Genomic DNA, 144,179 nt, shown 5'->3' with positions numbered 1-144,179 from the left:
TCAGCTGCAAAACACGGACCGGATCGGGCTCTCTTGCTCCAAAGCGCCGACCTTTGCAGCTCCTGCTCTTGCCCTGAAAAGCTGAGAAGCTGTAGTGCTCCGACGTGTAGATCAGTGAGTCTCGGCGGCTTTCGGTTTTTATTTCTACTTTAACCGCGGTGCTCTGAGACGCTGAGCTCACCGCTATGCTCACTGCGGCTTGGAGGCGGCTTGAGAACGCTCGTGAGCAGCTTGCTTCTGCTGCAGCTGCGGTGCTCCGAGATGCTGTATGCACCGCGGCTTGGAGGCTTGGGGCGCCTGTTGGCTTGTTGGTGCTCGTGGGAGCTTGCGCTCAGCTACAACCACGGCTCGCTGGTCACGGCTCACGGCTCTCGGTTCACGGTTCCCACTTTCCTGGTGAAGGCAAAGGCTTTTGGAAAGGACGCCGCCACCTCTCACCTCCGCCGCTCACCGCTCACCGCCTCTCGCCTGCCTGCTCCTGCTCCGCGGAAATGGAGGAAACGCTCTCTCTCACTCTCGCGCTGCTCAGCTGACCACAGTCTGATCGATTTACTTCCTCCTATTCCTCGTATGTGCGTAGGGTTATGGTCTTCATATAAAAGAATATTCTCTTTTTGCAGAGTTTTATATAGTGCAAACTTGACAGAATCGGGTATCAGAGCGCTTTACATAGCACCAGTTACGTTACATGAGGACAGACATACATTTTTTTTAGGCACATGGAGATTAAGTGATTTGCCCAGAATCACAGGATGTTCGGCATTGTTACTGAGACTCGAACCCAGTTCCCCAGGTCTGAGGTCGAACGCCCTAGCCGTTAGGCCAACTCCTCACCTCGTTGTTAGCACGTAAGAGGAAATTGATGACACTGGCCGCTATGTACTCATTCAAGGCAAACTGTGTGGTAAGCTAGTTACAATAGACAATGTGTATCGGCCGAATATGGATGACCCTGATTTCTATGCTGGGTTATGGAACAAAATATATCAGTTACCACCTACTTCACTTATATGTGGGGGGATTTTAATGCGATTTTAAATCCTGCACTGGACCGCCGCACTGCTTCAGACCCCGTCCACAAAAGAGCCACACAGGCAATTCACACTGGTATGAAAGATCTAGGCCTTCTAGATGTTTGGAGACTGAGACACCCTGGGGTGCAGGAGGGTACATGCCTTTCATATGCTCACAATTCGTGGTCCCGTATTGACTACTGGCTGACTACTGTGGATGTTAGCACGTGGATCACTGGGGCTGTGCACCTTCCTCGTACCTTATCAGACCATTCCCCAGTACAACTTACTATGACAATAACCACTTACACACCACCCCAATTTCAGTGGTGACTGCAACCCTCCGAGCTGCTAGATCAAGTGTTCATGGAGGAGTGCGTGAAGCAAAGACAATTACTTTGCTGAAAAAGTAGGATCAGTGCAGAGTCTCGGCACTCTATGGGAGGCCTTCAAGGTCACAATACAGGGTGTGCGCATAGGCCTGCGGGCTGGGGTGATCAAATCGCTCTGTGGCTCAATGACACAGCTAGAAAGGGAATTGGGTCAACTAGAATATACGTTCAAAAGTTACTGAATACAATGAGTTAGCAGAGCGAGAGGTGAAACATATATGCAGACGTTGGCAAGCCCAATATTATGAGGAAGGGGGCCGTCCTGGTCGTGCATTATTGAGCAGGATTACAGAGTCATGGACCAAACACTGCCTGATCCAGTCAATTGCAGAAGGTGAGAATATGCATTCTGATACGCTGGGGATAATTGGCATATTTACACAACACTATTGCGATATGTATGAGGCTAGGCATACTGCGAATGAGGAAGACATTGCTCAATACTTAGATGACATTGCCCTGGTGTGGTTGTCGAAGGGGCAACAGGACTTCCTGATGCATCCGTTGACAGCGGGTGAGATTAGGAATGCTATCGCGGCACTGCCGAATTTTAGAGCTAGGGGCAAAGATGGGCTTCCGGCAGAGTTCTATAAAGAATATGTGGATATCTTGGTGCCTCATCTGCAGGCCATGTTTGATGAGGCGCATGAACAGCAGCGTCTCCCGGATACACTGCGCGACTCTCCCATCACACTATCGAATCCAGGGAAAGCCCCAGACAAATGAGACTCCAATAGACCTTTATCACTGATGAACACGGATGTCAAGATCCTCATGAAATTGCTAGCGACTAGACTACACCTACCAATATCGGTTATGGTTTTACCTGACCAGTCAGGGTTTATCCCGGCCTGCTCCACTGCTCACAACCTCTGGACTTTATTAGCAGTGTTGTACCTCCTGAAACCTGAAATGTCTGCGGCTGCAGTCCTGCTGGATGCCGCAAAAGCATTTGATTCCATCACTTGGACTTATATGTTTGCAGTACTGCACCGCATGGGGGTTCCCTACTTTTATACCAATTGGATTAAAATATTGTGCAGTAGCCCAGTGGCCCAAATACTGGTTAATGGCCAGACCTCGGGCACGATACCGAATAGGCCCGGCACGAGACAGGGGTGCCAACTGTCACCTTTACTTTTTGCGTTAGTTATGGAGCCCCTGGCCTGTATTCTGCGGCAAAGTAATGTTGATGCAGCACTGCATTTTTTACAACGGCCATAACAGTGTCCATGTATGCAGATGGCATGGTCCTATACGTGCGAGAACCGTCAGCGCATCTAGACATGTTGATTCGTGAATATGTAAGGTTTGAATGGTATTCTGGCCTTGTCATAAATTGGAACAAATCGATAGTATTACCCTTGACGGACAGTACTACGCCATGTGAGTTGGAATGTCCTTTAGCATGGACAACTGAGCCAGTCAAGTACTTGGGTATCTGGCTCATAGGGACTCTCAAGTTGTTGTTAGCGCCAATTACGGTAGAAGACCAAGTTGTTAGATGGATGAAACTGCCACTTACTTTTGCGGACAGAGTGGCGATCATTAAAAAGGTGGTGCTACAACGGTTTTTATATTTTCTTGTGAAAATAACAATACGCCTCACGCAACATTTTTTTTCTATGTTACGGTCACTGTTAGTTACATTGGCATGGAGGGGCAAAAAGCCAAGGGTAAAGTGTGAGACACTCACAAGACAGTATGAAATGGGAGGTTTTGCTGTACCTGATATGCAGCTATACTATCTTGTGCCCAGGCGCACTATGCCTATTATTGGCAAAAGGCTACACCGTATACACCGCACGTTGCAGTAGAGGAGGGTACCACCCATCCCATACCTCTTAAGGTAATGGTAGTGAATAACGCTATGGTTCTTGAAAAGGACGAAATTGACACGGTGAAGTGTACATATCAGGCATGGCAAGAATTGGGACGTTGGGCAAAGAAACTAACACTATATTCACCGGCGTTGCCTTTAGTCCATCATATGGATATATTGGTGACTGGCGAGACTGGATCACTTAAAATGATGCATGCTGCTGGGGCACACACAATGAGTGACGTTTACCCAAATGGCCAGTTTCTGCAACTCATTGACTTTGTGGGGAATGGGGAAAATGTTGTTATGTTTATTTATAGTAGATTGCGGGCAGCACTAAAAATGTTGTATCCTAGTTTCCCAGGGGAACCACCAATACTCTGCAATCTCTACACACTGCACAAAGCACTACAAAGCTGCTTTCACGCTTGTATACAGCCTCACAACTTGATGAGGCAGTCATTGCAGAAAACGCACTAGCAAAATGGAATGCTCTCCTGCCACAACTACTAATGGAATAAGAGTGGGAAACGAGTTGCCGTCTCACGGGTCGATTTGCTGCAAACGGTAATCTTAAATATATTCACTATAAATATGTCCATCAAGTATACTATACCCCAATACAATTGTATAAATTTGGTTCGCAAGATTCTCCTTGCTGTAAAAGATGTGGTGCTGAGAATGCATATTTTCAGCATCTAGCCTGGGCCTGTGCCAAAGTAGCAGACTTTTGGGGTGAAGTCACGACAACGTTGTCAACCATGGTGGGTGATGTAGTCGAATGAAGTATGAAAGTTTGTTTGTTGGGGCATGTACTGCATATTAAGAATGTGAACCGCAAACCTGTGGCGCTGGATCTACAGTTTGCGAAGCGCAGGGACTCGCTGCACTGGGATGGCATGCCCAGCTCCTAAGTTGGCACATCGGCGGCAAGATGTAACCTACTGTCGAGATCAACTCACGTGTAATGTGGAGGAACTGCCCAGCGCGTCCCGTCTGTGGGACATTTGGGGCCCCTTTACCGCCTACCTGCTGGCTAACACTGCTGATTAATGCCATCTTTGCTATTGTACCAATGTGACTGCCCTGATCATCAATGTATTTGTTTTCTTTTATTTGTGACCACCTTGACTGTGTGTACACATGTGATGATTGGCTTTTCTGTATTCTGTGTGATATGTAATGATTTCATGATATCTCTGATTGTTCTGTTCTATGAAAATTTCAATGAATAAATTTTAACAACCAGTGATGTCACCTCCAGTGTGGATGGATGATGGTAAATCCAGTGATAATGGATAATGGAAAACAAAGTAATGCCTCACTTCCTGTACAAATGGATGATGGGAAAAAAGTTGTGGTGCTTGGTGGACTGTGGTGCATTACTTGGTATTTTGGCTGAGTTTGCTCAACTGTGGTCGAACAAAGCAAACACAAGGAGATGATGGATGGAGCGCTGAAACTTTTCTGACACTCACCTCCAGTCACAGACCTGGATTGAATCCATCATCATTATTTAGCTCACTTTGCCACCCCAGTTTGTACCCAGCCATATGCAAATCTGTCTTGACCGTGTTCCTCATGGGAGCAGCCCAGTGCGAACTGCCAAGCTAGGTAAAACCTGGACCAGAAACAACAATCCTGGTACCGCTTTCGGGGTAACAGCTCTCATCAGATAGGCTAGCTTGAATTCAGTGACAAAGTTAGCAAGAGACCCATGTCTGGGCATAGCCTGCCAATTTCAGACAAACAAGGAAACACAAGGATATGATGGATGGAGTGCTGAAGTTCATCAGACACCCACACCGAGATCTGGGTTGAATCCATCATCGTTCTTTAGCACACTTCGCCACCCCAGTTTGGATCCAGCCACATGCAAATCAGTCTTGATGCTCTGCTTCACGGGAACAGTCCATCCAGAACTGCCAAGCCAGGTTTTCGTGGGACCGGAAACAAGCATCCTGGGGCCAGCTTTGGGGTAACACCCGCATCAGCCTGGCTAGCTTGAATCCAGTTGTGATGCGAACAAGGGGCATAGGTCTGGGCATACCCAGCCAACTTAGGGCGAAGAAATGTTTGAAAGATCGCTGAAACATTTCAGACTCTCATCACCAGTCACAGATCTGAGTTGAATCCATCATCGTTCTTTAGCTCACTTCACCACCCAAGTTCAGACCCAACCATATGCAAATCAATCTTGACCCTGTCCTCAGGGGAACAGTCCAGCCCGAAATGCTCAGCCAGGTCTTCCCTGGAACGGAAACAAGAATCCTAGGTCCAGTTTTGGGGTAACAACCCTTATCAGCCAGGCTAGCTTGAATCCAGTGGGAAACTGAACAAGGGACCCACGTCTCAGCATACCCTGCCAATTAAAAATGCACATACAGGTGTACTTTGGACAATAAATTGTGCCCGGCATGTATTGTTGAATTAATTGAGCCAAGTGCACTGTGACACCTCAAAGGGTCAAAGAAAAGAGCCTGAGAGAGGGAAAAAGGGGCAGCTGCTTCCCTCTCAATGTACAGATGCAGCAAGTTATATGGGCTATAAAGCCAGTAGTGAGCATGCAAACTCTGAGCTGCCCTATAGTACAGTTCCAGGTCTGGTGTATTCAACCCCCCCATATTTATAGGCAAAGTAAGGTTTGAGGTTTGTTTATTGTACAGTTAATAAAAACTCACACTATAAAAGCTTACAAATGTATAAGAGAAAACCATAGTACAATTAAAATATAAGAAGAGCGGGTAGGCTCGCTTATTAAGATCATAAAAGTCACAATATGTTTTGATAAAGGCCATAAAGTTGAAGGGAACAAAGTACTCCGAGGGACATAGCACAGCTTTGGCTTGGCTGGTACTTTAGGTGAGATGTGTGACTGTTTCATCAGTCTCCTTGCCACTATATTGAAGAATTTTGCTAGTCTACAGTTTAACTGAGTCTCTTCAGGATTAAAACACAGCATCACAGCCTGCCTGCAACTTGTTACACCCTTCTGGTTCCATAGGACCCGAAGTAGGGATCGCCTTATGTCCATGAGGTTTGTAAAGATACAGATGATGTCTATAAGGTCCTCTTTTCCTGATGTACAGAGTCGGCAGCAGCTTGCTGAGCTTTCCCTTTTCCAAGGTGCCAAATGGAGTAGGATAGATATGTTGCCAAGGCGCATTTTTAAAAACTTGTTTTTTGTTGTCTGTGTGAGGCTCATTTTTAGATATTCTTGTGGCTTCAGAGCGTTGTAATCTATCAACACTGCCCATTCATGGGCCCTCTTAGCCAGGGTGTCTTTATCCTCTATGGATGAAATCATCTTTGTTACTTTCGTTACCACTTTTTTGAAGGTTTTGAGGTCTGTCGATGACTCCCAGAGGTTTGTTAATCCCAAGGTCTCCAGTGATTCTTTTAAGTAATTTCTTGCGGGTGAGTGATCTCTAGTACATAGTTCGGTGCAAAGTTGGGCATTTAGGGATCCAAGGTCAGCATCTCTGATTTCCCGCCAACTTTTTATATATGCGCCTCTTCTCCCCACTGTTTGTTTCTGTAGCCCGAATTCGAGGCAGATTTGAGCAGGCGATGTGTAGGTGGGTAGATGGAATATTGCCCTGTATGCACGACTGATAGTGTTGTCTAGAGTCGTGGTGTCTTTTCTGTGCATGGATTCGCTGCCGTATGTGCAAAGTAAGAATGTTATAAACAAAAAGGGAGTGTGGGGGTCATGGGGAAAGTTTTATGACCTGTCTGCTCACTCCCCAATATCAAGATACAAAACACACAAGAGCAGATCAAGTCTGAAAAAATGTGTGCCTACAACAGTAGCCGTGTGGTACTGGTGGTGCATGCGTGAAACAAGGGTTAACTTTCTGATTCGTTAAATCAACCCATACAGGAATAGAACCATCAATATGGATTCTTTCGAGCCTGCGGGTGGTTTAGAGCGCGATGTCTGCAACAAGGTCCTACGAGTGCAGACGAATGCGCATGCGCGAGAGAGTAATGCGTTGCATCTCTCCGCGCATGCGCTCCCGAATAGAGGAATCTTTCGGAATCATTGCGCGACCCTGCCTAGCCGCTCGATAACGGAGGGTTAGTGCTTTGTGCAGCGAGGCTATTTTAGGAGGAAGGGCGTTTTACTAAACTCGCCTCCACTTCCGCTCGCCAACAGTATCGAGGTACCGACGGAGAGGTGAGTCGCCCGGATGCCCAGCACCTTGCTTTTTTACTTTACTAGGATCTAGGTTTTTTGTTAAGGGGATTGTGATTATTGAGTTTAGAGAGAGCCTTGTACTTGTCACAGACTCTGCGCTGGGGTGGGGAGGCTATCTTCTTGTTTCCCCCACAATCTAATACTGGATACATGGGAATACTTTCCAGGCAGCCAGTTATAGGCGCAGGTTTAGATACATTACCAGTACCCTTGCGCCTTGTTTGCTAATACGCCATGGTCATTAACAGGTCTCATTCCATAAAAACAGTTGGGATACTATTTATATTCCTTGAATGTCATTAAATATGCGAGATTTACGCGCCCTGGGTACTGTCAGTGGTAGGCATGGTAGTAGAGTCACTATCACACGTCTGTTGGGTCTCAGTGTAAAGTCATTCGGCCAAGACACGGTAAAGTTAAGTGCTTACTGAGTCTTCTATTTTTACACTACAGAGCGGGGCCTCTTCCTCCCGAGCGGTTGCCGGGTGAGGTGAGGTCGTCACCCACACAAAGCTGGGTGAGTATCACGCTGAGGAAATGCCTCGGTGTGATTAAGCATATATGCTTTAGTTTCATGTAAAAATCATATTTTTCATGTATATGTGCCTACACGGTTTCTGTGTGTGTGCGCCGTGTTGTGTGTGTTTAACTTGGTGTTGTCTGATACAGTGTCTTTTGTTTGTTAACAGGAAGAAGATTCATTTCTCTCCCTGCAGTGGACACTCAAGTATTCACACTCTCGATATAGAAGTAACTTTGTCAGTACAGGTTTATTATTCATCATCTATACACTTTGTATGTAGTTGTAGTAGCTGATTTTTTGTCATCGGTCCTGAAGAAAGCTGGGCTAGATGCCCTTAAGCTGAAACATGTCGACCATATCACACTGCGCTAGAGGGTAGTCATGCTACCCAGCGTGCTTTTTAATCTTTAACACCCGCACTTCTGTCGCAATGCCTCCAGGAGTCCGGATTGCTAAATTTTAATTTTATCTTCACTATTATTTGAGCACTGCACTCTTTTCATTTTTCATCACTTTAGGATGCATGTCTATGATGATACTTTTTACATCCATTCCTGCACCGGCACTATATGGTCGGTTTTGGGATGGCATGATCAACATTTCCCACATGACGTAAACTCCACCACATGGGTGGTCTGATGGGAATTTTGTCAGCCTCCCTCGACTTCCATTCAATGGTTTTGGCAACCCTTGTTTCACGCATGCACCACCAGTACCACACGGCTACTGTTGTAGGCACACATTTTTTCAGACTTGATCTGCTCTTGTGTGTTTTGTATCTTGATATTGGGGAGTGAGCAGACAGGTCATAAAACTTTCCCCTTGACCCCCACACACCCTTTTTGTTTATAGTATTTAGTGCAACTTTTCAGTTGCGGGTCTATTTAATCAGGATGTAAACGCTGTATAGTTTACTCCTTCCAGCTCACCCAACCTAATTGTGTGTGTGATCGTCTGCCTGCCTCCACTGTGCACCCCAGGTTAATAACATCCCATCCATCGATGTGTAAATAAGAATAACCCTTCATGTTGCTAGTCATTGGACTTAATACATATTGAACAACCATGAGACATTTGCCTCTCGATTCATGGCTCTAGATCTATTTCCAGACACTAATGGTCCCTTTTCCCAGTGATCTGAAGAGAAACTCTCCTATATAGGTCTCTTTACATATATCTATTACATGACTTCATGTTAATGAAAGATGACCTCGATAAAATTTATCTGGCTGTATTTTATTCTACAGCGGTATAATGTGCGCTCATAATTCACACTCCCAACAAATATAAAACCTTTTACATTTGCCGAATCCTTAGTGGAGCATTCCGCCGGTTTTATGTTCAAGGAGTAGTGTCTCCTTCAAGGACATACGACTGTGTCCCCCAGTTTCATTTATGCCAAATAAAAAAACTTTCTGATTCGTTAAATCAACCCATACAGGAATAGAACCATCAATATGGATTCTTTCGAGCCTGCGGGTGGTTTAGAGCGCGATGTCTGCAACAAGGTCCTACGAGTGCAGACGAATGCGCATGCGCATGCGCGAGAGAGTAATGCGTTGCATCTCTCCGCGCATGCGCTCCCGAATAGAGGAATCTTTCGGAATCATTGCGCGACCCTGCCTAGCCGCTCGATAACGGAGGGTTAGTGCTTTGTGCAGCGAGGCTATTTTAGGAGGAAGGGCGTTTTCCTAAACTCGCCTCCACTTCCGCTCGCCAACAGTATCGAGGTACCGACGGAGAGGTGAGACGCCCGGATGCCCAGCACCTTGCTTTTTTACTTTACTAGGATCTAGGTTTTTTGTTAAGGGGATTGTGATTATTGAGTTTAGAGAGAGCCTTGTACTTGTCACAGACTCTGCGCTTGGGTGGGGAGGCTATCTTCTTGTTTCCCCCACAATCTAATACTGGATACATGGGAATACTTTCCAGGCAGCCAGTTATAGGCGCAGGTTTAGATACATTACCAGTACCCTTGCACCTTGTTTGCTAATACGCCATGGTCATTAACAGGTCTCATTCCATAAAAACAGTTGGGATACTATTTATATTCCTTGAATGTCATTAAATATGCGAGATTTACGCCCCCTGGGTACTGTCAGTGGTAGGCATGGTAGGAGAGTCACTATCACACGTCTGTTGGGTCTCAGTGTAAAGTCATTCGGCCAAGAAACGATAAAGTTAAGTGCTTACTGAGTCTTCTATTTTTACACTACAGAGCGGGGCCTCTTCCTCCCGAGCGGTTGCCGGGTGAGGTGAGGTCGTCACCCACACAAAGCTGGGTGAGTATCACGCTGAGGAAATGCCTCAGTGTGATTAAGCATATATGCTTTAGTTTCATGTAAAAATCATATTTTTCATGTATATGTGCCTACACGGTTTCTGTGTGTGTGCGCCGTGTTGTGTGTGTTTAACTTGGTGTTGTCTGATACAGTGTCTTTTGTTTGTTAACAGGAAGAAGATTAATTTATCTCCCTGCAGTGGACACTCAAGTATTCACACTCTCGATATAGAAGTAACTTTGTCAGTACAGGTTTATTATTCATCATCTATACACTTTGTATGTAGTTGTAGTAGCTGATTTTTTGTCATCGGTCCTGAAGAAAGCTGGGCTAGATGCCCTTAAGCTGAAACATGTCGACCATATCACACTGCGCTAGAGGGTAGTCATGCTACCCAGCGTGCTTTTTAATCTTTAACACCCGCACTTCTGTCGCAATGCCTCCAGGAGTCCGGATTGCTAAATTTTAATTTTATCTTCACTATTATTTGAGCACTGCACTCTTTTCATTTTTCATCACTTTAGGATGCATGTCTATGATGATACTTTTTACATCCATTCCTGCACCGGCACTATATGGTCGGTTTTGGGATGGCATGATCAACATTTCCCACATGACGTAAACTCCACCACATGGGTGGTCTGATGGGAATTGTGTCAGCCTCCCTCGACTTCCATTCAATGGTTTTGGCAACCCTTGTTTCACGCATGCACCACCAGTACCACACGGCTACTGTTGTAGGCACACATTTTTTCAGACTTGATCTGCTCTTGTGTGTTTTGTATCTTGATATTGGGGAGTGAGCAGACAGGTCATAAAACTTTCCCCTTGACCCCCACACACCCTTTTTGTTTATAGTATTTAGTGCAACCTTTCAGTTGCGGGTCTATTTAATCAGGATGTAAACGCTGTATAGTTTACTCCTTCCAGCTCACCCAACCTAATTGTGTGTGTGATCGTCTGCCTGCCTCCACTGTGCACCCCAGGTTAATAACATCCCATCCATCGATGTGTAAATAAGAATAACCCTTCATGTTGCTAGTCATTGGACTTAATACATATTGAACAACCATGAGACATTTGCCTCTCGATTAATGGCTCTAGATCTATTTCCAGACACCAATAGTCCCTTTTCCCAGTGATCTGAAGAGAAACTCTCCTATATAGGTCTCTTTACATATATCTATTACATGACTTCATGTTAATGAAAGATGACCTCGATAAAATTTATCTGGCTGTATTTTATTCTACAGCGGTATAATGTGCGCTCATAATTCACACTCCCAACAAATATAAAACCTTTTACATTTGCCGAATCCTTAGTGGAGCATTCCGCCGGTTTTATGTTCAAGGAGTAGTGTCTCCTTCAAGGACATACGACTGTGTCCCCCAGTTTCATTTATGCCAAATAAAATAACTTTCTGATTCGTTAAATCAACCCATACAGGAATAGAACCATCAATATGGATTCTTTCGAGCCTGCGGGTGGTTTAGAGCGCGATGTCTGCAACAAGGTCCTACGAGTGCAGACGAATGCGCATGCGTGAGAGAGTAATGCGTTGCATCTCTCCGCGCATGCGCTCCCGAATAGAGGAATCTTTCGGAATCATTGCGCGACCCTGCCTAGCCACTCGATAACGGAGGGTTAGTGCTTTGTGCAGCGAGGCTATTTTAGGAGGAAGGGCGTTTTCCTAAACTCGCCTCCACTTCCGCTCGCCAACAGTATCGAGGTACCGACGGAGAGGTGAGACGCCCGGATGCCCAGCACCTTGCTTTTTTACTTTACTAGGATCTAGGTTTTTTGTTAAGGGGATTGTGATTATTGAGTTTAGAGAGAGCCTTGTACTTGTCACAGACTCTGCGCTGGGGTGGGGAGGCTATCTTCTTGTTTCCCCCACAATCTAATTCTGGATACATGAGAATACTTTCCAGGCAGCCAGTTATAGGCGCAGGTTTAGATACATTACCAGTACCCTTGCGCCTTGTTTGCTAATACGCCATGGTCATTAACAGGTCTCATTCCATAAAAACAGTTGGGATACTATTTATATTCCTTGAATGTCATTAAATATGCGAGATTTACGCGCCCTGGGTGAGGAAATATAAATTTTATGGTCAAGTAATGTTCCCTAACGTGTACCCCACAGTCTCCATGTACCAGCTTAAAGTGCATGTAACTTCCCTCCTGTGCCAGCTATGAAGACGCAAATACATTTGCGTCCAACGTTAACATGTCCTCTTTCAGACCCACCCTGAATGTGTTGAATATTCCGTTCCTAAGTATGCTATGCCAACGTCTTTTTGTGATGTACTTTACACGTTTTTCAGCTCTGGCAAAGTAGGCCCTGAATTCTGCCATCGAGCCTTTCCCTGCCTTCTGACTCTGAACGCCTCAGCCTGGGCTGTCTCTGTACCCGTGACCTCTGCCTTACTCCCTGTGCGGCTAACGGCGCTTAGCTCAGCCTGCTGCCTGCCAAGACTGAATTCAACCTTCGAATTATCTGTTCCGCTCCTCGAAAATGCATTCCTACCTACTAGTTTAAGTAAACATCCCCCCAGCTGCAGAGCAAAGGGCCCGGCCTCACTGTCTCCGTGCAAGTAATTCATAGCCTCTGTTACCATGGTAGGCCCATGCCCCCTCGCATCTCATGTAGACACTTAGACGCTTATACACGCACTCACAGTCAGTATAGAATAGCTTCTGCCCCAGAGACCTTTTCCTTCTAGATAATATGGTTCCTAAACATCAGATACCAGATATGATAGAGGTACGAGTTGATCTGACATGCCAGACTTCTGTCTCTTTCCGCCAGTGTAAATGTCAAGTCCCCTGCACCCTCCGGTTTCACGTCAATCACACGTCATGCAGCTGCGCGCGCATCCAGGCCTCAGATTTCTGCTGACATTGCCAAATTCTGCTTTGTGCCCACCTACTCGTGACACTCACATGTGACGTTTCTAGCACACACCTCTATGTTCACGCCTTCTAATTACGTATCACTACCACGTGTGTGTTTTATCTTGTTTCTCTCAGCTGTTACGCCTACTGTATTGGTTTCTATAATGTGACTTAAGTATATAAGCTATGTATTGTCAATAAAATATTGCTCTATCCCTTCCTACACCCCAGTGGTGGTAGGAACATGATATCCGGTCTGGTACCATTCCTTTTTAAGGAATAAAACCCCTAAGAACTCTAACACCACGGACTCTGCCTCTTTCTTTCTGATTGAGTTATTATTGATTAAGTACTTACCTGCATAGAAATTAGGACGGTAAATCAAATATTTACCACATTATTTTGGCGCCCGAATAGGGACCCCTCCCCCACCCCACGCGCCGGTTGGTGCGTTGCAAGCTCTGTCCCCTGCCATCAGTTAGACGGAACTACGCGTACTGGCAGGATTTCCTGTATCTCCCTCTGGCCCACGGAGGTGACGAAGACTGCGATCAGCACCCAGACGAGGCGGTAAGGAGTGCGGAGGATCCCGACCAGAGCCTAGCCGAAAGAAGCAAGGTCTGAGGTGTCAAGAGGCCCACCAGTTTCCGAAGTATCCACGTGTCGAGTCGAGTCGAGTCCGGTCCAGTCCAGTCGAGTTTTCCGAGGCCTTCTGTTTCCGTGCTTCCCGGTGAGTACCATTGCTGGGACATATCTAGACGGGTGCATTATTATGTATCCGGTAAAGACGGGTTTGGGTACACAAATTCGGTCTGCACTGTTTTAGACAGTGTATCTGTACTGTTTAGCAGTATATCCGTTATTCCAGTTCTTGCACTGTTCTTAGCAGTGTATCTGTGCTGTTTAGCAGTACATCCAGTATAGGGGGGTAGTCATATATGTCTCAAATGTCTTTCATGTGATTAATGTCGTGGTATGAGTGACTGTTTTTAATGTACATTATTGTGTTTTTGTGTAACTAGTCGTGTTCAGAGTTAAGTAGCAAGGATTGAGTATACAGTATTAAGTAAACAGGATGCCGTTTTTCAATAAGTTAAAGCAGATAGGAACTAGGAAAGGGATACTAGAGGAAGAAATTCCTATCCCCCCTAGGGACACGCCTGGAAATTTCATGTACCATAAACATGGCATAGACGCCATATTGTATCTAGATTTATGGGCCGATTATACTAAGCACCTAGAAGAAAGACACAGATGGCCCGTTACAGGAACATGGGATGCTGAGTGCATCCTGAAAGTAGAAGAAGCTCTATGGAGAAAGAAAGCCAGACAATCACAGAAAGATGCCATAGAACTGTGGCGTAAAGAATCACATAAACGTGCCGAAAAAGAACTCCGTAGAGAAGACAGACTTAGAGAGGCGCCGGATAAAGTCCGAGAAAATGAATTAGTTATTGAAGGGATTCGAGTAAAAGCAGAACAAGTAGACCGCGCACGAAATAATCTTGTAAATGGCATGTACTTAGTGGCCGAGGGTTCGCCTGAAGCCACTTCAGAAATACCAAAAGATCTGCCGCCACCATTGGTTCCGACTAAAGTAACTCACAGGACCACTAAAGACATATTTCTGAATTCCTATCTAGATGATGTAGCACCCGCCTACACCAATTCACGCGCCCCGCCTACTGACGGTGACGGGGACGGAGATGGCAACCCGCCTCTAGACCATATCCCGCCATTACCGCAACAAAGTTCCCCCATCCGACAGCCTGTCCCTCCACCCCCACCACTTCCCACACTTAAGGTTAAGATACCAAATCCGTTTCTGCCTGATCCTACTAAGAGACAAGTTCAAGTACATATACAGACTCCACAGAGGGATAATGCCCAAGCCTCCGCCTCAGGAGGTGCGACCGGGGGTTACCAGACCCCGCCACCAACACATAGATTGCACCTTAGGGACATGCAGAACCACCATACGCTCCAATCACCCCGTCTCGACATACTCAAAGAACCGCTTCCAGTTTGCAGATATGATCCAGTACCCGGCAAAGACGATAGAATGTTGATAGCATCACTACGTTTGCGACAAGCACCAGATTACCTAGTGTTATTCTCAGGGATGACTGACCATCTAGATAGAATATATCATTTTGTCCAGACTGGGGAAAATCCTGAAAGTATTAAGGAGGCCCTGGCACATCAGAAAGTTGACACTCAAGCATATATATTACGTTTTTTCATAAATTGCTTAATAAGAGAACGAGACAGGCCAGAGACAGACCAGGATGAAATGGAAGCATTAAACAAGTGGGGTCAAAATATATCCGAAGGAAAACATGATAAAGTGAATTGTATAGCTAGTATGTACAAGAAAATAAGAAAATCAGTAATAGAAATACACGAAAAAGAAAAAGAAAATGCCTCCTCCGAGGAGGAGGAAGGATCTGAAGAACCAGAAAAGACTACAGATACGATAGCATATGTAGCTAAGGGAACTTACCTTAGGAAAGGCATTCGTCCAGAAAGCAAGAGAGTTTTTCTCTCTGGCATATCAAAACCGAATTCTCCTGAACATCAGTTCCAAGACACTGATAAAATGCTTCGAGAACGAATGGGGTACCATGTACTCAATTCTATGGATGAACAAGAACTAGCCCGGTCAGCAGTACTATGGGCTGACAACCCTAATATATATAATGATGACACAGTAGCGCAGACATTTCTGAACCTATCCCCAGACGAGCAGAAATTAGCAGGTACATATATGATTCAGCACCTCCTCACGTTATACAGAAATCAACATTCTGATCCAGGTCCCTTACACGATACATTAGAAGCCCTACTCATGGATAGATGGAGAGGCCTAAGTACCAAGTTAATACAAATAATTCTAGAACAACGGCACAGATATAACACTTTCTTAGGCCCACAATATGTTCCCGCCCCGCCCCCAGAAAGAAAAATGTATCATATGGAGCGTCTTGAAAGACAGAACCCTTTACGAGAAGTACATCCAGTTATGGGTACCGATAATACCTTGAAACGTGTGTATGTACACACACCTCTGACCAAGTTAGAATTATTGGAAATGAAGAAACTAGTACCCTGTCACGATAAAGACCCTGCAGGTTTTCACAGAGAACTTAAAGACATGTTACTAATGGGAGATTACACATATGCAGATATCATGAAAATGTTAAAAGTATTGTTGCCCACAGGCATCTACGAGAAACTTAAGGAAAGAGAATGGGAGGTGGGAGACAAAAAGATTATATGGACAGAAATAGAAGACGAGGAGAAACTTCGTACCCCAGGGCTAGGCCTTGGGGAGAAAGCTAAAGCATTACCAGGTTTGATAGTACAGGTCCTGCCAAGATTACTGACCACTAAAAAGGAAGACTGGGACGCAATCTCAGCCTGTAAACAGAAACACGATGAAGATACCAGTGACTTCTATTCAAGATTCGAGAAATGTTTCATTATTAATAGTGGCCTAAAACCAGGTAGCGAGTCGTACCCACATCTTTTTGTATCAAAGTTAGTCGAGAATTCCCTGACAGCAGTCAAAAACCGTGTATATAAAGTTGAAAGTACATGGCAAGCAAATACGCCATCGTAGATGTTACAAATGTTACAATAGCATCAGAACAGAATCAGAGAAGAACAGGATCATGAACAGAGACGCATGAAAGACACGAAAATGAAAATGTTAGTGGCCCAGTCAGTTCCAGCCGACGGCCAGAGAAAGGGTACGACCCAGACAGGTAACGCCGCAGCTCCCGTTAAGGGGACATGCAACTATTGCAAGCAGCCAGGTCACTACGTACATGAATGCCCAGTCCTGAAACATAATATATCAACAGGTAAAACTAAAGAAAGACCGCGTCCGCCTAGACAAGACCAGGTCCAGCAACAGACTTCACAGAATATACAGCCCATGCAGAATACACAGCCTATGCATGTTTCACCACATACAGCACAGACAGTAGCGGTACCACAGTCACAGCCACAGCCCATTGCCGCGACTCAGCAAGTTTCACAACAGATGTACCAGTATGCCCAATCTGATTACCCCGATTATCCATGATACACATGAAACAGCCTAGAGAGGGAGGGTGGCTTGCCTCTTATTGAGATTCCTGTAGATCAAGAGGGTCCTTATGTACACAGTCAAGTATTGGGAAAAGACAGAAAGTTTTTAATTGACACAGGGGCAAGTCGCACAACAATCAGCCATGATGAAGTCCCAGGGGCACCCCTCTCAGGCTCACAGAATGTTTCCCTTGGTTTTTCAGGACAACCTATTGTAAATGAGGTATCGAAACCAGTCCCCCTGGCTGTGGGTCCATTATCACGTGTTACAGACCTGTTACTTACGAAATCATGTCCAGAAAACTTGTTAGGAATAAAGACACTGAAGGCTCTAGGAGCAGTGATATGTTGTTCTCCGGAAGGAGTTAGACTTTTCTTGCGAGATTTCAAGGGTCACTATGTATTACGAGAGTTTGACGTCAGATTGAAAAATGTACCGGATCACTTGTGGGCACAAGGCCCAACCGATGTAGGCTGCATGCACATTACACCATACCGTGTTACACTCAAACCAGGTGTTGTTCTACCACGAATCAGACAATACAAGTTACCACCCGATGCTGTAGTGGCTTTACTGGAAATCATTGAAGAGCTCATTGCCCAAGGAGTGGTCGTAGAGACCGACTCCAATATCTGTAATTCCGCTATCATTCCGATTCTTAAACGTACTGATCCCAATGCACCGCCAGTATATCGGCTGGTGATTGATTTACGAGAACTGAATAAATGCATCGTTCCACAGTACCCTGTGGTTCCCGATATCTCTTCCCTATTGACTGCTATTGATTCAGAAGCAACGTTCTTTACTGTAATTGACCTCAAGAACGCCTTCTTTAGTGTGCCTATTGACCCAGAGAGCCAATATCTCTTCGGATTCAGTTTAAATGGACGAAGTTTCAAATTTTCACGCACACCTCAAGGATTCACAGAAAGCCCCAGCATCTATAGTCAAGCACTGAAAAGGCAACTTGATTGTATTCAAATGCCAGTTAACACCGCCTTACTGCAATACGTCGATGATCTGCTGATCACCGCACGAAGTGAACCCGAATGTGAACAAGCATCACTGACAGTTTTACATTTTCTGGCCGACAAGGGACACAAGGTGTCTCCTTCGAAGCTACAATTCTGTGTTCAGCAAGTTGTGTACTTGGGTCACTTGCTGTCCAAAGTGGGGAGACAGCTCACTCCTGACCGTATCCAGTTAATTGTAAATATGCCGCAACCCCAGACACAAAAGGAAGTGCGGGCCTTTATAGGCCTCACCTCGTACTGCAGACAATGGATTCCTCAGTATGCATTTCTAGCTAAACCACTCATTCAGTTGACAACACAGGAGGCAGCGACTTCGACTGCCCTTCCTTGGACTCAGGAACATACACAGGCTTTTGAAGAATTAAAGAAAGCTTTATGCCAAGCACCAGTTTTAGCAACACCATGTTACAGCAAACCTTTTACACTTTTTGTTACAGAACGTGATGGTACAGCGTTGTCTGTCCTCACTCAAGACCAAGCAGGTTCACATAAGCCTTGCGCTTATTTTTCAAGTACATTGGATTCAGTAGCCCAGGCACTCCCTGCGTGCTTAAAGTCAGTAGCAGCAACAGCCATAGCAATCAGACAGAGCGACTCAATTGTTTTAGGACATCCATTAACAGTTCAAGTTCCACATTCTGTAGAGGTTCTTCTAAACAGAACCCAGACTCAGCACTTGACTATAGCACGACTGACAGGTTATGAATTGACGCTATTCCATCCACACATAGAAATCAGACGCTGCAGCATTCTGAATCCCGCAACATTGTTACCTTCGATTATGACAGATCCAGCCCCGCATGATTGTATAGAGATCATTAATGCAGTAACAAAGCCCCGACGAGACTTAACAGATGTTCCATTGACAAATCCAGACCTGACACTTTATGTGGATGGTTCATGTATGAGAACAAGTACAGGAGAATTAGTGGCCGCGTATGCAGTGACCACTGAAACTGAAGTAAAAGAAACATATCGTATTGACACACTGTCTGCTCAAGCAGCGGAGCTCATCGCTCTGACCAGAGCCTGTATACTAGCCAAGAACCGAAATGTTAACATATACACTGATTCCCGTTATGCTTTCGGAGTCGTACACGACTTCGGAATGTTATGGCAAGAACGAGGTTTCTTGACCTCTCACGGTGCCAAGATCCAACACGGTCCCCTCATTCAAGCACTGTTAGAAGCAATACATCTGCCTTCAGGCATATCCGTCATGAAGTGTAAAGCACATACTAAAGCTACGGATTCTGTTTCCCAGGGTAACGACCTGGCAGACCAGACAGCAAAACATACAGCATTGACTCACATCCAGACAACTGACGTGACAAAGATCATAGTACCGACACATTGTATGACAGTTAGGGATCCCACACTAGATGTAATCGATATTCAGACACATGCTACTCCAGATGAAATAAAGAAATGGACTGAACTAGGAGGGATCCAGACAGATCAAGGTTGGATGACGAAGGGAAAATCTACATGGTTTCTCCCCGACTCTATGGTTCGAGTCATAATAAATACAGCACATAGTCCAGCACATCTAGGAGAGAAAGCGATGTTAGACAGTTTACAGAATCTCTGGTACAACAAACACTTACGAGCAGCAGCAAAACAGAAAGTGCGTACTTGCATGATCTGTTGTCAGTTCAATCCAGGTAAAAGCGTCCCTGTAGAGCAAGGTGGATTTCATCCTCCCGATCACCCTTTTGAAGTCCTCCAGATGGATTATATCCAGATGGACCGTTGTCGAGGATTCAAATATGTCCTCGTAATTGTTTGTGCACTTTCCCGTTGGACCGAAGCATATCCAGTCCCAGATTACACTGCTCCGACCACTGCCAGGCAGCTGGTTCGAGAATTCTTCCCACGATACGGCTTGCCTCGTGTCGTGTACTCAGATAACGGACAGCCATTCTCATCCGAGCTAATGAAACAGGTTTCCCTGCTGCTAGGATATCAGTGGAGATTCCATTGTGTCCGACATCCCGAAGCCGCTGGCCTTGTAGAAAGGCATAACCAGACACTGAAAACACGCCTTGCTAAAGTTTGTAAAGAGAAAGGGGTCGACTGGATAGTCGCCCTGCCAGTTGCATTGTTCTATATGAGAATGGTCGCCCATTCGAGATCAGGACTATCCCCGTATGAAGTGGTCTTTGGCAGACCACCGAATATGTGGGGGACGCCCATCCCTAAAAAAATAACAGATGTCGATTGTAACATGCTGACAGATTACCTTGCCTCTTTGATGTCTGCACTCCAATCATGTCGTTCACAGGTTGCCGCAGCCTTTCCTGACAACACTGATGTAAAGCCACATGATGTCCGTCCCGGAGATACAGTGCTAATTAGGAACTTCGACAGGAAAAGTGCGCTGGAGCCCCGCTGGAAAGAGCCGAAGACCGTCCTTCTTACAACGCGGACCGCTATCAAGGTGGAAGGCCGAAAGGGGTGGATCCACACGAGTCATATTAAAAAATGTAATGAACTGTTGCCAGAAACAGACTCGTCCACCCCCTCCAAAGACTGTATCGAACCTAGTGACTTTAAAGTTCCCAAACAAGAGAAAACTCCCCAAGAGGAGTATCGAATGAAACTTCGATCTAGCAAGTCAGACAGTTTAATTGTTTAAGTCCTCCCCTAGGTGAATCGGTTAAATAGTTTCTGACATGTATCCCCTAGATCGAGATAGAGAGAGAGAGAGACAACTCAAGAAACGTACATATTGTAAATCACTACGCAGTCACTGTATAGTGACATTATTGATTATGTTTTTTCTAAGTCTTCTGATTATTGTTGCCAGTATATTGCTTCCCATATATTACCCTATCTTCAAGCGTGAACAATCTGCTTACAATGTCACTGCCGAACATTCTTTTAGTGAATTACCTCCCCACGAACTATCTTACAGACTTGCGCTGCGCAACAACACATTCATTAGTATGTTACACCACTCCCATCAGACTAACAATGCTACAAACTGCTGGATATGTGGCCGACTCCCTCCCTATCAGAAATACAAGGGAGTTCTGCCTCTCTTTCCGTACCCGTTCACTCACAATGGCTCCTGTGGTGCATGGTTTAGAATAATTAATTCCTTAGATCCTGATGTTGCTGTTTTCAAAGGAAACTGGGTTTGGGGAAACTTGAACTTAGTTCTGCTTAATGCCTGTTACCCTGACAAGAAGGGACTTCCCATTAGAATAGGAACTGATCTAGAAAATGAAGTATATGGATTAGGTAATTATACAGTTAGCCTTATGATTCTTACTGTCGAATCCGAAGCTGCACCAGTCCTCCCTGCTATGTCAGTATTACCAGTCACTGGTGATTTATGTGTCAGAAAGAAGGGTTCAGTACACTTAGGTCATAGTAAATGTACTACTGTGGTCGAATTCAGTGATCAAGGCAAGTCTTCCTTTAGAGCTATCCGTCATTCCTACTTTGTTTGTGGCCATACCACATACATACGCTTACCTCCAGATTGGGATGGTACCTGTTACATTGCATTCCTTCTGCCACCTGTTTTTCTAGCGCCTCCTGATTACCACAGAAATACAAATCTAGTAAAGAATAGACTCCGAAGAGATCTCCCGATTGTCGACTATACTGAAACGGCATGGGAGCAATACACAGATTTCAATAAAGGATTCTTTTTCTTCACAGGCCCCGTCCAAAATAGTAAACTAATACGCAGACTAACTAGAACACTCGAAGCAGTAGTGAATGAAACTGCCTCCGCTCTAGGCAACTTAACAGAGGAGCAGTCCGCCATGCGGGTTGTTGTTCTTCAGAATCGTCTTGTTGTTGACGTCATCTTGGCAGATAGAGGCGGAGCTTGTAAGGTCATCGGGTCAAGTTGCTGTGTTTTCATTCCAGAAAACGCGCCAACGGTATACCAAGCTATTACACGTCTTCATAAAATTGCAAGTTTGATACATCAGAATCCAGGCACCTGGACTTGGTCCGGTTGGTTCTGGACAACGTTGACCGCTTGGGGATGGAAGATCCTATCCTTCCTAGGCATTGCCCTTGTCATAGTATTCAGTTGCTGCCTGTGCCTACAGTGTGGGCCAGCGATTTGTGGTCTGTGCGCCACATCGTGCATTGCACATTCCAGTTTTCACTCAAAACGCGGAAAGAAGAAAGAAGAGCAAATGATGTTACAAGAACAGACTGATCGATTCATGAGGATCGATATATCATGAAGGGTCCGTAGGGAACAAGGAGGGAATGAGGAAATATAAATTTTATGGTCAAGTAATGTTCCCTAACGTGTACCCCACCGTCTCCATGTACCAGCTTAAAGTGCATGTAACTTCCCTCCTGTGCCAGCTATGAAGACGCAAATACATTTGCGTCCAACGTTAACATGTCCTCTTTCAGACCCACCCTGAATGGGTTGAATATTCCGTTCCTAAGTATGCTATGCCAACGTCTTTTTGTGATGTACTTTACACGTTTTTCAGCTCTGGCAAAGTAGGCCCTGAATTCTGCCATCGAGCCTTTCCCTGCCTTCTGACTCTGAACGCCTCAGCCTGGGCTGTCTCTGTACCTGTGACCTCTGCCTTACTCCCTGTGCGGCTAACGGCGCTTAGCTCAGCCTGCTGCCTGCCAAGACTGAATTCAACCTTCGAATTATCTGTTCCGCTCCTCGAAAATGCATTCCTACCTACTAGTTTAAGTAAACATCCCCCCAGCTGCAGAGCAAAGGGCCCGGCCTCACTGTCTCCGTGCAAGTAATTCATAGCCTCTGTTACCATGGTAGGCCCATGCCCCCCTCGCATCTCATGTAGACACTTAGACGCTTATACACGCACTCACAGTCAGTATAGAATAGCTTCTGCCCCAGAGACCTTTTCCTTCTAAATAATATGGTTCCTAAACATCAGATACCAGATATGATAGAGGTACGAGTTGATCTGACATGCCAGACTTCTGTCTCTTTCCGCCAGTGTAAATGTCAAGTCCCCTGCACCCTCCGGTTTCACGTCAATCACACGTCATGCAGCTGCGCGCGCATCCAGGCCTCAGATTTCTGCTGACATTGCCAAATTCTGCTTTGTACCCACCTACTCGTGACACTCACATGTGACGTTTCTAGCACACACCTCTATGTTCACTCCTAGTTCACGCCTTCTAATTACGTATCACTACCACGTGTGTGTTTTATCTTGTTTCTCTCAGCTGTTACGCCTACTGTATTGGTTTCTATAATGTGACTTAAGTATATAAGCTATGTATTGTCAATAAAATATTGGTCTATTCCTTCCTACACCCCAGTGGTGGTAGGAACATGATATCCGGTCTGGTACCATTCCTTTTTAAGGAATAAAACCCCTAAGAACTCTAACACCACGGACTCTGCCTCTTTCTTTCCGATTGAGTTATTATTGATTAAGTACTTACCTGCATAGAAATTAGGACGGTAAATCAAATATTTACCACATGGGTACTGTCAGTGGTAGGCATGGTAGGAGAGTCACTATCACACGTCTGTTGGGTCTCAGTGTAAAGTCATTCGGCCAAGACACGGTAAAGTTAAGTGCTTACTGAGTCGTCTATTTTTACACTACAGAGCGGGGCCTCTTCCTCCCGAGCGGTTGCCGGGTGAGGTGAGGTCGTCACCCACACAAAGCTGGGTGAGTATCACGCTGAGGAAATGCCTCGGTGTGATTAAGCATATATGCTTTAGTTTCATGTAAAAATCATATTTTTCATGTATATGTGCCTACACGGTTTCTGTGTGTGTGCGCCGTGTTGTGTGTGTTTAACTTGGTGTTGTCTGATACAGTGTCTTTTGTTTGTTAACAGGAAGAAGATTCATTTCTCTCCCTGCAGTGGACACTCAAGTATTCACACTCTCGATATAGAAGTAACTTTGTCAGTACAGGTTTATTATTCATCATCTATACACTTTGTATGTAGTTGTAGTAGCTGATTTTTTGTCATCGGTCCTGAAGAAAGCTGGGCTAGATGCCCTTAAGCTGAAACATGTTGACCATATCACACTGCGCTAGAGGGTAGTCATGCTACCCAGCGTGCTTTTTAATCTTTAACACCCGCACTTCTGTCGCAATGCCTCCAGGAGTCGGGATTGCTAAATTTTAATTTTATCTTCACTATTATTTGAGCACTGCACTCTTTTCATTTTTCATCACTTTAGGATGCATGTCTATGATGATACTTTTTACATCCATTCCTGCACCGGCACTATATGGTCGGTTTTGGGATGGCATGATCAACATTTCCCACATGACGTAAACTCCACCACATGGGTGGTCTGATGGGAATTGTGTCAGCCTCCCTCGACTTCCATTCAATGGTTTTGGCAACCCTTGTTTCACGCATGCACCACCAGTACCACACGGCTACTGTTGTAGGCACACATTTTTTCAGACTTGATCTGCTCTTGTGTGTTTTGTATCTTGATATTGGGGAGTGAGCAGACAGGTCATAAAACTTTCCCCTTGACCCCCACACACCCTTTTTGTTTATAGTATTTAGTGCAACTTTTCAGTTGCGGGTCTATTTAATCAGGATGTAAACGCTGTATAGTTTACTCCTTCCAGCTCACCCAACCTAATTGTGTGTCTGATCGTCTGCCTGCCTCCACTGTGCACCCCAGGTTAATAACATCCCATCCATCGATGTGTAAATAAGAATAACCCTTCATGTTGCTAGTCATTGGACTTAATACATATTGAACAACCATGAGACATTTGCCTCTCGATTAATGGCTCTAGATCTATTTCCAGACACTAATGGTCCCTTTTCCCAGTGATCTGAAGAGAAACTCTCCTATATAGGTCTCTTTACATATATCTATTACATGACTTCATGTTAATGAAAGATGACCTCGATAAAATTTATCTGGCTGTATTTTATTCTACAGCGGTATAATGTGCGCTCATAATTCACACTCCCAACAAATATAAAACCTTTTACATTTGCCGAATCCTTAGTGGAGCATTCCGCCGGTTTTAGGTTCAAGGAGTAGTGTCTCCTTCAAGGACATACGACTGTGTCCCCCAGTTTCATTTATGCCAAATAAAATAACTTTCTGATTCGTTAAATCAACCCACATAGGAATAGAACCATCAATATAGATTCTTTCGAGCCTGCGGGTGGTTTAGAGCGTGATGTCTGCAACAAGGTCCTACGAGTGCAGACGAATGCGCATGCGTGAGAGAGTAATGCGTTGCATCTCTCCGCGCATGCGCTCCCGAATAGAGGAATCTTTCGGAATCATTGCGCGACCCTGCCTAGCCGCTCGATAACGGAGGGTTAGTGCTTTGTGCAGCGAGGCTATTTTAGGAGGAAGGGCGTTTTACTAAACTCGCCTCCACTTCCGCTCGCCAACAGTATCGAGGTACCGACGGAGAGGTGAGACCCCCGGATGCCCAGCACCTTGCTTTTTTACTTTACTAGGATCTAGGTTTTTTGTTAAGGGGATTGTGATTATTGAGTTTAGAGAGAGCCTTGTACTTGTCACAGACTCTGCGCTGGGGTGGGGAGGCTATCTTCTTGTTTCCCCCACAATCTAATACTGGATACATGGGAATACTTTCCAGGCAGCCAGTTATAGGCGCAGGTTTAGATACATTACCAGTACCCTTGCGCCTTGTTTGCTAATACGCCATGGTCATTAACAGGTCTCATTCCATAAAAACAGTTGGGATACTATTTATATTCCTTGAATGTCATTAAATATGCGAGATTTACGCGCCCTGGGTACTGTCAGTGGTAGGTATGGTAGGAGAGTCACTATCACACGTCTGTTGGGTCTCAGTGTAAAGTCATTCGGCCAAGACACGGTAAAGTTAAGTGCTTACTGAGTCTTCTATTTTTACACTACAGAGCGGGGCCTCTTCCTCCCGAGCGGTTGCCGGGTGAGGTGAGGTCGTCACCCACACAAAGCTGGGTGAGTATCACGCTGAGGAAATGCCTCGGTGTGATTAAGCATATATGCTTTAGTTTCATGTAAAAATCATATTTTTCATGTATATGTGCCTACACGGTTTCTGTGTGTGTGCGCCGTGTTGTGTGTGTTTAACTTGGTGTTGTCTGATACAGTGTCTTTTGTTTGTTAACAGGAAGAAGATTCATTTCTCTCCCTGCAGTGGACACTCAAGTATTCACACTCTCGATATAGAAGTAACTTTGTCAGTACAGGTTTATTATTCATCATCTATACACTTTGTATGTAGTTGTAGTAGCTGATTTTTTGTCATCGGTCCTGAAGAAAGCTGGGCTAGATGCCCTTAAGCTGAAACATGTCGACCATATCACACTGCGCTAGAGGGTAGTCATGCTACCCAGCGTGCTTTTTAATCTTTAACACCCGCACTTCTGTCGCAATGCCTCCAGGAGTCCGGATTGCTAAATTTTAATTTTATCTTCACTATTATTTGAGCACTGCACTCTTTTCATTTTTCATCACTTTAGGATGCATGTCTATGATGATACTTTTTACATCCATTCCTGCACCGGCACTATTTGGTCGGTTTTGGGATGGCATGATCAACATTTCCCACATGACGTAAACTCCACCACATGGGTGGTCTGATGGGAATTGTGTCAGCCTCCCTCGACTTCCATTCAATGGTTTTGGCAACCCTTGTTTCACGCATGCACCACCAGTACCACACGGCTACTGTTGTAGGCACACATTTTTTCAGACTTGATCTGCTCTTGTGTGTTTAGCAAAGTAAGGATGTCCCACTTAACCCTCGGTTTTTTACCAACTCAGGCCAACCTAATCATTAGTGAGCATAGGGTAGCAATTAATGACCTCACGAGTAACATTGCAATATTGTGAAACAGAAACAGGAACCTAGGAAGTATAACCACTGTCTTTAAGGCTATACGCCTCAGTAACCCCTTGGCCGTGGCGCTAATTTTGCCAACGGCGCTGGGGAGTGGGGGGTGAGAGCGGCACCACCATGCTCGTGACGGAACCACCCCATCATGATTCACGGGCGGGCTGTGCTCATGACGGTGTGGTTCCGTCATTGCCCCGCCCGCTCATTAATTTGCCTGCACAGGCGGAGAATTAATGCTGCGTGGGCAGAGCGGCAGCCTCATGACGGAACCACGCCATCATGAGCACACTCCACCCGAGGCTCATGACGGCGTGGTTCCTTCATAAGTAGTAAAGGGCTTAAAAATACCAGCACCCTGGTCCAGCAATCAACATCAGTGTCTAGTGTGTGAATCTCTGTGCCATAGTTATCGTTCATTACTATAACCAGGTCCGTATGTATTTGGAAGCCAAGGTACCGCACTGAGTCAGATTTCCATTGCAAGGGAAATTCAAATATCGAGAGACTTGTGGATGGAGTGAGAGGAAATATTATTGTGTTCACCCAGATAATGTACAATCCAGAAAGGCCATCAAAACGAGTCACCTCTCTGAGAACAGGAGAAAGATTCATCTCTGATTTGTGAATATACAACAAAGAGTCTCCCGCATAATCTTATATGATGAGGTGGTAACCAGGAAAATGCAGCCCCCAATGGCAATGATATTCTCCCAAAGCACAGGCCAGCAGCTCTGAATTATTCACATATAGCAAAGGTGATAATGGGCAGCCCTATCACGTACCTATAGTAATCATAAGGGGTCTGTCACCAAATTACCAATGCAAACCTATGCCAAAGGGGTCATATTTAGCACATTCACTAATTGCAGAAATACTTCCCTAACTTCAATGCAGCGCAGGACAGTCCTCATAAAGGCCCATTCCACGAAGTTGAACACCTTTTTGGCATCTAAAAAAAACAGCAGCTGCCTTTATCTCATGGTCAACGCGTTGTATTACAAAGAATAGGGTTCTAACCTTTATGCTATGGCCTTGCATGAAGCCTGTTTGGGACTGACTATAAAGGGGACCAATGAAGCAAGTCTATTTGCCAAGATTGTAGCAAAAATCGTGGTGTCAATATTTTAAAAGTGACAGGGGATTATAGGAGGAACATTAGTTGAATTGCTTACATGGTTACAAAGAGTGAAAATCAATGCTTCCCGCATTGAAGACGGCATACCATTAGCATCACCCATCTCCTCATATACTGTAAATAAGTGGAGTTGGAGCAATTCCTGATATGTCTTGTAAAAAAAGACAGTGAGGCCATCCATTCCTGGGGCATCCGCAGCTCGCATGTTCTTTAATACCTCAAGGATCTCAGCAGGCTCCACGGGGGTCATAAGGTGCTCTCTTTGTTCTGGGGTGAGTCATAACATGAGTATGTGCTCCAAGTAATCAAGTATAGCCTCAAAGTTGGCAGTAATTCATGAATTGTACAAAGCGGCATAGTATCTGCAAAATCTATCCGCTATATTTTCACTGTCATAGAGAGACTGTCCAGATTTTTCTAAAATGTCTGTGATTGTTCCAACGTCTCTACTTGACCCCATCACCCCTGCCAGAGCAGCTCCAGGTCTTTCACCTTCCCCATACATCCTAGCAGTTGAGTGTTACTCAAGTGTTTAGTTTCACTGTTCACCATGTCATAATTCTCCTTAAGCTTTGTCTTGATGTCATGCAGGGTTTGGGGATCACTGTAACCTTGATGTTCCCTCTCTAACTGTGCAATGTCTGCTTCCAGTTTCATGAGACTACCTCTCAAAGGAACCCTAGCTCTGCCAAACGTGCGCTGCAATGGTGACCCCGATAGAGACTTTAAATGTCTCTCAAACTGTCGCAAACTTGTTGACTGTGCCTATGTTATTATAAAGTTCTGCATTAAAATGGGGTCTAAAAAGGAATAGGGTGGGAAGCACCAGGCGAATAGCTCAAATGTTCAAGGAGGAAGTGCTAAATCTAAAATTATTGGTGAGTGGTCATAGTAGGTCCTCGGAAGATGCTCACATTTAATTACTCTGCAAGCTAATGTTTTGGACACTTACTAAAACTCAATGCGGATGTAAATGTTGTGTACAGCCAAATAATGTATATACCCAGTGGTTTCTGAGAACTTATATCTCCATACGTCAATTAGGCACAGTTTCTCCATTAAAACCAGGATTGCCTCAGCCTTACTATTGCAATCACTGAGAAAAGTACATGCAACAACCTATTCCTCCCCAGCGTACACTGTGTCACTATCCAATGACAGCAGCACCCACTGCAATGTTGAAAATGCATGTTATGCATTACAGAGCACTACGTGGCAGACACCGCACGGTGCCTTCCACTTAGTGTACTCAAATGTAGAGGGGTAGCAATGCACATACACCCCCCATTTGGGGCCTGCAACAGGCCGCCAAACAAGATCTCCACCAGCCTTTTCATGACAGTGTCTCCGCCATGGAAAGGCTGGCTCACAGCCTGCATCATAATATGGCGGACGTGCCTGCTAGGCACCACCACCATTTTATGCATGCAGACCGCTCAGCCAGGCATTCGGTCTGATTACCTGTGGTGGTTTCTGCGGTGGACGTCTGCCATGGTCGCAGTCTAGATCCCCGCCACCGTAATGTGGCGGGGGGAAATTCACATGGCTGGTGGTGGCGGTCCTTCCGCCATCGTAATAAGCCCCAGCCTCTGGTCCGGTGTTTGTACCTGAATATAGTCACAAGTTGTTGCTGCCGCCAGACACTCTAGATGATTTTAGCAAATTATTGTGACTTCTGTTGTGCTGTCTAGCAGAGTCAGAGCCCACTCTGTTCTGAAGCAGAGTCCTCAATATGTGTGGCATGTCTTTTATCTCAGCCACCTTTTTCTTTTTAAATTGAGGTTTTTACTGTGGATATTTTTCTTTCTTTTTTATAATGAAGTCAGAAGAGCATTGTGACTCCTTCATCTGTTTCCTGTTTTCCTCCAATCTGTGCTCTGATCGAACTCCTCTCTCCGAGCATTTTTTTGGATGACTCCTGAAAGGAACGAGGACGATGTGTATCAGTGGCTTATACATTTAAAGCTGTTTAATTGTTTCATGGTTATGCAAAGTGTAGCTCATCTCAGAAGACTCCTGTGGAGGAGATCCGCCTTGTACTTTAATCTTGTCTTTATTTTTCTTATTATCCTAGCATTTTTTTAAAGACTGTGTGCCTGCTTTGGGGTTATCCTTTTCAGAATTACACTTAATTTGTGGTTTGTTAGGCCTGGCTCCCAAATTATCTCAACCTCTAGATGTATAGGCTTGAGCAATAATAATTTTTTGCAGGTCTCACTCCTGATTCACCAATAGTATCTGGGTGAGACATTGCTATCCCGCCGAATGCTGCTGCTTCCTCTTTAATAAAACTAGAAATAATTCAGGAGACTGTACCATAATTGCTAATAAGTTTCATTCCCTGATCCAGGGCTTGGGCAACAGCTATTGATGTTGTATAAATAGCAGCAATTACAATTACTGTGCCCCACGTGGCGCAGTTTTCTACAGGGGGAACAATCTCCAAAGGAAGGCACGTTGTGAGAATTCTATGTTTATCTTGAGGTCCTGTATGGGGAAACACTGCTTCAAGCTGATTTGTTTTGTGCAATCCAGAACAGAATCTTCTCCGGTCTAAGGGGAACCTTACCTATAACTGCATTAACAGTCACTGGACTAATTGTGGGCATCTACAATTGTGGTTGTGCAGATGGAACAGCCCTTGCTGGGGCTGATGTTATGTCTCGCATAACAAATTGTATTAGTTGTCTGTATAGTGTAATTAAAGCTGTATAAAGTCTACACATTTCTGCTGCTGTGAAAACTCCTATTTGCGGATATGGTCTATAGCTGGCTAGGACTGGCCATGTTACCTCCTCATTACTGAGGTGACCCAGTCTGATATTTTCTATTGTATGTGGTAGGGTACCTTGGATGAATGTGAAGGAATCAAAGGCAACTCAAAATAGTTTTTAAAAAGACATACTTCCACTATATTTTGTATGATATCAAGGGCTCACAATAACACAAATGCAGGGTGAATATCATACAAATATTTCAATTATAATTACCAAGGTTTTAAAAACAAATATTATTCCTTATCAGTGTTGTATAAATACCCTTGTACTCATATAAATATTGGTAATCTAACTACTCAAACATCCCATCATTCATGTCCTCATGCATTCACCTCACCTAACACTACAGGAACAAAACATAGAATGTGTGTAATGTAGTCTTTTATTAGGTTTTGATAATGATTGCAGGCAACTTGACAGTGCTTTTTGTCATATGAATGGATAGATTAAATGAATCTGTAAGGAAAGAGGATTAAATAAAGGTGTATTTAGAATCTGCTAGTTGCTTCGATCTACCCACGTTTCAACACAATGTGAGGGAAATGTGATTTTTATTTACAAAATTTTAGGTTTGCAAGTAATTCTGGGTAACAGACCTTGGTGAGAGCCAGACAAGTCACCCCATCCTGGATTCCCCTGTGTGTCTAATTTTCAAATAGGTATAGGTGCCAGCAGAGCTAGGGGTCAACATGTACAGCTAGGCAGAAAAAACAGCAATGGACCGCACACCGCTAGCCCCTCCTCCGGGTCGCCCTTAAGCACTCTGGTATGTGCAGTGCCTGAAGTTCGAAGAATTACTGAAAGTTTGTAAGTGGTTCACCTATGTAGGTGCAAGTAGATACTTGTTGTTCCCCCGATCTCTAGACCCGGGAAATGGCCCGGTTTACGGGATATCTTCCCTCATCAGTAGAGAAAGTCAATAGGGGTGGAAGAGAAGGCCGCCTCGTAACCGTCACAGGCCTTGTTGCCCAGCACGCAGGTGCGTCGTCCAGAAGCTTGTCAGCTTGGGAGGCTCAAGGGAGCCCTTATGTAGAAAAAACAGCAATGGACCGCACACCGCTAGCCCCTCCTCCGGGTCGCCCCTAAGCACTCTGGTATGTGCAGTGCCTGAAGTTCGAAGAATTACTGAAAGTTCGTAAGTGGTTCACCTATGTAGGTGCAAGTAGATACTTGTTGTTCCCCCGATATCTAGACCCGGGACATGGCCCGGGTTTCGGGATATCTTCCCTCATCAGTAGAGAAAGTCAATAGGGGTGGAAGAGAAGGCCGCCTGGTAACCGTCACGGGCCTTGTTGCCCAGTACGCAGGTGCGTCGTCTAGAAGCTCATCAGCTTGGGAGGCTCAAGGGAGCCCTTATGTAGAAAAAACAGCAATGGACCGCACACCGCTAGCCCCTCCTCCGGGTCGCCCCTAAGCACTCTGGTAGGTGCAGTGCCTGAAGTTCGAAGAATTACTGAAAGTTTGTCAGTGGTTCACCTATGTAGGTGCAAGTAGATACTTGTTGTTCCCCCGATCTCTAGACCCGGGACATGGCCCGGGTTTCGGGATATCTTCCCTCATCAGTAGAGAAAGTCAATAGGGGTGGAAGAGAAGGCCGCCTGGTAACCGTCACGGGCCTTGTTGCCCAGTACGCAGGTGCGTCGTCTAGAAGCTCATCAGCTTGGGAGGCTCAAGGGAGCCCTTATGTAGAAAAAACAGCAATGGACCGCACACCGCTAGCCCCTCCTTGGGTCGCCCCTAAGCACTCTGGTATGTGCAGTGCCTGAAGTTCGAAGAATTACTGAAAGTTCGTAAGTGGTTCACCTATGTAGGTGCAAGTAGATACTTGTTGTTCCCCTGATCTCTAGACCCGGGACATGGCCCGGGTTTCGGGATATCTCCCCTCATCAGTAGAGAAAGTCAATTGGGGTGGAAGAGAAGGCCGCCTCGTAACCGTCACGGGCCTCGTTGCCTAGCACGCAGGGGCGTCGTCCAGAAGCTCGTCAGCTTGGGAGGCTCAAGTGAGCCCTTATGTAGAAAAAACAGCAATGGACCGCACACCGCTAGCCCCTCCTCCGGGTCGCCCCTAAGCACTCTGGTATGTGCAGTGCCTGAAGTTCGAAGAATTACTGAAAGTTCGTAAGTGGTTCACCTATGTAGGTGCAAGTAGATACTTGTTGTTCCCCCGATATCTAGACCCGGGACATGGCCCGGGTTTCGGGATATCTTCCCTCATCAGTAGAGAAAGTCAATAGGGGTGGAAGAGAAGGCCGCCTGGTAACCGTCACGGGCCTTGTTGCCCAGTACGCAGGTGCGTCGTCTAGAAGCTCATCAGCTTGGGAGGCTCAAGGGAGCCCTTATGTAGAAAAAACAGCAATGGACCGCACACCGCTAGCCCCTCCTTGGGTCGCCCCTAAGCACTCTGGTATGTGCAGTGCCTGAAGTTCGAAGAATTACTGAAAGTTCGTAAGTGGTTCACCTATGTAGGTGCAAGTAGATACTTGTTGTTCCCCTGATCTCTAGACCCGGGACATGGCCCGGGTTTCGGGATATCTCCCCTCATCAGTAGAGAAAGTCAATTGGGGTGGAAGAGAAGGCCGCCTCGTAACCGTCACGGGCCTCGTTGCCTAGCACGCAGGGGCGTCGTCCAGAAGCTCGTCAGCTTGGGAGGCTCAAGTGAGCCCTTATGTAGAAAAAACAGCAATGGACCGCACACCGCTAGCCCCTCCTCCGGGTCGCCCCTAAGCACTCTGGTATGTGCAGTGCCTGAAGTTCGAAGAATTACTGAAAGTTCGTAAGTGGTTCACCTATGTAGGTGCAAGTAGATACTTGTTGTTCCCCCGATATCTAGACCTGGGACATGGCCCGGGTTTCGGGATATCTTCCCTCATCAGTAGAGAAAGTCAATAGGGGTGGAAGAGAAGGCCGCCTCGTAACCGTCACGGGCCTCGTTGCCCAGCACGCAGGTGCGTCGTCCAGAAGCTTGTCAGCTTGGGAGGCTCAAGGGAGCCCTTATGTAGAAAAAACAGCAATGGACCGCACACCGCTAGCCCCTCCTCCGGGTCGCCCCTAAGCACTCTGGTATGTGCAGTGCCTGAAGTTCAAAGAATTACTGAAAGTTCGTAAGTTGTTCACCTATGTAGGTGCAAGTAGATACTTGTTGTTCCCCCGATCTCTAGACCCGGGACATGGCCCGGGTTTCGGGATATCTTCCCTCATCAGTAGAGAAAGTCAATAGGGGGGAAGAGAAGGCCGCCTCATAACCGTCACAAACCTCGTTGCCCAGCACGCAGGTGCGTCGTCCAGAAGCTCGTCAGCTTGGGAGGCTCAAGGGAGCCCTTATGTAGAAAAAACAGCGTTGGACCGCACACCGCTAGCCCCTCCTCCGGGTCGCCCCTAAGCACTCTGGTATGTGCAGTGCCTGACGTTCGAAGAATAACTGAAAGTTCGTAAGTGGTTCACCTATGTAGGTGCAAGTAGATACTTGTTGTTCCCCCGATCTCTAGACCTGGGACATGGCCCGGGTTTCGGGATATCTTCCCTCATCAGTAGAGAAAGTCAATAGGGGTGGAAGAGAAGGCCGCCTCGTAACCGTCACAGGCCTCGTTGCCCAGCACGCAGGTGCGTCGTCCAGAAGTTTGTCAGCTTGGGAGGCTCAAGGGAGCCCTTATGTAGAAAAAACAGCAATGGACTGCACACCGCTAGCTCCTCCTCCGGGTCGCCCCTAAGCACTCCCTCCCTGTTTTCCATCTACAGCTAGGCACTTTGCAAAAAAAAGGGTCAGTTTTCACTGTACAAGTGAATTGTGTCCACGTTGGGTTTTGAGCCGATGCCTTTTGCGGGGGTACTAGTCCTACCCACACAAGTGAGGTACCATTTTTATTAGGAGACTTAGGGTAACACAGAATTGTAAAGCAACTGTTATTACCTATTGACTTTTGATGCATTACTGCCTTTCAAATGAAAGACAATGTGCAAAAAATAAGTTACTTATTATCATGCTACTATGGGTACCTACAATTTCAGAAAAGTGCAAATAGCTACTGTTTATAAACTCTATATTTTGTTCCAAATTCAGAAATACATATGTGTCTTTCATCCCGATTTTCACTGCATATATTTAACCAAATGAATTGCTATATACCCGGCACATAATAAATCATTGCAAGACGCTGCTCAGTTATTGGCTTTGTTTCGTCGTTTTCTCGGTGAACCTACAAGTTATATAAACCCCTACAACCAGGAAGGTCTAGTGGATGTAAAGGTATACTTCTTTCAAACATCTGTCATAATTAGAAGAAGTTACAGGTGAAAACGTTGGCACAAATGGCTGTTTTTTTTCAACTCATTTTCAATATTTCCTATTTTCAACTTTTAGTTTCTATGAAGAAACTTTTAATGATCTACACAAATGACCCCTTTATGAATTCTGAATTTTTGACACATTTTCTAAAATGTATATCTTTCCAGGATCCATTATTTCTTTCAGTCCCGTTTCTACCAATAACTGGAAGAAGGTTAAAAACAGAAAAATTGCAAAAATAGGCCATGGCCCAGTAACATGCAAAAACTGTGCAAAAATGTTTGGTTTTCAGACAAACGTCTCTCAGACCCTGAAATCTGTAAACAATGTTATTTCAGTCCCACAAACCCTTTGTTGATACCATTTTCAGGGGGAAAACAGACGCTTTCATCTGCAGCACTTTTTTTCCCATTAAAACAAATTGCTGTATTTTGGCAAATTCTGGGTCCATTCCAGGGGAATACACAAACCCTGGGTACCTTTAGAATTCGCATGATGTTGGAAGAAAAGGACAATAAATTGGTGTGGATACCTTATGTGTCAAAAAGTTACAGGGCCTAAGCGCAAACTACCCCAAATAGCCAAAAAAGGCTTGGCACGGGGGGAAAGGCAGAGCAGCAAAAGGGTTAAAACTCTTTGCACCTGCTGTGAATTGTTGTCATATGGGTGTAGTATTTTCAAAAGATAAAATTATCAGAGATTGACCCGTGATGACACTGAAGCTCGGAGCAGGGAACCCAGTATGTACGAGAATCCCTTGATTGATAAACAACCCAACATGCCTCCTCATGCAGGTGAATAATCATATATCAGCATTAGAACAAAACTGTTCTTAAAATATAGAATTCATTCAATTTTAATATGTTGCTGAAAATTCATTAATAGGCACCGTACACTGGTTAGCTCCAGTTATTGCCTTCATGGCCTGCCATCATGACCAACTCCTGCGACATCACTCACTTCACTCTGACCTGTCTTCCCAGTGCCAGTATCCAACGCTCTTCCACAGGGGCGGTGTGGTCTCTACCACTGATATCCATCTTGTATCAATAGCACATTCATTGCCTCAAACCTAGTGCAACAGCTCTTTCCCTGCATGCTCTGTCCACATAACTAAACTGGACAATGCACTTACCATGTGGTGCATTGATTTGGAACCTTTATGACCTGTGATCCACCAAAAAGGCTTGAATCACAACCTCCAGTGCAACAACGAAAGTAGCAGCTCAGTCAGGACACTATTCATTCTACTGTAGGTATTATTGCAATAAGTGGTTATTTATTTGCTGTGTCCTCTTTCCATTTCTCTTCTTCCAGTTACATCATTACATGAGGGATCTTCATTTTAAAACTACCTCTGGTGATGAAATCTACTTCGATGATCTCGGGGACCCGCCCACGCGCTTTCACATTTTTAACTGGCATTACCATTATTGGGGTAATTCTACAAGAATCAAAGTGGGAAGCTTCCATCGAAGTCCTTCCGGGGAGGAACAGCTCACCATTGATGACCGAGCCATTCTTTGGCACCCCGACTTTAAGCAGGTAATGGCTCCTGTCTGAATTGGGAACAAACTTTGAAAAAAGGTGAGATCCATATGGATATGCAAGAATAAGAATGATCAACAGAGAAGTCATTGTTGCCTCATTTTGAGTTTGTATCAGCAGGTGAACCACAATCTATCATGGTTCAGTTGCCCCACTTACCTCTCAGGTAGAAATTTACAAGCTCTTAGCGCCACTGGAATGTCACTTTTTTCACGCTCCAGATGTGCTCCGTGCCTTATTTAGAAGGCTGCGTTGAGCCATTGTGCATGGCTTAACAGTGACTTGCTAATCTAGCCCCCCAACACAGCTTTTCTCCAGTAAAGGGACATGCAATGGGTGCTGCTGGGCGCGTTCCCAGCAACACCCAGGGCTTTTTGACTCTGCCCCAGATGTACAAGGATCAGTAAATCTGAGGCAGCACTAAACATGTGCCTTTCAAAAGGAGGACGTAATGTGATGTAAAGAGTAGTAATACTTGTATTTCTCCTAATTTTTGCTATATAATATTTTGATGCACTGCAGCACAGAAATCCTTATTGCAATAAGGATAGGAATGTGCAGTATCTATGAGTGATTATGAATGAATGATTACATATTTGTAGAGCGCTGGCTACCCGGAGGCATCCCAGCGCTTTTAGACCCATAACGGAACAACACCACTCAACAAACCAGGAAGGTCTTCAGCCGTTTTCTAAACGCTAGATGATTGGGTTCGAGTCGTAAATTATCGGTAGGTTGATTCCAGATTTTTGCTGCGTGAACTGCAAACCGGCAGCCACCTGTACGAGAGGGCTTGACCCTCGGTACAGAGAGCAGATTACGATGGTTAGATCTTAAGGCTCTGGAAGATTGATAATGGCAAAACAGAGGGCGCAGGATGGCCGGACCGTTGTTAGTTATCGACTTATGGGCCATACACATGGCTTTAAACCGGATCCTTTCCTGCACCGGTAGCCAATGAAGAGATCGCACGGCAGCCCTCGCCGAGCCATGTCTCGGAACCTCCAATAGCATACGGGCTGCACAGTTCTGGACGGACTGAAGTATCTTAATAGTGCCTAAGGGAGCACCCAGATATACTGCAGTCGCGTAGTCCAGTCAAGAGAGAATCGGGGACTGGACAAGGATCCTTCTCGCCTCGAACGGAAGAAGGGTCAGCACCTTCCTTAAGAGCCTCAAAAGGCCATAACAAGTCGGGGCGACCTTACGAGCCTGAACTTGAAAGCCCAGAGTGGGATCAAGCGAAACCCCTAGACTCTTGATTTGGTTATTCGGGGTAGGAGAGGGGCCCAGACAACTCGGCCAACAAAAATCAAGATTAATGGGGGCCTTATATCCCAGCAACATAATCTCGGTTTTTGATCCGTTGAGCTTTAGGAAAGAGGCATCCATCCATTCGAGAACCTTAGTAAGACAAGGGGACAGGTTGTTAGTCCCAGAATCCACAGCATCCGCCCTAGCGGATGAGAGTGCCTGCGTTGACGCATGTCATCCCATTGTGCACACGTGCAGGGGAGAAGGACAGGAATGCACCACATCTTGTAGATATTGCGCATTCTCACCCTTTTCTTTTGACGCACGGCAGCGCAGCAGGAAGGCTTGCTGTGCTGCAGCGTGTCAATCTATGGTAAATGCGGCTCATAGAAAGAGGTCAAACAGCAGGAAGGCTTGCAGTGCTGCAGCGTGTCAATCTATGGTAAATGAGGATCATAGAAAGAGGTCAAACAGCAGGAAGGCTTGCTGTGCTGCAGCGCGTCAATCTATGGTAAATGAGGCTCATAGAAAGAGGTCAAACAGCAGGAAGGCTTGCTGTGCTGCAGCGTGTCAATCTATGGTAAATGAGGCTCATAGAAAGAGGTCAAACAGCAGGAAGGCTTGCTGTGCTGCAGCGTGTCAATCTATGGTAAATGCGGCTCATAGAAAGAGGTCAAACAGCAGGAAGGCTTGCTGTGCTGCAGTGTGCCAAACTATGGTAAATGAGGCTCATAGAAAGAGGTCAAACAGCAGGAAGGCTTGCTGTGCTGCAGCGCGTCAATCTATGGTAAATGAGGCTCATAGAAAGAGGTCAAACAGCAGAAAGACTTGCTGTGCTGCAGTGGGTCAATCTATGGTAAATGAGGCTCATAGAAAGAGGTCAAACAGCAGGAAGGCTTGCAGTGCTGCAGCGTGTCAATCTATGGTAAATGAGGCTCATAGAAAGAGGTCAAACAGCAGGAAGGCTTGCTGTGCTGCAGCGTGTCAATCTATGGTGAATGAGGCTCATAGAAAGAGGTCAAACAGCAGGAAGGCTTGCTGTGCTGCAGGGTGTCAATCTATGGTAAATGAGGCTCATAGAAAGAGGTCAAACAGCAGGAAGGCTTGCTGTGCTGCAGCGCGTCAATCTATGGTAAATGAGGCTCATAGAAAGAGGTCAAACAGCAGGAAGGCTTGCTGTGCTGCAGCGTGTCAATCTATGGTAAATGAGGCTCATAGAAAGAGGTCAAACAGCAGGAAGGCTTGCTGTGCTGCAGCGCGTCAATCTATGGTAAATGAGGCTCATAGAAAGAGGTCAAACAGCAGGAAGGCTTGCAGTGCTGCAGCGTGTCAATCTATGGTAAATGAGGCTCATAGAAAGAGGTCAAACAGCAGGAAGGCTTGCAGTGCTGCAGCGTGTCAATCTATGGTAAATGAGGCTCATAGAAAGAGGTTAAACAGCAGGAAGGCTTGCTGTGCTGCAGCGTGTCAATCTATGGTAAATGAGGCTCATATAAAGAGGTCAAACAGCAGGAAGGCTTGCTGTGCTGCAGCGCGTCAATCTATGGTAAATGAGGCTCATAGAAAGAGGTCAAACAGCAGGAAGGCTTGCAGTGCTGCAGCGTGTCAATCTATGGTAAATGAGGCTCATAGAAAGAGGTCAAACAGCAGGAAGGCTTGCAGTGCTGCAGCGTGTCAATCTATGGTAAATGAGGATCATAGAAAGAGGTCAAACAGCAGGAAGGCTTGCTGTGCTGCAGCGTGTCAATCTATGGTAAATGAGGCTCATAGAAAGAGGTCAAACAGCAGGAAGGCTTGCTGTGCTGCAGCGCATCAATCTATGGTAAATGAGGCTCATAGAAAGAGGTTAAACAGCAGGAAGGCTTGCTGTGCTGCAGCGTGTCAATCTATGGTAAATGAGGCTCATAGAAAGATGTCAAACAGCAGGAAGGCTTGCTGTGCTGCAGCGCGTCAATCTATGGTAAATGAGGCTCATAGAAAGAGGTCAAACAGCAGGAAGGCTTGCAGTGCTGCAGCGTGTCAATCTATGGTAAATGAGGCTCATAGAAAGAGGTCAAACAGCAGGAAGGCTTGCTGTGCTGCAGTGGGTCAATCTGTGGTAAATGAGGCTCATAGAAAGAGGTAAAACAGCAGGAAGGCTTGCTGTGCTGCAGCGCGTCAATCTATGGTAAATGAGGCTCATAGAAAGAGGTCAAACAGCAGGAAGGCTTGCAGTGCTGCAGCGTGTCAATCTATGGTAAATGAGGCTCATAGAAAGAGGTCAAACAGCAGGAAGGCTTGCTGTGCTGCAGTGGGTCAATCTGTGGTAAATGAGGCTCATAGAAAGAGGTCAAACAGCAGGAAGGCTTGCTGTGCTGCAGTGTGTCAATCTATGGCAAATGAGGCTCATAGAAAGAGGTCAAACAGCAGGAAGGCTTGCTGTGCTGCAGTGTGTCAATCTATGGCAAATGAGGCTCATAGAAAGAGGTCAAACAGCAGGAAGGCTTGCTGTGCTGCAGCATGTCAATCTGTGGTAAATGAGGCTCATAGAAAGAGGTCAAACAGCAGGAAGGCTTGCTGTGCTGCAGCGCGTCAATCTATGGTAAATGAGGCTCATAGAAAGAGGTCAAACAGCAGGAAGGCTTGCTGTGCTGCAGCATGTCAATCTATGGTAAATGAGGATCATAGAAAGAGGTCAAACAGCAGGAAGGCTTGCTGTGCTGCAGCGTGTCAATCTATGGTAAATGAGGCTCATAGAAAGAGGTCAAACAGCAGGAAGGCTTGCTGTGCTGGAGCGTGTCAATCTATGGTAAATGAGGCTCATAGAAAGAGGTCAAACAGCAGGAAGGCTTGCTGTGCTGCAGCGTGTCAATCTATGGTAAATGAGGCTCATAGAAAGAGGTCAAACAGCAGGAAGGCTTGCTGTGCTGCAGCGTGTCAATCTATGGTAAATGAGGCTCATAGAAAGAGGCCAAACAGCAGGAAGGCTTGCTGTGCTGCAGTGTGTCAATCTATGGTAAATGAGGCTCATAGAAAGAGGTCAAACAGCAGGAAGGCTTGCTGTGCTGCAGCGTGTCAATCTATGGTAAATGAGGCTCATTGAAAGAGGTCAAACAGCAGGAAGGCTTGCTGAGCTGCAGCGTGTCAATCTATGGTAAATGAGGCTCATAGAAAGAGGTCAAACAGCAGGAAGGCTTGCTGTGCTGCAGCGTGTCAATCTATGGTAAATGAGGCTCATAGAAAGAGGTCAAACAGCAGGAAGGCTTGCTGTGCTGCAGCGCATCAATCTATGGTAAATGAGGCTCATTGAAAGAGGTCAAACAGCAGGAAGGCTTGCTGAGCTGCAGCGTGTCAATCTATGGTAAATGAGGCTCATAGAAAGAGGTCAAACAGCAGGAAGGCTTGCTGTGCTGCAGCGTGTCAATCTATGGTAAATGAGGCTCATAGAGAGAGGTCAAACAGCAGGAAGGCTTGCTGTGCTGCAGCGTGTCAATCTATGGTAAATGAGGATCATAGAAAGAGGTCAAACAGCAGGAAGGCTTGCTGTGCTGCAGCGTGTCAATCTATGGTAAATGAGGCTCATAGAAAGAGGTCAAACAGCAGGAAGGCTTGCTGTGCTGCAGCATGTCAATCTGTGGTAAATGAGGCTCATAGAAAGAGGTCAAACAGCAGGAAGGCTTGCTGTGCTGCAGTTGGTCAATCTATGGTAAATGAGGATCATAGAAAGAGGTCAAACAGCAGGAAGGCTTGCTGTGCTGCAGCGCGTCAATCTATGGTAAATGAGGCTTATAGAAAGAGGTCAAACAGCAGGAAGGCTTGCTGTGCTGCAGCGTGTCAATCTATGGTAAATGAGGCTCACAGAAAGAGGTCAAACAGCAGGAAGGCTTGCTGTGCTGCAGCGTGTCAATCTATGGTAAATGAGGCTCATAGAAAGAGGTCAAACAGCAGGAAGGCTTGCTGTGCTGCAGCATGTCAATCTATGGTAAATGAGGCTCATAGAAAGAGGTCAAACAGCAGGAAGGCTTGCTGTGCTGCAGTTGGTCAATCTATGGTAAATGAGGATCATAGAAAGAGGTCAAACAGCAGGAAGGCTTGCTGTGCTGCAGCGTGTCAATCTATGGTAAATGAGGCTCATAGAAAGAGGTCAAACAGCAGGAAGGCTTGCTGTGCTGCAGCCTGTCAATCTATGGTAAATGCGGCTCATTGAAAGAGGTCAAACAGCAGGAAGGCTTGCTGTGCTGCTGCGCGTCAATCTATGGTAAATGAGGCTCATAGAAAGAGGTCAAACAATGTGAGTTTTCTACCGGTAGAGCCTAAGTGTTCTCAAGTGGCAGAGACCTTTAACCTGATAGCTTGTCTTCCACTTGACCGCCAGCTTACAGTAGCAAATGCCTGGGCTGTATTGGGCAGAATGAAGGTCACAATGTTTCCCAGCCCTGGGCTACCGTGTCAGGCTTGGCGACCCATGGCAGGGAAATTGTCAAATGATGCCCACACTCAAGGACTAAATTCCTCAAATTCCAGCACCATTTACTTTATTGTTTTTCATGAAAAAACTCTAGCTCATGAACTATATTATAAAACACAAAAGTTTATATCTTGCAAGTTCTTATGCCTTCAAAGCAAACACCACTGCAGTGGATGCTCTGAAGGCTTAGAGATCCCCACCAGGAATGCGGGGGTCTCTAAAAGCAAGTGGCAGCACTTTATCAGAGGAGCAGAGACTGTAGCCTGCTCTAACCTCATGGGTAAGCACAGTGTCCACCACAGTCTAAATGCCAGTTGTCATGTGTGCAGGATTGACCACATGCTGATGATGTATAATCAAGTTTACTAACCACGTACAATGGTTGTTGTTAACAAAATAATACACTAAGTGCCACAAGTAAAACCAATTCATGTTGTGACTCTCAAATCACAATTTGCAAGTTGCTAAATGAAAAGTACTGTGTATCAGACACATCTAGCAATGGGATTGCAGTGACCTACCTCATTCATTTTCATGAGGTAGGTTGCAATGTGTGACCTATTGGGTATGGCCTGTGATCACAGGGATGGTGGACTACTAGGGTCAGCAGACCACCATGTGTGTGGTTGCTTTTTAATTAAAGCAATATTCTTTATATTCAAAGACAGCCCATTTTCCTTTAAGAAAAACAGGATGTACTTAAAAAAGAAAAACAAAAAGTGTACTTTTCATTTTAGAGTAGGGGACCACTGCCTGTTCTTAAGAAAAATAATTGCTGCCATTCACTAGGGGGAAGGGGTCCCCTTACTGTTTGCAACTGGCTAACCACCTACTTGAAGTAGGCAGTAAATGAAAATATTTTGCTGTCACAAAACAAGTGCACATACCCCTGTGACCCGCTGTTAAGAAAGGACACCCTTGGCACGCTCCTTCCTAATAGCAACTAGCAAACCCTATATACCAAGTCAGAAATAGGTTACTGAGGGTTGGTACATGGCAAAAGCCATTTTAACGGTGGCAAATGGGCTGAATCTCCATTTGCAACAGCTAAAAATGGTTGTATATGTGCCAACTTCTAGTCCTTGTAAATTACTGATTAAATGAGCCATTTGTAACTGCATTCAAATAAACTTAATTACTTAATTTTAAGCTTCAACTATGATTCATAATGCTTAGCTAATATTTGAGAAACAATTCCTGGGCTATATCTTTAGCTGTCAAGCTTTCGTTTCATACCAAAGATCCAACGGTTTGATGGGTGCAGGAAGAGTGCGGACCAGGGTGGGTCTGCTCAGTTCTTTAGCAGAGATTCACCCAAGGAACCAGATCCGCAAATGTTTTGGAAACAACAAATTCTGTCAGTCGGAGATTTGGGGGGTTAGAAATTGAGAGTGCATAAGAATCATACTCTTCTTCTTTCCTAAGAAGGTTACGTTTAGGTGATGTAAAGTGGTGATTCCTCTCCGAGGGCAGGAGGATACAGTCCAGCAAAGATCCTATGCCCTATGTGACTGGGAGTAGCAGCTTTATTTTCTGTGCATTCTCTAGAATAGTAGGTGTTGATGGGACTGCTACCTTCTAATCAGGGTAGAAGTCTTACAGATTAAATACTTAGGTGCAGAAGTCTGGTTGACTTCTCACAAGATCTGAGTGGACTGAGACAATGTGGCCCCATGCCTCAAAGACCAATCAGCAAATCCTTATTAAAACACACAGTTGAGCTCAGAATCTGGGTTGGATGCCAGGCAGCAGTTTTGTCCAAATAAAACAGGGTGGCTAGCTGTGAGGTGATACCAAATACAAACAATCACTACTGCACTTTGGAAGAGAGATGCATGTTATGATATGTTATGGTAAGGTTTTGTTATGCAATGGTATGCTACGTTATATTATGTTAATTTGTATAGTGCACTAATCACCCATGAGGGTAATGAGGCTCTTGAGCAGACATGTAGGCATGTAGTCCCTGTGGTTTTATTCAAAGAATGAATAAATACAAAACAAGGGGTACAGGGGGTATGTGTTCCTATAGGAAGAACCAATGTCAAATATAAAGTGTAAGTGGAAATGATTCAATTAAGGAGAGGGTCTTCCTACATGGAAGTCCGAGCCCTCAAACACCCGATGGGTATCATGATTCATCATAAGGCTTTGCTCCTCATGGGGCCAGGGCTGCAATTAGGCACGGGCCTTATTAGAGGGCTACTAGGAAGAAATCTTCTGTTTAAGCCGTATAGGTGAGTGGAGGTCTGTAAATCTAGAGTTGAGTGAATGTGGAGAGAACTGTCGTTACAACTACCTAAGGAACTCAAGGAAGGACTTGAAAGAGCCAAGTCTTATCCTCTTGCGGAACTCAAGAAGTAAGGAAGAGGTTCTGATGTGATGAGGGAGGTTGTTCCATGTTTTTGTGGGATGTAAGAGAATGAGAGACCTTCTGCTTTGCTTTTGCGGATATGCAGGGTGTGTGCAAGTAAGAGTGAAGTAAAGCCGAGTTGTTTGGCAGGCTGGTGGAAGTGTATGTGACTTTTGAAGTAAATTGTTCCAGTATTGTTTAAAATATATGTGTGCATGAGAAGCTGGAATTAGATGTGCTTGTGCATGAGGAGCCAGTGAAGCTCTTTGAGGTGAAATGCGATGTGGGTGCAGTGTGAGAGGTTACATTTCAGTATCATAGTAGTGTTCTGGATGATCTGAAATCTGTGAATAAGGTATTTGGAGATTCCGATGTATTGTGCGTTGTGGTAGTCTAGACAGCTAGTAAAGCCAGCTAGCAAAGTATAGTTGCTTAACTGTCCTTCTGGTGTTCTGGGGCATCACCTCGAAGTCTTTCATAGTATATGTAGGATGTGGAAGCAGGAGGCACTCTCTGCATTGACTTGTGCCATCATTGTTTCCTCTAGGAAGACCCCCAGGTTTTCTGCATGGTTGGTAGATGTTGGTCCTAGCTCTAATGGGCGATGGTTGTAGCCCTATGAAAAGGTCCTGGTTGCAAAGATCAGAACCTCTGTCTTGTTAGAGTTGAGCTTAAGATAGATGGTTTGCATCCATGCTTCTACCATGGTCATGCATTTGGTGAAGTTGGTTTTAGTGGCAGTTGTATTGCCCATCAGGGAGAGGATGAGTTTGGTGTCATCGGCACAGGGGATGACGGCGATGTCTTGTGATTGGATGATGTTGGTGAGAGGTGTCATGCAGATGTTGAACTGGATAGGGCTGAGGGACTCTGCAGATCAGGTGCTTGGTTTCTGATGTGAAAGAGGTAGTATGACCCTTTGTGTTGTTCTTGTGAGGAAGGAGCAGATTCAGGTAAGCGTGGATACGTGGATGACAATGTTATGGAGTCTTCTGATGAGCGTGTTGTGGGGGACAGTGCCAAGAGCCATTGAGAGGTCAAGAATGAGGACAGCTGTGTTTCCTCAGTCCAGGATGGTCTGGATGTCATCAGTGGCTGCCATGAGTGGTGTTTTGGTGCTGTGGTTCTTACTGAGTCCTGATTGGGGATTTTCTAGCAGGTGGTGATGCAAAAGGTGGGTTCAGAATTGCTTGTTGATGGCTTTCTTTTGCAGCAGGCACAGCCACGTACAGGCACTATGCTAGACAGTGCATCAATTTTCTCTGCCTTTGAAAGCTGTTCCGGTTACATGGCCAGTTTGACTTGACTGGGTCAGGTACAGACACTAGGACCAATTCATCTGGACAAGGAAGAAAAGGCAGAAAATCAGAGAACAATACATTTTATCTTGGGGTAGTAGAAAATCAGGCTTGTGATGTAGAACACCGATCTAAATTCAGGCATGTGTTCATTTCGGTTCAGTTTACATTTTTAACTAGAAGGCTCTCTTCTCTCAACACTCACGCTTGTCCACATCCTTGGGTGACACATTTAACAAATACTACTCTGGAACTCCAATCAAACAATTTAATGTACTGATAAAGTCATTTCAGAGACAAAGGTCGGTCTAGACAAGGTTGTTTCTACTAATAAACACACTCTAGTAGGGAATGCCCTGGACCTGATGGTGTCCTTATGAAATTATACATATTATGTTACAATAATTAATATTGCACACAAATCACCTCCAGAGGGTTATCTCGGCACAAGGACCTCCTGACACCATACCGCTGTCACCACAAAAACTATCCCTAAAACAGTTCAGTTTTAAGTGATTTACTAAATTTGAGATGATCCGTACAGAAACATAAATGAACAGGGAGAGCATTCCAGTAGAGAGAATCTAGAGAAGAGAAAGCTCTTCCCTCTAATCAAGACTTTTTAATCCAAGGGATTACAAGCACCCTTTTTTCACGAGAGCACAGAGCCTTTTTAGGACTTTATAGAGTGTGCCTCAAGGTTAAGCATTTTGGGCCCTTCTGTATTAGGACTTTGTGAGTCATACAACATATCTTAAAGACAATCTTCTTACGAACTGACAATCAATGTAAAGATTGTAAAAGAGAAGCGGGTGAGGCCTTTGCAGGAGCTTTGCAGCTATGAGAGCTGCTGTTTTTTGCACCACCTGTAGTTTTGTCAACTAGGACTCATTGATAGAAGTGAGTAAAGCATTGCCATAATCCAAGTGATTCACCACTAAGGCTTGGACAAAAGAAGTAGCAGGGTGGCACTTCTTCACAAACGTAACATTTAAAAACAAGGTTCCCCAGTTTTTCAGACCTGAGCTTCCATAGACAGGGATTGGCCCAGGAACACTCTAAGATGTTTAACAATCATCTTTGTGGTTGGGGCAATACCAACTTCTTGTGACCACCAGTTTGAGGCCCATAGGTTGGAATCAGTTAGAAATGGGAGTCTCTAGTTGGCAGAGATATGTACATTTGTCCAGACCCATGGAGCGGTACCCCGTTGCAAAATTATCAGGGCAGCTGTCCTGCACAATTTGAGCCTAAGTTCAGGGGTTCTATCCTGTAACTTGGATCCCAGCCTAGGGTCTGTACCCTTAGACTGGGCAAAGGTCAGGGGTGAGGTTGCTCTCTCCCCGAACCCATACTGGGGCCTTGCACCCTCCCACCTAGACCGGTTCCCGGGGAAGACAACCCAGTCGGGGTACTGTTAGCAGTCTCTCCTTCCTTCAAGTCAGGGGGGACACCCTGAAACTGGCCCTCCAACCCAGGGTTTGTACCCTTAGGCTGGACCTTTGCCTGGCAACCCAGGACTTCTGGGGGAAAACACCAACACCCCCTAAGGGAAACACACTCCTCTGTGTAAAAGTCTGCCTGGTGTAGTCCTCCTACCTCTTGTCCACCTGACAGGGCATGAAGACTCCCCAGGCCGGAAGTGGCCTCACCAGGGTTAGTCCTGGGGGCTCTGATATCAGAGAAGGCAACCCCTGAACCACTGTTCTTTCCACTAGGGACTGCATCCCCCCTCACCCCTCTCTCTGGACTCACGCACACCCCCAAATGCAGAGGGGCTGCCAGTCAACAGAACTGGTAGAATGCTAGTTACAGCAGTATCCCAAAGATCAACTTACACCTTTGGATCAGACTCAGGTTATGGCCTCCCTGTACAGACTAGGCCCCCTCCTGGTGTTCCCTTATGAAACCAACCACACCTTGAGACTGAGTTTCAGGCACCTCAGGACACAGCCCACTCCAACTCCTTCTCCTCTGAGTCAAGACTAGGGTCCCATCACACCCTCCCACTACTCTGGGACCTATCTGTGCCCTCACAACCCTCCCCTACCTCACTTGGTTGGGGAAAACCTGAGCTACCTCCTTCAGGACCACCTCCAGATGCCTCTTGACACCCTATAGAATCCACCAAAAGGTCTGCCTCCAGTGCGAGCTCCCAGGGATCAGAGAACTCACGCTCCACCAGGTATTGGCATAGCTCGGGAAAACAGGGACTTAAAATATGCTCTCCACCCATTGAATCACACAGCCCCAACACAGGTGTTAACCAAGATACCCTTGGCCTCACCATCCAGTGCCTCTCAAAAGTACCACACACAACTCTCCTGAGATTGGTATGACAGTGTCTGACTGTCTCTGTCACTCAACCTACACTATTCTGGGTGGTCTCCACACTCACAGACCAGGATTTCGAGCAAGGAGGAACCCTTTTCCCTGCATCTCTCATCTAGTGTCAGTAAAGTGTCCCTCCCACTACTAGGAATATGATCCCATGTGCCAGTTCTCCAATTCACTTCGGGGACACTGCGTACCACTGGAGCTACCTCATCAACCTGAACCCCCTTGTGTAAGTCAAACCCCTACATCAAGTCAGGTGCCACATCTCTGGGTGTGTGTACTGCTCCCTCAGCACTACATGCCACCTTTTTGCTGCCACCATCTGTGCTGGACTTCACCTCCAGCCCAGCAAAGCTTACTTCCAGAGCTACACACATTTCTTTTTCAGCAAAGGCTCGCTCTACGGATGACAAAGAGCTGCCTGAAGCTCAACTCTGGGAACAATGAAATCCTCATTCTCGGAACCTCCACCTGGGACAACTCCTGGTGGCCTTCTGCCCTCGGGAGCCCACCCACCCCTACAGACCAGACACAGAACCTCAATTTCATCCTTGACTCCTCCCTCACATGACCAGCCAGATCAACTGCATCGCCTCCACCAGCTTCAACTGCCTTCGGATCCTCCAAAAGACCTTCAAATGGATTCTCCCCGAATGCAGTAAAACTGTCACCCGCGCTCTCATAACAAGCAGACTGGACTATGTCAACACCCTCTACCCTGGAATAAACAGAACTTTCCAACGCAGACTCCAAACCATCCAGAACACCACAGTCATACTCGACCTCAGAAACCCACAACACAAACACATGACCCAACACCTACGAGACCTCCACTGGCTCCCCATCGAGAAGAGAGTAACCTTCAAACTGCTCACCCAAGCCTACAAATCCCTCCTAAAATCGGACCCAAATACTTCAATGAGAGCGTCTCCTTCCAGGTACCCAAGAGAAACCTACGCTCCGCCGACCTCGCCCTCGCAGAGATGCCCCACATCCGCAGAACCAGAGCAGGTAGAAGAGCCTTCTCCTACGTCACAGCCAAAACCTAGAACGAGCTCCCAGTCAACATCAGAAGCTCCCCCACCTGGCATGCCTTCAGGTGGAGTCTCAAGACCTGGCTCTTTGACTGAACCTGAGCTGCCCCCTCCCCACCAGCTCCTTTAGACCCTCACGGGTAAGTAGCGTGCTTTAGAAATCCCTGATCGATTGATTGATTGATTGATCTGTCTCCTCGCACTCCCGGTCCAACTGCCTCAGCCTCTGGTCACAAGCACGAATCAGATTCCTCACTTCATGAGACAATTTTTCCCAAAATGCTTCCTCCTCAGGGCCACTGCCCCCTTAGTATCCTGGCTGGGTATCCTCCCCCTCAGATTCCTCCTCAGAGTCATCTGCTAGTGTTGCTTTCCATCGTAGTACCTCATAGCTATGCGGGACTGCCTCAGGATCCTGCCTTGTGGATCACCTCTTCACAGGTTGCCCCCTCTCCTTACAAAATACTTTTAGTTCCCTCATCTTGTAGATGGGCAGGTGCCAAAAGTTGACTTCCATTTTGACAAGGTTCAACAGGTGCAACAATTAACCAGAGTTCCAACAACCAAATTCCACCATATTCACCGCATATTCACCGCTAATCACCAATGTTAGAAATGGGCATCTCTATTAGGGACCCTTGCTTCTAGTCAGGGTAAGGGAGATACACTTTTAAAATACCCCCTGCTCGCCCCCTTGGTAGCTTGGCACCAATAGACAGTGTTATCTCAGAGTCAGTGTGTAAAGCATTTGTGAACACTTACCGTAATACAGTGAAAACACTACAAAAGGACACCACAACAGTTTAGAAAAATGTGTAATCTTTTTCTAAACCAAACAAGAGCAAAATGTAAAAAATCCACACTACAGTATAAAAAATATGACTTTCAAATGGTAAAAATATTGCAGTTCAAAGCAAATTGCAGATGCAAAAGTTTTCACACAAAGTACCTTGAATGTGTTGCGCACACAAACAAAAAGGGTCACAGGTAAGGTGATTTGTTGGTTCCTTACACTCAGGGAAGGGGATGCGTCAGTTTCTTGCTCTGGGGGAGGTTATGCACCAGTTCCTTATTGCTGCCCAGAGGAGGTGATGGGTCAGTTTCTTACTGGAGAGGAGGTGATGCATCAGTTTCTTACTGCGTTCCCCAATGATGTGACAGACTTGGCGCCTTGATGGGATGCAATGATCTGTGATGAGGCGTGTGTTCTTGCAGCCACACAGCAGGCCTTGCATTAAAATCGGTGCTGTGATCTCGGACTTCGGAGATCGGTGCACTTGATGCACCGTGAGGTGATTTATTGAGCCGTGGGAAGGCGCTGCGACAATTTCTTTGGCGATGCATGGGAAACAGGTGCGGATGTGTCGTGCTTCTCAAAGTAGAGTTACTTTTCCCCGCTTCCAGTGGCAAACAGCCTGCAGAGGTCCAAAACAATAGCTGGCACCTCCTAGCAGGAGCGAAATCCCAGCAAGGAACTTCAGGGGAAATGGTGGTGAAGTCTTTGTGTCCCTGAGACTTCAGAAGGAATCAAGCTCAGGGTCAAGCCCTTGGAGATCTTCCTCAAGCAGGGGACACAGCAAAGTCCTTTCTCCTTTCCTTGGCAACAACTAGCCACTGCAGGCCAACCCAAAACTGCAAACAGCACAGGGGCAGTATTCCTCCTCAGCTTCTACAGCACTTTTCCTTGGCAAAGGTTCCTCTTGATTCCCAGAAGTGATCTAAAAGTCTGAGGTCTGAGACCCTCTTTTTATACAGTAAATGTATTTGTTCTCTTTTGGGCCCAGGGCTCTGAGCCCAGTCCTAACCAGTTCTGGGGGACACTTTGCAAGTGCACAACAACCTTCATTTTCAGTGTGAGCACTGACTCCAGACACACCACAAGGGGGCAGAGCCATCAACGATTGAGGTCCGTGTCTGTTTTGTCCATGGAGTAGGAAATGTAAAGAAGCAGAATAGTTATATATATATATATATTCACAGAAAAAAACCATAGGTTTTACACACGTTATAGTTAGGAAGTAGCATTTAAAAAACCTATGAAATTCACTGAAAAAACCATAGGTTTGACACATGTTATAGTTAGCTTGAAATTTTACTGACATAAAACCAATGAAATTCCACGTTATAGTTAGTTGGACTCACAATAACTTGCGCGTGTAATGCACTGCTGATGACGTCACATATTACATCACTCATGACATGGTCAGTGACATCACTGATGACACCATCCTTGTGACATAGTGACAGACCTCCTTTCACTGTAATGTAACCCTTGAGACACATATTCAAAAATAGAAACTGAAATTTAAAAAAAAATGGAGATACCTATATCAGTTACAACAAGCAATTCAGTAATTCCACTATCTATATACACATCCACTCATTCACCAACAGTTCTATATAGTCACTCATACATATACTCACTCATCATATGAAGTGATACACCTATACATCCTGTTACACACCGACAGTCATCCAAACGTTACTCACACACATATTCACACGTGCAAATAAACTATTGAACATCCATTTATTTGAATATAGAGTTATACACACACTTCCACCTTACTTCTATTGAAAATTACACATATTTATTCTCTTAAACAATGACTTATAGAAACACATACTTATTTAAACAGGAACTCTTACAACCTCTTACTCTCACATATACTCACTTATATACATCAATATTCATATATACTAGATTAAAACATATGTAGTTACTGATAAAGACACTAGTGAGACAGTCATTCACTCACTAACAAACACATATAGACACTCATCCACCCATACAGTCCTGTACATATGCTGTCTTCAAAACACATACAAACAGAGAGTCAGTCACTCATGCATCTATGTGCTAAGTAATACCCCCACCAAACCATATAGACACTCATACTGATACTAATAAAAATATCTAATAACCCATATACATACGCATGTAGCTACTTACCAACACATGTAGCCACTTATACACAAAGTGAAACACTAATATATATATTTAAATATTTAAACATAACTCACTAATATTTATTTTTCAGAAAGACACATATTCACTGGATGGTGTCATCAGTGATGTCATGAGTGATGTCACTGACCATGTCATGAGTGATGTAATATGTGACGTCATCAGCAGTGCATTGCACGCGCAAGTTATAGTGAGTCCAACTAACTATAACGTGGAATTTCATTGGTTTTATGTCAGTAAAATTTCCAGCTAACTATAACATGTGTCAAACCTATGGTTTTTTCAGTGAATTTCATAGGTTTTTTAAATGCTACTTCCTAACTATAACGTGTGTAAAACCTATGGTTTTTTCTGTGAATTTCATTGGTTTTTAAAATGCTAATTCAGAAAAATGTCGTGTATGCAACCTATACATTTGGCAATAAAGTTCTGGCAATATTTTTTTCGAAAACAAGCCGTTTTCTTCACTGTTCAAGTTGCATAGAGACTCCTCGTAAAGCGATACAGAATTCGAAAGTCTGTACCTTGCCTTTTTTTTAAACACATTAAAATTTTTCTGTAAATAAAAATAGCCTTACTAAACTTTCGTGCGCGACCCGGTGTGCGCACTCTCGGCAACAGTTGTCAATAAAATGGATATCGCATTTCCAGGCTTTCGTGCGCGACCGAGTGCGCGCACCTGCCTATATATTTCGTGAAAACTTTGCAATTTGAACTTTCCAAAAACAGCTCCAGGAGCATGTTATAAAGGGCGTTTATCGTCTTTCAATCGTGCGCGACCGTGTGCGCGCACCCTCCTATATATATTTCGGGAAAAGTTTGCGACTTATTAAATTTCTTCATACACCCACCATAGAACTTATACTACTCAGAAGATATATTAAATCCGGATATGTTTCGATTTACTCCTTTTCACGTTTTGAAATTGGACCGCTACTTCCAACCAGATACTATCACCGCGTACACGTCCTGAGACGCGCATGTGAAGTCATGTGACTTGAAAACAACACTTCCAATTGGTTCCTATTAGTTTCTATGCTGCGTCAATACCTACGCCTGCTTCAAACACATGCACAGTTTTGAAACAGCATGGGCCTGAAAGTCACTGAGTGAAATATCATACATTACAGTCAGCCACTTTCAAGACGCATTCCTTCAGAGGAACACTTACCGTTTATTAGAGGTAGATCGTCCGACTCCACCAGAAAACACCCCTAATAAAAAAGACATATATATAAAATGCGGACTAGCCGCTGTATCGTACTAGCAAACTTTAACTTAAAAATCGTTAGAGAAAACAAAAGGAATCGAACAAAATCAATAGGCCACTGATAGGATCTCTTTTTGACCTTGCTAAAATAGAAACATTAGGAACAACCCCTCATGAGAAATATGAAACTAGTGAAACTAGTGAGAGAAACCGAGCTCAACGCCATCTTGCCCCCTTTTAGGCCCCATCACGAACATAGATAGCCCTACATAGCAAAACGTGATCTTATCGCCTGCCCAACTTCAGATCTGACCTCCCCCTTTTGCTCTCATGTCCTGTCGGAATGTCCGGCTGTAGATTACAATCACATGTTCCATTTGGGAGGGGAAACGACATCAGAGCGACAAATATTAGACATATACCACACGACAGCAAAATAACAGATTAAAACGTTTTTATTCTTGAACAAAAATATATTAAAACAACTATGGAGAACCATTACGCGAACAGTCCGGAGGCGACACCATGCGCCAAGGCCTGTCCCCAGGATGAACCAAGGAATCCGTTCCTGGGACCGTGGCAAAGAGCAGCCGGTCGCCATCGGCCAGAGAAGGCATGGGCCCGACCCGAGATGTAGTTGTCTTCCCATTCTCTTCCTCTTTCGGCGCCTTGCAGGCCACGAGGGGGGGATGTCTTGCATATGCCTCCGACCCCCCCCCCTCTCTTCATCGCCTGGTCCGGCCATAACAAATGTCAGCAAAACGCCGTGGGGTACACTGGGAGGGAGAGACGGCGCGGACGATAATCTTTCGGCGCCTTGCAGGCCACGAGGGGGGATGTCTTGCATATGCCTCCGACCCCCCCCCTCTCTTCATCGCCTGGTCCGGCCATAACAAATGTCAGCAAGACGCCGTGGGGTGCACTGGGAGGGACAGGCGGCGCGGACGAGCCTCTCCCGCCTCCCCACGTGCAGGCCCCTCACCTGCACCCCCAACGCTCCACGCACCCGTCAAAGGACTCGTCCACTCTTGCGGTGCAGCGACGCTCCATGCACCTGGCAAAGGACTCGTCCACTGTGGCGGTGCAACGATGCTTCGCCCGACAGGCTTGAGTCCATCAGCTCCTGCAACCCAGTGACTGCCGGTGGTTGCAGATCTTTCCTTTCAAATTGCTGCCAACAATATTTTCTGAATGGCGTAGCCACGAGACGTTGGCGTTCTCATGCTGACGCCAGCCTCAGTTTGAATGACCAACAATCCGGGGCGCGGCGTGGAGCGCGTAACGTAAGCATAACAGGTCATGTGACTTGTTAAGGCTTTTCATTGGTTTAGAAATATTTTTATGAGCATATTTGACTATTTTATTAAAGACACTACACATAACCTGTTTTTCAAGTTATGTTTAATTTTAAATGAAACGGTTTACATTTTCACTTTTTATTTCCAGTAAATTTGAAAAATAAATGTTTATAGTTCCATATGCTGAAGCACGTCAGCTTCCCACCCTATGTCATACAATTCTGACAAATCGGCATCCTCATCATGTTCTTCATCATCCTCAGGATTTAAATCATTTAAGGGTTCCACTTCCACTGACGTTTCAATGACATGTTCAACAATAAGATCGAGACCAACGGATTGCTCATTATCACTCATGGTTAATGTCCTTATCTTTAAAGAAAGAGAACAACAATGAGATGTTGCAGAGTAAGAGACAAATCTCAGACACTATAATAGTAAAATTGTTTAACAACAGTAACATTTTGCAGCTATTATTTAGCCATGTCCAGCGATGCTGAGGAGGTGAGTCCTATGTCCAAGTTTTCAGTGAACAGGACTCATCTCTTTTTAACCTTCGATAAGCTTCACCAACTCTGTGTCCCCTGCTCATACTTAAATGTAAAGGAGCAGATTTATGTTAACTGGCGCATCCCCAGAGATGCACCAGTTAATGTGCACCGCTGCTCTGCCACCCATGGTGTGCCGCATTTACAATGTGGAGCACCATTTACTCGCAGTGACAAAATGGCGGTCAACACTTCCTGATTTCCTTCGAATCGAACGTTAACAGACGTCACGCAGCAAAAAAAAAATCCGCTCGCGCGCAGCCCCTCCTTCCCCAAAGTAGCAATGTTGGGCTACTTTTGGGCTGCTTTCTAGTAGGGTTTTTGAGCGTCAGAAAGTCTACAAAAGCCGTCGGCAACGGCCTGGGGTGGAGAACCATTACGCGAATAGTCCGGAGGAGACACCACACGCCAAGGCCTGTCCCCAGGATGAACCAAGGGATCCGTTCCTGGGGCCGTGGCAAAGAGCGGCCGGCCGCCATCGGCCAGAGAAGGCATGGGCCCGACCCGAGATGTAGTTGTCTTCCCATTCTCTTCTTTTTTCGGTGCCTTGCAGGCCACAAGGGGGATGTGACATACCTAATAGTATAACTCGCATATATCCGATCTCCCCCTCTCTTCATCGCCTGGTTCGGCCATAACAAATGTCAGCAAGACGCCGTGGGGTCCACTGGGAGGGAGAGGCAGCGCGGACGAGCCTCCCCAGATGGAGGCCCCTCAGCAGCAGCCCCAACGATCCATGCACCCGGCAAAGGGTTCGTACTCTGTGGCGATATAGGTACACTCCACGAGCCCAGCAAAGCGTTCGCATACTCTGGCGGTATAGGGACGCTCCACGAGCCCAGCAAAGGACTCGCCCACTGTTGCGGTACAGCGACGCTCCACTCACCCAGCAGGGTCTCGTCCACTGTGGTGGTGCAACGATGGTTCGCCCGACAGGCTTGAGTCCATCTGCTCCTGCAACCCAGTGACTGCCGGTGGTTGCAGATCTCCTAAAAATGGCGGTCGACTTTGCAGGAATGGGCCTGGCGTGAAAAGTTGGCCTGGTCACCTGTTAACCAGAAAATGGGCCCCTGTCTTTCCTTTCAAAATGCTGCCAACAATATTATATCAAACTCTGCATCGGTACTTACTTATAAATGCAGAAACAACTCAATTAACACAAGGGCTCTTTTCAGAGCCACCTTATATCAAAGCACTCAAACTTCTGATTTATCTCCATTTTCACACTTTTGTAAATAGGTGTGCGCGCCCGAGTGCGCGCACCCCGCAACTTTTTCGAGAAAAAAAAATATATATTTTCGCTTTTAAAGGACCTTACTGCACACCCTGAGAAAACCTACGCAGCAAAACAATCTCTACCTTCTCCCCTTTCCATGTTCCAACGCTTTGAAATGACAATATATTTACTCGCAGTGACAAAATGGTGGTCAACACTTCCTGATTTCCTTCAAATCGAACGTTAACAGACGTCACGCAGCAAAAAAAAATTCCGCTCACGCGCAGCCACTTGGGTGCGCGCACGCATGCGCGCCTATAGATATATAATTGACTTTAACTTTAATTTTCTCAACAACTACTGAACGGATTTACACCATTCCAAAAAAAGCGTAATCTGCGAGCCGGACTGTACAGTTTTGCCAAATTTCTTATAAATCCATTCACCCGTTCGACCTGTAGCCGAGTCTAAAGGTCCTATGGAAAATAACATGGAGAAAACACGTTTTGGGACCCCCTTTTATCTCAGCCCCCACTTGACCAATCACCCCCAAACTTATAGGGAAGGAGCGCAGCGGACTGAGCCATCTTCTTTGAGAAATTCGCTAAGATTCTTCAACCAGGGCCAAAGTTATTCCAAATAGAATGTTGAGGATTTCCTATGGAAACTAGGTCCTAACTATAACTACCTACTGGCGACCGCCAGTAGGTAATATATATATATATATATATATCTATATATATATTACCTACTGGTATATATAGTTAGGATTTTTTCTCTATGGGACTTTTAAAAATTCTATGTCTAATAACTTTGGCGTTTGTGGACGGAAATTTTCAGGAAAATGGAACATTTTGTTTCTGAGCAGCCCCTGAAAATTTGGGGGGGGGGGGGTTTCGTCAAGGGGGGGCTGAGAAAAAAGGGGGGTCCCAAAACGCGTTTTTCCCATTCATTTTTCCATAGGGCGTTTGGCCTCACTTTTAGCTCGAACGGCTGAATGGATTTACACGAAACTTGGCAAAATTGTAGGGACTGTTAGCCCGATGTGCCTTTGCTGGGTCTCAATATATGTGCTCCAGTGGATTTTGAGAAATTAACGTTTAAAAAAATGTATATATCTGTGACAGCGTCCCAGATAGCGCTCCAGATTGCGTACTTTTCGCGTAACGGAGCTTTGCGAAGTGAAGCTGATTGGCTCTCCTGTGTCTGTCAACATTCTAAACAGTCCGGAGCGGCTGCCATCTTGTCTCTCGGTAGGATCGAGAGACAAGAGGAGGAGAAAAACGAAGGGGGAATTTAATGAAAGGGGGCAAGGTAGACCCCTCTTGACCCCCTAGGAATGATGTTGGGGTTATTAAAGGGTCCCGTGGGGAAAATAAAAAAAAATTGATTTTTCACGGTAGAAGCGCTTCCCGGTTCGCGAACCGGGCCGCAAACTGGTAGCGAAACGGGAATTCGCCATTTTGTGTTTCGTTTTAATTAAATTACAGGGTATAAGGGGGTACGGGAGACGTATCCTGACCCCTTATGTTTTCTGAGGGTGGCTGAGGAGGCTCATATATGTTGATACATGTCTTCCAGTGGCTGTGCGTGAGCGTTTTTTTTGTTTTTGCTGCGTGACGTCTGTTTACGTTCGATTCGAAGGAGATCAGGAACTGTTGACCGCCATTTTGTCACTGCGAGTAAATATTTTGTTAAAAATAATTGTTATAAATTAATCCTTATTGATAAATATTGTCTGCGCCATCTTGCCTTTTTTGCAATGCCACACTTTTGTTGAGCACGGCAGCCATTTTAGATGCCTTGACCAGACCCACTCTCTGCACTCCGCCGATCCTCAGCATGGCTCCCCACCTTCGCAAGCATCTCCCCCATGCACTGGTCACCCCCGCTCTCTCTTTCATGCCTGCGCTATAAACCTCCCCCCATCTGCGCTGCTGTTCCCTGAGACACCTCCCTTTCACCCTATTCACTACCGCACCCTCTGACACTCCTCTTCCTCTGTGTCTGATTGTCCAGGCCGGTTCCAGGCTATCACCTACCCCTGCGGATGTAGTTTATGGCCCCAACTGTAAAGAATCACCCTTGTTCAAAGGAGTTACAGTAGATCAAGGCCCCCACCTCATGAGATCCGTCACACCACACGCGTTCCTACTATCTGATAACGATCCTGTATTGTGATTGGGGAGGGGATTCTCACTGTAAGGGTGTGTGGGACCGAGCCTGAAGCGGAAGATTCAAGGGATGCCTGTTTGTACATCAAAGTTTTTACAATTATGTGTCACATTAAAAATATATAGCACTCCAACAAAGTAGTAGGATTATAAAACTTTAATAACTTATAAATATATACAACCAACAAAAACAGTAAATACATTTAAACATTTTTTTGAAAAAAGCAGCAACAATGGTCAGTAGCTGTGTTTTGTGCGAATAGTCCCAAGGCAGCACAACGTGCTGAGTTCTGGACGGCACCCAGGTGATGTTACCTGGGTGCCGCACTGGTTTTTGGTATCCTACAATGCAGCTCCGAAAAACGGCGTGGGGCGTCCCGGGGGGTTCGGGGGGAGGCTTTGTCAGTAGCGGTCTGTTGTGCGAATAGTCCCAAGGCAGCAGAACGCGCTGAGATGTGGATGGCACCCAGGTGATGTCCAGTAAACTGCCGCACTGGTTTTGGTATCCTACAATGCTGCTCGGAAAAACGGCGTGGGGCGCCCCGGGGTGGGGGGGGGGAGGCGGCGTGAACGGGCCTCCCCAGGTGGAGGCTCGTCTGCTGTAGTGGGGCGCCCCTTTACGGTTTCAGTTGCCATTCCGCCCGCTTTTGGTACATTGTGCCAAAATCTGCCACTCAGCTGAGTTGCGCCCACTCTTGCGGTTCAGAGATAGGCGGCTGCCACAGGACTCTCAAAATGGCGGCAGGCTCTTTCCTTTTTGGGCCTGGTCCACTAAAGTGGCCCTGGGACACCTTGGAACTCGGACGCTTGTCTGCTAGGTCTTGGACCCCATTCTCGAAAGCGTCCCCTCAGCCTTGAAGATTCTACAAAAGTCTTGGGGGCCCCCGACTCCTGCAGGCTTCCGGTGGGGAGCGGCTGCCATGATTGCTCGCGGAATGACCACGACGGAGCCACGAGATGGTGGTGCTCTCATGCTGACCCCAGCTTCAGTCTGAAACATCCAGAAATAAGGTGGGGCTTTCATCGTTTGGGAAAAAAAATGTTTTAATCCAATGAAAATTTTTATTTTTAGGTCATATGATCAAGCCTTCCATCATTAGGAAACCAAAAGTAAAATGAACCAATGAAAAGTTTTATAAACAAGTCACATGACCTGTTATGCGGCATAGGGCTATAAAAAGCGTAGAAAATCCGTTGGCACGTGAGGCGGCGTCAGTAGCGGACCGATGTGCGAATAGGCCGAAGGCAGCACAATGCGCCAAGATCCGGATGGCACTGAGGTGGTGTCCAGCAAGTTGCCGCTCTGGTGTGGCCATCCTACAATGCTGCGCCGAAAGTCAGCGTGGGGTGCTCCGTTGGCCTGTGAGGTCGCGTCAGTCAGTGGGGGCTGTTTGAGGATCTGACTGCATTGGAAAGCAATGTGATGCTGTGCGTCGCCCCCAAGATGGAGGCTCCTCGGCTGCAGTGGGGCGCCCCTTGGTGTTTCACTCGCTATCCAGCTGAGTTGCGTCCGCACTTGCGGCTACAGTAGGCCGAAGGCAGCACAACGCGCCGAGATCTGGATGGCGCCGACGTGGTGTCCAGCAAGTTGCCGCACTGGTGTGGCCATCCTACAATGCTGCGCCGAAAGTCGGCGTGGGGTGCCCCGTTGGCCTGTGAGGTGGTGTCAGTAGCGGACCGATGTGTTAATAGGCCGGAACCAGCACAAGGAGCCAAGATCCGGATGGCACCGAGGTGGTGTTATAGTTGAGAGTTCTGAGCAGCGCTTGTAACACTGTCTGAAGCTTATTTGCACCTGCTGCAGCTTCACTATTGCCCTGGCGTGGCTAAAGATCGCCCATGACATAGGCGGCCGGCTCCCGGGGTCCGGCGGAACTTTTTTCCTTTTCCTTTCTGCATCTTGTCCCACAATCCGTTTGACCTGAAGACACGACCAGGTCCCTGAATGTGTGCAGGGGGACGCTATTGATTGAATCAAAATGGCGGCTTCACACAAAGATGACTCAAGCGTTGCTGCTGATGCTATACAGACAAAAACTGGTTTTCAGTTTGTACATTCGTCAGGATTTTTCCATCCAAGGCTGGTTGAGAGTTTGTAGAACAATGGCTTCAGATTTTCAACATACGGTGTGGTGGCGCGGACTGGGAGGGGGCGCTTGGCTCCTGCCCCCTCCCCAAGTCTTGTTGCCCTACTACTCTTCAACATTCTTCCTAAATGTAACAATGTGAGACTCACTAGGAGAACGGCTGTTTATCTTTCCTTTCAAAATGCTGCCAACAATATTTTTTCCTTGTTGTGTACTGGTTGCCCAACCTTGATATCACGAGATACGTATGCAGTTTTGAAGCACATGGCGGGCGGGGACGAGTACTGATTGAAGATTTGGACATCCCTATTGATATTAAGTTCTGATGTGTTATTGATTACTGTACTATTGAAAGTTCGAATTAACGTCATCCATGGTACTTGCCCGCAAATGTATATGTAGATAATTTTATTGTAAGTGGCCCTGTCGTACTTTAATTATAAAATGTACGTCCACCAATTTCGCAACTGTTAGACACCTTAGTTCTTGCAACCTAATGGCCCGCCCATTACGTTCCTCTACAGTGTAAATGTCTCCTCATCATATACGATTACAGTTTGCTCCGTGGCCGGCCCACGTGGTTATAGGCCCGTATTTGTATACTGACATTTTCACAATAAAGGTTTTTAAAACAAAACATGGTAGTAGTACTTACATTGGTAAAGTTTTGAATAATAGCCACTGTTTTCGAATCAGTAAAAGGCAAGTGAAATAAAGCAGTCCAATTACATGACGGTTAAAAGGTATAATACGCAGGAACACAGTAAAGATAAATGGTCAAGGGCTGTTGTGTTTTCTACTCCTGCAACATAAAGTGATCGATAAGAATCTGATATTCAGGCGTATCGGCGACTAAGACAGCAGGCCGAGCCTCTTTTGCTCAACGGCTCCGTCATGGGACGAAGAAACGCCCTTTTTCTCGAAAAAGGAATATATTTTACTTGCAGGACAGTTGTAAATTTTCCGGGAAAGTACATTAGCCTGGAACATTATAACATATATGTTTAAGAAAAAATAATGTTCGAAAGCAATAAAAAGCGTAATTTTTAGGTCATATGACCAAGCCTTTCATCATTAGAATAACAAAAGTAAAATGAACCAATGAAAAGTTTTATTAACAAGTCACATGACCTGTTATGCTTACGTTACGCGCTGCGCGCCGCGCCCCGGATCGCTTCCGGGAAGCTGCGCTTCGTGCACCGGAGCACTTCCGGGTGCGCTAACACGGCGTGTCATATAACGCATTACGCGACAACGTAGGTCCAGAATATAGTCAAAATGTCTCCACCAACCAGCGGTCGGAACACAACCCTTTTCAGCAGTCTAAAAAGTTCTGTTAAATGACAACAAAAGGAACAGGCAACAAGAACCATCAGTCAAAGAGGGGAGGGCAAGTTCTTCTCTACCGGGTCACATTGGGGCGCTACCGAAAGTGATCGAATTGGTAGTCTACAGTGTGTTTCTGGATGTTTCAGAATGAAGCTGGCGTCAGCATGAGAGCACCACCATCTCGTAGCTCAGTCGTGGCCATTCCACGAGTAATCATGGCAGCCGCTCCCCACCAGAAGTCTGCGGGAATCGGGGGCCCCCAAGACTTTTGTAGAATCTTCAAGGCTGAGGGGACGCTTTCGAGAATGGGGCCCAAGCCCTAGCAGACAAGCGTCCGAGTTCCAAGGTGTCCCAGGGCCATTTTAGTGGACCACGCCCAAATCTGAAGAGCCGGTCGCCATTTTGAGAGTCCTGTGGCAGCCGCCTATCGCTGCATCGCAAGAGCGGGAGCAACTCAACTACATGGTGAGCGAGACGCTGTAGTCGCAAGAGCGGGCGGTAAACAGCTGAATGGCGGAAGAGGCACAGTGTAGCAAAAGCGGGTGGAATGGCAACTGAAACGGTAAAGCGGCGCCCTACTACAGAGTGTCTTCAGGTCAAACGGATTGTGGGACAAGGTCCAGAATGGAAGAGTCATCAAAAGGCAAAAAGTTCCGTCGGACCCCGGGAGTCAGCCGCCAATGTCGGGGGCGATCTTAAGCCACACCAGGGCAACACGACTTGGGGAGGGGGCAGGAGCCAAGCGCCCCCTCCCAGTCCGCGCCACCACACCGTATGTTGAAAATCTGAAGCCATCGTTATACAAACTCTCAACCAGCCTTGGATGGAAAAATCCTGAAGAATGAACAAACTGAAAACCAGTTTTTGACTGCATAGCATCAGCAGCAACGCTTGCTATCAGAGTGCATGAGTTTCATGCTCGGTCGATTGAGCTAGCCGGATCAGGCAACAAAAATTATAAAATAGTTATGTAAATAGTTATTTAATAAAATATTTTACCCTGTTACTTTGCTGGTGTGTTGTATATATTTATAATATTTGCATAGAGTTTATCGTTATTTTGGGCGGGGTGGGTGGCGGAGCCGAGCTGTCTTGCAGCGAACATGGTGTGGAGCTCAGTTCATCTCACTAGTTTCGTATTTCTCATGAATGGTTGTTCCTAATGTTTCTATTTTAGCGAGGTCAAAAAGAGATCCCATTAGTGGCCTACTGATTTTGCTCGATTACTTTTGTTTTTTTAAACGATTTTTCACTATCTGCAAAGACTAAACAGAGTATTGCGACTCTGTGCTTGTTTGTAAATAGAGAATGAACCAAAGAGAATCAATTCTAAAACAGTAAATGCTTGGATAACAATCAATCAAATGGAGAGAGAAGCAGGCACGACGGATTACAACTGGGGCAAAGGCCTGCGTTAACTACCCTTCACTATCTGCAAAGAGAGAGTACTACTAAGAGAAAAGAGGGGGGGGGGCAGCGTTCAAAGCACATCAGCGTGCATAAACACGAAAATGTTTTTACCTATCACGTACTTGACATTTGACAGCTTTTGATGTTTGCTATTCGAGAAGTTCAAAACAACTTTATTTCGATTCATAACGAATCATAAAAAGCACATAGACACAAAATGCATGATTAAGGGGTACAGTTACATAAAATTGATGTCAGTGTTAAAATAGAACAATTAAAATATTTACAAGTTTTAAAAAAAAAAGCAGCAATTTTTCAATAGTTCCATAGGGTGTCGTCAAGGCTGTTGAATTATCTGTTTCCATAACGTTTTTTAAGCCGAAAAGCAGCTACCAAGAAGTTTGCGACACTAAACACAGTGAGTGGTGAGTCTAACTTTTTTAAATAAAATAGAGCAGGCTTTGCTTGGATGAACCCCTTGTTTTTAAGCAACGGAACAATGTACTTTTTCCTAGGCAGGGCATATATACTGCAAAAAAACATAAAGTGAATAGTGTCCTGCAGCGAAAAGCCATCACATTTGCAGACTGCTAAATCCTCGGGCTTGGCCCACACCTTAGAGTCATTTAACAGGAAGTGAATCTGGTTAAGTCTTAGTTTGGTTAATAACCAGCGATGTAATGGAATAGACACTACCGTTAAATAGGGTTCAATGGGCGGTGTAGTTTTAGAAATATAATGCTCCCTCACAGTGGGTTTCACAAGCTCACATCTCTCCCGCTCTATTTCTCTCACTTTGATAAAAGTCGCTTTGAACCATTCCAGGTCATCTTTAACAATGCAGTCTGGTTTGTAAAAAAGATCTGGGCGGCCCAGGGAAGTTAGTGTTTTTTTAATGTATGCTAGCCACGGGATGTTATTCATATTGTCCAAAAGTAGGCAGTCTCTCATAATTGTGTGGTTCAAAGTTAAATTGGGGTTCAGCCATGTTTTTAACCACATCAGAATTGGGGACTGTTTGATGATGTCGCTGATATACCCCTGGCCTAATTCCATATGGACGGAAAAAGTGGCTGTAGATTGAGGCAGACCTAAAAGCATACGTAAAAATGTGTTTTTTTCCACCTGGACTGCTTCTACATTGTTGGAATAACCCCAGATGGAAGCCCCATACCTTGCTACTGAGATTGATTTCGCTCTGTAAAGTGCCAGCATTGCTTCCGTGGGCTTACCACCCAGACGTTTTGAAAAACCGACAATGGCAGCTGCTGATCTTTTCATGGCGTTGATTTTGACAGATATTTGAGGTGCCCACGTTCCCTTAGCGTCGTAAACTACCCCCAGGTAAGTAAAAGTTCTGACGCTAGAAATTGGTATATTGGCACAGAAAAAGGTCTTCAAATCCTTATTTTTTCTCCCACCTACAGCCATAACATGAGACTTGTCTGTGTTGATTTTTAAATTAAGGGAGGTCATGAAGGCATCGAAGGCTGTCAATAGTCTTTGTAGCCCAAGGGGAGTACGTGCCACGAGCACCGCGTCGTCCGCGTAAAGGAGGACCGGGGTGGACAGACCGCCAAAACGCGAGACATCAAGTGTTGCCAGCTCCAGTGTGGATTCAAGGTGGTTAATGTATAGTGTAAATAACATTGGGGCGAGGATGCACCCCTGTCGCACCCCTCTAGTGGACTTGAAACCAGCTGTACAGGCTCCTCCCTGCGTCATCCTGATGGAGGATTCTAGGTCCCGGTGAGCCTCAGCCAGAAAATAAACCAAGGAATGGTCCATCCCCAGGTCCAAAAGGATGTTCCACAGCCTAGACCTATTCACTAGGTCGAAGGCTGTGGACAGATCCATGAACCCTAGGTAGATTGATCCACTGGATGCCACTGTGTATTTGCCTAGGATCAGATGTAAGTTGAGGCACTGGTCCTCCGTCCCTCTTCCCCTTCGAAACCCATATTGGGCGTTAGATAAGATGTTATTATTGGCAGCCCACTCATCGATCCTTGCCAGTATCACTTTCCCCAGGATTTTGAACGACGAGTCGATAAGAGAAATGGGGCGGTAACACCTCGGGTCTCCCCTCTGGCCTTTCTTAAATATGGGTATGATGGTGGCATGTGACCAGGAGACAGGCAAGCTGTGTTTCGTGGCGGCATTGAAGACGTTGGTCAAGATGTTAGCCCAGAAGGAAGCATTGGCCTTGAACATGTCGGCTGGGAAGCCATCCGGGCCTGGCGCTTTCTTCCCTACTGTGTTGGTTATGGCCTTCTCTACTTCTACCATGTTGAAGGAGAGTGCTGGCTTAGGGGAGTTAGTTTTGAGGAGAGTAGGTGTTTCGCATGCTTGGTCACTCCCATAGATGATTTTAAAATGAGCTAACCAGTCCTCCTCACTGATGTTAGCCTCCAGGTTATCATTGGCTTCTCCAGAAAAAAGAGGGTTGTTTATAATGGCCCAGAAGCTGGCACTGTCTCTTAGAGTGGCCTTTTCCATTAGTGAGGCCCAGGCATCCTTTTTGAGAGCGTCTTTGCGTGCATGAGTGATGTTATAGTATTCTTTTCTTAGTCTGTCAACTTCCCCTCTGTCCCTAGGTGATTTTTTTAATTCTTTCAGGAGGCATGTGTGTGCTTTTGAGCAGGCTTTATCAAACCAGCCCTTGGTCGGTCGTGCCTTCTTTCTGGATTTAGCTGTAAGTTCATCAGAGATTAAGGCACACAAGGTGTCAAAGGCGGTGATTACGTCCTCCCCCTGTTTTGAATTGTCTTGGCAGATATCTAATTCATTACAGGCTTTGCTGCTTAAAGTGTTGAAGAACTCAGTTGGAACTACTTTGGACCACTTCAGCCTTCTTCCTTGGTCCGTGGGCCACACAGCCAACTCGAGCATTTTGGTTGTTCCCTCCTTGAGTAGACCCACAGAGCTAGCAAGCTCAAGGATGACTGGGTTATGGTCACTAAATGCAGCCACAACTGCGTTGTAAAAGAAGACCAAACTTAATAGACCAGGAGAAACAAAAATATAGTCAATAATGGATTCAGAGTTTCTAGCGCTGTAAGTCATGACCCTTTCACTGTAGTCATTGAACCCCGGTTCGTAAAGGTCCACGTTTGCTAAAAGATTTTCTAGTGCCAAACCTTTAGGGTTGTGTTCGAAATGTTGGTAGTGGGCTGAAGTGGGGCAATCAATATCTTCAATGTGACAGGAAAGCCTGCAAAGATGAATATTAAAATCCCCCATAATTATGATGTGCAGAAAAGTGGTTTGGCGTTCTTTATAGTTAATCAAAAAGGACTGTAGAGAACAGAGATGCTCAGTAGAGTGTACGTCTGCTACAGAATTATAAAAGTTAATGAGGATGTATTTGTGACCATTGGCTAAGCTGATCTCTAGACACAGGAAATTTGGGGAGCCAGTGGTTGTTTGTTTAACGGTTCCCGCCAACTGGACAGTAATCAGGATCATGAGGCCCCCTTTGTCCCTACCACAGGAGGATCTGGTAGCTGGGACAAAATAAGATGTGAACCCAGGAACCCAGAAATTGCTGTTACAGTCCCAGGTTTCTTGCAGGGCTATGATGTCATGTTGGTTCAGGAGGTTCAGCCATACACTATCCTCCCTTTTTGAAGGGAGGCCGGCTATATTCCAGCTTATGATTTTAGGCCTTCTACTGAGTATTCCTAAAGGGGGACTGTTCCCTGAGGATTGTCTAGGCATGGCGTTATTGATTACTGGGCGTCAACTTTGTTCAACCGCCCGAGCCAAGGGCGTGAATCTACTTTGCAAGGTTATAGGGCTGTTAGAGGGCATTGATGTATGTATGCTCGCCTTATGGTTACTCATCCTATTAATCGTGGACCAGCTATAGTCTGGTTCTAGACGAGTGTTAGCGGGATGAGAGGGCAAGCTAGGAGTCCTGTCGTATCCCCTGCCTTGGTCATAACCCGGGTTCGGGAATGGGTGAGATTTAGGTTTGGGATAGAAAAAGCCCAAAGGTACGGCACGGGCCCAGCGTCTAATCCCTCTAAAGGTGAAGCATCCCAGAGTAGTCTGCGAGCCTCTCCCGGATTATTAAAGTTGAATATTAGGCCATCTCCCTCTGTTGTTTAGGTAGTTCGCCCAATCCAGCCCACCCGCCGGACTGAAATGATGGCGTTAGAAACTTCATTATCTCCCGAACAGGTCAAATTTGTCCAAGACTTAGCCCTGGCTAACAATTGTGGCGGTTGTTCATGTTCACCTGACTTGAGTGGGGGAACATTTACCAAAATAGCTACAAAAGGAGCAGCCTCGGGGGGTAAGTTAATGTAAGGTTGGCGAACGGGTTTGGGTAAGATGGGTATATTTTGTTGACCTATAGTAACAGGGACAGCGGACCTAATTGTATCTCATGTTGATCTGGGGATGACTGTCGGAGTAGTTGCTGGGCCAAAGGGCAAGTTGGGTGCTACACTCATGGGAACTGGGGATTCTTCCCTTGGTCTTTTACTTCCAATGTTTGATTGAGTACATTTAGTGCCTGGTACCGCCGGTGTATTTCCTTTGAAAACAAAAGTAGCAGGTTCAGTAGTTTTGAGGCATACGTTCAGGTGTTCACATTTCCTTAAGATGCCATTGACGCACTGATGTAAGACGTCAATGTTATCTGAGGCTATTTTTGGAAGTGTGGGCTCTATCTTGTCAGTGATTACTCTTTCCACCATGTCTCTGATAGCCTTTTCAAGTGAGCCCACTGTGCCCTTTCCTCCCTTGAGGTTGTTTGTATTCCTTTTTTTGTACTGTCTTTTTGTTTGTTTTGTGCTTGTGGGTCTGGTTACTCGAGCTGAGCTAGGGAGTTTGGGAGTTGGCCCATTAGAGTCAGCAGTAGTGAGAGTGGAAGGTAACGCAGACTCCTTAGGCGGGGCAATAACGATTTTTGGTTCCAGGGGTATAGGAGTAATACCAGATTGTGGATGGCTTGTGCTCTCCTTACTATTAAACAATGGTTCTAACCCCAGTTTGCGTTCAGTTCTTGCAATTTCAGTAGTCAACTTCCCCACCTCCGAGGTCAAGAAGGAGAGAATGCTATTTGATTTCCTGGGGGCCTTATCCTTGGGTGTACCACCAGCAGTAGGGGAGGGTAGCTTTCTCTTACCCATTTTGAGCTTTAGTCCTTGGTCCTGGGCGTAAGGGGGGTGGCCAGTCCTGTCCCTCGTCGTCCCTAGACGGCCACAGATGGCCCGCCCTCTGCCCGGGCCCCGCCCCGCGACGTCCGCGCGCGTCCACGACGGGGAGGAAGCTGTTCCCTTTTGTGCGCCTCCTGGCGCTTTCCACAGGAAGAGGAAGCGGTGTGGGTGCCGAGCAAGCTGGGAGCTGTAGTCCAGTCACAGCGTCAGGAACCCAGCGGCGCTGCGTGGTTTTGCCTGTCAGGTCAGTGCAGCGTGCAGCATGCGGTGAAGCGCTGTGACCCCATCTGGAGCCGGTGTGCGCTAGCGATGTCCCCCGCTCCTTTGTGGGAGCTGTTCCCTTTTGTGCGCCTCCTGGCGCTTTCCACAGGAAGAGGAAGCGGTGTGGGTGCCGAGCAAGCTGGGAGCTGTAGTCCAGTCACAGCGTCAGGAACCCAGCGGCGCTGCGTGGTTTTGCCTGTCAGGTCAGTGCAGCGTGCAGCATGCGGTGAAGCGCTGTGACCCCTCCTGGAGCCGGTGTGCGCTAGCAATGTCCCCCGCTCCTCTGTGGGAGCTGTTCCCTTTTGTGCGCCTCCTGGCGCTTTCCACAGGAAGAGGAAGCAGTGTGGGTGTCGAGCAAGCTGGGAGCTGTAGTCCAGTCACAGCGTCAGGAACCCAGCGGCGCTGCGTGGTTTTGCCTGTCAGGTCAGTGCAGCGTGCAGCATGCGGTGAAGCGCTGTGACCCCTCCTGGAGCCGGTGTGCGCTAGCGATGTCCTATTAAAAAACCATTGAAATTCACAGAAAAAACCATAGGTTATAGACCATATATTGTTAGGAATTAGCATTTACAAAACCTTATTTTACTCGCACAAAACTATAGAAATTTGCATATATAGTTAGTTGCAATAACTATATATCGCGCACCCGCAATCCACTGCTGATGATGTCACATATTACATCATTCATGACATGGTCAGTGACATTGAATTGGAAAAACTTCGCAAAAAAGAAGTAGCCAAGTGGTGGGAAGTTAAATCACTATCCAGGTATCTAGATGTGAATAGAATACCGAGGGGATTGAGAATATTGGTGGCACCCACCTATGAAGACCCCGACCCTGAAATGCTGCAAATGTGGGCAGAAAACAGTGCCAAATCGTCTGAGAACATGTTAAAAATTCTGATAAAATTTGCAGCAAGCGACAGGGCAAAAATGATAACACGGATTGAAGAAATCCTAAAAGAACTAGATACCAAAGATAACAAGGATGAAATTGCAGAAAGAATGAAAGAAATTCAAACGAGAATAATCAAACATGAGGAAGAGATCAAAGAGAGGAAAGCAATTAAATTTCAGAGGGACAGAAATGACTATCTGAATGGGAGAATATATACCTTTGCAAAGAAGTTCGATCAAATCAGAAAACAACCCCTACAAAAAACTCAAAATGATCAAATGGGGGGGACAGGCCAAAGTGAAACCGAATTTAGTTCAGAATATGAAACTGATAACGAAAGCAATCAGGGTGCGGAAGGTCCAGCACCAACTCCAGCTGAAGAGCTAGCTTTTTTACGCCTACAACGCCTCAGAACATTGCGCCCAAGAAGTACACTGACTCAGGGAACAGGGCGAGGCACGAACAATCAGACACAAAAACAAAAACAAAAAGCAGGAGACGGAAAGACAGGAGATGGGGAGCAACAGGCACAAAAAACAGAAAAACAGAAACAAAAACAAAAATACAGATCCAACAGGCGCCGATGAACATTACAGAAAAAGACAACACAGTAATAAACCTATCAAACATGGAGCTAACCAAAGATGAACTGGAAATTTTGTCACTAGGCCTGACCTATTGCAATGATACAAACTTTGATTACACACAAACGAGGATTGATCTCTTCCTTTATGTAAGAAAACTAAAACTGCAAAAGTATTTCTACAATGTCAACGCAACCACAACAGGGGCAGGATTGAGCAGTGAAACAACTAATACACTGAATGTTGAACATATGGAAACACTACAGAACCTAATTGACCTAGAAATGGAGAATGAAGGTATGAATGAGGAAATCACACCCAGTGGGGCAGCAATGAGTTCGGATATTAACATTTGGCAACCAGTGAAAACCGGTTTCAAACCAAAATCAATTTTTATGCCAACAATGCCAAAATATGGACTGGATCTGTTTGCAGAATACGTAATAAAAGACCTGAAAGAACTCTCCATTCTAAGCACCAAGCAGAGGTATAGGAAAAATGAAGACCAGAACAGAAAATACAATGCATTAATGGAGAAAATCAAATCCAGGCCGGACATCGTAGTAAGATGGTCCGACAAAGGTGGCAATATTGTACTCTGGCCACTGGAGATGTACAATGCGGAGGCACTTGCACAATTGCAAGACAGGGAGTGCTACACAAGGATCAGTCCAACCCATTTGGTAGGTATCAAAGAGAGGTACCATAATGAACTGTATAAATGGAGAGGGGAAGGTTTACTGAGCAAGAATGAACTAGAATTCCTCAAAACAGACTATCCAGTAACAGCACAACTGTACCTAATCCCCAAGGTGCATAAAAATGAGAAAGTGCCTCCGGGAAGACCAATAATTTCAGCCATAGGAAGCCTCTTCGAGAATACGGGTGTATACATTGACCACTTTCTCCAACCAGAGGTCAAAAAACTACCAGCATATATAAAGGATACGGGTGATTTCCTAAAAAAGATATTCGATGTAAGATGGAAAGAGAACTATGTATTTTTAACATTGGATGTCCAAGGGCTGTATACCAGCATTAGACACAAAGATGGACTGAATGCCATAAGACACTTTTTGGGAAAAAGACCTATTAACCAGTACAAACACACTGCAATGATTTTGGAAATGACTGAGTGGTGTCTCACAAATAATACTTTTATTTTTGATAAATTGTTTTATAAACAGATCCAGGGTTCAGCCATGGGTACATGCATATGGGCTGGTGGGAGGAGCAGGTACTGATGAACCTACACAAAGAGACATTGAAGAACAATGTAATTGTTTATAAGCGATTTATAGATGACATCTTTATTTTGTGGGAGGGGAGTGTGGAAAGTGCTAATAGCTTCACAGAACAGTTGAATGAGAACTCACTAAATCTAAAATTTACTTGCAATGCTAGTAAAGAAAGTATTCAATTTTTAGATGTGGAGCTATTTGTAGAGAATGGAAAAATACAAACACGCACGTACCGTAAGCCCACTGCGGGCAATACAATCCTCCACGCAAACAGCTTCCACCCAACACCACTAAAACAGTCGATCCCATATGCAGAATGCCTTAGGATGACTCGCAATTGCAGCACAAGGGAGGGGTTAACCAATGCCAAAACAGATCTCTTTTCAAGATTGAAAAAAAGAGGGTACACAGATGAGACATGCAAGACTGCAGAAACAAAGTGCGAATCTAAAACCCGCCTAGATTTACTATTCACAAAAGAAGTGGAGTCTGCGACAACCACCTCCGACAGACAACCACCCAGGCTAATCACAGGCTTTAATCGTCACCAAGCCAATCTTCGTAAGATACTCCGAAGACATTGGCCATTGGTTAAAAATGATTCAACCATAGGCAAAACAGTGGGTGAAAGACCACTAGTGTCCTTCAGGAAGGCAAAATCCATGCGACAACAACTGGTTTGCAATGCACCAGAAATACCCAAACAAAAAGCCTGGTTTCAATCTCAAAAAGGTTTTAAGAAATGCATGAAATGCAAGGCCTGTGTACATGGCAAAAATACTGTCAGCATCACAGTACCCTTCCGCAAACAACCCTACACTCTGAGGGATCACTATACATGCAAAACAGACCATGCTGTATATCTTCTAACATGCATATGTGGCAAAATGTACGTAGGATCAACTATTCACCCAGTACATGTCAGAGTGTTGCAACATCTCAGGGCAATAACCAATAAGGACCCAGCATACCCTGTAGCGAGACATATCCACGAAGTACATGGTGGAGATGCAAAAGGCTTAACTTACTGCGTACTGGATAATGTCCCAAAAAATCTGAGGGGAGGCAATCGCAAACTTGCATTGCGTCGTTTGGAATCACGATACATAATCTTACTTAATTCCAAAATCCCTGTAGGGCTCAATGCAGATGAAGCCTTAAATGTACATATCTAAAGCAGCGTCCGATTCCTCTTTCCTAAGTACCCTTTAACATTAGTAAACAGCACACGCGATAATGTGAAAATAATCACTTATCTCATCACATAGTCACAGTAATACCCTTGACTAGTTGGCACCAAATCACTCCCGAATGGCACATATGGCACGCAGGCAACTCCATTCCAAAGAGGAATTACCATTGAGTGGGAGAAATAACGCGCACTAGCGCAAAACGGCAAATTTTCCAAAAGCGGGAAAACTGTAATGCTGGCTTGAAAGACACTCGGGACGCTGTGACCTCTAATCGAGAGAAACAGCGGTCCCATACACTCAGAACAAAGGCTCAATAGCGCAATTAGAGGTTTTTACAGTAGCGGTAAAAAACCCCGAGCAGACTGACACACAACGAACAGTTCATTACTCACTCGATTCACGAGCGCCTTCTGTCACCTGCGAACTTGTTCTGCCCCTGCCAACCAGACAAACAAACCGATGTCTGAAACGGCAGAGCCCATTTGAGACTTGACATGGTCCGGGTTACCAATCAGGGGCCTCAGGGGAACACACCTCCTCAATGATAGGCCAGTGTTGCTATGACACCGCTAAACATGCATGTAAGCACTTAAAACGGAGGCTTTCTCCCGCCAGTATTATTAAATACCAATCAATGTGATATATAAAAAAAACAGAATGTTGAAACTATACCATTCAGGAATATGAATATATATATAAGGTGTGCCTATGCAAACAAAACAAAAAACAAAGAAATGTATTTTAAAATGCCATAATAACGAATGAACATGTACAAATTGATGGGGTGTAACATGTGATTACTATGGAAACTAATGAATGCCAATTAAGAATGACCATTATGACACATGTGAGAGTTTAAACATGTATAAAAGCGTCATTTTGTTTAGTCAGATGTTAGTGAGCAAGGCGGAGGTTGCCGCCGAAACGCGTCTGAGCAGAAGTTGATATGAAATAAAACCCTTGAACTAAGATACACGGAGTCAGCGCCTTCTTGGATGGTGAAGTTTGGTGTGGTATTAATATATATATATATATATATATATATAAATAAATAAATAAATTTCGCGATACTTATATAGCGCACGGCTACCCCTAACGGGGTGTCCCGGCGCTTTTGCATTGGGAACCCGTCCTGGCTTTTCCCTGTGAGCTAGCCCCTACAGGGCATCCCCAAGGTGAAAGCCAGGCATCCCGCTGCGGGGGGCCGTTGTGGAGATTAAGCAAGCTAATGCCCAGAGTTGCAGAGTGAGAACCCATGACTAGAGCAGGCACCGAAGCGAGAATTATCGAGTCCGTGGACATTTGAGCTCAAGACCCTGCCGCGACGGGAATTGAACCCTGGTCCCGGGTCTGACCTCAGCTTCTGGGTCTGCCTGCTCTACACCGTGAGCCACACTTCTCCATATATATATATCAGCACCGACCTCCTTGACATCTCAAAGAGAGGAACACCACGGGACTCCAGGAAAAGCTGTTAAAAATCCTTTTATTTCGGCATTGTTGCATGACGCGTTTCGTTTTATCAGAAAACTTTTTCAAATGCTGCCGGGATTCAACACCAATAGTTCTGCCTGCCCTCCTTTAAATGTTTGTTACCTTGCTACGATTGGACAAGGAACCACAGGTGACTGTAGCATTGGGAAAAGCGAAAACCCTTTGTGGATTCTCGCGGAGCAGACCCACATTCGTCAGTACTATCCCAAGTGGGCGGTGTCTGCCCCTGTCACCACAATGCACACCAAGTTCTTATTGCAGGGCGATGTAACAGCTTGGCGTGTCCCTCACTCCGCCGCTTTTTCTCCCAACTTTCGCCTGAGTGTGTTGTCGCAGGTAACAGCACATCTTCCACGTAGTCGTAGTGCATAAGATATGACCAGGCACAGTTGCGGGGAAGCGGCGTGTCCAAACGTTACCACAGAGTTCTGTAGTTCATCTCGTTGAAACAAAAACACGCTGGACTCCTTGTGGGGTGGGCGTTCCAAAGGGGCGTTCGTGGCAGCACCCCTAATATCAGCACCGACCTCCTTGACATCTCAAAGAGAGGAACACCACGGGACTCCAGGAAAAGCTGTTTTAAAATCCTTTTATTTCGGCATTGTTGCATGACGCGTTTCGTTTTATCAGAAAACTTTTTCAAATGCTGCCGGGATTCAACACCAATAGTTCTGCCCGCCCTCCTTTAAATGTTTGTTACCTTGCTACGATTGGACAAGGAACCACAGGTGACTGTAGCATTGGGGAAAGCGAAAACCCTTTGTGGATTCTCGCGGAGCAGACCCACATTCGTCAGTACTATCCCAAGTGGGCGGTGTCTGCCCCTGTCACCACAATGCACACCAAGTTCTTATTGCAGGGCGATGTAACAGCTTGGCGTGTCCCTCACTCCGCCGCTTTTTCTCCCAAATTTCGCCTGAGTGTGTTGTCGCAGGTAACAGCACATCTCCCACATAGTCGTAGTGCATAAGATATGACCAGGCACAGTTGCGGGGAAGCGGCGTGTCCAAACGTTACCACAGAGTTCTGTAGTTCATCTCGTTGCCACAAAAACACGCTGGACTCCTTGTGGGGTGGGCGTTCCAAAGGGGCATTCGTGGCAGCACCCCTAATATCAGCACCGACCTCCTTGACATCTCAAAGAGAGGAACACCACGGGACTCCAGGAAAAGATGTTAAAAATCCTTTTATTTCGGCATTGTTGCATGACGCGTTTCGTTTTATCAGAAAACTTTTTCAAATGCTGCCGGGATTCAACACCAATAGTTCTGCCCGCCCTCCTTTAAATGTTTGTTACCTTGCTACGATTGGACAAGGAACCACAGGTGACTGTAGCATTAGGGAAAGCGAAAACCCTTTGTGGATTCTCGCGGAGCAGACCCACATTCGTCAGTACTATCCCAAGTGGGCGGTGTCTGCCCCTGTCACCACAATGCACACCAAGTTCTTATTGCAGGGCGATGTAACAGCTTGGCGTGTCCCTCACTCCGACACTTTTTCTCCCAACTTTCGCCTGAGTGTGTTGTCTCAGGTAACAGCACATCTCCCACGTAGTCGTAGTGCATAAGATATGACCAGGCACAGTTGCGGGGAAGCGGCGTGTCCAAACGTTACCACAGAGTTCTGTAGTTCATCTCGTTGCCACAAAAACACGCTGAACTCCTTGTGGGGTGGGCGTTCCAAAGGGGCGTTCGTGGCAGCACCCCTAATATCAGCACCGACCTCCTTGACATCTCAAAGAGAGGAACACCACAGGACTCCAGAAAAAGCTGTTAAAAATCCTTTTATTTCGGCATTGTTGCATGACGCATTTCGTTTTATCAGAAAACTTTTTCAAATGCTGCCGGGATTCAACACCAATAGTTCTGCCCGCCCTCCTTTAAATGTTTGTTACCTTGCTACGATTGGACAAGGAACCACAGGTGACTGTAGCATTGGGGAAAGCGAAAACCCTTTGTGGATTCTCGCGGAGCAGACCCACATTCGTCAGTACTATCCCAAGTGGGCGGTGTATGTATTTAATTTTTGGGGTGGTAAAGGTATGTGTAGTAAAGGCAAGGCATATCTGTTTGAAATAAAAGACTTTCGTTGTTATGGCCTTTGTTGTTCTGACATACAGCCTTTGTGTAAATGCCTCAATGTTTTTCTCATAGTAGCTAACAGTTGAAATAAAAGAAAATGAAAATCGGAAGGAAAAAAAGTTTTTTTTTTACAACATTTTCATTTGTAACTTCTCCTCATGATGGCTGATTTACAAAAGCAATATGCCATTAAATCTGCTAGAGACTTCTGGTTGTGGGGAAATTTAGGGTTTGTGGCTTTTCCAAGAACTCAAGGAACCCAGAACCAATAACTTAGCCGCATCTTGCAATGTTTTTTCATTGTTTAATAAGTATAGAGTAATTCACAATGTAAAATTATAAAGAGTGAAAAACAGATATCAATGAAACCCATATAATAACAGGTGTATTAGAAGGCAATTCTCAAAACGTCTTCTTTCTTACACACTAGCTCACATTTGGAAGGCACAAATGCAGAGAAAATACAATTTGTAATAGCACTTGTTCTACTATTCTATGTTTCCCTAAGTCTTCTAACACAAATGTTACCACACTTGAATGGGTAGACCTAGTTTCTGCGATAAGAAAGACTTCAAAACGCAACATGGACACATCACATATTTCCACTGAAAACTGACCCTTTTTTTTGCAACGTGGCTAGCTGTGGGTTTTGGAACCTAACATTAGCAGGCACCCAAGTAAACCTAGAAAATCTGTGCATTTTTCAAAAGTAGATATCTGGAAAGATTTACAGTGGGGGGACTTCTTGTGTGTCTCTCACCAGGGTTTCTTACCCAGAAATCCCTGCAAACCTCAAACTTTGACTAAAAAAACATTTTCCTGACATTTATGTGATTGAAAGTTATGGAATGTGTAGGCAGAAACTAATGTCCTACCACCTACCACACCCCCTTGTCTCCCAATTAAAATGGTGCCCCACATGTGTGGATAGGGCTGGTGGCTGTAACAGGAAAGGTGCCAAAACATAACATAGACACATCCCATATTGCCACTGAAACAAACCCATATTTGAAAGTGGCAACCTGCACATTTTTTAAAACTAAACCCTTTGTGGAAATCCGGAGTGGGGTGACTTGCATACCTCTCACCAGGTTTTATTACTCACTCTTACCTTGCAAATATCAAACTTTGACTCAAACTTCTGTGATGAAATGTTCTGAAATCGTCAAGAAGCAACTCATTTCCTACCATCAACCATTCCCCTACGTCTCCCAATAAAAATGGTACCTCATGTGGGTAGAGTTAGTTCCTGGGACAGGAAAAAGGCCCCAAAATGCAACAAACACACATCACATATTTCCTCTAATGTAGCTGGCTGTGGATTTTAGGCCCTAGCTCAGCCGACACCAAAGAAAACCTAGCAAACCCGTAAATTTTGCAATATAAGAGACCTAGGAGAATCCACGGAGGGGTGATTTGTGTGGCTCCCTCCATGTTTTCCTACCCATAAGCCCTTGCAGACATCAAACTTTGACTGAAAACATATTGTCCTCATCGTTTCTGTAATGGAAAGTTCTGGAATCTGCAGGAAGCAACTACTTTCCTACCATCTACCATTTACCTAAAAATCCAGATAATAATGGTACCTCACTTGTTTTGCTAGGGCTAGTTTTCTGAGACACAAAAGGCCCCAAAACAAAACATGGACATATCACATTTTTCCACTGAAATCGGACTCGTTTTTTTGCAATCTGCCTAACCACGGATGTTGGGCACTAGCTCAACCAGCACAAAGTGAAACAGCAGTACTGTACATTTTTGCAAACTGTACCAATAATAGAATTCATTGTGGGGTGAACAGTTTGACTCCCAGCAGGTTTTCTTATGCACAATCCCTCATAAATATTTTTATTGAATTAATTCTAAAAAACAAGACATAAACGATTACAATACTGCAGCATACAGTGTGCATTGCGTCACATTATTATTCATAGCAATGCTGTTACAGTTTGTGGTACCTGCACGTTGTGGATGTGGTATGGGGATGGTTTACAATGCGGCGGGATGAACGCAAAAGTAAGGGAGAGCTCTGCTGCCTATAACAGAACCATATAATTGAAGAGAGGCTGCAAGAGTCTGTATATCCTGCGTGCTTGGGCTCCGTGATGTACACAAATAAGAAAACGCATGAGGGTTGAACAACAGAACCTAGGTGGATCTTTGGAAATTTAAGCGCTCATCTGCCCTAGTCCTGAGCAGGCCCAAGAAACAAAGGGGCTGAAATGCGTCGACAGTTATTTTGAAGACACCCATGAAAATCTAAATAGTGTAAAAATAATTTAGGCACATTACAAAAAATAGAGCTTGGAGTATTAAACCTTTGGTCTCGTATAGAGGGTGATCTTCTGTAAAGAAATGCTTTTTTTCATTAACTAGGGTGAAGAGAAAAAAGGAAACAAAAAGGTATGTTTGTTTGTTTAAATATATATATATTGTATATATATAAATGTTGATGTGATGTATATGTTTGTATATATATGTTGAAAAAGAGAAAACAAATCTTTACTCTTATTCTGAAAAATTGCAAAATAAAATATAACTCACGATGACCAAGCAAGTTAACGCTGTCTCATCATCCTGCTTCAACACCCTGCACATGCTCTGAAAGATCTTCCAATGGATCCCCACCGAAACCAGGAAGACGGTCACCCTGGCCCTCGTCACCAGCCGTCTGGACTACGGGAAAACCCTCTACGCTGGAACCACAGTCAAACTCCAGAAAAGACTCCAGCGCATTCAGAATGCCTCAGCAAGACTCATCCTGGACATCCCTCGCCACAGCCACTTCTCTGCCCACCTGAAAGACCTGCACTGGCTCCCCGTCAACAAGAGGATCACCATCAGACTCCTCACCCACGCACATAAGGCTCTCCACGACACGGGCCCGAAGTACCTCAACAGCCGCCTCATATTCTACACACCCACCCTCCAGCTCCGATCGGCCAGGCCCCTCGCCTCCACCCCACGAATCTGCAAATCCACCGTCCGAGGAAGATCCTTCTTCTACCTCGCAGCCAAGACATGGAACTCCCTCCCCACTCACCTACGGCTGACCCTGGACAATCTCTCCTTCAGGAAAAAAACTCAAGACCTGGCTGTTCGAGCAGTAGCGACCCCCCCCCCCCTCTGCGCCTTGAGACCCTTACGGGTGAGTAGCGCGCTATACAAATTCTGTTGATTGATTGATTGATAGGAAGAGAGACAATCTCTTCAACCTATTGTATTTTGTTGCTATTTATCCCAAGGTATTATTTTCTTTATTGAAATTTAGCCACAGATATTGGCCACTATCTCAACCAGCACAAAGGGAAACAGCCGTACTGTACATTTTTGCAAACTGTACCCCTAGTAGAATTCATTGTGGGGGGACCTGTTTGACTAACAGCAGGTTTTCTTACACACAAGCCCTCATAAATATTTTTATTGAATTTATTCTAAAAAACAAGACATAAAAGATTACAATACTGCAGCATACAGTGTGCATTGAGTCACATTAATATTCATAGCAATGCTGTTACAGTTTGTGGTACCTTATTCTGTTGAACTGAGAAGGAACAGAGATAAAGAGGGGGAAGTGGGGTGGAGAAGAAGAAGTGAAGGGAAGGATGGAGAAGGAAGGGTGGAAGTGGGATGAGGAGCCACTCAGTCAATCATAACTAAGTGTATAATCTATATATATAAAAATGAATGTATGTCTGTCTGTCTGTCTGTCCTTTATGCATTACTACACCATTCATTCGATCGCCATGAAACTTTGGGAAGTTGTTAAGTACACTCTTGCGAAGGTTTGTGGCATAAAAATGTTTTAAAGATTGGCACCCCAGGGCCCTCATAATCTTTCGAATACTGAATTTGCAACCACGACTTTGCAACTATACAAGACTTTCAGTGAAATAGATGATGAACAATGTCATAGAAGCTAAAATTTTGAATGGGAAATTGAAGGGGGAAGATGTACTGTTGCCACGTATTCCAATGATCCCAACAGATTAGCCATTTGAATTCAAGCGTTTGCAGTTTCGGTGCGACTCGCTTTTGCAGTGACCATCAACAAAGCACAAGGACAATCGCTGCAAGTGTGTGGACTAGATTTGAAGAATCCGTGCTTCTCACCTGGACAACTGTATGTGGACAGCTCACGCGTTGGAAAACCTTCTGATTTATTTTTGTACGCACCAGACGGAAATACAAGAAATATCGTGTATCCACAAGCACTCGAATAAATAAACAGAATTAAAACGACAATGTAACAACTCAGAAGAACCAGGACGCACACTGGTTCTGGGTAAATAGTGTTTTATTTTCTTTACAGTTCTTTTGTATCTACTGGTTAGTCTATCAGCTGCAAAGCTAGAGGGGTCCGTGGTGGCGGGAGGTTTCCGGTACTTCTATACAGCTAGCTGACTTGTCCTCGAACTTCCTTCAATCCGTACTGCTCTGCAGCTAGCTGGCCGGGTGTCGAACTTCCTTTAGTCCGGAGATCGTATGGTAGCCCCAAAATAAAAAGGAAACAAAGGATAGGTTTAATATGCTGCTATCCGATACTCTAAATCCCCAAAACGGGGCCGGCAATGAGGGAACACCTAGGGCACTCCTGGTATGTGCACTCTATTTACAGCAAAGAACGGTGCTGGGGTGAGGCGTGTTGTGTCTCTCACAAAGGTACAGGGCGTGAGGGATAATTACAGGGGGTTGACAGGTGCTTTGAGCCATGACCCTGAGTAACGGCTTAAGGGCGGCCCCGCCCCCCTACCAAACCCTCTATACGTTCATGTACCTGGGTTAGCCATGCTCTCCCGTGAGCGTGACTCGGGGATAGATTGGGTCGTTGGCCTCCTGGCTTTACTCCTGCAGGCTCTGTGTTTCCTCCACCGAACGGCACCATTCGGCTGCCAAAAGGTCCTTCCCTCCTTCTTGTTCCGGTCTCGTCTCTCCAGCTCTCTTCTTCTGTGTCAGTGACGTCACTCTCCTGGAAGTGGGCTTCTGGGCTTATATCCAATGTCCGTCCGGCGGGACTCCCTTGGGGCGGAGTCTCGTCACAGAACAGAGACCAGTTAAAGGAACCGTGTCCTTTTCCTTCTTCATCATCTGGCTCGGTATTCCGTGCCCAGGTCTCCTGTTGGGAGAGAGAGAGGGACGGAGGTAAGGCAGTCCACCAGTCCTTTGATGCTCCTAGTAACCCCTGGGCCGTGTCCGCCCGGCCCGCCGGTCACAGACACTTTGAAATGTTTTCCAAATTAAAATGAATAAGTTTCAATAAAAATGACACAATGTAAATGGAATGTTATCATAACAAGTTTACTTAAATTTCCTTTCTTCTGAGATCTCAGCAACGTGCGAGGGGTGAGCTAGTGACTTATAAAAGTCCCTAGTAGTCTCTAGTTGTTGCCTAAGGGTCACTTTTGCAGACATCATTTGCGCCCAAGACCAACAGCTCAGAGTGGCCAGAGGCTCCAGAGGGAATATTTCCAACAAAGCGCCCTCTTCTGGGTTGGTAACAGTTGCATCACCTCCATTCTCTATGTGCGTGCCCAGGTATAGCTCTAGAGGGTACCAGATACCTTAAGGTCTAGATTTTGCAAGCATCAAGTTCCAATAGGTGGATTGCCGTCACCATCAGTAGAAGCCACGTCACCTCCAGCGGCAGTGGCCGCCTTTCCCTGTGCTTCGTAACTTGTCACTTTAAGAGGAACAGGAGCATAGGCGTAAGTTTGCACAAGTCCAATGGGACATCCTTTACATAGCTTACTAATGCAGCCCTCGGCAGGTGGTCCAAAGTAAATCCTGTGATTGCCACAATAGCATCAAAAACCATCTGCCAGAATCTCTGCATGCCAGGTCAAACCCATGCAGGATGAAGGAAACGAGCACTGAGCACGGAACAATACACACAGCGCTCCTCATCAAGCAGGCCCATCTTATGCAGTCTTACAGGATTTCAGTATGGTTGATGCAGGAAATTAAAATGCACTCAGACACAGGTGATAGTTAGGGTAGAGGACATGAGATTGAGTGCAGCAAATGTTCCCATGTTCTTCCGTGAGGGGGCTCCCAAGATCTGCTTCCCATTCCGAGCTGGGATGGGGCTGACATACAGGTGTAGTAACCTGCATCATTGTATAAAGCCTTTTGACTAATTTCCGCAGGAGGGGGTTGTAGGGTTGACTCAAGGACTTGAAATGTGGGGGAGGCTTGAGGAAAGCATTGTGTATCAACCACATTGCTGCCCTGAGCTAGTTGTATGTCAATATGTCTAGCAAGGTCTCATTTGTCCCCAGGATGGCCTGCTGTGGCCTGACAAACATGCCTTCTGGGTATATATCTCTCATGGAAGTTAGCTGCAGAGAATGAAACCGAAAGCAGGTTCCAGCATTCCTCATGTTTGGTAATGAGTGGTGACCAATGAGTGGAAGCAAGAGAATAAAAAGGGTTCTTAGTTGGGCTTGCTGACGGAGGTCGTTCCAGGCTGATGTTATCACATGTGCCCCACATCTCTCACTCCCTGGATTCTTTAAACTGATGTTATCACATCTTCTCTGCAGCTCTTATTCCCTGGATCCCTCACACTGATGCAAGTGCATGCTCCCACCTCTTTCACTCCCTCAATCCCTCCCACTGAACCTATGACATAAGCCCCTTATTTCTTTCTTCTCTGATCTCTCACATGTCAAACTATACAAATACGTTCTCAGTCCGTAGGATGTATGATAATAACAGATGTCCCCTTTGTTTCTTCCCCTGTTGATGTCTCACACATCTCCATCTCTTCCTCTCCAGATCCCAACCTCTGTGTGCAGTGAGAGTTGTCCTCCTGGATACAGGAAGGTCCCTCTAAAGGAGAAACCTGTCTGTTGCTATGACTGCGCATTCTGCCCAGAAGGAGAGATTACCAACAAGAGCGGTAGGTGGTAAAGCATTGCTTGACAACCAATGGTCCTTTTCAAATGAGAAGATGTTCAATTTGCTCATGAGTGTGAGTTACCTTGGAAAATAACCCTCTTCATTTTAAATATTTACTTTACATATGTTCACCATGCTAGTCACATGGAAATAAAGTTATTACAACAGATGATAATATAATTTTAGGATCTGCCAAAGCTAGAATTAGTCCACACCTTTCTTTCTTTTATTATCTCTCCTCTCCCTCTCCATTCTCTCAACCCAATGATGGCTTTGAGGTGCGGCCCCTGGTACAGTGGCACTAGGTGCCAATGTCAAGGAAGAGCCCTCTGCATGGCAGGCTGAACTGAGATAAGAGGATCCTGCAGAGAGATTTGTGTGGGCAGCATTTTCAGGGGGTATTTAAAATAGAATGACAACTGTGGTGGTAAATGCACTTGAGGGAGGATCTTAGATTTGTCTATCACAGTTTTGACTCATGATATAGAAGCATAGAGGGTTAATGTGCCTGCTGCAATGCACAACATGTGACATGCAGATCACAGATTAGTGTTTTATGTGGATAGCTTACTGGGTTATCGCTTTTATCACATAGATCCTTCTGTACTTGGAGTTCAAAAGTGACAATCCTTCAGATATAACCCATCGAGCTATGAACTGGCCTCAACATCTTGCAAGCAAATTGAAAGGCAGAGGTTTAGATCATTATTGTTTTTCTACTCAATCTTTTGTTATTCCAACATTGCTAAAAAGGCATCCTTTGGGGAGCAATGCAATGTTATTAGCTTGAATCCTCAATCATGTGTCACATTTATGGCCAGGTTTACAAAGACTTTGTGCATGGGCTGCTTCAGAAAAGTGATGCAAACCTGGTGCAAAGTATTTTTGGGGCGCTTACCATGGGTGGCATATTGACCTTCCCCTGCACGCACCCATAGATTTTGATTTCTATTTACTAATGCTGGTATGAAGAGATTGACATAAATAAAGTATGCATCCATGAAACAGACATAAAGTTTAAAGAAGGATTTCTTTTATCCAAACCTTTCAAACTTTACATACGTGCTGCACAGTACAACTCACATACAAAGCGGTACAACTCACATACAAAGTGGTAAAGGGTTGCACTTTGTCAAATTTAGAATTTTATGCTGGAAGGGAACCCTTCCAGTATAAAACCTAAGTTTGAAATCACCTGCACTCCCTTGCACAACGGTGCAAGTGTGTGTGCATTGGTGCAAGGCAGCCTAAAGTATGCAAACACTGGAGGAGAGAGCAACAGCCTCATATCTTAGTGCCCCTTCGTTTCTCCATGGCAAGCACTGTAAATTGTAATACGTACCTGTGAGAAAGTCATCCTTTTGACCCCTATCAGCCCCATTGTTTGATTGACACTGGTGGTAACTCACTCTGATTGTGCCCTGGGCCATGATAACCAGACCCAGGGCCAGTAGTCTGTGTCACCCCTTGGTGCCCCAGGGGTAGGGTGCTTTGCAACTATAAACAGGAACCTTATATAAGAGATGTTTTATATGCCCAGGTGTAAGAGTGACTGCATAGTTTCCCATTTTAGCACATGGGCTCCAAAGGCTAACATAGGAATACTTTAATAAATGATAACTATTGATAGACGCTAGCTAATAATGTACTTCAAATATTAAACTGATCATTAGATTAAATCCAATAACTTGCCATGGTTAGATTTATTATAACTATCACAGAAAATTACTTATAGAACTATGTTTATGATATACTAAAAAGCCAGCCTTCCAACAGTCTCTCCTGATTGGCCAGCCTTTGACAGGCTGGTCCACATTGCTCAGATGAGGTGAAAAGTGGCCTGAGCTAGGACAAAGAGCATCTGGTAGGAGGAGATCTGAAAGCTGCTGAGCAAAAAGCAGGGTGGGCGTGGAATAGCTAAATTGGTCTTTAAAGTGGGAATGACAGTTAGGTCAGGGCACAAGCTCACACTCACTCCCTGCACCCCAAGCCCGACCGGAGCCTCAATAATTGAATTAGCAGAGGGGCTTGAAGGGAAGTGTTAAGGAACTTAGCCATGCCTGTGGTTTGGCTTAGCCAGATCTTAACCTCCAGAGATAATTCTCCATTTGGGATTTTTAAGAAATAGTGTTTCTGGAATAAGAACATGCCACACATTGGTGGAAGTGATCATACCTGATCAAGGGTGCCCTCCTGCTTATCACCCAAGAACACTGGATACATATGGGAGGGCTGCCCAGCAAGTTAGATCCCTGCTTGAAACTACAAGAAGAAGGACTGACCGGCTGGAAGTCTGGCCTGCACATAGAGGATTGTACTCTGAATGACCCCAACTGCTGCACACTTTTTGAACAACAGATTTAAGGTCTTTGCCTTGCCTTAAAAAGAGAAGGAGTGGACTCCCTGAAAGCTGCAAAAAACACAGTTTCATCAGCCTGGATAGCTTGCCTCCAGTGGTGTGGAGAGCCTTGTACTGGGGTGAATGTATGACATTGTTCTACATTCTGTCCATCAACTGTGTTTTTTGCGACTCCCTGAAAGCAACATGTTAAAAGAGCCCCACTTGTATTATCTCCAGCAAGAAGAAACCAGATGACAACCTACAGCTGGACTTTCGAGGATTTGTCCAGGTTCATTGTGGGACACATAGTAACAACATCCCATGGAGCAACTCAGAGCTTCTGGAACCTTGGATTGGTGCATCTACACTTCAGTACCCCAAAAGTTCATTCTGGAAAAATGTCCAGAAGTTTGGTAAAAATCACCATGATGGTGACCCACCCATCAACGGGAGTCAAGCTGGAGACGTTGAATAACAACCCAGCCTGATATTCACAATTTCCCCGCTGAAGCTCTGGAGCTTTTTGTTGCTGACAAGACTACCAGGAGATGACCTAGGTATCGCAGTGAGCCAAACTTTTGTCATGAACTGGAAGGCTGACAAGGTTCCTTGCTTGACGTCAAGAGAGAAAGCTAAAAAAAAATTACGTAGTCAGAAGGTAACAACTTGACAGGGCCTGTCTGCTAAGTGGTAGTCCTGAAAATTTGACTTTGCTCCGGTTAAGCTCAACCAGAAGTCCCAAAGTGGCACTTTTAGCTTTTATGCATTAGAAAGTCTTTATTATTTAACAATCAATGTCTCTGGTTCCCTAATTGGGTTTTTATTGTTTTGGTGTCTTTTTAATCATAAAATTATTTTCTATTTTTATAAATTGGTGTTGGGTTTTTCTTGTGTGTTGTCTCTTACTTATTTAACATGTTGGTGTTTTTAAATGCTTTACACACCTATCGCCTACGTTATGCCTGCCTGCTCATAGCCAGCTTATAAGGGTTGAGGAAGGGGATAATTGTTTCAGACCTTGATTGGACCTTATATTGTTATTGTGGCCTTATTACTAGCGGTAGGTACCTACCTACACCTACTAATAAACTACATTCCAACACTACCATGGTGGATGACACGTGACTCCCTCATATTTTAGTCATTATCGTTTTAAGTGACCTTCCCTATTCATTGGTTTAAAAAATGTTGTGGCTCTCTGTATATGATATGAAGCACTAGGACAGTCTACATTGGGATGATTAGCTCTATAAAAGAATACATGCCAGGTAATGGCTAAGGAGAGATGGGGGCACCAATGGCAGGTGGCAGAGCGTGAATTTATGAAGAAAAATGGTATGGCGGTGCCAAACAAAGATTTTTGCACTAGGCAACACTAATGATGATGCCGGCCCTATTTCAACCCCTCACTGAAAGACCTCCTCTCCCTTTCCATCAGTTTTCAGGATAATGGATCACTCACTTGACCCTCTTCTCCTGTCAGCACAGAGCACCCTCTACCTTTCTCTTTTCTCTGTGCAGTGTGCTCTCTTTATTCCTTCTGTCCCTTTCTTGCAACAAATCTTTTTATATGTCTGTCTTTGTCAGTTTGTCGGTCTCTCTCTCTCTCTCTCTCTTTCTCTCGGTCTCTCTACTCCATCGAACTCTGTACCTCCTACCCTTGTTCTCTTTTCCCCAGTTGTCTCTGTCTATATCCGTCTTAACCATGTTTTCACTTTCTCTCTTCTTCATTCCTTTTACTCTCTCTCTTCCTACACTGCTTTGTCTCCATTTGGGTCTTTTGTTTCCTCTTTCTTCTGTCAATTCTCCTAGGTTCCCTTTCATTCTGCTACTCTGTCTCTCTATTTGGTGCTCTCCTCCTCTTTCCATTTTCTGCATTTCTCTTCATCTATGTTTTATCTCTTGTGTCTCTCATCTGAAGCCGCCTATGCCACACTACTCCCCATGCGACAATCTATATATATGAGTAGGAGACAGAGGTGAAGTGTAAAGACACAGAGGTTTGAATAAGAGGGGGAGAGGCAAACACCCATGGTATCAAGCAAAGAGGAGAGATAAACTAAGAGAGACAGAAGGGCCAAGGAAAAGATCAAAGATCAGACAAAGATGTTGATACTCAGGTCAATTCAGGCCAATTCACACGCTGCATTTTGTAGCACAAACAATAGTACTACTCACATAATACAAAATACTATTCACCAACCTACATACAGAGGCCTACGTCTCTGTCTCTCCTAACATTTAAATGCAGAGACCTCTCTCTCGTTGGAGGAGATCTCCATAAACATACATCTATGTTTTTGTTGTAAATGTGGGTTAGGGGCAGGGAGCAATTACTAGTAAAATGGGGAATACTTACTACAAAAGATAGGGGACTAGAGAGGGTTAAGGAGGAGTTAAGGGAGGCTCAAGGATGGGTTTTGGGAGGGACAAAGATAAACCCACAAAAGAGTAAGGCCATTGCTATTCACCAACCTAGAGTAATCCCAGCACCAAGCACAGCCAACCACTGGCACTGCAACACTCCTAGAGAAATGATAGAGGCAGGGCCTTAAAATAACACTATACAAAAATGCTGTTAAAATAAATTAATGTACTTTTAATTTATATATATATATATATATATATATATATATATATATATATATATATATATATATATATATATATATATATATATATATATATATATATATATATATATATATATATATATATATATATATATATATTACCTACTGGCTATAGCCAGTAGGTATATATAGTTAGGACGGTTTCCCATAGGAAATCCCCAACATTCTATTGGGAATAACTTTGGCCCTGGTTGATAAATCTTCGCAAATTTCTCAAAGAAGATGGCTCGCTCCGCTCCGCTCCTTCCCTGAAAGTTTGGGGGGGATTCGTCAAGTGGGGGCTGAGAATAAAGGGGGGTCCCAAAACGTGTTTTCCCCATGTTAATTTCCATAGGACCTTTAGACTCAGCTACAGCTTGAACCGCTGAAGGGAATTACACCAAACTTGTCAAAATGGTAGTGTCTGGTATGCAGATCACGCTTTTGGTAAAATTGTGTAAATCCCTCCAGTGGTTCCTGAGAAAATTAGAAGAGAAATCAATTATATATCTATAAGCGCGAACGTGTGCGCGCACCCCGCGATTTTTCGCGATTTTTTTTGGGGGGGTGGGGCTTGGGGGGTTTCTCTCTTTCATTTTAACGTTTTTATTTTAATTTCGAGGGTGTCCACCCCTCGTTTTAGCCCCCGAGATCACCGCCGCCGCCCGAGCTGCCTTAAGATGGCCGCCGCCTGGTTGTGGGCGGGGCCGGCGAAGGAGCCGCGCTCCGATTGGTCAAGGAGCTCTGACGGCGCGCACTCCTGATTTTTGTATTTTTCCAGTGTCCCACGTCGCAAGTAGTCAGATTTCAAAAAGGAATTTCTGATTGGCCTGCTGCTTCCCCTTTCTCCAATCAGCACGCAGGAACACGTTCCACCAATGAGACTGGAAGGAGCTGAGATTGCAGGAAGTGCCGCGAAATGTGCAGCCACAAAGCCCCTGCATTCTACTTTTGCTGCCTTTTCTTCCTGCTTTTATTTGAACGCTTTCCCGTAGTCTTGCTGGGAAGGACTGCTGGAATCTGCATGTGCCCCTCATCGCCGGGAGGGACTGTGTGCCCCTCATCGCCTCTCCTCGCTGAGAAGTGCTGCGGGTAAGAGGGCTTCTCGTAGGCAGGGGGGAGGAGAGGGGGGTTGTACTGATGTTCGCCCGTATTTATTTGTTCATTTGCAACCGAGGCGATATGTTGAGTGTAATAATGAGTCGCGTTTATGTAAATCCGCCACGTTTGGAAGGTCGCATTCCGAGGTGTAATCGCTCGGTTATGGCGCTGGCTGGCTGCTTTGCCTGTGTTTATGTATGCCGCTGCCTGGGTGATATATTGCCAGTTGCAGAGGCATAAACAATGATGGCTCGCATTAGCGCTCCACAGATGCTCAGAGGCCTCATCTCACACCCACAATCCCCAGTGCAAGATCCTGGAGAAGGAATCTATCAATAAAGCACGAGGGTACAAGAGCTTCCCTTTGCAAGCCCGCCCTGCCCCCCTCCTTGCACTAACCTTTTTATTTACCAAGTGCACTTATGATCACACTTGCTGCCTTCACAGAGAACCGGGCGCTTCTTGTGAGCAGAGCACAAACTCGTCCTGGCTGCTGCTCTTACTTAACACGTACAATTATATTTTATATCATGTGTAATTGTTCAGCAATACTGGGGCTGATTTATAATTGGCTATCGAGTTTTGCCTGTGCTTCCACCTATGTACCTATGTATGCTGGTGTTTTATTGATCGCTGCTTTCATTATTTCAAAGTGTTGGCACATAAAGCAGTAAGTAGTTGAAGGGCTCTCTAGACAAGACAGGTAGGCCATCTTGTGTCACCTCCTCAGAGCACTGAGGGCCGGACTGCACATCACTGAAGCCAGGCAGCTGAAATGTTGGGACTCTGACCAATACAAAATTTTAGCCACATTCCAGAGGGCAGATCTTTGTATTACCTCTTTCTCATTCGTGAACATTATGATGCTGCGAGACTTAAACTACTTGTCAGACCCATGAAGTCGTCTTTCTGCAGCCACGCCAGCAGAACCCATTCCAGGACAGGAAATTGATTCACTTATGCAAGATCACACAGACTGTTAGGAGACAACGCGGAGTCAAATTATCATCTAGCTAAAAAGTCTTGGTCATTGACCACCACTGCACCATTCCCAAGTGGTATTTGCCGTTTGAATAATGAAGACTGCTGTCTCAATGCAATTTCTTTTGCCTCAAATATAGCAATGTTTTGTGAAATAATAATTGTCTTACAAATAATGTTTACTCCATGGGCACTCTGAGCACATAACACAGGCATTACACCCAAGAAATGCAGGCTAGAATTGGTTCAGCATATACCCCACATACACCATGGCCAATGGTCCCACTTGTGGGGTGCTATAGTCTTTCAGTATTTCGCTGCAGGTCTGGAGTGGCTTCACAGATAAAGTGTGTGGGGAATGCACAAAGTACGTCAACATAAGGCACCAAAGCCCCCAGGTTTTCCTTTGCACAGTTTTCACTTTTTCCCCTACAAAATTCTTCAAAGTAGCTGAACATATACTTTTCTTTCCACAACATAAATCTACGTATGTATCACAAATCTGTAGCCCACATGGTATGCACCCATTGTGTTGGACGGGCCCTGTGGCACTGGCTTCTCTAAGAATGTAGCGTGAAACTCTCCTACTCAAGTAGGTTTAGAAAGAATTGTACTTCTTCACTTTGTATTTCCTATTTGAAATGGCACAGACAAGACGGTATTAGTAAGCTGCTCTCTTAGCCCTGCAGGCAGGGGCAGGCATGTTACAGAAGAAACTAGAGCAGCAGGACCATCATCGTCGCGGGCCACACATCCTCCTGGGTCCTGGCCTTTCCTCTCACTATGTGTACATGGCGCCTGGCCATTGTGTCACTGAGGGCCGGCGGGCATGTCAGCCACTGGCGGGTTGCACCACTGCCAGACAAGGCAATGTGGAAGTATCAAAAGCAAACAAAATGCAATAGGTAGCAAACAGTACATTACAAGAGGAAAAAGTGACGTGTGCAAGTAACAAAAGCATACACAGTACAATACAATGTGGCGAAAAAGAGGCACACCCGTAACATTAATGTTGGTGGTGTTATTATCAATCTGTCATGTGTAAAACAAAGCATCCTAGTAAAAACAATTTGCGCACATTTTATCTTGGAAAATTTTGTTATGCGACGCGTCATATAATAAAGAATATATTTTACAGCTATAGATATTAGCATTTAAAAAACCAATGAAATTCACTGAAAAAACCATAGGTTATACACTATATATAGTTAGGAATTAGCCTTTAAAAAACCAATGAAATTCACTAAAAAAACCATAGGTTTTAGGCCTTATATAGTTAGGAATTAACATATAAAAAAAACATTGAAATTCCTCCTATATAGTTAGCTGGACATTTTATTGACATAAAACCCAATGAAATTCCATATATAGTTAGTTGCAATAACTATATATCGCGCACCCGCAATCCACTGCTGATGATGTCACATATTACATCATTCATGACATGGCCTAAAACCTATGTTTTTTTTAGTGAATTTCATTGGTTTTTTAAAGGCTAATTCCTAACTATATATAGTGTATAACCTATGGTTTTTTCAGTGAATATATATATATATATATATATATATATATATATATATATATATATATATATATTACCTACTGGCGGTCGCCAGTAGGTAGTTATAGTTAGGATTTTTTTCAATGTTAAATCTCAAAATTCTATTTGGAATAACTTTGGCACCGGTTGATGAATCTGCCTGAATATTTCCTGAAAATGGCCTCGTCGAGCTCCGGTTCTTCCTTGAAAGTTTGGGGGGGATACGTTAAGCGGGGGCCGAGATAAAAGGGGGGTCCCAAAACGCGTTTTCCCCATGTTAATTTCCATAGGGTGGTTGATTTCACTTTTAGCTCGAACGGCTGAATGGATATACAGCAAACTTGGCAAAATTGTAGGGACTGGTAGCCCGATGTGCCTTTGCTATGTCTCAAGATATGTGCTCCAGTGGATTTTGAGTAATTTAGGTTCAAAAAAATATATATATCTATAGGCGCTCTCCGGTGCGTGCACCGGAGAGCGCTCCAGGCGCAACACGCGACTTGCGCGCAGAAAGCTGATTGGCTCTTGGGTGTCTGTAAACATTCTAAACAGTCTGGAGCGGCCGCCATCTTGTGTCTCTGTAAAATCGAGACACAAGAGGTTTAAAAAAAAAGGGGCAAATGACCATAAGGGGGAAGAGTAGACCCCCTCTGACCCCCTAGTTTTGATGTGGGGGCCATAAAAGGGTCCCGCGGGTAAAAAAAAAAATAAAAAATAAATCGATTTCCGCGGGGGGCGCACCCGGTACCCGTACCGGAGAGCTTACTGGGGAGCGTACCATGGAGATAAAAAATGACAGATTTTTTTTCACAAAAAAAATTTCATTTTTTTATAAATTAGAGATAGTTCTGAAAAGAACTTTTTTTTTTGATTTTGTTGTTTTATATTTTTTTTTAGACTTTTTAAAACAATTTTATAATTTTTTTGGATTTTTGTCAAGGGAAAAACAAAAAACAGGGATTCCAAAACGGCTCAACAGGAGCAAAAAAATGTGAAAATTTAGGGACTGTCAGGGCAGCGGTGTTGCTGTTTCTTTAGGGCAATGAGTTCAACACTCTGCTCCCCATAGCAGAGCAGTTCGTCACACTCCGTGCACAGAAATTTGATGCCTGCAAACTCTGGCTGTATGTTAGGGACCATTCTTCTACGGGATGGTCCCGAAGGTGTTGCTCCACCAGTGGAGGTGCTGCCGCCATCTGTGGGTAATTTCCGTGCCAGGTCTCTGACACTCTCCCTCGCAAAGTTGTTTGGGTGTCTTCTTTTGACATGCCTGATTAAATTGGCATTTCCAAAACTATATTTTTTCAGAGGATTGCCTCTGGATAAAGTACTACCACATATTTTGCAGGTTACTTTTGGAGCGTTGACTTTTTTTTCTCCTTCAGGGATGTTATAAAATTTCCAGATGAAATGGATTTTTTTCTTCTGCCTAGGAGGGTCCTCATCTAAAAATGCCTCTGAATCACTGCTGGATGATTCTCTTGCAGCCATTGCTGTAGATCAGGAAAGTAGGAGATGAAGATAGTACACAGAACAGCTCTTGCTCTCTCCAAGTACAAAGCAATAGTGAAGGAAATGGGTGGGGATTTCATTCTTTGTAAAAAAAACTGTTAGCAACCAATGAAAAGTGTTATTTTAGGGTCACATGACCCGACGCGCTTACGCTGCGCGCTCCGAAGCACTTCCGGGTGCGTTTACGCGGCGCGATTGTAGGCGCTTCCGGGGCGCAAACGTGGCGCGATCGTAGGCGCTTCTTCGTGCGTTTATGCGGCGCGAACGTAGGCGCTTCCGAGGGCACTTACGTTGCGCGCCGAAGTGACGTCATCAAACTTTTACAGAAATGCATAATCATTTTCCTTATAAAAAAAACTGATTTTATTTGTATGGTACGGAATGTTTTGCATTATTATTAACTTTTCATTCATATTTTTTTTCACGAATGACAGTAGCGCTCTGGGTGCGCTTTCAGGTGAGCTCACCGGAAAGCTTACCGGAGAGCTTAGCTGAAAGCTTCCCGGAGCACGCACCCAGAGCGCAAAAGAAAAAAATTATATAAAAAAAATGAATACTTAAAAAAAAACAGCAAATTGTAAAAAAAAAAAAAGGTTAGAAACTCGATATAGAAAGGAATTAGCATTTAAAAAACCTATGAAATTCACTGAAAAAACCATAGGTTTCACACCAGTTATAGTTAGGAATTAGCATTTAAAAAACCTATCAAATTCACTGAAAAAACCATAGGTTTAACACCAGTTATAATTAGCTGGAAATTTTACTGACATAAAACCATTGAAATTCCCACGTTATAGTTAGTTGGACTCACTATAACTTGCACGTGTAATGCACTGCTGATGACATCACATATTACATCACTCATGACATGGTCAGTGACATCACTCATGACATCACTGATGACAGAGAGACTGACCTACTTTCACTCGCTAATATATGTATTCACTAAGATACACTTAATAAGGCAGATATCCAATTATTTTTTTTTTTTAAACATCCATTAAGACAATAATTTAAACAAATATTCTTCCATCGACCTTAACATACATATATAAAACATATTTATTTATCTGAAAGACACACATTCACTGGATGGTGTCATCAGTGCATTACACGTGCAAGTTATAGTGAGTCCAACTAACTATAACGTGGGAATTTCATTGGTTTTATGTCAGTAAAATTTCCAGCTAACTATAACTGGTGTTAAATCTATGGTTTTTTCAGTGAATTTGATAGGTTTTTTAAATGCTAATTCCTAACTATAACTGGTGTGAAACCTATGGTTTTTTCAGTGAATATATATATATATATATATATATATATATATATATATATATATATATATATCCAAGTTTCAAAGTTGCTCCAAAGGGTTGCGGGAGGCCCCGTGGGAAGTGGCGTGAATGCCGGCAGAGCACGCCGGTAACCTCAATGACTTCACTTCGTCTCCCAAATTTAACACGCTCTCAGAATTCCAAAAAACGCCAGAAATCAGCAGAGTCCAAGGGTGTTTATTGACACCTTAGGTGTCAATAAACACCCTTGGACTCTGCTGATTTCTGGCGTTTTTTGGAATTCTGAGAGCGTGTTAAATTTGGGAGACGAAGTGAAGTCATATATATATATATATATATATATATATATTACCTACTGGCGGTCGCCAGTAGGTAGTTATAGTTAGGATTTTTTTCAATGTTAAATCTCAAAATTCTATTTGGAATAACTTTGGCACCGGTTGACGAATCTGCCTGAAAATTTCCTGAAAATGGCCTCGCGGCGTTCCGGTCCTTCCCTGAAAGTTTGGGGGGGATTCGTCAAGCGGGGGCCGAGATAAAAGGGGGGTCCCAAAACGCGTTTTCCCCATGTTAATTTCCATAGGGCGGTCGATTTCACTTTTAGCCCGAACGGCTGAATGGATTTCCACCAAACTTGGCAAAATTGTAGGGACTGGTAGCCCGATGTGCCTTTGCTATGTCTCAAGATATGTGCTCCAGTGGATTTTGAGTAATTAAGGTTAAAAAAAATATATATATCTATAGCAGCGCACCGGTGCGCGTACCGTGCGCGCCACGCGACTTGCGCGAGGAAAGCTGATTGGCTCTCGGGTGTCTGTAAACATTCTAAACAGTCCGGAGCGGCCGCCATCTTGTGTCTCGGTAAAATCGAGACACAAGAGGTGGCCAAAACAAAGAGGGAAATGACCATAAGGGGGCAGAGTAGACCCCCCCTGACCCCCTAGGTTTGATGTGGGGGCCATAAAAGGGCCCCGCAAGGCAAAAAAAAAAATGTTTTTTTTTTTATTTTCGCGGGGGGAGCGCCCGGTACGCGCACCGGTGCGCGTACCGGGGAGCGTACCATGGGAAAAAAGAATGACAGTTTTAAAAGTAGCTGTTTAGAAAAAAAAATGTTTAGTTGTTTTTTTTATACATACACATACATATATATAAATGCATATGCACATATATATATGCATATATGTCTATATGTGTGCGTGTAGAGAGAGGTAGAGAGGTAGAGGTGTAGAGGTAGAGAGGTAGAGAGGTAGCGGTAGAGAGGTAGAGATTAGTAGAGAGAGAAGAAGAGAGAGGTAGAGAGGTAGAGAGTAGAGAGTGAGTAATAGAGAGTAGAGAGTGAGTAGTAGAGAGTAGTAGAGAGCAGTAGAGAGAGTAGCAGAGTGAGTAGTAGAGAGTAGTAGAGTGAATAGTAGAGTGAGTAGTAGAGAGTAGTAGAGAGTGAGTAGTAGAGAGTGAGTAGTAGAGAGTAGTAGAGAGTAAGTAGTAGAGTGAGTAGTAGAGAGCAGTAGAGAGTGAGTAGTAGAGAGTAGGAGAGAGTAAGTAGTAGAGAATAGTGGAGAATATTCCAAAGTTTGGCACAGCACCACTTTCACAATGAGTCCAATCAAATCATATCACTTAGAGTACTTATTGAATCGCTGAATCTTGGTGTATATTCAAATGCTTTTATTTTCCTTAAGTTTATGTACCACAACAGCCGAAACGTTTCGTTCTGTACAACAGAACTTCTTCAGGGCGTTCTTATTTCCTTCAAGTTATGTCGGTATCCCGTTGTCATATAACTAGATATTTCTTCCAAATGTTAGACGAGACATAAGTATATTCTTATTAAAAGTGACTAGGTATCAATTTTACCCACACAATTCGGGCAGACTTGAGTAATTTATAGCATCCTCAAAGTCAGTCTTTCAAAAATTCCAAAGTATAGGACATGATAATCCAAATCCAAATGTTTCTCAAGAAAAGTCATTTACAATCGTTCGGAATATCGGTGTTTGGGCAGATATGATCCAGGGACCCCCAGTATGCAAGGGTAATTAGTCCCCCCTCTGCAAACGCGCCAGTGGCCTGCATTGCAGAGAGGTGTAACAAGGGTGTGGCCTCATTACACTTCTCTGCAATGCAGCTCCCTCGCGCATACTGGAGGCTCCTGGTGGACTAGTTGACCCCAGGGACCACCAGTATGCAAGGGGAATTAGTTCCCCCTCTGCAAACGCGGCAGTGGGCTGCGTTGCAGAGAGGTGTAACAAGGGGCATAGTCTCATTACACCTCTGCAATGCAGCCCCAGGCGCATACTGGAGGTTCCAGGTGGGCTAATTGGCCCCCAGGGGCCCCCAGTATGCAAGGGGAATTAGTTTCCCCTCTTCAAACATGCACGGGGGCTGCGTTGCAGAGAGGTGTAAAAGGGTTGTGGCTTCATTACACCTCTCTGCAATGCAGTCCCCTGGCGCATACTGGAGATTCCTGGTGGGCTTTCAGGTCTTATATAGTTAGGAATTAGCATTAAAAAAACCTTTGAAATTCACTGAAAAAACCATAGGTTTCACACCAGTTATAGTTAGGAATTAGCATTTAAAAAACCTTTGAAATTCACTGAAAAAACCATAGGTTTCACACCAGTTATAGTTAGGAATTAGCATTTAAAAAACCTATTAAATTCACTGACAAAACCAGTTATAGTTAGCTGGAAATTTTACTGACATAAAACCATTGAAATTCCCACGTTATAGTTAGTTGGACTCACTATAACTTGCGCGCCTGCAATGCACTGCTGATGACGTCACATATTACATCACTCATGACATGGTCAGTGACATCACTCATGACATCACTGATGACACCATCCTTGTGACAGAGTGACAGACCTAATTTCAGTGTAATGTAACGCTTGAAACACATATTCAAAAATAGAAACAAACATTTTCAAAAAAATGGAGATACCCAAACCAGTAACAACAAGCAATTCAGTAATTCCACTATCTATATACACATCCACTCATTCACCAACAGTTCTATATAGTCACTCATACATATACTCACTCATCATATGTAGTGATACACCTATACATCCTGTTACACACCGACATTCATCCAAAAGTTACTCACACACATATTCACATGTGCAAATAAACTATTGAACATCCATTTATTTGAATATAGAGTTATACACACACTTCCACCTTACTTCTATTGAAAATTACACATATTTATTCTCTTAAACAATCACTTATAGAAACACATACTTATTTAAACAGGAACTCTTACAATCTCTTACTCTCACATATACTCACTTATATACATCAATATTCATATATACTAGATTAAAACATATGTAGTTACTGATAAAGACACTATTGAGACAGTCATTCACTCACTAACAAACACATATAGACACTCATCCACCCATACAGTCCTGTACATATGCTGTCTTCAAAACACATACAAACAAAGAGTCAGTCACTCATGCATCTATGTGCTAAGTAATTCCTCCACCAAACCATATAGACACTCATACTGATACTAATAAAAATATCTAATAACCCATATACATACGCATGTAGCTACTTACCAACACATGTAGCCACTTATACACAAAGTGAAACACTAATATATATATTTAAATATTTAAACATAACTCACTAATATTTATTTTTCAGAAAGACACATATTCACTGGATGGTGTCATCAGTGATGTCATGAGTGATGTCACTGACCATGTCATGAGTGATGTAATATGTGACGTCATCAGCAGTGCATTGCAGGCGCGCAAGTTATAGTGAGTCCAACTAACTATAACGTGGGAATTTCAATGGTTTTATGTCAGTAAAATTTCCAGCTAACTATAACTGGTTTTGTCAGTGAATTTAATAGGTTTTTTAAATGCTAATTCCTAACTATAACTGGTGTGAAACCTATGGTTTTTTCAGTGAATATATATATATATATGTAATTCTCAATACAAACCTTTTTCCGATGTGTTGTACACATAGGAGGTCCCACAAACACCCTGTACTCTGCCCATGGGGTCAGGGTACTTCTACCCTGACCTCTTCCATCACTCTCATTGTTTACTTTTAGCTCCAGGGGACCATGTCCTGTTACATAATATGGTGGACGCAACTTTCTACAGAGGTTGCAGCCAGCCAATCACAGCATTCCAGTTGGTCCGTGAATTTGTGATTCATTGCAAAATAGGCCCAAAGGATTTGTGCCTATAGATATACAAATTTATTTTTACATTAGTATCTCAAAGCCTACTGAATGAATTTACACCAAACAACAAAAAGGTCTCTTTCTGGACCAAGAGCTATCTTTCTGCCTAATTCGGTGTAATTCTGTCCAGTGGCTTTGGCTGTAGTCGTGTTCAAAATCCCTGTTTGAATTAACATGGGAAACACACTTTTTTGCCCCCTTTTTCTTAGCCCCAGCTTGACAGATCACCCCATACATTTCCATGCACAATATGACCTAGGGGAACAATTTTTTGGGAACGTTTCGTGAAGATTTGTCAACCTGCCCCAGAGATTTAGACAAATCAAAAACACTTTTCCTATGGAAACTTGCTCCAGAAAAAGCCCTTTTTGTTGTTTGGTTTAAATTCATGCAGTAGTTTTCGAGATATTACAGGAAAAACAAATGTCTATATCAAAGATGCAATATTCATTTTGTTATGATATAAAATAGTTTAACAACAGTTTAAATGTAATATTAAATGTAACCTTAGTTATTTAAAAAATGAACTGATTTAAATACATTTTCTATATAATTTTTGGTAATTTTTTGCAAAATAATAAATAAATAAATATAAACATGTTACTTTTGGTAGGATTTTTTCTAAATAAATCTAAAAAAATACATCTTTGTTAAATGTAATATATATTTAATTAATTAAATATTTAGTTCAAAATTAACCTAGTTTTGCTGTAGTATCATTTTATTTTGTTCTACTGAGAAAATACATAGTTAATATTAAGTTATATTAATAGTTACCATGGGAATATGTTTTAGATGTTTTTTTTTAATGTTGAATATATATTTTTTTAGTTCACTCTACTTTACCATGGGGAGATATCCATCCAGTGGTTAAGAATTCCGCCGATATGTGAAAAGTTATTAGCTGTAACTTTCCACTTATATATTGAGGCTCTTCCTCCATGCTTCCTGGAGTGGGGATACATACGTTTACACTATGGGTCAGATTACAATGAGGCTCGTAAAGGCTCTGACTGACATTTGGAGCCTTCAGGGTCGCATCATAATGGGTTGCTTGATTTTAGTTCTAGGTGGTCAGAAAGTAAACCAGCTGGTCAATCCGGCTAGCTTTCGACGGCCAGTATGAAGCCAGCTAGTAATTCCAAGGGTGGGCCATTCCGCCCTTGAGAGTACGATGCACAGTATTCAGCAAGGTTTCCATGCCAGCCTATCCGACATGGAAGCCATATCAGAAAGCATGTTTGTAGGCCCACCACGGGCCCCCTGAGTGTGCAGACTTCTGGGGGGCCCAAAGAGGGCACCCAAGGTGCCCCCTGTTGCACCCTGCATCCCTTGGCAGGCTCCTAACCTGGACCACCTGGCAGGCACCTTTGGGTGCCTGCCAAGGGGTGCAAGGATGAACCACACCGCCCATTTCCCTCTGGGAGCATGCATTACGCCTTGGTTTACAGCAATAATGCATGCTCCCATAGTCAAATGTAGGAATGCGACTGAACATTGTTCAGTTGCGTCCTAATTATGGGAGTGGGACTGCTGACTGTGTGTCTGTCAGTCCCAGGACCGAGTTAGTGTCAGGCGGAAGGAATTCTTCCCTATGTAGTAAATTTACACTCGGAAATAGTGAAAAGCCAAATTGAAAACATTTACTACAAAGTGCAAGAGGACATTTAAATGTGTGGATTTTCTCATTTGTGAATTTCCTACATTTGGTTATTCACCATTTCCAAATGTAATATTAATACATAATAATTATTAAATAACATTAAAAAAAGAAACAACCTAGCAATTATATTTTCAGTTACTATTTATTAAACTTAATCAAACATTGTGTTTAATTAATAGATTTGTTTTAAATTTTGATATTAAAAAAATAACTGCTAATTGTTAATCTATTTAACTAACTAATTATTAATTGTGTATACTTTTTAAGGCGCACACACAAAACACATACACACATATGCACATAATTTAAAAGTAAACCTAATTTAATTATTTTAACATTTTCTTTTTCTACAGGGTGTTTTATTGCGTCTTTGACTCCATTACTTTCTATGGGGGTGTTTTGCAAAAAGTGTGAGTGGCTTTTTTGTGGCGCAGAACTCACTTCAAGGCTTAGCTGGCGTTCGTTTGCTACTGTTGTTTATGTTTTTTGTACTTTTGAAAGTATCTATCTTTATACATCTGGGTGGAAAGCAGACAGCCTATCACAACAAATGCAGCATGAACTTGAGGCTTTATTATTACATCACTTGATTCAGTATCACTCCCTAATAGCACTACGTTAGTCATAAAGAGACCAATGTTGAAGAGAAACAGACACTCCCGAGAGTAACAGTACGGAGTATTAGCAACACAATTTAGATGCAGCTCAGACTTGCCCTTCGCACCTGACCACCTTCCTCATCAGAAAATGTAATCCATGCCTTATCTTCAGACTCCACACACTATGTCAAACTTCATAGGACATTGCAGTAGTTTGTTCAGAATTATTTTGTCATGGCCCATACACCAATCCATGTTGGTCTCCCAACTTCTCCACCTTAGGACCTTATTACCTGGGTGGGTGATAAATTCTGCTAGGCTGGAGAATTTGCAGAGTTTTGCTCACTGTGCATTCCACTTGGAATGTGGAGTTCAGACAAAACTCTGTCAACTGCAGTGTGTTGGAGGTTGTTCTCCTCTGTGGCTCCTCAACTTTAAGTTGGCGAGAGCGTCTGGGAATTTCCAACCCCTGGTGCAATTTTGTCAACATGGATGGTGGCGAAAGCTTCACATTGAGAAAAGTGCCATTCGAGTAGAAAATCTACTTGAGCTGCAGAAAGAAGCAGAACCCTCTGGCGCACCGTGTGGTGCCATTCACACTGAATTTACAATGTTGAACAAGCTCCCAGCGCTAAAAACCCAGATAAGCAGCACAGCGTGCCAAATTCAGACTGCTCACAAAAGTCTGCATCATTACATAAAAACTCTGTGAGTTCCGCTTACCCCAAATTACTACTCCCCCCCACATTCTAATGACATCCCTCTTGGCTACCATAAGAGCTGTTCTGAAAAATAGCAGGGCTTATCTGTCTGGGGACTTGTTGCTCCATATGCCCAGGGCTACCATTTGGGGAGGGTCAGTTCGATCGTACAGTCTAAGACTCTGAGAGCCACCTTCAAATACCCCCCCCCAGTATTTCCAGAGTAATGGACAGTCCCACAACAAGTGAACTATGGTTTCTCTCTGTCCACAGCCTCTCCTACCGCTGTATGATCCAATCTTCATCATTCAGAACAGTCTGAAATGGATATAATAAGCCTGGTGGGATAGCTTCACTTGTATTAGCTGAAACTGTCCCGAATGGCTACTTCTCATTGGTATCTGCTGCTAGCCCCCTCAGTTGTCAACCTCCATTTTACCCAGGACCACCTCCCACTTCTCCCTGAGGCTATCCAGTGGGGGAACGGGTTGGTATTAACACGCTTGCTTTTGTGCCACATTTGTTTTCTCAAAGAACCTGCAGATGTTTTTGTGTTCTCTTATTTTCTTGGAATTTAGTCTGAACAGCACTTACAAGGGCAAACAACAATGTCCCTTGTTATTGTAACAGGTCAGACACTAACATCTAGACATAACATGAGCATGCTGCTGTTGTTTGTGAGTAAGCATGTCCAGTCATATAGATGAGCACAGGAGTCCAAAAACATACACGAAGCAAGAGTTTTGAGGCAAGAGCATTGCATCAGTTGAGATATAAACCGTTCAGATAGAATATTGAGGAACAAATTTCGACTCACCAAAATATCGAGTGAAAAAAATCATGGCATGGAAATATCAAGTGCCAGAAAAAAGTTATCAAGAATATGGATTTGAAGGTAAATAATATACATTTTTAAAATGTAGAAGTCATTACTATTGTATCCATAAATTATTGTTTTTTTGAGCTTGCTTGCAGCCCGCAGTGGGGAACAACCACGACATTGGCCGCAGCTTTTTTCGTGGCTTTTTACGACTTTTCAACCTTCTCAGCCTCACGACCCCCAGGCCCCTGGACTTTCTACCAGGGGGGTCCAGCGAGAATTACTTGAACATTCTTTGAGCATTTGAGCGCTCTTCCCAGGCTCGCCTCATCAGCTTCATTAGCCCCATTTGCTGTCCCCCCTGCCTCCCTGCTCCTTCTGGCTCTGCCCCCTGCTTCCATGGCCACCAGACAACAGATAACAGCTGCTTCCCCCCTCCACAAGAGGGCCCCGCAGGGGTGAGAAGAGGTGAGTGGGGGTCCGGTCAGGGGTGCCTCAGGAGATGGAGGTACAAGTGGCGTGGCAGCCAAGCAGCACGAGGCATGGCAGCCGAGCTGCAAGTAGTGTGGCAGCCAAGCAGCACGAGGAGTGGCAGCCAAGCAGCATGAGGAGTGGCAGCCAAGCAGCATGAGGAGTGGCAGCCAAGCAGCACGAGGAGTGGCAGCCAAGCAGCATGAGGAGTGGCAGCCAAGCAGCACGAGGAGTGGCAGCCAAGCAGCATGAGGAGTGGCAGCCAAGCAGCACGAGGAGTGGCAGCCAAGCAGCATGAGGAGTGGCAGCCAAGCAGCAAGCGGAGTGGCAGCCAAGCAGCAAGTAGTGTGGCAGCCAAGCAGCATGAGGAGTGGCAGCCAAGCAGCAAGCGGAGTGCCAGCCAAGCAGCATGAGGAGTGGCAGCCAAGCAGCATGAGGAGTGGCAGCCAAGCAGCATGAGGAGTGGCAGCCAAGCAGCATGAGGAGTGGCAGCCAAGCATCACGAGGAGTGGCAGCCAAGCAGCATGAGGAGTGGCAGCCAAGCAGCACGAGGAGTGGCAGCCAAGCAGCATGAGGAGTGGCAGCCAAGCAGCACGAGGAGTGGCAGCCAAGCAGCATGAGGAGTGGCAGCCAAGCAGCAAGCGGAGTGGCAGCCAAGCAGCAAGTAGTGTGGCAGCCAAGCAGCATGAGGAGTGGCAGCCAAGCAGCAAGCGGAGTGGCAGCCAAGCAGCATGAGGAGTGGCAGCCAAGCAGCATGAGGAGTGGCAGCCAAGCAGCAAGCGGAGTGGCAGCCAAGCAGCATGAGGAGTGGCAGCCAAGCAGCAAGTAGTGTGGCAGCCAAGCAGCACGAGGAGTGGCAGCCAAGCAGCAAGCGGAGTGGCAGCCAAGCAGCACGAGGCGTGGCAGCCAAGCAGCAAGTAGTGTGGCAGCCAAGCAGCACGAGGAGTGGCAGCCAAGCAGCATGAGGAGTGGCAGCCAAGCAGCCAAGCTAAGACATAGGCAAGTGGGCAGGAGTGCTGGTGGGTCACTGGTGGGTTCTCCAAAGTGCATAGAAAGGCGAGCAGGAGGAGGCCCCAGACTGAAGTGCCAAATAGACCAGCCACCTGCTGTCTTCACCCCCCGCCACCATCTGTCATCTCTGACATCACTGCCACTGCAACCAACTGCCATCCGGCCACGTTGCCACTGCGCCACAGAACATAGATCCCAGTTGCCTCGCACATCCTGTGCAACTTGCATCATCTCCTAATTCCCCCTATCTAATTGCTCCCACACCCATACCCACTCCCTCCCCAAGGAGTGGTGTAACGGAGGATGCGTTCAGGGAGAGTAAGAAGCACACCTCCACCAAAGAACAAGGAGAGAGCTAAAGCGGCAGCAGCCAAAGAACCCCAATGTATGACCTCCCCCTGCCCCTGTCCTTCTGTCAAAAATGAAACACATCAGGGGCCAGAACTTGGAGCCTCAATAGATAAGCAGCCACTGCTTACTAAAGCAAAAGCAACAACAGTAGCAACCACAAGAAACTGGTTGACGTATAGTGGCGACTCCTGTAGCAAACCGGGGCGGCAGCACCAAGACCATCTCGATAGCCCCCCCAAGGCACCACTCTGTACCAAACAACAGTAAACGGGCACTGATCACTGACTTTTTAAAAGTTGTAATAGAATCCACCTCATCTAACCGACTCCGGAGTAACCCGGACGCCCCCAACACAAGAGGCGAAACCAGCATCCCCCCAGCGAGCGAGGTTACAACACGCACCCCTAGTGGGAAAACTTCGAACCTGGAGAGTGGTAGGAAAGGTTCCCAGTCACCAAAACATCTGGAAGCCCCCCATGAAGCACTTACTGGCATCCCAAGCCTTCAGTTCCTATCGTCCAACACCCCTATTCCTTTCGAACTCAGACATAAGCAGCACAATCAAGTCTTCGAGGCACAAATACTCACCCCCCCCACTTTAGTTGATTATCCTAAACATTGGACATCATTTTCTTCTGTCTCATTTTTCCCACGTATAGATGGACCCCAAAGTCACAATGAAGGGGCCCCTGCAGAGGAGACAACCACAAACATCTCGCACTCAACTGGGAACATCTGGGTCCAGGGATTTGCCAACCCTAACCCCATTAACAAGCCTCCCTTTTCTCCACTTTTTTATGAAGCACAAGCAGAACAGAATCCCTCTCAGTCCCCCCGTCAGGTAATGCAACAGGAGGCGCAATCTCCCCTCCCATGCAATGCAGGACTTAAATCTTTTTCAGCAATCACCCCCAACCAGGGATTAACTTAGCAGGACTCTGTCCTTTCTACACTCCCCTCGGTCAGTACGCTCAATACAAAGGACAAACGGCGTCCAGGCTTCTCCTACCGAACCTGGCAGTAACTCAATTCCATCAGCCTGGCAGCTCTTGCTACAAACAATGGACACAATTGCCAAAGCAATGTCGTACCACGCAGACAAGTTGGATACCCAAGTGGACCTTTTAAACATCATAGCAATCCACATTCAGGGGGTAGAACAGAAACTGCAAAGTTTCAATGAGATGGCCTCGAGGGTGCAGCGAGACCAGGAAACTACATATCAAACGTGTAACTGCCATTGCACCCAAATAATAGACAAACTAGCGGAGGTCCCCACCATCCAATCAGATCTACTTGTCACAAGCAGGGAAGCCACAGAAAAAAACGCCCCGCAAACAGTGCAAGATAACAATGCACTAGGGGCAACTGACCCCGAACCACCCCGCCACGTGGGAGAACAGACACAAAGCGGCGCTGTTTCCATTTCAGAACAATTACAGTCAGACCTCACAGCACCTAGTTCAGCAACTACTGACACCAATTCAAACACCTCGCCCTTCATCCAACTGAAAATGGGGAGCAACCACTATCCGAGCCACTCACACCAATCAAGTTACTAACCAAGCATGAGAGAAAACGCCTAAGAAAAACAAGAAGCAAAAGGCAATATAGACAGGCAACCAACTTATTCCCTGTCCAAACCGATCAGGGACTGAAACAGAGTGACCACAATGCAGCCCTCACTCCCCCGGACACAACTCCATATAACGATCAATTGAACCATCCATCCACGCAACTCCCCTACGCAAACCGTCCAAATAACATCAAAAGGGAACTACTGCTGTCAGAGAAATTCTACAGTATATTTAAACCACCATTAAAAGAAAAACACCTTAAATCCACCAAGGCAATACACCCAGAGAACTCTCAAATTAAACTAAAGAATCCCACGACAGAAATAAGTACACTAAGTCCACGTATAGCATCTTCAGTTACCGAAAATCTAGGGGAAGACATCTGTCACACTGACACAGGCAATAACCCTAATGCGGAAACAACCAAGCAACCCGGATATTTTTCCACAAACATCCAACCCAAAACAACGCAGATGTAACCTTGACCACTTCCTAGAGAATAACAGAGTCATCCTAGGCCGATAACTTCTTGGGAAGGGCAGTACATCTAGCGTCGCACCAGGACTCCTTCCCAAATTCCAACAAATTAGACTTCATCCCCCATTATGTATCAAGGGGAACCCATGACATTCTAAATAGAAGTATCCTACCTAAACTCTTTAAAGCTTTGCCCCCCCTGAGTCACATAACCGCCAGCGACATTGTAAGTATTGCACTTAAACAGAACACATACTTCATGGGACAAGAAATCACCACAGCCTCGTTCTCAGCCACCTCCTTTATTGAACAAATTTGGCAGCAGAGGGACCAATTCGCAAAGTGGGGCATCAAGTTAAAAAAGATCGACCCCCCCTGCTACCCCAACCTGCTCCAACCAGTCTAGCAACCAGAGGGCCTGTTAAAGGGGGCAAAAGGATCAGACCATCAAACTTCCCAAAAAAGAAACAAGTGCACGACTAGGAACATTACTATCACCTTTGCTAAGCCAGAATCCATTAAGCCCTTTTGGACCCTGGGACCGAATCAGAGCCGGACCATCTCAAGACATGGCATGAATCAACTCCTACGCAGCTCCCAATCGACTTCAAGGCTGTAACATTTGCTCCTGGAATGTGTTCGGGCTCAGCACAAAACTTGAAGATCCAGGCTTCATGGAATTTATTTTAAAGCATAACATTCTTCTTTTCCAGGAAACTTGGATGATCAACCCTACCCCCAAAACTGGATACAAGAATTTCAGAGCCCTGCCTAAAAGGCAGGAAAACTAGGGAGAGCCAAAGGAGGTCTTTCAACGTTTGTCTCAATCGATATTCCATGGCAAGCTTCAATAATATACCTCGAGTCTTCTTGGCTGCAATGTGTCAAAATCGAAGCCCCACTTCTAACCTGTCTGCTGATACTTAACATCTTTATCCATCCAGCGTTTAGTCGGAAAAAGATATGTATATACCATTTATCAGCAACAATGACAACCCTAAAACTCGCCCACTGGGATGCAAACATCATCCTGTCAGGGGACTTTAACATGAACTTACTGCAAGCCACTAATGAGTGTATACACGCACCGAAACAACAAGTTACGCTCAGCAAGAGGTGTGCGGTCAGTCTGGCGGAGCTTTCAATGAGTATGCTAAACGGGAGCAGCCCGACATGTTGTCCATCTGCACACACCAGGATTGCTCACAAATGTGCTTCAACAATAGACTACACTTTCACGGATCACGAGCTCGTCACCTCTATCAGGAACTTCCAAATATTGGATAGGACTGAAAGCGACCACCAACCGCAAACATTCATGTTACTAATTAACACAGACAACCCAGTGCCACCCAAAGTACTATCACACCAAACGCAATGCTTTAATTTAAAACGTCTGGCTTGGAAATCAGATTCAATCAACGTCATCATGGGAACCTGCACCAACCTCTTAGAAAACCTTCAAACAGAACCCATAAACAGTCAGGCATGGGAGCGCTTTATCCTAGAATTAAATCAAAAATTTTGCAAGCAGGCCACAGGAAAAAAAGTCAATAGTCACAAAGAGGCTGAATGGTTCACAGAAAACCTCAGGATGCTAAAACAACAACTGAACAAATACCTCAGGAGATTACGCACTCAGTGCTCCACTCCCTCCCAGGACCTCCTGCAACTAATCACCAAAGCCAGAAAAGACCTAAAAAAGCCATCAAGGCAGCAAAAAAAGTGTTCCAAGAACAATTCTGGGCCAAACTCCACCATTCTACCAAACAAAGGGACTTGAGGCAGTTTTGGGCATTAATCAACCAGTTAGCAAATGGCAAAAACCGGTATTACAACTCTGACATCATGGAGGACTCCTGGAGTGCCCACATTTATTACCTATACAACAATATTTCAATGGTTCTTCCGGCAACTCACGGATCAGAACCAGGAGAGAAGTCAATTGTTGCAGGGCATACTACAATCACCCCCAACCCTGAAGCATTCTAATATTCTCCGCACATCCGGAAGGAGCAAGTACTAAAAATAATTAAAAAACTGAGACCCGAGGGAGCACCAGGACCCAACGGGTTACAAAACGCTTTGTTCCGGCATAATCCCCTATTTTGGTCTGATCTCTTCACGCCACTTTTTTCTTCAATTTTAGCTTCTTCTTCCATCCCAGACTCTTGGAGGGGCAGTATTCTAAATCCCATATAAAAGTCGGGTGCCCGCTCTGACCCCTCCATCTATCGTCTGATAGCCTTAATTGATGTAGAGGCCAAAATGTATGCATCAAACTTGCTGGCAGACCTGGAGGACTGGGTCGGAAGCAGTAACCTCATCCCCTACAACCAAACAGGATTCAGGGCAGGGATGGGCACACTCACTAACATCTCTGCGGTCACCATGCTCGCCAACCAAGCTCTCAAAAAGTCCATGCCTTTGTATGCATGCTTCATAGACCTGAAAGCAGCCTTTGACAAAGTCCCAAGTGCCAAGCTATGGGTAAAAATGCACAACTGGGGTGTTCCAACCAAACTCCTGGACGCCATAATCAACTTGTGCTCCCAGACGTGGGTCCAGGTCAGGAAAGGCGACGGGAACAGCATAACCAAAAAGATTCAAACCCTTACCGGTGTAAAACAAGGGTGTGTGCTGGCACCCTGCCTCTTTAACATCTATATGGCGGACCTAGGTAACCAACTATGGTCAATTCCATCAGACCCCCCAAAACTGGGTAACATCCCTACACCCAGTCTCCAATAAGCGGACGGCGTAGTGCTCCTCGCTCTAACACCTGTGGGTCTGCAGCGACTCATCACCAAACTAGGAGCTTATACCACCAATGCCCAATTAACCATCAACCATCAAAAAAAAAAAAATGTGTTTTGCCAGACGTGTTAAAATCAAGGCTCATCGCAAATTCACCTGGTACTTGAATGGGCAACCTCTGTCCCCAGTAGACTCATACAAATATCTAGATTTCCTAATAGACCGCAACCTTAACTTCAAATTACAACTGGGGCAAGTGTAAACAACTGCAGTTCGCTTTCAGAGTCCTAAAGAAAAAACTTACAGGGTGCTCCACAGGCCATTTGCCTTTAAGCTATTTAAGGACAATTCTTACCCTCGATTTCATACGGCTCGGAAATCCTAAACATGAAAGATGTCATCCCCCTAAACTCAGCAAAATCAACACTTTTTAAGGTCCTGTTCTCAATCCCCCGACACATTTCACCATCCCAAATTCGTCTAGAGTGTGGCCTGAGGAACCAGACCCCCGATAGACAAGGGGCATTAGTTAAATGCTATTGGAGAATGAGGGACGCAGAGGACAACACCCAAGCACACTACTGCTGGAAGGAAATTGAAACTCAATCCAGGCAAAGTAACTCAACGCTCAGTGTACTGAAAGACTCCCTCGCGGAATTGCAAGTCGAGGAGGCCTGGCTCACCCTCCCCACTTACTCCAGTTTCAAAACCGTAGTGAACAACGCAATTAAAAGTACCTCCCTACTAATGGACAAAACAGCAGTCTCACAAAAAAACACGCCTGGACCATGATTCAAGGCTATCAGCGGCTGAAACCTCAATCATATTTACGTGATCACTTCTCCCAGAAGAGAAAACACTACTTAACGTTATTGCAGCTGGGGTCATTCCCATCAAAAGATCTGACACCGAAATGGAAATACCCCTGGCAACCCAGGGAATGTCGCTTATGCGGAGGTTGGGACGAGTCCCTCCTACACTTATTATGCATATGCCCTTCCCTGGTAGTGACCCGAAGAACGGTCCTCCGGGAAGCCTTCAGTAAGGAACAAATACGGACATGCAGAGCTGCTGTCATCCAATGCCTGGGGGGCTATCAATCCAATTTGTCCTGCAGAGCAATCACATTTCTCAAAATGGCTGCAATAGAACTGGAAAAAATGGAAATCATTCACTAATTTAATAAGTTCCAGCATACCCATTAACGCCATTGTCTCAACATTTCAAATTATTTTGTTTTTAAAATTAAAATGTATTTTTACTCATGGTGGTCACCCACCCGTTTATGATTTTTTAATGAAATCAAATAAAAGTATTTATGAATGACTGACTAACTGATTGTTTTTTTAATTAGTCATGTTTTATAGCATATATTTAAAAAATTTATATTTTTTTGTTTATCAATTGGTTATGTTTCTTACTATATTAGTTACATTATTAGTGGCTGTGAAATTTAATGTAATTAAATGTTGTCTCTTTTAGTTCTGTATTGGGTTGTGGCTTTATAGGGGAATAAGGGTATAGGGTGGGAAGTAATTTAGTTATAATAAAGTAATGTTGTTTTAAAATTAATGTTATGTGTTTAATTGACATTTAAGTTTGTTAGTTGTATTACTAGTTTTTTATGTAAATGTTTTTGCAGGTATGGCATATATAGGAGTTAAGGGAGCAAAGCAAAATTTATTTTGAATACATTAATAATTAGTTGTAAATTAATATCGAATTAATTGATAATTATGTTAATTGTGTATTTTTTGTTTTTTAGGGGCTGGTTGTGGGATTGTTGAGGTAAAGGGTGGGAAGTAGTTGTTTTTTAATTCGTTAATAATTGGTTGTTAATAATAATCATTAATTAATTGATAATTAATTATGTTAATTGTACAATTAATTGTCTTAGGTGCAGGATGTGGTATTTTTGGCATAAAGGGTGGGAAGTAATTTATTATTTAGTAATTAATAATTAATTGATAATTATTTATTTGCTAAATGATTATATTTATTGTGCAACTTTAAAAAACAATATTGGGCTGGGTTTGGGTTTTTTATTCAACATTTTTTTTAATTTATTTACTTTTTTATTTTTATTTTTTATTTTGTTCAAGATATTTTACTTGTTTTTAGTGGTGCACCGACGGGAGTGGGAGTAGTCAATTTTACCTCACCATAATCCAACACTTTCCCTACTGTTAGCCTAATTGGTGGGGATAGGACATATTACCACTCTGCAATCCATCACTTTTCCTTCTGTTGCAATTACTGGAGTGGAAATAGGAAATTTTACCCCTCCGCAATCCAACACTTTCCCTACTGTTGCACTGACTGGAGTTTGAATAGTAAATGTTAACCCTTGCAATGCAATACTTTCTCTACTGTTCTACAGACTGGAGTGGGAATAATAAATGTTACCCCTCCGTAATCCAACACTTTCCCTACTGTTAGACTGACTGGAGTGGGGATAGTACATTTTACCCCTCCACAATCCAACACTTTCCCCACTGTTGTGCTGACTGGAGTTTGAATAGTAAATGTAACCCCTCCCTAATCAAACACTTTTCCTACAGCTGCACTGACTGGAGTAGGAATAGTACATTTTACCCCTTGCCTATCCAGCACTTTCCCTACTGTTGCACTGACTGGAGCGGGAATATAATTTTTTGTTGTTAATTATAATATTTTTTGTTGAGTTAATTGTTTTGGGAATAGTAAATGGTAGTATTTTCAAATATTATATTTTAATAAATGTTATATTTATTGTAGAACATCCTATTGTTGTGTGATTTAAAGTATTTTTTTATTTTTGTGATATTTTACATGGGAAATTTATGTTTATTTATTTTTATTTTTAATAATGTACTTTATTTTGTTATTTTATGTTATGTTATGTTATAAAAAATGTATAAAGCGCACATACACCAAGGTTTCATGGCGCTATTCTGAACTGGTCGCAGCCAAAAAGAAAAAAGTGTTAGTCGTGTGCTTGTTTTGAATAACCATGTTTTGAGAAGTTTCCTAAAACACAATAGTTCTGTGCAAGACTGTATCTCCAAGGGGAACGGGTTCCACAGCTGTGGGGCCAGGTATGCAAAACGACAGCCTCCATGTCGTTTCAGGTTGAATTTTGGAGTGACTAACAGATGGAGATGTTTGGAGCGAAGACCCCGGGTAGGGATATACCTAGATAACAAATTATTAAGGAATATGGGACTGTGGCTATTTAGTGATTTAAAAATTAGACAGCCTGTCTTAAAAGCAGACCGTTGAGGCAGAGGGAGCCAATGTAATTTTTTTAAGAGAGGTCTGGCAGATTGCCACCTGGGCTGCTGGTGGATCAATCTTGCTGCCTGATTCTGCACCACCTCGAGTCGCTTAGTCAGGCAGAGTGGTAACCCTAAATAGATTGAGTTGGCATAGTCCAGGTGGGACAGTACCAAACCTTTCACCACCTGTATTAATGATGCATGGTTAACCAGGGGGCGGATCTTTTGGATCTTTCGCAATTGAAAGAAGCAGGTTGATACCACTGTCCCTATTTGGGTCATCAGAGATAAATCTCTGTCTATGGTCACCCCAAGGCTTTATACGGAGGTAGAGGGCTTGGGGGGGGGGGGCTCCCAAGTTATGCTGGCCAAAAGTGAGGGCCCCAGGAGACCTGGCTTCCCCCTATCAGTAGCACCTCAGTCTTGCCTGGGTTAAGTTTCAAGTGATTGTAGTCCATCCAATGACGGATGTATAACATGGTTTCCTGAAACTTAGTGATTGAATTGAGGAAGTTGTCTATGGTGAATGTGAGCTGTAGATCATCCGCATAGTTGAATGTCGTCACATTCCTGTCTTTTAAGGACTTGATTAAGGGTTGGAGGTACAGATTAAACAGGTGAGGGGATAAAGAGGAACCCTGTGGGACCCCGCACGCAGTAGTCAACTTGGGTGCTGTAAAATTAGCCAGGCGTACTGCTTTGGTGCGGCCCTCTAAAAATGATTCAATCCAATCTAGGGCAGGGCCCTGGATACCAGCCTGTCTGACACGGTCCCCCAGTATCCTGTGGTCAACTGTGTCAAACGTGGCCGATAAGTCCAGGAGTACCAAAGCCTGAGGGGTGTCTGAATCAGCTTTCCTACGTATATCGTCCAGGACTGCCAGTATCACTGACTCCGTGAAGTTGGCATGACAAAATCCTGCCTGATGGGGGTCCAAATAACCAGATTGTTACATAAAATTGGATAGGAATTTAGCCACATGTGCCTCCAATATTTTAGCTAGGTAGGGGAGTGGAGATATTGGACGATAGTTAGAGGGATTAGATGGATCTGCTCCAGGTTTTTTAACCAAAGGGCCCACTATTGCATCTTTAAATAGTTTAGGGACACAGCCCTATGACAGTGATGCATTCAGGAGAGACAGAGAAGGCTGCGGGAAGGTGGGAAAAATTTCTTTCAAGATATATGGCAGGCAGCAGTCCCGCAGTGAGCCATATTTTAATTTCAACAATAGGAAGGAGAACGCCTTCGGGCTAATCGCAGGGAACTGTTCTAGCAGTGAGTTGTTCGTGGGTGTGGCCAGGAGAGGTTCATTGGGAGAAGGGCATGGGATGCTGGCTTTAATTGTGGCTATTTTCTCAAAGAAAAAGTTGTTCAAATTGTCACAAAGCTCCTGAGTAGGAGTAGATTTGAGCGAAACTCTTTCGGCATTTGATAGCTCATTCACAATCGAGAAAATCTCCTTCGATTTATTACTGGAGTTCAGAATCCTAGGAGAGAAGTGAGCTACCTTTGCTGCATTGATGGCTTTATGATATTTTTTTCTGTGCCTCTATATAGAGGAGCTTATCTTCAGGAGTGTATTTTAGTCTCCATTTTCGCTCTCTTTGTCGAAGTGCTAGCTTCTGTTCTCTTAGTTCATTGGAGAACCATTTATGCGCGTCAGCCCGTCGATTGAATCTAAGTTTCTTATATGGAACAAACTTATCGCTGACATTTTGGAGCCATGATGCGATATAGGCTTCATGGAGATGTAGATCCTGAGTAGGCATTGGGATTGAGCCCGCTAAGGAGTTCATGGACTCCGCTCTAATGAGGGTACCCCAGCTTCTTATCATGCCCCCCTCAACCGGGGGAGACTTAATACTGGGAGGTACTGTTAATCGAGAATGTTATAGGATAGTGGTCAGACCATAAACATGGAAGTATCATAGGGGCGGAGATAATAAGATTCATGGTATATGACCCTTATTATGTGTCGCCAAGGACAAATGCTGAATAAGGTTGAAAGCTTTTATTCGATATGCAAGATATCTTGGAAGCAAACATACATATAAAACAGCATTACAAGATTTGGAGAGGGGATGGGGATGGGGGCTGCACTATGGAAGCGAATGAAAACTCTTGCGGCTCCCCCTCTCCCGTCCCACCCTTACCCTCAAGTCAGTGTCCCCAAGAGCCCCAGCTCATCTCTGGCCATCCTGCTTGGGGATAAAGATGGGGCTACATAGAATATCTTGAACTTCCGCTAATACCAAAACAAGGCTCCCTGATGCCATGATGCGATATAGGCTTAATGGAGATGTAGATCCTGAGTAGGCATTGGGATAGAGCCAGCTAAGGAGTTCATGAACTCCGCTCTATTGAGGGTACCCCAGCTTCTTATCATGCCCCCCTCAACCGGGGGAGACTTAATACTGGGAGGTACTGTTAATCGAGAATGTTATAGGATAGTGGTCGGACCATAAACATGGAAGTATCATAGGGGCAGAGATAATAAGATTCATGGTATATGACCCTTATTATGTGTCGCCAAGGACAAATGCTGAATAAGGTTGAAAGCTTTTATTCGATATGCAAGATATCTTGGAAGCAAACATACATTTAAAACAGCATTACAAGACAGAAAATAGACATGTCAACATTTAAATGCTAAGAGAGTAAAAATAGGAATTGACCCTACATAAATTAACTAAAAAATCTATTAAATTGAGATTGACAGTCTCTTGCAGCGAATCAACCAGGAACGTTTTAAAAATTTGGCAACGCCACACACGATTGGAGGGGAGGTATCAGTCAATAAAATACTAAATGCCTACGTGTTCCCAGGTGTCTAAAAAGTGGTTTGAGCCAGTATCTCCTAGGATTATTATAATCCAGGCACTCAAAAAAGATGTGTGCTACCGTTTCAGGCCTAGATGGACAAAGGGCACAAAAAGGCGATAGATTAATGCCGGATTTCCATTTGGACACAAAAGCCCCGATCGGGAGGGTGCCCACCCTGAGCTTGATGTATAGAGCCCTGTCAACTGGTAAGGTGATTAAGTCCAAGTAGGGTTCATAAGCTGGCGCGTCCTTTTTTTCTAGAAATGCTGCAGTCGAGTTACAATGGTTTGGGTTCCCAATAAGTTTGCCAAAGACCCAGTCCCAATAAAGTTTTTTATGGTCAGCCCTTGGTGGAGCAGATTTTGTAGTCCAGCAGTCCCCCAAACCCAGCTCCCCCAGCAGGTTTTTGGTGTCCCTCAACCACTTAATCTTGGCCCAGGCTCCCATGTTCATCACCTCTGCCAAGCCGTCGGCATAAGATTTTAATTCCGGAACCCTCCATATGCGGGACCAAAGGAGCAGTGGTCGGAGGCGAGCCTGGTCTTTAATGCTCTTGCAACCAAGTCCAGGAGCCCCGGGACTGTCGGGGTACTCATGGCGTGGGCTAGGAGGTCCTTCAAAAACTTATTTTCAGCCTTGGATAGGGGCTCTAGATTGCCATGTCCCCACAGCTCTGCCCCATACAATGCTGATGTTACGCCTCTGGCCTTGTAGATCTCGATTGCAGGTCTCACAGAATTTTTGGGTGATGCTCGAAATTCCCTAAGCAGAGCACCCCCTACTTTTTTGTGATTCAGGACCATCTTGTCAATATGGGAGGACCAATTCATGTTGTCAGTTATAAGCAACCTTAGGTAATCAAATTCGGAAACTTTCTCCAAGGGAACGGTGTTCAAAACAGGCGGGCGACCTAGTTTCCTTGGAGGATGTAGAATCCGATATTTAGTTTTATCCACGTTGATTACCAATCCTCTGGATAGACAAAAGTCCTGGAAGCGGGTCAATAATTTCTGAAGCCCCTGGGGAGTTTTTGAGATGAGCAGAGTATCGTCTGCAAACAGCAGGGTAGGGATCCGTACGCCCCCCAGACAGGGTGCGTCCGCTGGTTCTTGCTGAAGGTGCTCAACCACACCATTAACGTAAAGTGAAAATAGTGTGGGAGCTAGCACACAACCCTGTCTGACACCCCTGCAGACCGGGACCCTGTCCGTTGTTTCCCCATTTTTCCCCCAACGGACCTGGGCATAGTTAGAGGTGTGGAATTTGATGAGTAGGGACAAAATATAGGGGGGCAGCCCCAGACCCTCTGGTGGGCTATATCCATCCCTACTGTATGGGAGTCTAGGAGGGTTTGACATGGAACACATATTCCTTGGCTTTGGCGGGACATCCTCCCTAGGTCTCGGGGGCACCCCTTGGTCATCCATCATTCAGGGTGGGTTGCAGTGTGAGGTCTGATGTCTGGTCAAACACCGGTCTTCTTCTGCCCCCATCAGGGTCTCCCCTCTTTTGCATCACATCTCCTGCTCACAGCCAAGAGGGACAAGTGTGCTTCAGGGGGGCTGCTCTGCAGTCCCAGGTACTTCAGTACCCCCATGTAGACACCACCTGAGCCGGCCTCTTCACAGTGCTCGGAGGTGCCTCTTTATGGTCCTTGTTTCTTGTCAACCTCTCTAGAGGTGATTCTTCAGCCGGTCGCAATACAGGGGCCTTCCCTGACCTCCCAGAGTCTACTGTGCGCCAGTTGGTCCCTTCTATGGCCTCCTGTGGTCTGCATCAAATCCGGGGCCCCACAGGCCCTCAAGCCACCTGGATGTCGTTGTGCTGTTTGATCAGTCAGAGCCCCAAATCTCATAGCCCCCCAAGCCCCCACCGTCCCACTAGAGCAATCAGGGTTCTTTAACACCATCAGTGCTGCAGCAATTCCCCCTCTGTGCTGACTCTCATTTACTCCCATTGTTCATGATGAGCTCAGCTCGTCATGAGCACACGAGCAGTGTACTGCATGACGAGCTCAGCTCGCCAGGAGCATCGAAGGGGTTAAGTGGCAAAGGCACCCAGCCGGCCCCCACACTTTGTCCATTGGTCACCAACTTTTGTCTTTGCCTCTCTCCTGGCTATGTTGGATCAAGCTTTTGCCCGTTTCAGCGGCCCCCTCCACTTTGCTTACAGATGCCAGCCACTCTGGGGGCACATTGTGGAGGGGGGCTGGTATATCTATGATGATGGGCCAGGCCATGAACAGATCACCTCAAAATGCCTCCTTCCTGACTGCCATCTTAGCCATGACCCCATTTGCTACTATTTTGTCACCTTTAGGGCAGTAGTAACCTTAGACATGTAACTTGTGAATAAAAATGGTCTTATTTATTTGTGGGTCGTTGCTGGTATTAGCATGTTCATTAATAAACTTCTCCTTACCTCATCCTAATCCCCTCCCTGCTCCTCCCTAAACTACTCAATCAATCAATCAATACACTTGTAGAGCGCGCTACTCACCCATGTGGGTCTCAAGGCGCTGGGGAGGGGGGAGTGCTGCTACTGCTCGAAGAGCCAGGTCTTGAGGTGTTTTCTGAATGTGTGGTGGTCTTGGGTCAGTCGTAGGTGGGTGGGCGGAGAGGGAGTACCACGTTTTGGCCACCAGGTAGGAGAATGATCTTCCTCTGGCGGTGGTTCTGCGGATCCATGGGACGGTGGCGAGGGTGAGGCTGGCAGAGTGGAGTTTGCGTGTTGGAGTGTAGAACGTGATGCGGTTGCTGAGGTATACAGGGCCTATGTCATGGAGCGCTTTGTGTGTGTGGGTGAGGAGCCTGAACGTGATCCTTTTGTTGATGGGGAGCCAGTGAAGGTCTCTCAGGTGGGCTGATATGTGGCTGTGGCAGGGGATGTCGAGGATGAGCCGTGCGGATGCGTTCTGTATGCGCTGGAGTCTTTTCTGAAGTTTGACTGTGGTTCCGGCATATAGGGCGTTCCCGTAGTCTAGTCGGCTGGTGACGAGGGCCTGGGTTACTACTCCCATTTACCTGCAGCTATTCCCTATTTTTGCACAGCTCCCAGATTCCCTTTTACATTAATTACAAAGGGCCCAATTCCGATGTCGGACGGGCTGGAGTCCATCCAACATCAGTTGAGAACTGGAACCGAATGACCTCCTGTCTTTAGTTCCAGGCCCGCAAGTAGGGTCGGTCGCAATCCTATTCTTTACAATGGGAGCATGCATTCTGAATGGAATGCATGCTTCTATTGCAAAGAGCAGAGGTGCAGTTCATCCCTGCACCCCGAGGCAGGCACCTCAAAGTGCCTGTCACCGGGTTCAGGGATCAAAAGGGGGGCATGAAAAGTGCCCCCTAGGCTGCTATTTGGCAGCCTTGCACCCATGGGAGCCATGCTGGTGGCCCCCAAACACAGATTTCTGAAGCCTTTCTGTGTCAAAAAGGCTGGCAAAGAAAGGCTGTGGGAATCGGCCATTGTAATCCCTCAGTCGGAAAGAGCCGGCCGAGGAATTACTGAAGGCTCCCGAATGGCAAACGGGCTCTCTGTGCCCATCGGAGGCCATTCGGAAATCCTATTCAGATTCCCTTCTGACTCACCCTATCAACATGGGTCGGTTGGAAAGGAATCCAACCAGTCGATTATGATGAGGTCTGAAGGGCTCCCACCGACGGTCTGATCTGTTTCAGCCTGCATCGTAATTGGGCCCTTAGTAGGAAAGACATGCATGTGAAATATACAACAGCTGGTGGTGGAGATTTTGAACTGAATGATTTTGACCTGCAATATGTACTACAAAGTGCAGTTTGTGAATTAGACCCCTTGAGTGCCCTTCTCTGAATGTAAATGAGAGCATCATGCTTTAAGAAGGCAGAAGGAGGGCGAGTACGACCTGTACAAATTCTTTGCCCCCAGGATATTCAGGGCGGTACCCCTTTTCTACCACACACACTCAGGGCAAGGACCTAATTTTCTGCATTACGGTACTGTACCTTGCACACTCAGGGCTCATACCTCTTTTTCTTCTGTACAGTAGAATATCTTACTCACTCAGGCCATAGATCTCAGTTTCATCGGTACTCTACACTACTGTAGACACTCAGGCATAGAACAGTACAGTGCATTGTACACTGATTGCACAGATGTTAGTGTCTGCAGCACAGTATGGTACTGTGCAGACTCAGGGACAGATCTCACTTTCTGCAGCACAGTGCTTTATCGTGCACACTCAGGGCACAGGTACTATTCAGTTTACAGATCAAAGATGAGAGCTCCTAAGTTGCAGACATGTAACTGGAAAGTCATTTAAGGAACATCTTAAATGGCAATCCAAGACCTCTTCACATATGTGGCCCGGCTGCATTAAACTTCAGGTCTCAAGATGGACTTTAGATCTAAACTCAGGGACATATTTACAATGCCCCTGTGGCACTTTTACTGAGCGTCAGTTTTGTGATACTATGGAGGCGCAGAATGCCGGCCTATAGCTGCAAGGCAAAGCAAAGCCACCCTGTGTGTCAGTCAGCCATAATGCACTTTATTCGATTTTTGTTAAAATCATAAAAGGACAAGATGCAATACAATACAAATTCTAAAAAACAGCAAAGGATTTGATTGCTAATTTATAACATGAATTGTTAATTTCATTTATCCTCATAATTACAATAATTAAAATCGGAGATAAGACCAGATTTAAAATTAAATTAAAATAAAGCTTTCCCAGATATTCTTTTCTTCCTTGATCTGAAGGCAGCTGTTAAGTAACATGCAACGCTAAAGATAGTATGAGTGTCTGCTAGTGATTGGAGGTAAATTAATCCAGCAGCCTTTAGAACAGGGAGTAAATATTTTCCCCTCTCAGTAGTATACAGACCACAAAAAAATATAAAATGGAGGGTATCCCGGATTGAAAACTGATCACAATCACAGGGTGGTCCTTCTTCAGGTTTTGACCACATAGGGAAGTTGCCAAGTGAGTAATGAATTAAGTTCAGCCTGAATTTTGTTAGCAAGAGTCTGTGGAGTGGGTTAGTGACGATTTTTAGATATGGTTCACCCTGTGTGGCTTTTCATGGCTTTGTAAATTTGCATTAAGGCAATGATTTACTCTGCCTGAAAGGGACGTTCCATGGGTGTTATTGTGGGTGTTCCCACGCAACACCCATGGGCTTTGACACTGCCTCAGATTTACAACATAGCGTAAATCTGGGTCTGTGTCAAAGTTAATGCCTTCCCAAAGTTGACGTAACAAGGAGAAATGTGTTCATTCCTTATTTTTCCCTCTATCCATGTGTGCTGCATTCCGAAGCATACACAGAATGAGAACAATGTACCCTTTGATGTCCCTTCCTGCTCAAAAATAATCATGCCAACAACACAGACTCCCTTACACCATTGTGAACGGGTGCATGCATTGGCGCTCGGCTGCAGTTTGTGTGCCAGCGCTGACAGAAAGGACAGGAATGTGCTATATCTTGTAGATACTGTGCACTCCTCCCCTTATCTTTTGCTGTAGAGCAGCACAGACAGAAGGCTTGTGGCGCTGCCCTATGCAAAAATATTTTAAACATGTGCCTCAGACTTAAGGTCTTAAGTTAGAATTTAGATGTAGAGTTAGACTTCAGGTCTAAACGTAGAGTTGAGGTCTAAACGTTGACGTCAGGTCTAAAGATAGACTTTAGATCTAAACTTAAACGTCAGGTCTAAGTTAAACTTTGTGACTCTGGCCCCCTTCCTCTTTAGTTTAAACATGTGACTTTGTCCATGCTACTTAAGTAAACTATAGAATAATTAGCAGTAGACATCCCGAAAATGCCTTAAACAACCCCTTCTGAAGAAAAGCTTTCATGTGCACCAGTTACAACAGAGTATCCCACCTGTGTGTCTAAGGGACAGGCTCTAGCACACAACATGTGTCAATCCACAATCTTCTGCACTATGGCATTCAAACATTATCCAAGGAATTGTTTCTAATTCGACTAGAATAAGATGTGTTTCTTCAAAAAAGCAACACTTTTTATTCTGGGAAATACATAATAGGATTGATTCAAATTTGATTTGATCAAGCAACCATGGGGAATATTTACAAGGGGATTGCGCCACTGGAACGTCACTTTTACCAATGTTCCAGTGGTGCATTGCCCTGCATCAGATCTATAAAGTGGCGTTAAGCCACTTTTTGTGGCTTAACGCCACTTTGTAAACATTGTACCCTTTTATGCAGGTATCCTCATGAAAGGGGTGTGAAATGGGTGTTGCTCTGGGTGATTCACCGTCGGGAGCACTACCTTGCCGGTGCTGCGAATGTCCAACGACCGACGCGGCCCCACCCACTCCGCACAACTGCCACACTGCCGCGAAAAAACGGCCGCGACTAAAGTATTAAATACTGCTTTGTTGTTTACAGTATGATATTTATCTATTTATAGTTCAAATTTTGACAGTGGAAACCTTAATTAGAGAACATAGAGCTGAGCATGGAGGTATTGGGACGCAAGAACAGAGAGAGGAGACATTTCAAGATTGTGTCTATACTGCAGAGGAGAGGTCTTGAAGTTCATGAGGCTTATGTAAGATCAGGAGATTAGATTTAAACATTGAGAAATTCCCATAATGTAGCATAAGGGTCTGCATTTCCAACCCAGCATCACCAGAGTAAATACAATAAGGAGACTTTTTCCAAGCAGGGGCCCGACCCTTACATTACAGGTGTTGCTAGATGATCCCTTCTCTAAGGATGTTCTTTTATTGGCTGAGGACGTGCCTCTGTGAAAAGCAGCATCTTCCTGTTGCCCATGTGCATGACTCATTGAAGACTAATACATACATGTATGTAGACAGGGTGAGTGTATCCACACCCTACAGCCAATCACTTCAAGAATATGTTGATACTACTCCTAGGTTTGTGATGGCACTCAAGCGCAGTATGGTGACTCCTGCAAGCTGGCAGTTGTGCCCATGTCTGTCCTTCTGAACACCTCAATGAAGATGCCGGGTCAATATCCATTTTTAGTAATGGCTTTCCGAAGCCCAGTGTGCATGTTCTACAGACAGTACACCCGCACACAGGTATACATCTCGCCATAGGACAGGTCAGAATAACTATAATGTATCACATTCCACTCATCTCTCCTAACTTGAAAGCATCTTCTGTAATACTGAACAATTTTCTTTTCCTGCAGATATGGCGAACTGCTTAGCATGCCCTGAAGATCAGTGGTCCAATCAGAAGAGAGATGCTTGTATTCCACGGGTGATAGAGTTCCTGGCCTATGAAGATCAGCTGGGAGTTGCCTTATCCTCCATTACAAGTTTCTTCTCCCTCCTCACTGCTGGAGTGCTGGCAGTCTTTATTAAATACCGGAACACACCTCTGGTTAAAGCCAATAACAGAGATCTCAGCTACATCCTCCTCGTCTCCCTCCTGCTGTCCTTCCTCTGCTGTCTTCTGTTCATTGGACGTCCTTCAAAGACTTCCTGCCTCCTCCGGCAAACTGCCTTTGGGATCATTTTCACTATTGCTGTTTCTTCAGTTTTAGCCAAAACTATCACAGTGATCATCGCCTTCAACGCCACAAAGCCGGGCAGCAAGCTGAGGAAGTGGGTGGACCCACGAGTGTCCAGCTTTTTGGTGCTCTTCTGCTCACTGGGGGAGGTGGTGATCTGTACTGTGTGGCTCCTCAGCTCTGCTCCATTCCCAGACATTGACACCAGATCAGAAACTGGGAAGATGATCTTACAGTGCAACGAGGGTTCTGCTGTTGCCTTCTACGCTGCGGTTGGTTACATGGGATTCTTGGCTCTTCTGAGTTTTGTTGTCGCCTCCATAGCTAGAAAGTTGCCGGCTACTTTCAACGAGGCCCAGTTTATCACCTTCAGCATGCTGGTGTTCTGCAGCGTCTGGGTCTCCTTCATCCCAGCGTACCTGAGCACCAAGGGCAGGTACATGGTGGCCGTGGAGATCTTTGCCATCCTGACTTCTAGCGCTGGACTGCTGGGCTGTATCTTCATCCCCAAAATCTACATCATCCTCCTTATGCCCGAGCTCAACACCAAAGAATATCTAATGGGGAGACAAGGGACCCTCTGAGACCTACAGGACTGGGATAGTTGTATCTCACAATATTTAGTGACACATTATTGTTCTACAACAATATCAAGTGCAGAACATTGGATAGCACTATATCGTCAAGTTAGGCATATATAAGTGTGCATTTAGATTTACTATTCTTAATTTCACTTCTATGGGCCTAATTTTGATGGCAGACAGACTCATGTGCAACGCATCCCTGGGCTACGTGACAGGCACCATGCAGTACCTGTCACTTGGTACAGGGATCTATTTGGGGGCACCATAGGTGCCCCCCACACCAGAAGAAAAGGGTCTGAGGTGTAGGGGGGCTTGTTACAGGCTGTGAACCGCCATAGGAAAGGCTGGCAGGGAGGGACCATCCTAATCCTTACGGCGGTGCCTGGTGTGCAACGCCACCATTTTAGGGATTGGGCGGACTCCACCGCATCGGTGGGCTCAAGGAGCCCGTGGGATTCATGGCAGTTGGGATATCCACCCGCCTGCACCCCGTCGGCCATCAACATATGGCGGGTGTAAAAGCTGCATAGGATGGCAGGATAACTGCCACAGACAACCTATGGTGGCAGTGTCCCCGCCATCCTAATGAGCCCCTAAGTATCTTGACAACATTTATATCATCAAGGCACATCAGTGTGGAGGTAAAAAATATTAAAGGAGATTTATATGGGTTTTTAATCACCCTTGCGCCACTCAAGTGGGTGCAAGGGCCATGTAAATTATAGGTGGGATTCATCAAGCCATGCAAGGCCACCTTACGTGGCCCCGAGTGACTTGATGAATCCAAAGTGACGCAACTCAAATCTTAGTGTTGCATTACTCTGCCCTTGTGAGGGTTTCCAGGGGTGGATGAGTGGTTGTTCCCAAGTATCCCCCCATGGATTCCGAAGCATTCCCAGATTTACCAATACTAGTGGACCTGGGAATACATCAGAGCGGCCACGCCTTCCCAGGTGAGGCGAAACAAGGAGAAATATCTGTGTATCCACCTGTTGCTTCATCTTTATTGTGTGCTGTACTCGGCAGCCTACATAGAAGGAGGAACATTCCTCAGGGGATTGTCTTTGTGCAGGGAAAGTCCCTGCTCAACACACAGGCACCCTCGCACCATGGGGCAAGGGCGCCTGCATTGGTGCTAGCCAGGACATTGCGTGCCAGTGCAGAGGAATGACAGGAATACAACATATATTGTTAAGTGTGCCACATTCATGCCCTTACTCCATCACACAGTGCAGTGCAGCACTGATATCTTGACTTACCAATGTACTTACCTTGACTTTACAGCTGCAGATGCTGTTCTGACTTGATATTTTTGCAGCCAATATTCTGCACTCAGTTTTGTGGTAGAAAATGCACCAGAGCCCAACGTATAAAAAGAAAATAGGTGTCACGTTGTACTGGTGTATTGTCACAGTTGGTAATTTACACACAATTAGCTTTGTATTGTACACAGCAAAATTTTACGGACTCGAACATGTGATCCTTATTGAATACGTTATCAGCTTGTTGTTCTAGTGATCAAAGCTTTACTGTTGAGAGCGATTATTGTGATTTAAGTACACGTGTACCTAACATTATATTTCTGCGCTAAAAGAAATACACTGCACTTGGCAAAACTATATTTTGCTGTGCTTGTCAGATCTAGGTGCAAACCAGGCCTAAACTCCATCTTGAAATGTAAAGCAGCCATGATGTGTGTTTTCATTTCTTCTCTCATCACATGAAAAAAAATGTGCATTATGTGTTGATATGCTGTTATTTAAGCTCTTACTGCCTGTACTCCTGCAGTGGAACTTGATTTGCACTGATTATGACGTAGAGTAGTTTACTCTGAGATTTGACTTCATGTCCTTCTCTTTGCTGTATTTGACTCATACAAATTGCCTGTATTGATGTACCATGCATTTTGACTAACTATTACATGTGGCTTCTGTATCACACTTTATTATTAGATAAACCTTCATGGGTTCAATGTCTTGTAGCAGGTTTATTCAATCAACAATGCTGATGTATTTACTGCCACACTGTCATCTGTTGGGGACATAGACTCATATGTTCTTGAAATTAACACCATCTCCAATCCTGCACAGGTGCTGAGTCTTAGATTATCTGACAAGATAGCGTCAACACTTTCTCAAACGTAAGGTCCATTAGAGACCACATTAACTGCATATTGTTGCAGGCGGATGGCATGGCTTGTATCTGGAAGTTGAGTTTCATAATCCCAATAGAAGCCCCTTCATCTGAGCCTGTCTTAGGGACTCATTAGGATGGCGGGCAGACATCAGCCAGCCCGACATCAGTGCATGCTGGGGACCAGGTGCCGGTAAGGCAGTGGTCCCTCTAAGTGAATTACGATGTGCCCTCCATTACGGGGGAATATCCTGGGCCCTGAACATTGCGGACAGTGCTGCTGGCTGCAGCACCGTTCACAGTGAGAAAATGCCACGTAGTGCATTTCCCTGCAGTGCCTGACACTCTGTGCAGGGAAATGCAGGGGGTCAGCGCACAACCACCCTCCCCCCACACAGAGGGGGCCAGCAATGGACCCCCAAACACAATCCCCACCAGCCTTTCCCATTGACACAGCCGCCATGGAAAGGCATTTTTAAACACACATCCTAATTTGGTGTACGGTGCCTACTAGGCACCGTCACCACATTTAGCCATCCTGCACCTTCCGCCAGGCAATCGGACCGATTGCCTTTGGAGGTGAAGTTGCGGACAGACTTTGAGTCTGCCGCGGTACCCACCGCCATCCTAATTGGGTGGTGAGAAAGTCCTGTGCGACGGCGAAAGGACTGCCACTGCCGGCCCGGTGGTGGTGGTCCTTCCGCCATCGTAATGACCCCCTTTGTGAGGTGCTGAGTTGGCCAGCCTTAGGGAAGCACATTTACTGGGTGATGATACTGTAGACCCATGAGGACATTGAAATCAAGCATGAGCGGATTTTGCGGATTGGCAATCCGCGAATTTGCGGATTTGCAAACTCGCAATCCGCAAAATCCGCGAATTCCCGCGAATTTGCGGATTTTTTTTTTTTTTTGTGTTCGCCCGTGTTTCTGCCAGTTCGCGAGGGTTTTTACAATTTCGCAATTTGCGAACTTACCTGTCGGGTCGCAAGTTTTGCGAACTTGTTGTTTCTACGTGTCCAACCTGTTTGGGACACTCTTCTTCATCACTGCCACTCTCTGTCACCACTGCCACTCTCTGACTACTCATGCCACCCTCTGGCCCACCCATGCCACCCTCTGTTTCATCACCACACCCTCTGGTTGTCCAGTGTACATTATTTTTGGCAAAGCAAAGCACACCTTCCCTGCCTCAAGTGACCTGAATTAATTTGGGGCTGATTAATGTGTCACAGAATATTTTTTTAGCTGGCACCTGCTTCCTTAGTGCGCCCTGATTAGTGATCTTTTGCACTTGCTAAGTGCTTTCATTGTTGCAAAATTAGTTACAACACCTGCCCTGCCCCAACTGACAATAATGAATTAGGGGCTGATTAATGGATTTTAACTTCCAGCCTGGCTCCTGCTTGTCTCCCTTAGCTGTAATTCAGGACCTTTGTGGCATATGTGTAACTATTCTGAGGTTCAGAGCAGGGTCACATAATAGTTGCAACTGGCAACTGAACTCTGGAGGGGCCCCTCAGGAAGCACTACAGGAAATGGCTACTAATGATGAGCCTGAACTTTTGAACCTGGTAAGTAGTTACTTTCAGTTTTGCTAAAATCGTATTTCTGCAATTTCGCACTTATTCGCGGGGCGCGAACTCACGCGAACAGTGCGAGCAGTGCGAGCAAAATCCGCTGCTCGCGGATTTGCGGATTTTTCAGGAAATTCGCAAATCTCGCGGATTGCGGATTTCCCGAAAATCCGCAAAATCCGCGAGCGGAACGGATTTTCCGCCCATGCCTAATTGAAATACCTGCCTCCTCTGCTCTTACCTGATGACATTAGGGTGAACATCAAAACTGATGACAATTCAACTCATCGTGGCTGCAGAGGGTGACAACTATTGTCCAGGCATTGTGTCTTCTTGTGCTTCACTGTCACAGCACCTGCTAACTGTACTGCAGATCATGGTCTATCCAAAGAGCAACCTGGTAAGCACTGCACAATGCTGTCCACATCCCACACTCAACCAAGACCTGGAAGCGACATATCCTGCAGTGCCTACTCACAGCGCTGATTACACACACTATACATGAGAAGTCATTGAGTTTTGGACTTGCAATGGGTGGACCAGCACACTCCCCAAATGGCGACCACCAGCGGTAATTGAAACAGTGCCACTGCTCATGTTAAGAGCCACACAAAAAAGAGATTAGCACTTTTTCTCCCCCTCTGTCTCCATCCCTCATTCATTCTCTCTCTCCATATATTTTTTTATTCTCTCTCCATTTTTCTTTTTTGTCTCACTTCATCTCTCTCTCTCTCTCTTTTTTCTCTCCCTATCTCTAGATCTTTCTCTCTCCCTCTCTCTTTCCCTCTCTATCTCTCCCCCTCTCTCCTGGCACTGAATTGATCATAAGCAAGTGAAATTATCCCTTACAAAGGAACCCTCTCTACCCAGATTTAGATGTATTGGTAAAGTGCATAGTTAAATAAAACCATTACACCGAAATGTATTTTAAAAACATCACAGTAAGATATGTCCATACTAAAAATGATAAATGCTTTCAGAACAACAATTTTTCATATTATATCAGCAGGGACAGTGTTTCCAATGGGGTAGCTGCTTAATTTCCTGTGTCTCTTTTACCTGTAATTATTTTACACTGACCAACTGGTCCTTTGCCGTCACCAGAGACGAATATGTAAACTTAACAACCCTTATGTTCAAAGCGGTATTTTCTGGGTTGAAGGCCTGTATGAGTGCTTGTCTACAAGTTCTACCTCCGACTCGATTAAAAGAACATCTTTCCTTTAGGCAGGTAATGCCAGGCAAACAGTTAACAGGTGAACAATCAGCTCTGTACTCCCCCCCCCCCACAGCCTGCATTCGTCTCCTTATTTTGTTCTGGACCAGACAGGGATCTGATCCCGGGAAACTAGTCACCAAAAACCGTCCCCATGAATTACAACTTCAAATGAAAAGGGTATCCTTGGCTGAGGTTTTAAACATTTGTAGGAGTTAAAAAGTTGTCAGGTGTGCTTCTTCATGGCCAGAGTGCTTTGTCATCCTAGAAGGAAAGTGCATTGGTGTTAGAATTGATATTGCTCTTAAAATATTTAGACAAGCTTTTCAAGTTCCAAATGATTTTTTCAAGGCGAGATTATATTATATCGTTTAGAGCACCTATTTTGAGTTGACTGAATGTCTTTCCTGCTTGTATCACCCGAGATGTCACAGTGTTGTTATCAGCCTGGTGGAAGGAGTGAGAGATTTTCAAGTAGACTTTTTTAATAGAGTAGCAATGCTGTGTGAAGCCACATTCAAGGAACACCTGGGCCTGGGATGTGTGGTTAGGCAATTTAACAACCGAGCGGCAGGTCTTAACTGTTAGTAAATCTAAAAAAAAAAAAACATTTTTTCCTACCACAATTTTGAATCCCTATGGCTAAGGTGTACAGAAGTTTGGCTACTGTCACCTTCTGCAGAGGACCAAGGATAGGATCATGCAAGGATTTGTGAGCTGCCGAAATCCTGTTGTTAAAGAGGCAGACTTTAGCTCCGTGCTCTCCCTCTGTGGGATGGAGGACCCTCCAGAATCAAATCCCTCTAAGATATTTATAATGTGAGGTGACTCAAGGAGAGATCAGCCTTGGACTAGGCTCTGGAGGTCAACATTTAGCTTTAGAGAGGGTCACTTCTGTGTTCAAAATATTTTTTATTCAGTTTTTGATAACAGAAAACCTACCAAAAAGAATTGCGAAAAGGTACATACGTTAATCCAATAAAACAATATGTAAGTAGATAAACATTATAATTTATAAATAAGCATCAAGAATATTTTTAAAACGTTCCTATACCACAAAAATCATATCACTGTAAAGAAATTAAAAGGACAACATTATAATTCTATATCTGCAGCTTATTAGAGCTACTAAGTTAAGTGTTAAGCTTAAAGTTATTCTATCCTACACTTACTAACAATTCAAATTCAAATAATCAACAATAGATTTTCACAGTACTCATGGGTGAGTAGCGCACTTACAATTTCCTCCCTGATTGATTGAACATTTTAATAATTCAGAGTATTATGAAAGATACCAGATAATGTCAAATTAGCACCACTTCTAGTAAAAATTATCCAATCCCACCACCTATGAACTGATATTAATAAGGTATCTTTCCAATTAACAGTAATTTACTTTAAAGCTGTGGAAATGAGGAAATCAAAAAGTTCATTGTTCAGCAGAGACATTTGAGTGCAGAGAGAAAAGGGTTTACAAATAACTATTCTATCTGATAAAGTATCTATAACATGCAATATATGAGTAAATATCTATGCCAAACTTCATCTCAGAACTTCTTACAATAGGACACTCATATAACATATGTATTAACAAACCTATTTGTAAGAACAGTTCCGAACAGTGGAAGAATTTAAAAGTGTTGCATTAAATAATTTTAAGGGGGTCCATAGACTATTAAAAAGCATAAAGGAATTCATTTGATATAAAGTTACATGCGAACATCCCGAGACAAAATTCAACCAAATCTTCCTCCATATACCAAAAGATAAAGATAAATCTAATTCTTTATTCCAAAAGGCAGAAAGAAAATTGACATTACCCGATCAGAATTATTTAATTGTTTTATATAACAATGACACCATGTGGGTTGAAGATGCAATTGTTTGAAGATAGACTTCTAAATCAGAAGAAACTATTGAAGGAAAGTCATTCGGGAATGAATAAAGAATAGAGTTACAGAGCAATTCATATTTAACAATATCTGATGGTTGCAAATGAAATCTTTGTTGTAACAAAGCCATTAAGGTTAATTATTAGGTTGCTAAATGCTGTAACCATAAAAAACGTTATTTTAACATAAAAGCTTTATTATACACAAGTAAATCTGGTAAACCAAACCAATTGTTTTTAGACAATTTCATTTTTTTATAAATTAACCCGGGAGACTTGTTCTTCCAGATTAATTTAGAGAAATATTTGTTAAAGGTCTTCTAACATTTAAGAGGGAGTTGAATAGCTAGCATTGAAAAAAGATAAAAAAGTTTAGAAGCTCCAATCGTTTTAATTGCATCCAATCTTCCCCACTGAGAGAAACAAAAGAAGGACCATTTTTTTCTATACAATTTAAAATAGCAGTTAATAAGCGTTCAATTGCAAGAAGAAAACATTAGGGAGATAACGGCCAACATTTCCTAGTTTTCCTAAAGAAGAAAAATGTATGGAAGAGTCGACCATTAATAAAAAGTTTGGCAGACCGACTAGAGTAGAGAGCTGAAATCATACGAACAAACAATATACCAAAATCGAAAGCATTCAAGGTATTGCTAAGGAATTTTATCAAAAGCCTTTTCCGTATCTCATGCTAAAGCTCCTGCTGGAAACGGCAATAATGATCCAACATCAATAGCATAAAATATTAATTTTGCATTATTTGTTGAATGTATATTTTTCATAAAGCCAGACTTTTCCACATGTATAATATGAGGAAGTACAATAGCTAATATAGTCACAATCCTTTTAGCATAGAGTTTACAATCTTGATTTATTAAAGAAATAGAGCAATAATTTGTAACCAGCGAAGGGTCTTTATCCAGTTTGGAATAGATTTGAATTATCGCAACAGTGAACAACCTCGAAGTAGACCCAGTATTAGTAAACTAAGACAACCAAGAAAGCAGATGCGATGAAAGCTGAGGTGAAAATTCCTTATGAAATTCCAGTGAAATACTATCTGGACCTGGAGATTTGTTTGTCTTCAGAAATGTAATTGCTGAAAATATTTCATCTAAAGTAATAGGAAGATCCAATTTAGTTGCATTTGCTTGCAAAATCTTAGGTAAACCACAGCCTTTCAAAAAATTATCAATATGCACTATATCATTAGAAGATGGTTTATTATATACATCTGAATGATATTGCATAAATGCCTTAATTGTGTAACTGTGAGATAAATCAAATAAACCATTTGGAGGGTGAATAGCATTATTTCTTTTTTTATACAGTGATAGTTTGCAAGAGGTCTATCAGATGGATCACTGAAATAATATCGAGGGACAAAATATCGACTTGCCTAAATATCGTGGACAAAATATCGACAGTCAAAATATCGAGTTTGTATCTACAAACAGGTAAGTACAAAAATATCGAGTACAAAATATCGTTAACAATAATATAGATGTAAAAAATATCGACTTTATTAAAAACAGTGTTAAATTAAATTATTAATACATTTTAATTACTAAAATATACTTAAAAATACTTAAATTAAATTATAATAATTAAATAATAAATGAAAATAATAAAAATAATTTTTTACAACCTTATTTGTTGACCCTGAACCCTAAAATATACCCCTTTACCCAAAAACCCAAAACTGACCCTGAACCCTAAAAATACCCCTTTACCCAAAAACTAAAAACTGACCCTGAACCCTAAAAATGCCCCTTTACCCAAAAACTAAAAACTGACCCTGAACCCTAAAAATGCCCCAAAACTGAAAACTGACCCTGAACCCTAAAAATACTCCTTTACCCAAAATGTATCAATATTATTTAATTACCAAATAATTATTAATTAACAATAACAATAAATTTTTACAAAATTTAGGATCCCGTCCTTCTTTAGGGATGAGGCATATAGTAGCATCTTGGAAGGAGCCTTGAGCCAGTCCGTCGGAACAAAAAGACTGAAAAAGAAGGAGAAGATGAGGCAAAAGAATGTCGGAAAAATGGAGATAAAATTCAACCGGGAAACCATCGGGGCCGGGAGTCTTTCCCTTGGTGAGAGACGTCAATGCAGTGGATAATTCAGAAAGACTAAGGTCAGAGTCTAGAGTAGAAAAGTTGAGCTGGGAGGTATCAGGCGCTGGTAGACGATCAAAGTATGATTGAAGAAGATCTGGAGTAGGAGGATTTTCAGGGGAATATAAAGATTCATAAAAAGATTGAAATTGATCCAGAATGTCCTTGTCTGTGTGTAAAAGAGTGTTAGAAGGGGAGTAAATAGAATCAATAATAGTTCGTTCTTTCCGTGATTTTAGATAGTTAGCAAGCAGTTTACCTGACTTATTCCGACCGCCATAATAACGAGCACTACTTCGGAGGAGATAGGAAGATGCTGAATCTGTAGTCAGTTTGTTAAAGGCAATTTTAGAGCGAAGGAGTTCAGGAGACATTTGGTTTGGAGAGGAGGTATAAAATTGGTGTTCTAGGGACTAACTTCTAGCTCTTCGCCTTGACCCCCTTATGCCACACCTCATAGGGAAGGAGCAATGTGGCTTTGTTAAAGGTCGCCTCACTTCAGACAACTCCAGACTACTTCTTAATGTCCTTAGCAAGGCCCCCTCCTTATCTATTCCTCTTGCAGCCATCTCAGTTGATGCTGAAAAGGCATTTGACCGAGTTGATTGGTCCTTTTTGATAGCTTCATTGAAGTGGCATGGTTTTGGCCCGAAATTCATTTCCTATATTTCCCTAATCTATTCTATGCCCAAAGCATCTGTCTTAGTCAATGGTAAACTTACTTCACCCTTTACACTTAAACGCGGTGTCCGCCAGGGTTGTCCTCTTTCCCCCCTTTTGTTTATCCTGGCTCTTGAACCCTTTCTGACCTCCATTCGAAATAATCCTTCCATTTCTGGCTTTCCGTATGGACCCCACCAGCTCAAATTATCTGCATATGCCGATGACATTCTTTTATTTATTTCTGATCCTATTACCTCAGTCCCTTCCTTATTAGTTGAATTTGAGAACTTTTCTTTGGTTTCCGGTTATAAAATAAATTCGGATAAGACGGAGATTCTTCCCTTAAATAAATTCTGCCTTCCACACTTCTTTTCTTCCACTGGTTTCGCTTGGAATAGTAAGAAAATAAAATATCTTGGTGTCCTTTTTTCCAACTCTATTTCATCTTCTGTCCAGCTTAACATGACCGCCGTTATATCTAGGATAGACGCTCTACTTTCCTCCTGGAATCCCCTTTTCCTTTCTTGGTGGGGTCGTCTGGATTCCATCAAGATGATGGTTGCCCCAATCTTAATTTATTTACTCTCCATGCTTCCTATTCATATCCCAGTTCTTTACTTTCGTCGTATTGACTCTGTCTTGTCCAAGTTCCTCTGGAAACAGAAAAAAGCACGAATATCACTTTCATCCCTTCGTAAACCCAAAGTTAATGGTGGAACTAACTTCCCGGATTTCCGTCTTTACCACAAATCCTTTTCCCTCCGTCAGGCATCTCGTTGGTTGTCACAGGACATTTCTCTTTTTTCACCTCTTTGGCTTTCTGTTGAGCGCGACCTGCTACTCCCGTATTCATTTCAGGAAATTCTTCATTTTAACGCTAAAGCTCCATGTCTTGTCCCCCCTTTATTTAAGCACACTTCCTCTCTTTTACGACCCTTGGTATCAACTGCCCCTATTTCTCGTGAGTCCTTTCTATTATTACCCATCTGGTATAATCCACTCATTCTCATACGAAACAGACCCATTGCCTGGCCTACGTGGAGGTCGAGGGGTATTATCTGGGTCCACCATCTTTTCGATGGTTTATCTCCTCGTTCCTTTCCTCAATTTCAGTCCATCTTCCACCGTCCTTCCTCTTTTGCTAGGAAATACTTCATTCTTATGGAAACTGTTCTTGACCGGTACTACTCTCTTGTATCAGACATCTCACACTCATCACCCTCTCCCCTACTTACACTTTTATCCAATGTTCCTAAGGCCTCTCTTATCTACAGATATTTCTCTGCTCCTGACCCTGATCGCCCCAAATCAAAACTGGAACTCTCTTGGGAAAAAGATCTAGATTCCACATGGCCGATTTGCCTTTGGGATAAACTCTGGGCTAAATCTCTGAAAACTTCCCGCAATGCCTCTCTTACCCAATCTCTCTTTTTCTTCTATCATAGGCTCTATCTTTCTCCCCTCTCCCTGTCTCGCTTTCTCTCCTCTTCTAGTGCTACTTGCTGGACCTGCAATGCTCCCAATGCGGATTCCTTTCATCTTTTCTTTCTCTGCCCTTCTGTCCGTCTTTTTTGGACACAGGTGTGGACTCGTATTTCTCATATCTTTCACCTCTCTATCCCCTTCTCAACCTCTTTGGTATTTCTGGGGAGTCTTTCAGAATCTCTTGACCTCCCTCCACACTCACACGGCCTCCTAGACCTCATGTTAGCCCTTGCACTCCAACACATTTCTTCTAATTGGAAGTCTCTAAACAAACTCTCCATAATATGTTGGTGGAACTTACTTTGTCACTCCCATAGGCTCGACGTTGCCTTTGCAGCCTCTTGCAAACCCTCTCGTAATGTTGATTTGTACTGGTTACCCCTTACTCTCCATTTGGATCAATCCGCCAAAAAGAAACCCTCTACGTTCTCCTGTGCCAATTTTAAACCCCCTTGAATGTTTGTACTCCTGCTTATAAGTACATTCCTTACCCTTTCACATTTACTGTTTTTATTAACTTCGTTCATATTTTCTCTCATGCCCTTAGGTCATATATTTGCTGTTATTTGTGCATTTACTGTACTTTATTCTGATTGATGTTTTATGATTATTGCAATTTTTTTTTTCTTTTTTTTTTTTTTCTTTTTCTTCCATTTCTGATATATTAATAGGTTTTTATCATCCCCCCTCCCCCCTCCCCCCCTCTCTTTTAAATTCAAAATGCTTTGTTCCTCATTTGTGCCATCGGCTTTATTATGAGTATTCATTTTATATTTCCTCCTCCCCATTTATTTATGCTGTTGTCACCTTACTGTACTGATTATTTACTTTAAATAAAGCTTTCAAACAGAACAATAACAATAAAGTAAATATATTAGCACATTAGCTGTAATTATTTTAATAATTAATAATATTTTTTCCCAATTAATTACTTAACAATAACACAAAATTATATATATTAAAATGTACTCTAATTAATGTAATTAACTAATTACAATTAATTAATTACCAATTAATTAATTACCAATTAATTACTAATACAAAATATGTACAAAATTATATTAATTAATTAACTAATTATTATTAATTAATTATCAATTAATTATTAATTATAAATATTTACAAACATATATTAATTAATAAATTATTATTAAATTACTTCCCACCCTATTCCCCTCTAAACCCACAACCCGCTACAGAATTACATTACGCAATTATAAAAAAAAAAATTCATTTAATAAAATATTTTATAACATTAATACACACTTTTCACACATATTATTACATAAAAATACACTATAAAATATTATATATTATTAAAAATTCGATATTTTTGCTATCTATATTTTATACAGTCGATATTACTTCACTTACCTGAAAAACGATATTTTTGTAGTCGATATTATGTCCAGTCGATATTTTGTCCAGTCTATATTTAAAACTCGATATTATGTCCAGTCGATATTTTGGAGTCGATATTTTGTCTGTGCACCCTATCAGATCTATTGGCACTAAAGCAAAATTTACCTTTGTTATTAGAGATTTGTATGCCTGCTCTATTGCTTAAAACAGAGTTCAATTCATAACGATATTTCTGCATTTGTAGCTTATATTTGATGATATTAGAGGTAATATATGGACGTTCATATTTGGCTAATTTATTTATCCAAGTCTTTAATTTTAGTATTAAATAATTTATTTTCATGTGCCATAATGGAAGTATTTTCTCCTCTGATATATGTTTAAATGCATCCCATTGATTAGTGATAGACGTAGAACCTTCAGGGTTGAATGAAAAATACTCATCAATTGCAGACTTTGACTTATGTTTGTCATTAGGAACAATATTGGTATTCATGCACTAATGACCTTGACCATGTTGACGGAAGTTGAAAGATAAAATGCATGATATTAGTACATGGTCAGAAATATCTATATTCTGAACAGTGGGATTAAAAATTAAGGATATTTGACTACATTTTTTTTAAATTCAAGTCGAGAATAAGAATTATGTATATTAGAAAACAAAAAGCAAAAATATACCATTTTAGTAGTTTTAAAGAAGGATTTGAGATTTAAAAAAGTTTTTGGAGGACGGAATTTGGTTTGGGAGATTATATCCAGTAATGGTTCAGAAATACAATTAAAATCCCCTCCAATAATCAGAGGATCATTACCCAATTTTAGAATTTCTGATGTAAATCTGGACCAAAAATCAGGATCGTCATTTGTGGAACCACTTACATTAATCAGGTGTTAAACCTTAGTGTCAATTTTAACATTGGCTGTAATGAAACAACCATCAGAATCAGAACGTTTATGCAAAATTTGAGCATGTTAATTTTTTACAAAAAGAATCACAACTGCATGTTTCCTACTGAGAGCCAGAGATGAAATAATAGAACCCACCCATTTTTTATTCATGTAAGATAAAACTGTATCATCTACATGAGTCTCTTGAAGTAAGCATGTAATTGCTTTATGCCCAGCTAAATAATTTAAAACCTTAGTGTGTTTGACAGGGTGCAGTAAACCTTTAACGTTAAATGAAACAATATTAATACAGTTAACGCTAGACATTATGAAAAAAGAACAAAGATAGCTAAAAAGATTGACGAGTTAGATTTATTTAAACAAGACATGTAGATCGAACACCTTTAAACAGAAGAAAAGAAGGACACACACTGACACAAAAAATAAACATTAGACAACATACTAACATAAATAGTCCTCTTGAATTGCACACACGCATGCCAAGAATAACTTTACTTTACATGCCCTTATAAAATACTCTAATCAAAAGGCTAGAAAACAGAAATTCAAATATCACTAAGGTCAGGTATCCATCTCATTTTTTTCCCTGAAAGACTGTGAATGTTGACCCAAGAAGCGACGAAGATCATCTGGTTGCTGAAAAGACTTAGAAGTCCCATCTTTCCATATTTGCATAGTGGACAGATAAAAAAAACATATTTGTAACCAGAATTTCTCAGTTGAAGATCATGGAATTCCCTGAGAATGTTGACAGTTTCCTTAGCAAAATCTTAATGAATAAAAATGTTATCCCCCTTTAAAGAAGTAATCTCTCTGGCAGTCTTTCATTTCAAAACTAAATGGTGATGATGCAAAACTAAAATCATTTGACAAGGCTTATCTTGTCTCGCATTACGATGAGAAAGAATTCTATGTGCTTTATCAATCTAATATTTTTCAGGAAATTGTATATGTAAAAGACCAGGTAATACATTTTCTAAATATAACCTGCAGTCATTACCTTCCACATCCGCTGGTAAATAAAACATGTGCAGATTACTGGCGACTGCAGTTTTCTATGTCCAGTAATAATTTATTAATTGGTACTATTTTAGCTGCAATATGTAGAAGATGGTCAATTTTAGATGTATTATCCTGAATTTTAATAGCATTGTCAGAAATTTTGATGGAAAGACCAGCCATATCTTTTCCCAGATTTTTTAATTTAGCCATTACCTGTGTTGGAATCACAGCTTGCAATTCCCCTAGTAATGTAGATCATGAAGGCTCGTTAATATCCAAAAATTTAGACTAAACTGGTGTAGGAGAGTTATTTAGATTTCGGTTAGTAGGCACAGTTTGAGAATTTTTGCCATCCATATCCCAAAAATAAATATAAAAATAAAAGAGGAAGGTAGTCACAATATTACTTGAGTAACAGGTAGGCAGGAGTAAAAATTATACCTGAATAAGGGATGTGCAGTAGCTAAAACCAGCTGTGGGAGTGGCCATACCACAGCTGTGCCCTTTCATAGAAGTCACTCTACCCTCCTGACAGGAGGATTCAGCAGCACCAGCTCTCAAGACACCGTAGAGCAGCTCACCTCATGTTGTTCCACCTAACCATCAGGAAAAGAGACAATAAGGTAATAGCCAGAGAGTGTTTACCAAAAGAAACCTCCTCATTTCATTTAAAATAGTAAAGCAAACCTTATTATTGAGCAAATCGTTGATAACGGGCACCTACGCTGCAGCTCAGCGGGAGGTGGCCGTCTTGATCTGCACGCTTGCGCAACTGCTGAGACGCTCACTTCTAATTTCTTAAGCTGTATGTAAGAGAAAAGGATGTTTAAAAGGCGCTGTAAGCCTACTGGGGTTGGACTCTTTAGTAGCAAGTCGTGCGCGAGCAGGATGTGCATCAACGGTGAACCAGCAAGTTTTGGAGGGGAGAATGTGGTAGGTCTGAAGTGTATATGTTGAACAACACTGGGTTAAGAACACACCCTGCTTCAAGTACTTAGTTGTCTGTATCTTCTGTGAAGGTTTGGTACCATCTCCCAACTTAACCTGGAGCCAGGTCCAATCTACAAAAGTTGAACTGCTTTTATAATATTGGTTGGATTACAGCTTGCACTAATTACTGCCATAATAAGTCACCTTGGACCTATGAAACGCTGCTTTAAGTCCACAAAACAATTGAAAAACGTGGCTTTGGTGGTAAGGGTGGATCTCATATAAATATTGAGGGCAGTTCGATTTGACAACGTGCCCTGCCATGTTTGGAAACCAGATTGATTCCACAGAATAAGGCCCAGGAAGTTGGCCCACACTGCTAGGTCCTGTAAAACGAGACGTGCAAAGTATTTGGCTTCAAGATATAAAATCAAGATCAAGGTTGCTCATCCCTCCACCCTAATACATTGGATGCATTATTGGTCCATGCCATGACTTCGGTGTCAACTGGTTCACCAGCACTGAGTTATATAAAAGATGAAGAGTTTTTACCCAGTATGCTATGTTGGATTTAAAGAGTGCAGTGGGCAAACCATTGAGGTCAGGAGCCTCATTGTCCTTGTTCCTCCTAATTATATCTTCAACGGTTTTTCATTTCCTTCAGTTGGTTTTGTGGGACCAGTGTCAACATTAGCCAATGCTGGCAACATGTTTGTTTGATTACATGCTTATTCTTTAAACTCATTGTAAGCTGCAAGTTTAAGTCCTGTGCATTTCCTGTAGTGCTATGTGAATTTAAATCAATTGTTATCTTGTAATAATTCACTGATCGGGTCGCGGTTCCTCCGGTACTGATCCCATAACTCCTCAGTGACGTTAAATTTGCAGGATAATGATTTATTGATATCATTTATGATTTCCAAAAAGGCTTTTTTTTTTTTACTTGTGTGGATGCTGGACCTGGGACATCTGTATTGGCTCTCCGCACTACACACTTATATAATTCTGTTACCTAGTTCTCAATTTCTCCTGTGCATTGTATTAATGGTATTCTTTTTTAGTTTAGGGTTTTCTCTGTTAAGTGAGTTCCTTTCTGAGATTAGCTGTTTGGTTACCCAAGGGTGAGGTTTCCCCTCGATAATCACCCTGTTCCCTGTAACATTGGAATTACAATTGCAGCGTTAGTCTGGAATATTCCAGATTAATGGCCTGATTTAGATTGTGGTGGATGGGTTACTTTGTCACATGTGGATAGTAAATTGCCATCCAGCCTTAGTTCTAAGAGGCGTCAACGTTTTAACCCGAGACAATGAAGGGGGCTACTGATTGCCTCATAAACATGCCTTCATCGGGACTAGAGAAGTGGGTGATGAGAATATTGCGACCTGGATGTAGGCGTCAACCAAGTTTGACAACTAATGCCGAACACACAAGTTGAAACAGGCCACCATGCTCTATATCATCAGGTGTTAACAATCCACCTAGGTAACAAAATGATCCAAGACTGTCTAACACAAATCATTTCTGTGGCATATACGAAATGAGACAAAGATGCTGGATAAAATAATTGAATTATCACATAAAGACCGCATATGGAACACTTGTGAATGTCTCTAACCCATGTTTACCTACAAGGTGGACACACATCACCAAGAAGTAACCAAAAAACCCATTGGCCACAAAAGTGATTTTTTGAACATTTACTATCAGCATGTTGACAAAAGTAATGAATCAACTGTGCCCCCTATATGATGGAGATAATGCCATACCGATGCATTTGACAGGATTGTAGATGCAGAAATATAATTGATAATTCCTCCCTTCTTTAACGTACACTTTCCCAGAGCACCTTCCTATTTCTAATTCCTTATAATCTTGTGCACTTATGTGATTGATTCAAAGGTCCATGCATAAATTAGAGTGTTTTCCAGAAATTTCAACTAAAAACTGTTGATGTGCATACATGTGTATGTGTCTTTTTTACGAATTCAATAGTTTTTTGCTGCCTTTCCCATCAATTGTTTTTTCATACATTGTGAAAGTGTTTATTATACAAGCACCCCTCTTTGTGGTGTTTGCCTACCACAATTGGACCATTGTTTGTTTGTATCAGGTATGAATGTACAGAAGAGGCTCCGATCTTCATACAAACTCCACTCTCCAATGCAGTCATCAAGTCCAATGGCTCCCAGTTGTTGCTTGATTGATTGAATTAAGGCCGAACACATTTTTGTTCATCATTTTGAGCATTTCCAACCAGGTTATTTGCAACCAGCAGTCATTCACTTTTGTGTGCATGGTGAAGCCATATATGGACCCTACCACTGATACTTGTGCACCAGTTACCAGTATAAATTCCTCTGGAATCTCCTTGTATTGTGCCCAGCCAAAACAATCGGTACAAAAGGGGGTGGTAATGGACGGAGCATCTGAACCAATCAAACACTCACACCCAGTCAAAAGATCTGGATTTAATCCATCACCGTTCTTTAGCCCACTCTGCCACCCCTGTTCAGACATGACCATATGCAAATCAGTCTGACCCTGTGCCTCATGGGAACAGTCCAGCCCAAACTGCCAAGCTATGCCTTCCCTGGACCGGAAACAAGCTTCCGAGGACCGGTTTCAGGCCTTCCAGCCGTCTTCAGCCCGGCTTGCTTGAATCCAGTGGCAAAGTGAGCAAGAGACTCACGTCTGAGCATACCCTGCCACACTTATGGCGGCCAAAAGCAGTACAAAAGGGGGTGGTAATGGACGGAGCATCGGAACCAATCAAACACTACACCCAGTCAAAAGATCTGGGTTTAATCCATCACCGTTCTTTAGCCCCACTCTGCCACCCCAGTTCAGACATGTCCATATGCAAATCAGTCTGACCCTGTGCCTCATGGGAACAGTCCAGCCCGAACTGCCAAGCCATGCATTCCCTGGACCGGAAACAAGCTTCCGAGGACCGGTTTCTGGCATTCCAGCCATCTTCAGCCCGGCGTGTTTGAATCCAGTGGCAAAGGGAGCAAGGGACTCACATCTGAGCATACCCTGCCACACTTATGGAGGCCAAAAGCGGTACAAAAGGGGGTGGTAATGGACGGAGCATCTGAACCAATCAAACACTCACACCCAGTCAAAAGATCTTGGTTTAATCCATCACCGTTCTTTAGCTCACTCTGCCACCCCAGTCCAGATATGGCCATATGCAAATCAGTCTGACCCTGTGCCTCATGGCAACAGTCCAGCCTGAACTGCCAAGCAATGCCTTCCCTGGACCGGAAACAAGCTTCCGAGGACCGGTTTCTGGCATTCCAGCCGTCTTCAGCCCGGCTTGCTTGAATCCAGTGGCAAAGTTTACATATACAATGTACACAAAATGCAGAAATAGAGATAACCTTGTCACAGGTTGTGGGGATTGCTGCACATAAAATTACGGGAAAACCATGCTAAGTCTAGCTCTGATAGATTTCAAAATAAAAGTGGCTGTATAAAAACATATATCTGGGCTTGAAAGTGAAAAGAGAAGCCTCAAAGCGCTATCAGTGGTATACATGGAGTATTTAAGGAACATAGGCTTGAGGAAACAGGTGCGTTGCGCTTTATACAAGGGACAGAGTAATAAAAAGTGCATTGTGCTTTGTTTGGAAGAACCGTCACATGGACATGGGGTAACTGGGTGAGATTTCATAATCGGGAAAGCAACCAAGTTATGTACTATACCTAATCTTAGCCTTGAAAGAACAAACTGGTGGGACTGTCTGTGGATAACATTAAGGTACATAGGAATACCCCGGCTATCATCATTCAAGGACAGGTGGAGAATATGTGTAGAATATTCTCTAGTAGCATAACTTTGCACATCCGATTTCGCCCTAAGATAGACATTTTTTAGTTCCTGTTTGTCTAGAGTGTTCAGACTGGTAGGGTCATTTCCGAAGTCCATGTCAAACAGGTCTTTAACAGTCGAAACTACATATTTTAACCATGGAATACTTAAAACTTTATCCAAGAGTAAGCAGTCTTTGATGATATCTTTGGTAAATGCTGTTTCCGTCTTGGTAAAAATGGATTTCCATACCAACAGTGGCCTCAATCCGGTGAGGTCGGACAGGTAATCCAGATCTAATTCCGAATGGGTTAAAACAGTAGATGCCAAGGAGGGGAGACAAAGCAGCCGTTTAATGAACTTGTTTTCTTCAATTTGCAGGGCCTTGGCATTGCAATGTCCCCATACCCCCGAGCCATACAATGCTATCGAAGTACATCTGTGCTTGTATATGGTCAGCATATCAACAATACGGCGGCTTCCTACTTTGGAGGCAAAGCGGAAGACGCCTAAGGATGCTTTCCCCATTCTGGCTTTGACATTTGTTTCCTCAGGGGCCCATGATCCTCTGTTGTTAAATGTAACTCCCAAATAGCAGAAATTAGTGACAGTTGCAATATGGTTTTCCTTAAAAGAAAAAGGTTTAAAAAGTTTTGGCTTTTTCCCACACACCATGACAAACGTTTTAGAGTTATTAATTTTGAGTTTCTTATTCAATATAAAATCGTAGAACCCATCCATCAATTTTTGTAAGCCTATAGGGGTCCTGGAGAGAAGAACTGTATCGTCGGCATAAAGCAATACCGGTATAGGGGTGCCTCCTACTTGGGGGGCATCAGCATGGATTTGCTTTAATTCTTGTTCCACCGAGTTAATGAAGAGTGAGAAAAGCAACGGGGCTAATACACAGCCCTGTCGAATGCCAGATCTTACTCTAATCTTCCGTGTGCACTCACCCTAAGGACCATAACTAATTTGGGCGGATAAGTTAGAATAGAGTGTGGCTAAGAAATAGATGATATCGGGGGGGGCTCCCATACCCAGCAGAGTTGTCCATAACAGGGCATGGTTGACCAAATCAAATGCGCTTAAAAGATCTGCAAAGCACAAAAATAATGAAGCCGGCTTGGCTTTGGTATACTTCCCTATTAAAAGGTTCAAGTTAATACATTGTTCAATCGTACCAAGGCCCTTTCTAAAGCCATATTGGGATGGGGCAAGAATGTTATTATCTAAGGCCCAATCTTCCAAGCGTGCTAAC

At 44.2% G+C, this 144,179-nt stretch overlaps 1 protein-coding gene across 1 annotated transcript; it reads left to right on the top strand.

Moving 5' to 3' along the window:
• Positions 1 to 36,616: 36,616 nt before the first annotated feature.
• LOC147659601 (vomeronasal type-2 receptor 26-like) lies at positions 36,617 to 123,802 on the top strand. The gene is made up of 3 exons (XM_086951618.1): positions 36,617 to 36,844; positions 83,494 to 83,617; positions 122,895 to 123,802. Exons 1-3 carry the CDS (start codon positions 36,617 to 36,619, stop codon positions 123,800 to 123,802), a joined length of 1,260 nt encoding a protein of 419 aa, XP_086807744.1.
• The last annotated feature ends 20,377 nt before the right edge of the window (positions 123,803 to 144,179 follow it).

This window comes from Lissotriton vulgaris, unplaced genomic scaffold (genome assembly GCF_964263255.1).
Source record: "Lissotriton vulgaris unplaced genomic scaffold, aLisVul1.2 SCAFFOLD_309, whole genome shotgun sequence".
Taxonomy (NCBI): domain Eukaryota; kingdom Metazoa; phylum Chordata; class Amphibia; order Caudata; family Salamandridae; genus Lissotriton; species Lissotriton vulgaris.
This window is presented reverse-complemented; position numbering and strand designations above follow the sequence as displayed.

Excerpts from the sequence above, each read along its gene's own strand:
- LOC147659601 (XM_086951618.1), top strand. The coding sequence starts at position 36,617 with ATGAGGGATCTTCATTTTAAAACTACCTCTGGTGATGAAATCTACTTC. Across the intron at positions 36,845-83,493 it reads TTAAGCAGGTAATGGCTCCT|ATCCCAACCTCTGTGTGCAG; the intron begins GTCTGAATTGGG and ends CTTCCTCTCCAG. Across the intron at positions 83,618-122,894 it reads AGAGATTACCAACAAGAGCG|ATATGGCGAACTGCTTAGCA; the intron begins GTAGGTGGTAAA and ends CTTTTCCTGCAG.